The sequence below is a fragment of the Chiloscyllium plagiosum genome, unplaced genomic scaffold, assembly GCF_037043375.1.
Source record: "Chiloscyllium plagiosum isolate Xiang-an unplaced genomic scaffold, Cpla_swu_hap1 HiC_scaffold_19, whole genome shotgun sequence".
NCBI lineage: Eukaryota > Metazoa > Chordata > Chondrichthyes > Orectolobiformes > Hemiscylliidae > Chiloscyllium > Chiloscyllium plagiosum.
In genome coordinates, this window is record NW_028270157.1 from 4,281,496 (window position 1) to 4,425,674 (window position 144,179).

The 144,179-nt window shown below is 43.7% G+C and overlaps 3 protein-coding genes across 4 annotated transcripts in view; 2 read left to right on the forward strand and 1 right to left on the reverse strand.

Moving 5' to 3' along the window:
• The first annotated feature begins 42,055 nt into the window (after window positions 1-42,055).
• Window positions 42,056-101,856, forward strand: LOC148146706 (uncharacterized). The gene is given in 5 exon segments (XM_087997549.1): window positions 42,056-42,115; window positions 43,075-43,151; window positions 60,972-61,041; window positions 85,616-85,900; window positions 101,659-101,856. Coding segments are annotated over 5 exon segments (681 nt in total). The 5' UTR covers window positions 42,056-42,064.
• A 14,090-nt stretch (window positions 101,857-115,946) lies between these two features.
• Window positions 115,947-118,749, reverse strand: ascl1a (achaete-scute family bHLH transcription factor 1a). Its single transcript, XM_087997561.1, has one exon. It carries the CDS (start codon window positions 118,608-118,610, stop codon window positions 117,981-117,983), a length of 630 nt encoding a protein of 209 aa, XP_087853687.1. The 5' UTR covers window positions 118,611-118,749; the 3' UTR covers window positions 115,947-117,980.
• A 20,076-nt stretch (window positions 118,750-138,825) lies between these two features.
• The window catches only part of pah (phenylalanine hydroxylase), a 141,209-nt gene continuing 135,855 nt past the window's right edge, over window positions 138,826-144,179 (forward strand). The window contains exon 1 of one of the 2 annotated variants that reach the window (XM_043708757.2): window positions 138,826-139,002. In XM_043708757.2, coding sequence (XP_043564692.1) covers window positions 138,961-139,002 — 42 coding nt within the window. In that variant the 5' untranslated portion in view covers window positions 138,826-138,960. The remainder of the gene's footprint in view (window positions 139,003-144,179) is intronic. The other variant, XM_043708756.2, reaches the window with a different exon arrangement.

Genomic DNA, 144,179 nt, shown 5'->3' on the forward strand with positions numbered 1-144,179 from the left:
TAGAATTTTAAAGAGTTGTAGATTTACTCTTCAGCAACAGAGTAATAATTTCTACAGGAATTTCCTCCAAACTGCTCGGTGACTGTGATTTACTCAGATTTATGTAATTTTACCACCTTCCTGGCTCAGTTACAGAAGCTGGGTCTGAATGCGTTCTCAACATTGGTCGTAGCTTTTCAATGGAATTTACAATGAGGTTATCAGCAGTGATCATTAACAATGTGGACATTATCAATGATGTCCAGTGAAGACACACCATTGTTACACTCTAACTGCAAGTAACTGAGGTGCATTAGTCCACCATAAGCAGCACAGAAATGGCATCATGCTAAGCTGCTATGCAACTTGAAAGGATTCAGAAAAGATTTACAAGGATCTTGCCTTTGTTGGAGGATTTGAGCTATAGGGAGAGACTGAATTGGCTGGTGCTGCTTTTCTGGAGCGTTGGAGGCTGAGGGGTGACCTTATGGAGATTTATAAAATCATAAGGGGCATGGATAGGATAAATAAACAAGATCTTTTCCCTGGGATGGGGGAGTCCAGAACTAGAGGGCATAGGTTTAGGGTGAGAGGGGAAAAATTTAAAAGAGACCTAAGGGGCAACTTTTTCATGCAGAGGGTGGTACGTGTATGGAATGAGCTGCCAGAGGAAGGGGTGGAGGCTGGTATAATTACAACATTTAAAAGGCATCTGGATGGGTATATGAATAGGAAGGGTTTAGAGGGATTGGGGCCAAGTGCTGGCAAATGGGGTTAGATTAGATTAGGTATCTGGTCGCATGGATGAGTTGGACCGAAGGGTCTATGTTGCATGCTGTACATCTCCATGACTCTATGGTTCTATCTGGTTCCCCATTCAGATTTATTAAAAGGCATTGTGTCCATGGACTGCCATTCAGAGATAGAGTATAAACCCGCTGCAGAAATTTAGAGCCTCTTCATTTTAATCTGAGTACGTATTTAATGGCATGGTTATACTTAATTACTGCTCCAGTACCCCTCTGACAGTGAATATTAACCTTTCCAGTGTGTGGAGTCCCATTCCTGCAGATTTTCATTATTACAAGTGTTTCAAGAATGAAAATCAAACCTTTTGTGTATCTTTTATATCATTCTCTTAAAATACAGAAACATGGGAAATAAGAGCAGGAGTAGGCCATTTGGCTCCTTGAGCCTGTTCCACCATTCAAAATGATCATGGCCGATCATCCAACTCAGTCCCCTGTTCCCACTTTCCACCCCATACCCTTCAGCCTGATATCTAACTCCTTCTTGAAAACACTCAACATTTTGACCTCAACCACTTCCTTTGACAGAGTTCCACAGGCTCATCACTCTCTGGGTGAAGATATTTCTCCTCATCTCAGTTGTAAATGGCCCACCCCATATCCTTAGGCTGTGACCCCTGGTTCTGGGCTCCTGAGTCGGGGCTTGTGGGATTTTGAAAGGTGTGAGGACCCCGGACAAAGGAGTGTCAACTACCGAAAGAGGAGGAGAAGGAGGTGGAGGCGGTGGTTGCTGGAGCTGGTGAGAAATGTGCAAAGAGAAAGGAATCAAAATGTGGCAGAGATTGGGTATGAAATTTCTGAACTTATTGTTGAGTCCAGTACTCAACTGAAAGATAATGTTGAAGCTCACGATAACAGTGCAGCAGGCCAAGGACAGAGATATCACGGAGAGAGCTGCATGGAGAATTAAAACGACAGGCCACTGGAGGCTCAGGGTTGTAATAATGACCTGAACACGTGTTTTCTACAAAATGATTCAACCAGTCTGCTTTTGGTTTGCTCCGTGTAAAGGAAACAACATTGTAAACAATGGATACAGTAGACTGAACTGAAAGAAGTACATGCAACCACTGCTTCACTTTGAACTGCTTCACACTTTTCACTGTGCCTTGATACACGTGACAATAAATTCAATTCAATTCAATGCAGGAGTTTTGGGCTTTGGACAGTGAAGAGAAGAAGGTAAAAGGGAAGGTGTTACATCTCTGCTTGAATATAAAGGTGCTGTAAGATAGGGAGGGCTGTCGGGGTTGATTGAAGGGTGTCAAGGGTAACACAGAGAACAAAGCAACCCACTTCAACAGCACCGCTCCCTACTGTCTCTGTATCTCACCTTCTCTGTATCTCACTGTCTGTGTATCCCACTGTCTCTGTGTCTCACTGTATCTCACTATCTCTGTATCTCACTATATCTCACTGTCTCTGTATCCCACTGTCTGTGTATCCCACTGTCTGTGTATCCCACTGTGTCTCACTGTCTCTGTATCTCACCATGTCTTACTGTCGTTGTATCTCACTGTCTATGTATCTCACAGTATCTCACTATCTCTGTATCTCACTGCCTCTTTATCTCATTGTGTCTCACTGTCTCTGTATTTCACTGCCTCTGTATCTCACTGCCTCTATATCTCATTGTGTCTCACTATCTCTGTGCCTTACTATCTCTGTATCTCACTAAGTCATTGTTTGTGTATCTCTATATATCTCGCTGTCCCTGTATCTCACTATGTCTTGCTGTCCCTGTATCCCACTGTGTCTCACTGTCTCTGTATCTCGCTGTCCCTGTATCTCACTATGTCTCATTGTCTCTGTATCTCACTATCTCTGTATCTCACTGGTTTCTATATCTCATTATGTCTCACTCTCTGTATCCCACGGTCTCTGTGTCTCACTGTAAGTCACTGTCTTTGTGTCTCACTGTCTCTGTATCTCACTGTCTCTATATCTCATTGTGTCTCTCTGCCTCTGTGTGTCACTGTCTCTGTGTCTCAGTGTCTCTGTGTCTCACTGTCTCTCACGGTCTCTGTACCTCACTGTCTCTGTACCTCACTGACTCTGAGAGCTGTTACCAACCTGCCAGGTTTGTTTGCAGCCAACACAGGAAAGCATGCTGCTGTATGCAATTTATCGTTCTTTCCTGGCAAGCTTCTCAGCTTATTGTCCATCTGCTAATTCCTCAGAATGTAAACCAGGCTCTGCCCATCAGAATAATCAGGAAGACATGTGTCGAAACAGTCAGACAATGATGAGTGATCCATTAAACAACAAGGTAAGACACAAGTCACATTTTCTCCTGATAAAAGGATAAGTGATCAATGTAATCCATTTAATGAAAGCCGCATTTTATCAGCGTATCAAAGCTGGTTTTCAGCAAGGTTTTCATCAGGGATATTAAACCATAATATTTGCACTCATGATTTTTAATTGTTACTTTGACAGATTTATTTCTCTTTTAATGATCATCTTTTCCAGTGAATGCAAAGGACTGTCTAAATTATAGAATCTCTATAGTGTAGAAGTAGACCATTCAGCCCATCATGTCCACATTGACCCTCTGAAGAGCATCCCACCTCGACCCACCCTACTCCAGCATTTCCTATGGTTAACCCACCTAGACTGCATACCCCTTGACACTATGGGCAGTTTAGAATGGCCAATCCACCCTAACCTGCACATCTTTGGACTATGGGAGGAAACTGGAGCACCTAGAGGAAATGTACACAGACACACTGAGAATGTGCAAACTCCACACAGACCGTCACTTGAGAGTAGAACTGAAACTGGGTCCAGGTGCTGTGAGGCAGCAGTGCGAACCACTGTGCCAAATTACTGCCAATGTTTGAGCCCTTTTCTCCCACTGCTTATTATTGGGAATGAGTAATTCCCTGTTATGGCTCAGCTATTTTTGCCTCTGGATTGGAAGGTTGTAGATTCAATCCCACTCTCGAGACTCATGTGCATTATCCAGGCTGGCATCCCTAAGGCAGTACCGCAAGAGTGCTGCACTGACGCACATGGCATCCTTTGCATAAGCTCACAAACTTCAACTCCACGTGGCCCCTCTGCTGGATGTAAAAGATCCTATTGTTAAACGATTGAAGCTGAGCAGGTGAGCTCTCCCTGGTGTCCGAGGCTCATTTTACTTTCCAACAGAATGACAGCAATAGATGAACTGCCTACTTTTGTTTTACTTTGACAAAACTCTCATGTGTTCTGAAGAAGTCATATCAGACTCAAAAGGTTTACTCTGTTTTTCTCTTTGTAAATACTGCCACACCTTCTGAGTTTCTCCAGCATTCTCTGTGTTTAGCTCATCAATTATTGTGGCTGCTTATTGTGTGCTATTTGGCTGCTATATCGAGTATACTTCAAAAGTTATAAGGTGCTTTGCAATGTTCTGAAACTGTTAAAGGCACTATCTAAATACAAGGCTTCCTTTATTTTCTGTCATGTGGCAACAGCACAGATTAGCATTGAAACACTTCCAACTGTCTGCAACAGCAATTGAGAAATCTGATATTTTAATTTGGTTTTAAATTTTAAATTCTTCTGAACATGTTCCAGCAGCCTCTCATCATTTATGTTCGAAGGATATTCTATGTGACTCACTTCAAGACTGACTCTCTAGCCAGAAGCTGACAGACGTGTGTGTGTGTGTGTGTCATTGCTGACTTCTGCCTCACCCTAGTCCACTTTAATATCGAGATTTCCTCGAATATGAAATCTGATGCAAATGCTACAGCTTAACTGCAGCATTCGAGACAGCCTGCAGTACAGCAGACTGATCCCATACAGTTTATCACTAAATCCTAGCTTTAGCCTGGCCTTGGGCCTGCTCTCTTGTTACACATATGTTGTCCTCAGTTGTTTTAGTAGAATATTGGGATATGGTTATGTGATGGGATTCTGTCTGTGTTCCAACAGGCCATTAGTCACAAGAATTACAGAATGGTCAATGAATTACTTGATCCCCTGAGACTGTTCATTTATCCATCTGTTGTTGGATTTATTGTCCTTTCCTACATCCCATCATACTTTGGTTCTATTTCAATTGACGATTTTTTAGTTGCATCTATCTTACACAACACAGATGTATATCTATACATGTACATACACCTAACTTACTCGCACATATTCACACATGGACCCATAGCATCTCAATTATTACGGTGCAGAATGTGGACATTTAGTCCACCATACCTACACCAGTTCTATACCCAGAGCCAATCTCCTGCCTTTCCCCCCTATCCCTGTGCAACCTTTCTATCTAAATAATCACCTCTTGAATGTCTCAACTGAACCTGTGTTCACCACCGGTTCCAGGCAGTGCATTCCAGACTCTACTTGCTGTGTAAAAATAATTTTTCTCCCATCACTTTTGTTTCACTTGCACATCACTTTAAACATCACTTGTATACACATGCACACATACATATATATACAGAAACACACATACATGCACACACATATTTACAGATATGCACACTCAGACACATACACGCACATATATACAAAACTCATGCACCCACATCTATATAGAAATGCAGATAAATACACACTTATAAATACAAGTAAACACAAATGTGCACGGATATACAGAAACGCACACAAGGAGACCTTGCAGTGCAGGTTCATAGTTCCTTGAAAGTGGAGTCACAGGTAAATAGGATAGTGAAGAAGATGTTTGGTATGCTTTCCTTTATTGGTCAGTCCATTGAGTAAGGGAGTTGGGCGGTCATGTTGCGGCTATACAGGACATTGTTCAGCTACGTTTGGAATACTGCATTCAATTCTGGTCTCCCTGCTATAAGAAGGATGTTATGAAACTTGGAAAGGTTCAGAAAAATTTACATGTATTTGCCAGGGTTGGAGGATTTGAGCTAGAAGGAGAAGCTGAACAGGCTGGAGCTGTTTTCCCTGGAGCGTCAGAAGCTGAGGGGTGATTTTATATAGGTTTTTAAAATCATGAGGAGCATGGGTAGGATGAATAGCCAAGGTATTTTCCCCTGGGTAGGGGAGTCCAAAACTAGAGGGCATAGGTTTAAGGTGAGAGGAGAAAGGTTTAAAAGGGACCTCAGGGGCAACTTTTTCACACAGAGGGTGGTATGTGTATGGAATGAGCTGCCAGAGGAAGTGGTGGAGGCTGGTACAACTGCAACATTTAAAAGGCATCTGGATGGGTATATGGATAGGAAAGGTTCAGAGGAGTATGGGTCAAATGCTGGAAAATGGGAGAAGATTAGGTTGGGATATCTGGTTGGCATGGACAAGTTGGACCGAAGGGTCTGTTTCCATGCTGTATAACTCTATGACTCTAAATACACACAGATATACAGACACAGTTGTGCACACATATATACAAATATACACACTTTTCAAACTCGACTGAATTTTGCCTGGTGGAATTTGACTGTTTGGGATGTGTTCCAAAAAGTTTGGGAAAAGTATGAAACAGTGACTGGTTTCTAAAGTTTGGAGAAAAGGAAAGGAGACAATTAGAGAGGAACATAAAAGGGTGGCCATTCCAAATGATGTTCCTCGATAGTTGTTATCAGAAACAGTTGAACAGCCTGCCCATTGGTTGCCAGACAAAGAAATGATTGAAGCTTCGTAGAGAAAGGAAGGATTAGTAACAAAATGCTAATTAAAATTCTGGGTGGCTGAATATTTATCAGGCACCTGGGTCAGATGGAATAATTCCAAGAGCACTTCAGGACATGAGGAAAGAGTAAGGGAGCTGTGTTTAAAGGTTCATTGAACATTTGGATAACATTAGATGATTAGAAAATAGTGAATACTGTTCCTGCTTTAAAAAAATCAAAAATAGGGAGATCATAAACAAAGATTCACAAAGGATGGAGAATAGTCAGGGCATGGATCAAGCATTTGAACTGAAAACAACAAACGTTGGAGATCACAGTGGGTCAGACAGCATCCATGGAGAAAGAATAAGCTAATGTTTCAGCCTCTATCTTTCCAGTGAAAATAATCTGAGTTTATCCAACCTCTCCTCATAACTAAAACCCACTACCCCAGGCAACATCCCGGTAAACTTTCTCTGCATCCACATCTTTCTTGTCATGTGGTGACCAGAGCTGCATTGCAGTATTTCAAATGTGGTCTAACTATAGTTTTGTACAATTGGAACATAACTTGCCAACTTTTATATTCAATGCTCTGCCTGATGAAGGCAAGTGTGCCATATGCCTTCTTGACGACCTTATCCACCTGTGTTGCCACTTTCAGGGATCTGTGGACCTGTACATCAAAATCCCTCTCTATGTCAATGCTCCTAAGGGTTCTGCCATTTATCATACAATCTGCAGTTGAATTTAATTTTCCAAAATGCATCGCCTCGCATTTGTCTGTAATTTCAATAATTGAGAAGACCGTTGCTGTAAGGCTGTTTTTCACTTTGTTTTTCAGAACTGTTCATGAGTTTTGTCCATCTTCATTTAGGCTGCAACCTTCATTGGTTTGAAACAGTCCACACAAGACAGCAATCCTCAGAGTTTCACCCCAGAAACATTGTCGCCAAAGGAAACATCTATCCCTGAGGGTGTTGACCATTTTATATCCACAGTGTCAACAGATATGGTAGGGGAAGATTCCCCTTTGTCCTCAGTGGTTATGTATGTCTAGAGCGTGCAATTTTGAAAACTGTTGCTGAGCTGCAAGGCCTGGGTTTGCAAATCCATGAATCCTCTAAGATTGAGGTGCAAGTTGATAAGGTGGTGAACAAACCATACACATGGTAACAGTAAAGAGGTTGTACTAGGAATTCCCAGATGACATAGGTAGGATGACATAGGTAGGAGGAGCGCTGAGGATGTTAGGCAGGCTTTCAGGGAGCTAGGTTGGAAGCTCAAAGTTAGAACGAACAGAGCTGTTGTCTCTGGTTTGTTACCCGTGCCACGTGATAGAGAGTCGAGGAATAGGGAGAGAGAACAGTTAAATGCGTGGCTACAGGGATGGTGCAGGAGGGAGGGATTCCGGTATTTGGATAACTGGGGTTCTTTCTGGGGAAGGTGGGACCTCTATAAACAGGATGGTCTACACCTGAACCTGAGGGGCACCAGTATCCTTGGGGGGAGGTTTGCTAGTGCTCTTGGGGGGTGTTTAAACTAACTCTGCAGGGGCATGGGAACCCAGACTGTAGCTTTAGGGTGCAGGACCTGGAGTGTAGGGAGGTTAGGAACATGGCATCAATTTCAAACGAGGGTGCCTGTAAACAGGAAAGTGGCTTGAAGTGTGTATACTTCAATGCAAGAAGTATACGAAATAAGGTAGGTGAACTTGCAGCGTGGGTTGGTACCTGGGACTTCGATGTTGTGGCTATTATGGAGACATGGGTAGAACAGGGACAGGATTGGCTGTTGCAGGTCCCAGGGTTTAAATGTTTTAGTAGGGTCAGAGGTGGGGGTAAAAGAGGGGGAGGTGTGGCATTGCTTGTCAAAGATAGTATTACAGCTGTGGAAAGGACGATGGATGAAGACTCGCCATCTGAGGTAGTTTGGGCTGAGGTTAGGAATAGGAAAGGTGAGCTCACCCTGTTAGGAGTTTTTTACAGGCCTCCTAATAGTCCTAGAAACATAGAAGAAAGGTTTGCGAGGATAATTCAAGAGAAGAGTGAAAGTAATAGGGTGGTTGTTATGGGGGACTTTAACTTTCCTGATAGTCAGTGTTTGTCCAATGTGTGCAGGAGGGTTTCCTGACACAATATGTAGATAGGCCAACAAGAGGTGAGGCCATACTGGATTTGGTTCTGGGTAATGAACCAGGCCAGGTGTTAGAATTAGAGGTAGGTGAGCACTTTGGGGACAGTGACCACAATTCGGTGACTTTTACTCTAGTGATGGAGAGGGACAAGTGTGCACTACAGGGCAAGAGTTATAGCTGGGGGCAGGGAAATTATGATGCGGTGAGGCATGACTTAAGATGTGTGGCTTGGAAAAGTAAGCTTCAAGGCAAGGGCGTAATTGATATGTGGAGCTTGTTCAAGGAGCAACTATTGAGTGTCCTTGATAAGTATGTACCCGTCAGGCAGGGAGGAAAGGGTCGTGTGAGGGAGCCGTGGTTTAATAAGGAATTGGAATCCCTTGTTAAATGGAAGAGGGCGGCCTATGTAAAGATGAGGCGTGAAGGTTCAATTGGGGCGATTGAGAGTTATAAGGTAGCCAGGAAGGACCTGAAGAGAGAGCTAAGAGCAGCAAGGAGGGGACATGAAAGGTCCTTAGTTGGTAGGATTAGGGAAAACCCTAAGGCTTTCTATAGGTATGTCAGGAATAAAAGAATGACTAGGGTAGGAATAGGTCCAGTCAAGGATAGTAGTGGGAAGTTGCGTGTGGAGGCTGAAGAGATTGGGGAGACACTGAATGAATACTTTTCGTCAGTATTCAATCAGGAACAGGACATTGTTGTCAATGTGAATACTGAGTCACAATTAAGTAGAATGGATGGCTTTGAGGTATGTAGAGAAGAGGTGTTGGAAATTCTGGAAAGGGTGAAAATAGATAAGTCCCCTGGGCCTGATGGCATTTATCCTAGGATTCTCTGGGAAGCAAGGGAGGAGATTGCAGAGCCATTGGCCTTGATTTTTATGTCCTCGTTGTCTACAGGAGTAGTGCCAGAAGATTGGAGGCTAGCAAATGTGGTTCCCTTGTTCAAGAAGGGGAGTAGGGATAACCCTAGTAACTATAGGCTGGTGAGTCTCACTTCTGTTGTGGGCAAAATCTTAGAGAGAATTGTAAGGGATAGGATTTATGAACATCTGGATAGGAATAATGTGATCAAGGATAGTCAGCATGGTTTTATGAAGGGCAGGTCGTGCCTCACAAACCTTATTGAATTCTTTGAGAAGGTGACTAAGGAGGTGGACGAGGGGAAAGCGGTAGATGTGGTGTATATGGATTTTAGTAAGGCGTTTGATAAGGTTCCCCATGGTAGACAACTACAAAAAATACAGAGGTATGGCATTGAGGGTGAGTTGGAGGTTTGGATTAGGAGTTGGCTGGCTGGAAGAAGACAGAGGGTAGTAGTTGATGGCAAAGGTTCATCTTGGAGTGCCATCACTAGTGGTGTTCCGCAAGGATCTGTTTTGGGACCATTGCTGTTTGTCATTTTTATAAATGACCTGGAGGAGGGGTTAGAAGGTTGGGTGAGCAAGTTTGCGGATGATACGAAAGTCGGAGGAGTTGTAGACAGTGAGGAAGGATGTGGCAGGTTACAGCAGGATATAGATAAGCTGCAGAACTGGGCAGAAAGGTGGCAAATGGAGTTCAATGTAGGTCAGTGTGAGGTGATTCACTTTGGTAAGAGTAACAAAAAGATGGGGTACTGGGCTAATGGTCGGATACTTGGTAGTGTGGACGAGCAGAGGGATCTTGGTGTCCATGTACACAGATCTTTGAAAGTTGCCACCCAGGTAAATCGTGCGGTGAAGAAGGCATATGGCGTACTGGCTTTTATTGGTAGAGGAATTGAGTTCCGGAGTCCTGAGGTCATGTTGCAGTTGTATAAGACTCTGGTGCGGCCGCATCTGGAGTATTGTGTGCAGTTTTGGTCGCCATACTATAGGAAGGATGTGGAGGCACTGGAACGGGTGCAGAGGAGGTTTACCAGGATGTTGCCTGGTATGGAAGGAAGATCGTATGAGGAAAGACTGAGACACTTGGGGCTGTTTTCATTGGAGAAAAGAAGGTTTAGGGGTGACTTGATAGAGGTGTACAAGATGATTAGGGGTTTAGATAGGGTCGACAGTGAGAATCTTTTTCCACGTATGGAGTCAGCTATTACAAGGGGCATAGCTTTAAATTAAGGGGGGGTAGGTATAAGACAGATGTTAGGGGTAGGTTCTTTACTCAGCGAGTCGTGAGTTCATGGAATGCCCTGCCAGTAGCAGTGGTGGACTCTCCCTCATTATGGGCATTTAAGCGGTCATTGGATAGGCATATGGAGGATAGTGGGCTAGCGTAGGTTAGGTGGGGGGCTTGGATCTGCGCAACATCGAGGCCGAAAGGCCTGTACTGCACTGTATTCTTCTATGTTCTATGTTCTATGACTGGTTAGGCCTCAGTTGGAGGATTGTAAGCAATTCCGGACACCACATTTTGGAAACATTTTAAGAGCTCAGAGGAGATTGCCTAGGTGTTTCCAGGGATGACAGGCTTCAGTTGTGACAAAAGCTTGAAAATGTTTGAATTACTCTCTTTGGAACAGAAGTGTCTAGGAGTAACCTTCCAAGATAATGAGGGGCTATGACAGCGTTGATAGAGAAAAACTATTCACTCTGGGAATAGCAACAGATCCTTCATGGACGTTCTGATGTTGCCACTCGCAAAAGATCAAATGAGATGACATTGATGAGATATAGTTTTCATTCAGAGAGCTGTCAGAATCTGGAATGTTCTGGCGTTGGAAGCTAATTTGATAAAATAATTTAGAGAAATCGGAATAAAACAAAGAATTGTGGAGGTGAGAGGTCTGAAACAAACAAAATGAGAAAGTGCTGGAGAAACTCAGCAGATCTGGCAGAATCTGTGAAGAGAAGGTCAATGATTTGGAAACATTAACTCTGTTTCTCTCCCCACAGATGCTGCCAGACTTGATGAGTTTCTGCAGCACCTTCTCAATTGTTTGTTTAAAAGAAAATAGAACAGGTGCCTAACAACTATAAGTTAGCAAGTTACAGACAAAATGTGAGGATGTGAACTGGGAAGAATGGCCCCCTTCCATTTCGGTGAATCAGCAATCTGTGAATACTTGATTTTTCTTTGTCATACTCTTTACTTTGTGAATACTGAAATCCCATTCCTGATATCCAGGTGCAGGCGTAATAATCAGCTACCTGATCCTGTGACTGTTTACCTTACCCTGCATCAAATGCTCAATATAACAGGTTTATCGCTTGTAGATGAATGATTTGTCCAACCATCACTTCATCCAAACAAATTGAATGATATTGAGTCATTTGATATCATACTGTGTCACAAGGTAATTACATGCAACAATAGCACAACACTCCAGGATAAAACTCAGTCATGTTTTCAGTAAAATTTAATCAACAGTGAATTGACTAATCAAAAAAGAAGACATCTTGGGTAATATAATGTTAAGGCTGCAAACAGAAGCATGAGGCGACTGATGGGTACTCAATACAATGTTGCGCTCTGCTTTAGTTCTGAACTGTGTTTCCTGTCAGTGTCTTTGCTTTTTCTTTCTGAGAAGCTCACTTTCATGTCCATCTCACACTGACAACAGGAAGCTCCATCAGTCATCATGGGAAAAAAAGGGTCATCTTTTTGTTTTGTACATCTAAAAGCAGAGCATGAGAAGGCTGAATGGCCATCAAGCAGCTCCACCATTCAGTAAGATTGTGCTCAGCCCTCTCCTTCAGCTCTGTTTGCCTGCCTAATCCATATATTCCTACATTCTCTCACAGTCCAGAAATTTACCAATGTTCAAGACATGAAGTACTTAACAATTCAAAGGTTACAGTTCTCTTGGGTCTGGAAAATTGCCAAAATTCTTCTGAGGGAAGAAATGTCTCCTCATTTTTGCAGATGACACAAAACTAGGGGGAAAGGCAGTTTGTGCAGGGATACAAACAGTTTAGAGAGATATTGATAGATTAGGTAAGTGGGCAAAAAGGTTGGTCAATGGAGTTTAATGTGGGAAAATGTGAAGTTGTTCACTTTCAAAGGACAAACTAAAGAACAGGATATTAACTAAATGGAGAAAAACTGCAGCACAAAGGATCTTTGGTTTTTTGTACAGGAAATACAGCAAGCTAGCACAAAGGGGCGGTAGGTCATCAGGAAGGCTAATGGAATGTTGCCCCTTATTTCAAAGAGGGTTAGAGTATAAGAGTGGGGAAATCTTACTGCAACTGTACAAGCTGCTAGTGAGACCACATCTGGAATACTGTGAGCAGTTTTGGTCCCCTTATTTAAGGGAAGATATTGTTTCATTGGAGACGGATCAGAGAAGGTTCACGAGAATGATCCCCGGGATGGAGAAATTGTTTTATGAGCAAATGCTAAAGAGGTTGGAAGTCGGGAGTGTGGAGCTGGAAAAGTACAACAGGTCAGGCAGCGTCTGAGGAGCAGGAGAATCGATGCTTTGTGCATAAGTCCTTCATCAGGAATGGTGATGAAGGGCTTATGCCCGAAACATCAATTCTCCTGCTCCTCAGATGCTGCCTGACCTGTTGTACTTTTCCAGCTCCACACTCTCTACTCTGATCTCCAGCATATGCAGGCCTCACTTTCTCCTAAACAGGTTGGGATTCTACTCCCTGGAGTTTAGGGGAATGAGTATGGTCTCACTGAAACACATCGGATTCTTAAGGGGCTTGATAGAGTCAATGCTGAGAGAGTGGTCCCCCTCCTGGGCCAGCCTAGGACCAGAGGGCATAGTCTTAGAATAAAGGGGAACCAATTTAAGACAAAGATGAGGAGGAATTTCTTCTCTCAGGGGGTTGTGAATCTTTGGAACTCCTTACCACCGAGAGCTCTGGAGGCAGAGTCCTTGTGTATATTTAAGGCTGAGACAGACAGAATCTTGCCCAGAAGGGGAATTAAGGGTTACAGCAAAGGGGCAGGAAAGTGGATGTGAGGAATGTCAGATCAGCCATGACCCTACTGAATGGGGAGGCAGGCTCAAGGGCCTGATTAGCCTACTCTTTCTAGTTCTTATGGTCTTATATCTTATCTCATTCCTAATGAAGGAAAACACATGGTATTATGACAATTGCTGTCTGCTGTTGTGATAGTAGTTGATGGTAATACTCAGCAAATAAGATCCAAAGGTGATGCCTGACTTGATAAACCATAGATTTTACTTTTTTGATATGTGTTTACTGTACTGGTCAGACCCTGAAGATTTTCACAAGAGATTTCCAATACACTTTTAAAAAAGAAATATCCAAGTTTATTATACCGAAAAGGAAAACAAAACACAGCCTATTGTACATTGTAGGAAAATTACTTTAAATGATCTTAATACAATAATCAGAAATGAATGTCCAACCATTTTACTTTCAACAACAACCTTACAGATACTTCAGCCTCAGTGCAGGGTCACCTAGTTTCCCCTCAGCTTCCAACAGTGTTCTGCTTCTAGAATTTTCTTCTAAGCCATTAAGGATATTGTCCCCAGCTCAGAGATTTTTGGAGGCTGCTAAAAACTAACAGTGGCCAATTATTGTCACCAAACTATGAACACTGTCTGATCTTTTGAATTGTGCTGTCTTTCTATAAAATTGAATTTAGTTACCAGGCTAGAGTAGTTTTTTTTTCTTGTGACCTTTATTCATAATGCACTGAACTGTTCACCTCAATCTCTATTCTAAGGCTGTAAATCCCATTAAAAACACACATATCAACAAATGGCAGACACCTCGTCACCTTTCACCAAAAAGTTAAACATGAAACTAAAACTGTATCTCCCTTTTTAATACACACATAGAAATATAAATCAAACTTAAACAAATTCATGATTCTGTCCATGTTAGAACTTAATTTTCAAATAATAAGTTTATCATGAACCTTCATCATTCTACAACTATTTCAACAACAACTTGCATTTATGTAGCATTCTGAATGTTGCAGCAACATGCAGGATGGCTTCATAGAAGCATTATTAGTCAGCATTTGACACCAAGATATGCTTGCTTTGTCCTGTTTATATTTTACAAGCCTTGAGGTGTGGAAGGGGTTGTGAAGCCGGATATCAGACCACTCGGTGTTGGCTGTGACTCAATGGGTTTTGTCTCTGAAGCAGCTGGTTATAGGTTCAAATGTTGTTCTATAACCTTGAGCATGGAATCCAGGAAAACCATCCCAGAGTAGTTACAGAGGGGGAGTTGTCTTTCAATGGAAAATTTGATCAAATGCACTCCATGTCTTCGTAATTAATGCGAAAGGTCCCTTGGAATCAAAGCAGAAAATGCTGGTGAAACTCAGCAGGTCTTGCAGCATCTGTGGAGAGAGAAACAGAGTTAACAACTTGAGTCCAGGATGGTTCTTCTTCAATATTACATAATGTGGAGGTGCCGGTGTTGGACTGGGATGGACAAGTGAGAAGTCAGACGACACCAGGTTATAATCCTACAGATTTATTTGAAATCACAATCTTTCAGAGTGCTGCCCCTTCATCAGGTGATATTATCACTGGGGTGTGAATCCAGAGACCCACATAATGTTCTTGGCACCCAGGTTCAAATCCTACCGGGGCAGATGGTGGAATTTGAATTCAATAATACCTGGAATTCAGAGTCTAATGATGACATGAAATCATTGTTGATTGTTGGAAAACCCCATCTCTAATGTTCTTTAGGAAAGGAAACTGCTACCCTCACCTAGTCTGGCCTACATGTGACTCCAGACCCACAGCAATGTGTTTGACTCTCAACTGCCCTCTGGGCAATTAGGGATGGCCAATGAACACTGGCCCAGCCAGTGACGCCCTCATCCTGTGAATAAAGAAAAAGCTCACTCATTCCTAAGGCAATGTTGTAATAGCACCAGATTTCCAAGCTTCTGATAAAAGATCATTGATCTGGATTATTCACGCTGTTTCCTTCTCCACATAGGCTGCCAGATCTGCTGAGCATTGCCTGTTTTCATTTCAGATTTCTACCATCTGTAGCATTTTGCTTTTGTGTTGGAAACTGGATTAAACAAGAATGCCTCCTGATCCCATTGCCAATGGGCTATGCTGCCCTCCCAAAGAAACTTACAGCAGAATGTTAGAGCCAGCATGCCCACTTAATATTGTCCCCATTAATCTTTAGCACATGGCAATCTGATGCCATTCTGATTCAGTCCAGTTCTTATATTTATATAGTGCCTGTCACGACCTTGACATGCCCCAAAGTGCTTGACAGTCAATGAAGTTCATCACCGTTCATCACCACTTAGCTGAATGACAACTAGGAATGGGCATTAAAATCAGATTTCTAGAAAAATCCAACCTTTCTTGATCATTATAGCCCCTCAATTCTGGTAAATCTCATTTGGATTCTGCAGTGCTGTTTTTACAATATGGTACCCGACACTGTTCACAGTACTGAAAACAAGTGTTGTCTAACCAGGCTTAGCATAAACTTCCTGAGTTTCAATTCTATCTCTGTAGAAATTAGCTCTAGTGTTTGAGTTGTTTTATCTATCTATGTTGCTACTTTTAGTGATTGGTGCATTCCTCCAATTCCTGTGTTTACCCTAGCTCTTGGTGTATATCCCTAATTCCTCAATATGTACTCCAATTTCTCAATATGTATCTCAAAATCATAGAATCCCTACAGTGTGGAAGCAGGCCATTTGACCCATCAAGTCCACATTGGTGCTACGAAGAGCATCCCACCCAGACCTAACCCCTCTACCCTTTGTTTGCCATGGCTAATCCACCTAGCCTCCATTTGTTTGGGAGGAAACTGCAGCACCTGGAGAAAACCCATGCAGACACGGGGAGACTGTGCAAACTCCACACAGACTGTCACCCAAGGCCGGAATCGATCCTGGGTCCCTGGTGATGTGCGGCAACAGTGCTAACCACTGAGCCACCATGTCACCCATAAATCCTCAGTGTCTATCCGAGATCCTCAGTTTTAAATTCCGCAGAGTGTATGCTAGATTCGCAGCATCTACTCATAAAGCCTCATTGTTTGCTCCCAGATTGTCAGTGTATATACGAGGATATTTGTTCTTGGCCCTCCATTTCCCTCAATTCACTGATGGACGATTCAGGTCTTCCAATCTTTGAATTATAAAATGACGTTACTTAAAGCATTTTACTGTGGTGAAACAGAAATTGGATCGTCCAAGAAAGCAGCAAAGTGCAGATTTCAGTTCGTCCTCAGTCCCAGCAAATGTTGCAATTCCTGTTTGTTTTACTAATGGTGACAGATTAGCAGCAACTTAAAGATATCTTAATTCTTATTTTTATGACAGAACGCTGATTGTGAAGGAATGCTCTGCTAGATGTGTTTGGTGTACCTTAAACCTTTGGAGGAACTAGGTTGACAGCAATTAATCATTGCAGACTATAATCTGTTTTTAGGAAAAGCTAAAATTTTATTTAGGGAGTGATAGGTAAGGAGCAGTAAGTACAGGGGGCAAATGGCAGGATGCTGAGGAAATAAGTGTTCCTTGGACCACACACTGGCAATGCCAGGCCATCACTGATTGTTAGAAAATCCTTCTCAAGCATTGACTCCCTTTGTTAGCACTCCAGCTCTCCCACCCCACCCCAACTCACCCCAATTCTTACTCTGGGTTATTTTGATTGACACCTTGTCAGAATTGATAAAGAGAGGAGTGATTGGTACACAAAGGGAGGGCTGTCCCAATGAGTCCATTGTCAATCACCGATGAAATCCTTTCAGCAGCAATTCAAAGACAGGAGCCATCAACATCTTTGGAGTTTTAGTCCCCAGTGCAGTAAATGTTCCAGTTCTTGGGAGAATTTTGTTAACAAGTTGCAATAAACAAAGCCAGGGAGCAGTGAGAGATTTTACAACATCGCTGCCTGTTCCTTTATCTCACTGAAGGGAACACTCTTGCAAGTCTTAGATTCAGATCCCCTCTTCTTGGAGCCTAGACCAACAACCCACTGAGGGAATGCTGTACTATCAGTTGGGACGTCACATTGAGGTTGTACAGGACATTGGTGAGGCCTCTTCTGGAATATTGTATCCAGTTCTGGTTGCTCTGTTATGGGAAGGATATTATTAAGCTTGAGAGGGTTCAGAATTGATTTACCAGGATGTTGCTGGGTATGGAAAGTTCAAATTATAAAGAGAGACTGGTTAGGCTGGGGTGGTTTTCATTAGAGCAGATGAGGTTGAGAGGTGACCTTATAGAGTTTTATAAAATCAGGAGAGGTATGGATAGGGTTAATGATAGGTGTCATTTCCTTAGGATGGGGGATTTCAAGACAAAGGGAAATATTTTGAAGGTGAGAGAAGAGAGATTTAAAAAAATATGAGGGGCAAATGTTTTTACACAGAGGGTGTAATGTGTGATAGAGTCATAGAGATGTACAGCATGGAAACTGACCCTTCAATCCAACCCGTCCATGCCGACAAGATATCCCAACGTAACCTGCCAGCACCCGGCCCATATCCCTCCAAACCCTCCCTATTCATATACACATCCAAATCCCTCTTAAATGTTGCAATTGTACCAGCCTCCACTACATCCTCTGGCAGCTCATTCCATACACGTACTACCCTCTGCATGAAAAGGTTGCCTCTTAGGTCTCTTTTATATCTTTCCCCTCTCACCCTAAACCTATGCCCTCCAGTTCTGGACTCCCCGACCCCAGGTAAAAGTCTTTGTCTATTTATCCTATCCATGCCCCTCATAATTTTGTAAACCTCTATAAGGTCACCCCTCAGCCTCCGACGCTCCAGGGAAAACAGCCCTAGCCTGTTCAGCCTCTCTCTGTAGCTCAGATCCTCCAACCCTGGCAACATCCTTATAAATCTTTTCTGAACTCTTTCAAGTTTCACAACATTTTTCCGATAGGAAGGAGACCAGAATTGCATGCAATATTCCAACAGTGGCCTAACCAATGTCCTGTACAGCCGCAACATGACCTCCCAACTCCTGTACTCAATACTCTGACCAATAAAGGAAAGCATACCAAATGCCTTCTTCACTATCCTATCTACCTGCGACTCCACTTTCAAGGAGATATGAACTTGCACTCCAAGGTCTCTTTGTTCAGCAACACTCCCTAGGACCTTACCATTAAGTGTATAAGTCCTGCTAAGATTTGCTTTCCCAAAATGCAGCACCTCGCATTTATCTGAATTAAATTCCATCTGCCACTTCTCAGTCCATTGGCCCATTGGTCCAGATCCTGTTGTAATCTGAGGTAACCCTCTTCGCTGTCCACTACACCTCCAATTTTGGCGTCATCTGCAAACTTACTAACAGTACCTCTTATGCTCGCATCCAAATCATTTATGTAAATGATAAGAAGTAGCGGGCTCAGCACTGATCCTTGTGGCACTCCACTGGTCACAGGCCTCCAGTCTGAAAAACAACCCTCCACCACCACCCTCTGTCTTCTACCTTTAAGCCACTTCTGTATCCAAATGTCTAGTTCTCCCTGTATTCCATGAGATCTAACCTTACTAATCAATCTCCCATGGGGAAGCTTGTCGAATGCCTTACTGAAGTCTATATAGATCACATCTACTGCTCTGCCCTCATCAATCTTCTTTGTTACTTCCAAGAACTCAATCAAGTTTGTGAGACATGGTTTCCCGCGCACAAAGCCATGTTGACTATCCCGAATCAGCCCTTGCCTTTCCAAATACATGTACATCCTGTCCCTCTGGATTCCCTCCAACAACTTGCCCACCACCGAGGTCAGGCTCACTGGTCTATAGTTCCCTGGCTTGTCTTTACCATCCTTCTTAAACAGTGGAATGAACTTCCTGAGGGAGTGGCGGATGCAGGCAGTTACAATGTTTAAAGTATACTTAGATACGGACATGAATAGGAAAAGTTTGGAGGGATATGGGCCAGGTGGAGACAGGTGGGACTATTTAAGTCTGGGATTATGTTCAGCATGGACTGGTTGGACCGCATGGTCTGTTTCTGTGCTGTACGACTCTATGACTCTGTGAGAATTTAAATGCTATGAACTCTCAAATCTAATAACTACTTGGAAGATTTGGAGCATTCTCCCATTATGTCCTGGCCAACAATTATACCCCCCCAACCATAGCTAAATGTGATCATCTGATTGTCTTTGTGCCCTTTGGGGAGCTTGCTGTGTACCTATTGACCACATGTTTCCCTTGTTTACAATGGTCATGAAAGGCCTTGGGATTCTCTGCAATAAAAGGCAGCTGAGGCCAAAGCATTGAATGTTTTCAGGAAGGAGTTAGATAGAGTTCTTAGAATGAAAGGGATCAAAGGGTCTGGGAAGAAAGTGTGAATGAGGCACTGAGTTAGATGATCATATTGAACGGTGGAGCAGGTTTGAAGAGCTGAATGGACCACTCCTGCTCTTACTTTCTGTGTTTCTTTGTCCTGAGGATGGCAAAGCAGCTGTTTATATTTCTGCCTCCCTTTTCCACATTTTGTTGCGAGGCCAAGCCACTCAATTCAAGCAGGAGCTGGATTCAATCTCAACCCACGCTCAGGACCAGAGAGAAACTGAAGCATCATAGATAGATCACAGCCAGTGCCGCACTCCACCAGAGTTGAGCCTTGGTATCCCTGTGGAAATTGAGAGGTTGCAGCATCTCCAAGCACAAAAGACAAAAGCCTTGAGAAATTTCAAAAAGCTACAGGCATCACAAGCTTCTGAAGCACCCGGCTTGAAAGCCAAACAGGTCTCCAACATTCAAGACTGTGAGTACCCAATTATTCTGTATCCGGAACACCATTCCCTTCCCTACTTACTGTCTTAGTGTCTCTCGCTTTTTTAATCTGAGGGGCTGGACACGTAAACAAATTGTTGTTTTTGTACAGGGGTGGGGAAATTGCCATCTAACTGTGATGTGCAAACGAAATGGTCAAGTATTTCCCAATCCCCGTATATACACCCTGTGGGTTGGCCAGATGGTTGCAACGTAGAAGAGCAGGGGGACGTATAACTGAGGATCTCATCATCAATGTCTCACTAACAAGTCTGATTGTGCATCTCAGAAATTCCCTGTCATTGGTCATGGAATTTGTAGATCTTTGTCTGGCTCTCGAACCCAGTCTTGGTGCCACATCTCCAAATGCACATTTGAGGTGTTTAAGGTGATACTTACAAAGTAGAGCATGTGAAAGAGGAGCAAAAATAGTCCATTCGAACTTTCAAGACAGCTCCGCTGTTCAATAAGACTGTTGTCTTTCAAATGCCACATTCCTGTCTAACTCAGATAATCCTCAATTCCTTGCTTAGCAAGAATCTATCCACCTCTGGCTTAAAAATATTCAGTGACCCCCATCTCCCCTGCCTTCTGAGGATTGGAATTCCAAAGTGTCATAATTATCTGACAGAAAAAAAAAACTCCTCATCTTGCCCTAACAAGACAATTGCTACATTGTATCTAGGTCTGGACTAATCCCCAAGAGGAAATGTACTTTGTATATCCACCATTCAGGATCTGATACACTTCAATCAACTCACCGCTCACTCTCTAAAATCCAATGGAAACAAGCCTAGTCTGTCTAACCTTTCCGCATCAGAAGCCCACTCATTCCAGAGATCAATCCAGTAAACATCAATTCCAGTTTAGAAGGATGAGGGGGGATCTAATTGAAACATACAGAATATTGAATGGCCTGGACAGAGTGGATGTTGGGAAGATGTTTCCATTGGTAGGAGAGACTAGGACCTGAGGGCACAGCCTTAAAGTAAAGGAAAGACCTTTTAGAATGGAGATAAGGAAAAACTTCTTCAGCCAGAGAGTGGGAGATCTATGGAATTCACTACTGCAGAGGCTGTGGAGGCCGGGTCATTGAGTATATTTAAGACTGAGATGGATAGGTTCTTGAGTATCAAGGGGACCAATGATTATGGGGAGAAAATGGGAGAATAGGGTTGAGAATAAGGGGGAATAAGGTTGAGAAACTGATCATCCATGATTGAATGTTGGAGCAAACTTGATGGGCTGAATACCTAATTTCTGCTCCTATGTCTTATGGTCTGATAGTCTAAACCTCCCCCGAACCCTCTCCAAGGTATTTATATCCTTTCTTATATTCGGGATGTGATCTCACCAATGCTCTATATAACCAAAATGTAACATCCTCATTTTTATGTTCAATTCCACTCTCAATAAAGGAAAGCATCCGATTCATAGTTTTCATGACATGCTTTACCTGGAAAACTAACTTTTGGTGACTCATGCACCATAACATATGAATCCAAAGTGAATAGCTTGAGAGGAACTACTTCCTTTGGTGGCAGAATCTGGAACAGGGAGTCACGTCACCTTAAAACTAGAGCTAGGCCATTCAGGGGTGATGTCAGGAAGCATTCCCTCAAACTAGAAGGGGAGACAACCTCAAGCTCTTCCTCTCCACCAAACAAATACCATTTACCTGGAGATCAACTGAAAAATTTAAAGCTCTGAATGATCATTCTTTGTTATTTAATGACTTGGAGCAAGGTGGGTAAATGAATGTCAAGTACTGATTGGCCAAGACCTCAATGAACTGGCCCAAGGAACTCAAAAACCTACTCCTATTTCTATAGCTGCAACAGTTTGATCATTCACAGGGACCCATTTGCAGCAAGCAACAGGATTATGTTTAAGTCTTACACCACTTTCGAATTACTTGGAAACTTGTGGAGTCTGCAATACTTTCTCCATGGCAACACCTCAACCAATGGGAGTCAATTTGCTCAGCCATCAGTGCTCTTCACTCCTGTAGTATAAATTGTGGGCTGCTTTGAAATTTGGAATTCTTGTGTTTGTTCTGATGAGTGCAAGAGGAAAATCTATGGCAACACATCTCTCTCAATTTCCAAATGTTTAATTATATTAGAGCAGAGTTACCCCTTCTCATTATCTGGGGTATAATATGCTCCAAATATAAGGAAGAGAAAAATCAGCTGACATTTATTACATGGAGAAACATTAGGCAGATTTTATTAAGTAATTAAATATTTAATCAGTTAGGATTATGTACATTATTTTTGAAGATTGCATATTGCCCTTGTTATATTAAAGCATATCACACACTTAACCATATCTGTTTGCCTTCAGTGATAGCATGTGGTTAACAACATAGTAAGGCCATTGATTGAGTTGTGTGGCTTTATGACATAGCCTCTTTCCCCTGTAAACTATTAGAGTATTTGGAAATATCAGCGACAATTATTTGCCCAATACTAGAAGAATAAATAATATTTGGTTGTGTAAATGAGATTTGATAGGCTCCTGGTTTAATAATCTACCTGTAAGTATGTGGCTGTTAAAATGGAAGATCAGGAGCCAAGGTCAACTTGGAATGATTGGAGCAGATCTTGTTGAGCAATTAGTGAACCAATAATGATAAAAGAATCTGTAGCAACTTGAGATCTATTGCATAAATGTTCACATTGATGACTCTTGGTTGGTTTTGATTATACTAGTTCATATAGCCCTGCAGCACAAGAGGCCACTCAGTGTAGGCTGAAATTGTTCAATTTTTAGAACCATTGTAAAGTTATAACCCAGAAAGAGGCCATTGAATATATTAAAGGGAGACAATGATGAAGTGATAACATCTTTGGACTAATAATCCAGGTGTGGGGAAAGGATTTGAATCCCACCCATCACAGAAGGCAAAATTTGAATTTTGTAAAAACTGTATCACTGTCAAAGAGGTATAGAGGATTTCCAGAATGGAAAGAGGCTCTTCAGCCCTCATGTCCATGTTGGTCATCAAACATCCATCTATTCTAATCCCATTTTCCAGCTGATGGCCTATAGACTTGTATGCTAGTGCTGAGTTCTGAGGAAGGGTCACCGGACCCAAAACGTTAACTCTGATTTCTTTTCACAGATGCTGCCAGACCTTCTGAGCTTTTCCAGCAATTTCTGTTTTTGCTTGTGACTTATATACTCAGATGCTTCAAATGTTCATCTAAATATTTCTTCAATGGATGTAGGTTTGCCCGCTGAGCTGGAAGGTTCATTTTCAAAAGTTTCATCACCATACGAGGTAACATCTTCAGTGAGCCTCCAGATGAAGCTCTGCTGGTGTTTCCTGCTTTCTATTTATATGTTTGGGTTTCCTTGGGTTGGTGATGTCATTTCCTGTGGTAATGTTATTTCTTGTTCTTTTTCTCAGGGGATGGTAAATGGGGTCCAAGTCAATGTGTTTGTTGATAGAGTTCCACTTGGAATGCCATGCTTCTAGGAATTCTCGTGTGTGTCTCTGTTTGGTTTGTCCTAGGATGGATGTGTTGTCCCAGTCAAAGTGGTGTCCTTCCTCATCTGTATGTGAGGGTACTAGTGAGAGAACCTCACTAGTATCTCACAGAACCTCAACATGAGCTACAAATCTTCTCAAAACTTGCTAATTTGTTCAAAGCTTTGAAGCTTCCTGTCTCTGCCACCAATTCAGGCAGCGAGTTTCAGATACCTATTATCCTCAAATTCCCTCTAAACCCTGTGCTCCTTAACTCAAATCTGTGCCCCCCCGATAATTGACCTCTCTACTAAATAACGATCCTGTCTATGTTCCCCCATACTTTGTGCACTTCAATCAGAGCCCCTTCAGCTTTCTCTGCTCTAAAGAAAATAACTCCAATCTCTCTTCTCAGCTCCAGCCCAGACAACATCCTGGTGAATCTCTTCTGTAGTGCAATTTCTCTTGTGCAATCTCATCCTTCCTATAGTGTGGGAACCAATCTGCCCTGGCTGTGTCCCAACCAACATTATCTACAGCTCCATCAAAATCTTCTGGTGTTCAATGTTGTATTTTCTGACTGCCGATTAAAATGAGAAAAGGCTGTGGAAGGATTTGCTGCACTTTTAGGAACAGGTTACTGTAACTCATTGTGTGTGGGGTTTACACTGCTACATTATTCAAGCAGTGATGGGTGACACAGCCACTAGGGTGTGTCTGAGTGCAGCGTAAGATTTGGCTGGCAAGTATTGTCACAATGATTGGTTTGTGCAATTGTGACCAGATGTGGATGTCAAAGGTCATCCTCTTAAGACAGTGTTCCCTGGTAGTTGGTGTCTCCACTCCCCAGTGGAAATGGGTCTTCTCTGTTCACTTTTCCCAGGTCCTTCATTTTTTTTTCATCTTAATTAAGGTGGCATGGTGGCACTGCTGCCTCGCAGCGCCAGGGACCTGGGTTTGATTCCAACCGTGGGTGACTCTCTGTGTAGAGTTTGCACATTCTCCCCGTGTCTGCATGGGTTTCCTCCCACAATCCAAAGATGTGCAGGTTAGGTGAATTGGCCAGGCTAAATTGCCCACAGTGTTCAGGGATGTGCAGGCTAGGTGCATTAGGCAGGGTTAAATGCAGGGGAATGGGTCTGGATGGGTTACTCTTCGGAGGGTTGATATGGACTAGTTGGACCGAAGGGCCTGTTTCCACACTGTAGGGAATCTATTAATTAAGTGACCCACCAACCTCCTTCGTTCTAAGTAGAATAAGGCAGAAGTGGGTACTGGAGATTAGAGTCAAGATTAGAGTGGTGCTGGAAAAGCACAGCAGGTCAGGCAGCATTCAAAGAGCAGGAACATTGACATTTTGGGCAAAAGCCCTTCATCAGGAATAAAGGTAGAGAGCCTGAAGCTCCTGATGAAGGGCTTTTGCCCGAAACGTCGATTTTCCTGCTCTTCAGATGCTGCCTGATCTGCTGTGCATTTCCAGCACTACTGTAATCTTGGTTCTAAGTAGAATAACCCCAGTCTATATAATATTTGCTCATTGCAATTTTCAAGCCTAGCAGCACTTTTACAATTCTAGTCTATACTCTCTCTAGAACTTCCTGTAATACAGTGACTAGAATTGTCCACAAAATTCTAGCTATGGCCTAACCCGGTTCTGATCTAGTTCTAGCACTACGTCTCTTTTCTTATAATTAATACCTCGTCCAATGAAGGAAAACATCTCTTCTCCCTTCTTCCCCATCTTATCTATCTGTCCTTCCACTGTTAGGGATCCATGGGTATGTACTCCCTCACTTCCTCTACCCCTCTCAATACCCTCCTGTTAATTGTGTATTCACTTGCAAAGTTTGTCCATCCCAAATGCATAATCTCACATTTCTCTGGATTGAATTCATTTTGCACTTTTCTGCCTGCCCACCAGCCAATCATTAATGTTTCCTGCAGGCAACACCCATCTTCTTCACTATCAACAAACGGTCATGTGTTGTGTTGTGTGTGAATCTCCCGAGGGTATAAGAGCTATGGAGTAAATGCCGAAACATGGAGGTGAGTTGGAGGCCAGGGATGATCTCATTGAGCTGAACAGCTCTAAGAGGCTAAATAACCTCTTGTGTTCCTAATTTTTACTCATTCTCTTTTCCAGCCAGGATGGCTTTGATAAGTTATTGAAAGGCAAAGTGCTAATTCCTCTCCTCTCCCCCTTCTCAATTGTTTTCTCTCAGCCAACTTCCCCTCCCTCTGCTTACCTCTGAGCACTCCCCTCCTCTCTCTCCCGCCTTTTGCCCTCCTCAAGACACTCTTTTCTACACTTCCTTGCTCCCCTTTCAGCCCGTCCTCACTCCCTCCCTCTCTCCACTCTACCATCTCTCCATGATCTCTCCCTCCTCTCTCCCTGATCCCTGCCTCCTCTTTCCCCAAATCTCTTCCTTCTTTCTCCCCTCCTCCTTCCCCTCTTTCCTCCTTTCTTCCTTTTCTTGCATCTCTCCTCTTACTGTCTCTCCATTCTCATCCATCCTCTCCCAATTTTTCCCTTTCACCCCTTCCCCATCCCCTACTTTCCATTTTGCTCCCATCCTCATATAATTGCCTCTCCTCGCTATCCCTTTCTCTCTTCTCTTCTTTCCTCTCCCTTGCTGCATTAACCCCCTCTCCATCTCCTACTCTGTCCTCTTTGCCTTCACTCCCATTTCTTCTTTCTCTCCTTTCCTGCTCTCTGTCTCACCTCTCCCACTTTGTCTCCCTTCCTTGCTCCCTCTTCTCTCTCCCTACTTTTTCCGTCTCCCTCCTTTCTCCTTCCTGCATTCACCTTTTGCCAATGTTCTAAGCTCCCTCCTCTGCATCCTGTGCTCTATTGTTTCAGGGAAGTTTGCAACTGCATGTTTACACCTGACAGTCCTGTAAACTCCAAATGGGAGGCAGATAAAAAAGCTACAAACCTACAAATATCAGAGTAGGGACAAAGCATTTGGAGGAAGAAAGTAATTACAGTTTGAAACAGGATTGATCAAAGTGAAAATGTAAAACCTTTTCAGTTGAAAGAGCATGTCAAGAATCTAAGCCTCTGCTTCGGAGTACTGACTGGATTATCAGAGCCCGCCTGTAGTATAGACGATTAAAAGTGGCATTGAATTACAATTATAAAAGCAAACAAACAGCAAGACATTGATCGGTGATTAATAAAGGCAGCTGTTGTTTACTGTGCAAATCTGTAAAAGAGCTCATTGCATTCAGTGAACCAGGGAGTCACCTTTCACAATGTGCCTTGTTATTGGTGCATTGTGCCCAATAATCATAGCAATATTGAAGAATAATAGCATGTAATTTGTTTAGATTCCCTTATCAGTTTTAATCTGCTAGTCTGCAGCCATTCATGCTGAGAGTGGCCACAGAGAGCGAGAGAGGAAAAACCACATCTGATGTTAAGACTTGTCAGCATTTTCTTTTTCCACATTTTGGAAGATTAAGAAAGAAAAACGAAAGGCTGTTTGCAGCTGTAAAGGTACACACAGCTGGAGCCGTGCTCATAATAACAACGGAGCGGGGGCACTCACTGAACCAGAGATCAGTCATTCTACATGTCACAGCCTTGGCATTGGAGCATACACTGGGAACGAGTGCAGCTACTTAGTACGGAGGTGGATGGAGACAAGGGCTAATCTTATATTTACAGAGCTCAATCTAGCCAGTGGGGTACCTGACCCAGTGTAATCACAACTGTAATGTAGCAGGTTCCAAATCAGTAATGTAGCAGAGTCACCAACCAGAGTTGAAAGGGTGTGTCATAGTTGTAATGTCACTGGACTAACCATCCACAATGGCCAGGCTAATGGACAGAAGCTCAAATCCCCTGGTAAAATTTACATTTGACCATTAATGTCGGGAATTGAAAGTGAATCTCAGTCATAGTGGCCTTGCCTATTGTTATTGATCATCATACAAACTCCCCTATATCACAAATGTCCTTCCAGATAAGGAAACTGCTGTCCTTAACTGGTCTAATACAAAAAAAAATTGGAATCGAGGTAGACAAGCAGGAGGCTGGAAGAACACAGCAAGGCAGGCAGTATCAGGAGGGAGAGGAACACAGCAAGGCAGGCAGCATCAGGAGGGAGAGGGACACAGCAAGGCAGGCAGCATCAGGAGGGAGAGGGACACAGCAAGGCAGGCAGTATCAGGAGGGAGAGGGACACAGCAAGGCAGGCAGCATCAGGAGGGAGAGGAACACAGCAAGGCAGGCAGCATCAGGAGGGAGAGGAACACAGCAAGGCAGGCAGTATCAGGAGGGAGAGGAACACAGCAAGGCAGGCAGCATCAGGAGGGAGAGGAACACAGCAAGGCAGGCAGCATCAGGAGGGAGAGGAACACAGCAAGGCAGGCAGCATCAGGAGGGAGAGGAACACAGCAAGGCAGGCAGCATCAGGAGGGAGAGGAACACAGCAAGGCAGGCAGCATCAGGAGGGAGAGAAACACAGCAAGGCAGGCAGCATCAGGAGGGAGAGGAACACAGCAAGGCAGGCAGCATCAGGAGGGAGAGGAACACAGCAAGGCAGGCAGCATCAGGAGGCTGGGGGAACACAGCAAGACAGGCAGCATCAGGAGGCTGGGGGAACACAGCAAGGCAGGCAGCATCAGGAGGGAGAGGAACATAGCAAGGCAGGCAGCATCAGGAGGGAGAGGAACACGGCAAGACAGGCAGTATCAGGAGGGAGAGGAACACGGCAAGGCAGGCAGCATCAGGAGAGAGAGGCACACAGCAAGACAGGCAGCATCTAGAGGCTGGGGGAACACGGCAAGGCAGGCAGCATCAGGAGGGAGAGGAACACAGCAAGGCAGGCAACATCTGGGGGCTGGGGGAACACAGCAGGGCAGGCAGCATCAGGAGGCTGGGGGAACACAGCTGGAGGCACCATCAGGAGGGTGGGAGAACACAGCAAGGCAGGCAGCATCAGGAGGGAGAGGAACACAGTAAGGCAGGCAGCATCAGGAGGGAGAGGAACACAGCAAGGCAGGCAGCATCAGGAGGCTGGGGGAACACAGCAAGGCAAGCAGTATCAGGAGGGAGAGGAACACAGCAAGGCAGGTAACATCAGGACGGAGAGGAACACAGTAAGGCAGGCAGCATCAGGACGGAGAGGAACACAGCAAGGCAGGCAACATCAGGAGGGAGAGGAACACATCAAGGCAGGCAGCATCAGGAGGGAGAGGAACACATCAAGGCAGGCAGCATCAGGAGGCTGGGGGAACACAGCAAGGCAGGCAGTATCAGGAGGGAGAGGAACACAGCAAGGCTGGCAGCATCAGGAGGGAGAGGAACACATCAAGGCAGGCAGCATCAGGAGGCTGGGACTCCACACAGTCCCCCGAGGCTGGAATCAAACCCGGGTCCCTGGTGCTGTGAGGCAGCAGTGCTAACCACTGAGTCACCATGCCGCTCCAAATGACGGACTCTACAGTTAATGATATATGATTTGGAGATGCCGGTGTTGGACTGGGGTGTACAAAGTTAAAAATCACACAACACCAGGTTATAGTCCAACAGGTTTAATTGGAAGCACACTAGCTTTCGGTGCATTGCTAGAATTGGAGAGATGTAGAGATCTTGGAGAGATGTGAAGCCAGAGGGGCGACAGAGATATGGAAAAACAAGGCCTGGGAGGAATTTGATCATGAGAATCTTAAAATCACACTGCTGTTCAACCAGGGGCCAATGTAAGTCAGATATCAGAGGATTGATGACTGAATGGAATTTGGTATAAGTTGAGATGAGAGGAAGAGTGAATCCAACCAGCTCAAGTTTATAGAAGGTGGTAGGTGGGAGGTTTGCTAAGAGAATATTTGACTAGTCCAGACTGGGTAACACAGCATATGTTCAGGATTTTGATCAGCACAATTTTAAGTTCAATTTATATTCTGTAATTTTGATTTCAAAAATGGGAGACATGGTATTAGTTCAAGTTTGAGTTGGTCTTGGTGCCAAAAAGACTGGAAGCCTGTTTGCCTCATTTTAATGAGATTTTACGATGTTCAAAGTGAAGTCCATCAGTGCACTATATGAAAAGGAAGTAGGGAGAAAACCTGCGCTGCTGCTTAGAGACAAAGATCCAGAGACACTTACAGGCAGAAAGATGCAGAAGTGAGTTAAATATTCACCATGATGTTAAAGTAATATTAAGTTTAGTTTACAGTTTACTTTAGGCATCTCAGGGAGATACACTAGTTGTAACAAAAAGGCATCTAGGGAATGGACAGAAATTCACAGGATGAAAACCAGATATAGCCATGCCAACCTGAACAAGCAGCCTTTACATGGAGATGGTGATGAATCTTCACTGGGGTTTAGTGTTTGTAAGGAATTTGCTGGAATAAAAGAGGTTGTGGAAATTTGAATCCTTTTCTGGTGCTTGAAATGAAATCTTGCCAATCATTTTGTCTTGTGTATTACAGTTCATTTTGTTTTCTGTTCGCAGTCAAACAACACCAGGTTATAGTCCAACAGGTTTATTTGAAACCACAAGCTTTTGGAGCGCTGCCCCTTCATCACATGTAGTGAAGAGAAGCTCACAGGCACCGAATTTATCGGCAGAGAGATCAAAAGATCATACAAATGGTATCAGTGGAGTGTTGACAGGCTGAATAATGAGTCTTTGCAGGTGATCAAAACTGTCAGACAGTGTGAGTAAATTGTCAACAGCTAAATATCAAGTGACAGGATGTTCCAATTAATTTAGGCAGAGAGATAGTTACAAAAATAAAGGTGGTGCTGGAGACAAATCAAATGGCTGGAATAACATGATAGGTGTAAGAGCCACATGCTGATGGTCTAACCAAAGTAACAAGTAACCCAAAATTGTACAAACTAATTCAGGTAGAGAGATCATAACAAGTTATGACAGTGATAGAGTCAAAACAGAACAGTAAGGAAGATGTATTGATACAAGACAGTGTAGTGGGGTTTCATATAGCATGACCTGAACCTAAGATCACAGTTGAGGCCATCGTCATGGGTATGGAATTTGGCTATCAGTTGCTGTCTTAGCGATTCTACGTTGTTGTAAATCTCCAAGGCCACCTTGGAGGATGCTTACCCAAAGATTGGAGGCTGAATGCCCTTGACCGCTGAAGTGTTCCCCAACTGGGAGAGAACAGTTCTGTCTGGCGATTGTTGCACGGTTTCCATTCATCTGTTGCTGTAGCATCTCCATGGTCTTGCCAATGTACCACTCCTCAGGACATCTTTGCCGGCAACATATGAGATCGACAAAGTTTGCTGAGTCACATGAGTATTTGCCAAGTATATGATGGGTGGTGTTTCTATGCATGACGGTAGTAACTATGTCAATGATCTGACATGTCTTGCAGAAGTTGCCGTGACAGGGTTGTGTAGTGTTATGGTTGATGTTATCCTGAAGGCTGGGTAGTTTGCTGTGAAAGATGGTCTGTTTAAGGTTTGGTGGTTGATTGAAGGTACGAAGTGGAGGCGTAGTGATGATCTTGGCGAGATGTTCATCATCATCGATGACATGTTGAAGGTTGTGGAGAACATGGTGTTCTGAGGAAAGGTCAATGGATCCAAAATGTAACTCTGCTGTCCACAGATGCTGTCAGACCTGCTGAGCTTTTCCAGAATTTCTGATTTTGTTTCTAATTTGCAGCCTCTGTGGTTCTTTCATTGTTTATTTATTAACTGATTCCATGGTTTTTAAAAAAGTTAGGGTCTACCAAGCCAGATTGCCAACTGAGATATGACTTGTCCGGTCTTAACATCAACCGCGATCATGATATTTTCAATAAGACAATATTAGATATTCAAAGTTTGTGAGAAGATTTGTAGCTCGGGTGCTCATTGCTGTGGTTCTGTTCGCCGAGCTGGAAGTTTTCATTGCAAACATTTCGTCCCCTGTCTAGGTGACATCCTCAGTGCTTGGGAGCCTCCTGTGAAGCGCTTCTGTGGTGTTTCCTCCGGCATTTATAGTGGCCACTATAAATGCCGGAGGAAACACCACAGAAGCGCTTCACAGGAGGCTCCCAAGCACTGAGGATGTCACCTAGACAGGGGACGAAATGTTTGCAAAAAAAACTTCCAGCTCGGCGAACAGAACCACAGCAACAATATTAGATAGTTTCCAGAATAATGAAAGTATTTTTCATCCAGCTTCTTTCTCTGAGGAACTGTACAAAATGCAAGCCCATTGTGATGAATGATTTGATCTAGAGGTACACAGGATGCCTGAAACTGGCACTGAATGAGATTACAATATCTCCAGCTCCAGTGTGGACATAGAAACATAGAAAATAGGAATAGGAGTAGGTCAAATGGTCCTTTGTGCTTGCTCTGCCTTTCAATATGATCATGTCTGATCATTGATCATCCAACACAATACCTTGTTGCTGCTTTCTCCCCCAACTCTTTGATGCCTTTAGCCCTTAGAACGAAATCTATCACGTGTGTATTTATGGCTTTGAAAGGTGCAACCACAAATTTTGAAATTGAGAGAACAGATATTTAAGTATACTTTACTGGGCATGCTACATAAAGTCAACCTCCTGTGGCGGTATGTTTGAAAATGTAAAACCTACAATTAGCAATTTCATATCATCAGTGGCCCCGGAATACAAAGCTTGTTTCAGTCGGTGTATGACATGAACAAAGGGACAACATCGTAGGAATTCTAATGAGGTGAAAGACGATATAAGGAATTAATTTCAAGAAATTCCATCAAGGCAATTTCAGACAATGTGGCGGCATGAATTGATGTTTTCTGTTTTGTTTTGATAAAAGGATAATTTTTTTTTAAAAATGCGCAAATCATAAACATCTGTGCAGCAGAAGAGATGCTCCCATGTGTTGTTGTTTCATATCATTGACTGTAAAGATTTCTGAAACTGTTGTGTTAAATACGTGATGCATCTGTTATTCATGGGTGAGGAAATGAGAGAGCAGGATTATTCTTTGCTTCGATGTCAGCCAGGACCCAGCTGATCAGAAAGTTGTGATTCAAGGCCCTCTCTCCAAAGATCTGGTCTTTTCTTTCTGCATGGGATGTATGTATCACCGGCTGGGCCAGCATTTATAACCCATCTCTTGTTGCCTCTATTAGAGGAATGGAGATCTATTTCGAGGTCCGGATGGTTTTGGAGGGGAACTTGCAGGGGATGGTGTTCCCATGTTTCTGCTGCCTTTGTCCTTGTAGATGGAAGTGGTCATGGGTTTAGAAGGTGCTGTCTAAGGATCTTTGCATCTTGTAGATGGTACACACTACTGCTACCTAGCATTGATAGTGGAGGGAATGGAAGTGGATGTGGTGCCAGTCAAGTGGGGTCCTTTGTCCTGGATGGTGTAAAGTTTCTGAAGTGTTTAATCTGCACCCATCCAGGCCAGTGGGGAGCATTCCATTACACTCCATACTTGTGCCTTGTAGATAGTGGACAAGCTTTGGGGAGTCAGAAGGTGAGTTACTCACTGCAGAATCCCTAGTCTCTGACCTGATCTTGTAGTCACTGTGTTTGTGTGGTGAGTCCAGATCAGCTCCTAGACAATGGCAACCCCTAAGATATTGAATGTGGGGGATTCAATGTTGGTAACATCATTGAGTGTCAAGGGCTGATGCTTAAAATCTATCTTGTCGGAGATGGTCATTGCCTGGCATTTGTGTGGAGTGAATGTCACTTGTCACGTTTCAGCCCAAGTCTGGATGTTGTCTAAGTCTTGCTGCATTTGGACATGGATTGCTTCTACCAAGGTAATCACTTTCCTTATTCTTGATCTTTCCACAAGATAGTGCCATCAGCACTATCGAATACTTATCATATTTTAAGCACTTTGATCAGATGAACTTTCACTGCTAACAGGAATTTCAGGCATGTTTATATACTCTTTTCTCATGTGGTATCTCTTTGAACCTCAGTATTGTTCTTGTCACTCTATTCCATTCCCACTTCAAAGCCATTGTCTCCTTCCTGAAGTGTGAGGTTTCTTGAGATAGTGTCTCACGTGATCTCTGTACAACAGAAGCATCGCTCTCATTCTTCCGTATTCCAGATGCCTTGAGATAAATTATTGTGTTTTTCTGTGAAGCAGAACAGTAGCCATTGCCATACTTAAAATATCCACATGTAGATTTCACAGGACCATAGAATTATAAGCACAGAAAGAGGCAATTCTAGCCAGTGAGTCTGCACAGGAGTTTTAAGAATACCTCTTTCCTCAAGTTGAGATGTTTCTTAAGACGATTCCTGCAGATCTGGCTCTCACTAATCACAGTGTATTATAGGATGCAGGGAGATGTTATTATTTTGAATCCTTCAGTGGAAGCGACATGCCCAGTATATTTCCAACTGACCGTAAACATTGAAACATAGAAAACAGAGCAGGAGTAGACATTTGGCCCTTTGAGCCTGTTCTGCTAATCACCTGACACAGTACCGCATTCCCGCTTTCACCCCATATCCTTTGATCTCTTTAGAACACTAGGAAGCTCTGAAGAACAGAAGGATATTGGAGAGCTTGACTACAGATCGCCGAAAGTGGCAGGGCAGGTTAATACAGTAGTGAAGAAGGCATATCAGATACCTGCCTTTATTAGTGGCAGATGATAATCAGTGATTGTAAGAGCAGCAAGGTTATGTTGAGGCTGTACGGTACTTTGGTTAGGCCACAGCTGGAGTACTGTGCACAGTTCTGGTCCTTGTGCTATCAGAAAGATGGGGCTGCACTGGAAGGTGTTGCTGAAGAGATTCACCAGGATGTTGTCTGGGATGGAGCAGTTTAGTGATGAAGAGAGGCTGGATATGTTGGGGCTGTTTTCTTTGGAGAAGAGAGGGTTGAGAGAGGACCTGGTAGAGGTGTATAAGTTTATGAGAGGCATGGACAGGGTGAATAGAAAGCAGCTGCTCCCTAGCTGAAGGGTTTAAGATGAAAGGCAGGAAGCTTAGAGGGGATTTGAGGCAAAGTGCTTACATTCAGTTGGTGGTGGGGGTCTGGAATGCACTTTCTGGGAGGAAGGTTGAGGCGGGAAATCTCACAACCTTTAAAAAGTACTTGGATGTGCCACTTGAAGTGTCAGAACATTCAAGACTATGGGCCAAGTGCTGGAGTCTGAGACTAATGTTGACACTGTTCTGTGAGTGCAGACTTGATGGACAAGTATGGTAGGATTCCATGATACACTCTATCTAACCCCTTCTTGGAAATATTCAATGTTTTGGCCTCGACTGTTTCTGTGGAAGAGAATTGCACTGGCTCCCCACTCTCTGCAGAAACATTATTAAGTTCAACATAGTTTTTGGTGCCTCGCCCACCAGGAATGTTTTTAAGTGGTAGTCTCTCTCGATGTGACAAAGATTAGATTCGATTCCCTACAGTGTTGAAACAGGCCCTTCGATTCAACAAGTCCACACCAACCTTCCAAAGAGTAACCCACCCAGATCTACTTCCCTCTGACTAATGCACCTAACACTATGGGCAAATTAGCATAACCAATTCACCTGACCTGCACATCTTTGGATTGTGGGAGGAAATCAGAGCACCCGGAGGAAACCCACGCAGACACGGGGAAATGTGCAAACTCCACACAGAGAGTCACCCGAGGCTGGAATCGGACCTGGGTCCCTGGTTCTGTGAGGCAGCAGTGCTAACCACTGAGCCACTGTGCCACCCTGATTGAGCTTATGACCTGTCATCACCTGCTCATCATAATATCCTACAGTAAAGTATTGACAACCTTCAGGGTTGGGCTGTTGAAATGCTCTCCACTTGCCTGGATGGGTGTACCCCAACTACACTCACAAAGCTCGAAATCAGCCAGGACAAAATAGCCTGTTGGATCAGCACCACATGTACATCTTCAATATTCACTTCCTCCACTACAACTTAGCAGCTCTGTGTTCCATTTACAAGATCCACCACAGCAACTCACTAAGGCTCTTTAATCAGCACCTTCCAAACCCATGACCACTCCTATCTAGAAGGTACTGTCACTTACAAGTTCCCTCACCATTCTGACCTAGAAATATATCACTATGTTGAATACCCATCCAATGGCATTGTGGGTCTACCTTTAGCACATGAACTGCAACAGTTCAAGAAGGCAGCTCATCCCCACCTACTCAAGGGGCAACTAGGGACGGGTAAGGTGGCCCAGCCGCAGAGACCCAAGTCTATGAATTTAAAAAACGCTGATCCTACTGAATGGCTTCCTTGACCATTTCAGAAAACCAAACAAGGACTCTCTGTCTTGGTGTGGGACTTGTGCCACATATAGGCTCCTGCTAATTAAATCCAGCACATTCCCTTATATAGAGGGCAATATTGAATCAGTATTGTTTTTATATAATGACAAACCATTTCTAGGTGCCTTTTCCTGAAATGACCATCTAAACTCAAGTTCTTAAACTACAGCTACAAGTTGAACATATGTACTCTAGAATTTTAGTCGAGTAGCAGAACCACTACAACTTATAACTGCTTGTAATATTTGTCATGAGGCCTTGCCAAACAGACATTAAGAGTGTTAAGCTTGTCAGAGCACCACAGCAATGAAGCTCTCTTCATTTATCAGCCCAGTGCTTCTTTTGTCTGGTTAATTTCCCATTGGAATCATTCAGCGTTCTAGCCAGGAGTTGATGAGCCCCTTTGCTTGTGCGATTATTTTCACTGGGCTGGTTGCATCTGCAATAAATCCAGGAGGATTTGTGAGCAAATGCAGAAAGATTAAAAAAAAGTAACCGGGTGAACTGATAAGGCAGCCAGTCCCTAGGAACAAAATACAAAAGCTTTCCATTATATGAAAGAAATGGAGTCGGTGACTCTCAATTGATTACAAACATTTTGATCATCTTTTGCCAGCTGTCCCTGAATTAGGAGCAGGGGCCAGAGTGAGGGATTGAATGGAAAACAAGTGAATATCAGCTGACTGACTTGTTCACTGTACCTGGGCTAGAACACTGGTGTAGTGAAGTAGGAAACTTTTGCAGATTGTGTAGCTTTAAATGGAACTCATTTCTTGAAAGGTAGCATCCTTTTATTTACTTACAGCCTTAGCTGCTGACTTGCACAAAAGCAAGCATCTGTCTTTAAAGTCTAAGATGTTGATGGCCCCGTGATGGTCTATTAGGAAATATGATGCTTTCACTTTCAGACAATTTCATGACCCTGCAGCCTCCTCACGGTTTGCCAGCAATTACTGCAGACAACTTGGTGATTCTTGGATGTTAGTTGTCATCAGCAAACTGGATTCTTTTAACCAAAAGAGAAAATGCTGACAAATCTCAGCAGGTCTGGCCGCATCTGTAGGGAGAGAAAAGAGCTGACGTTTCAAGTCTAACTGACCCTTTGTCAAAGCTCAAAGTGGGTTCCTTTAAAGTTGTTCTCCTTAGAGCAGAAAAATTTGTGGAGGTTCCTAATCAAGTGTTCAAACCTCATGGAGAGTTTTGACAGTAAATTAGGTGAAACTGTTTCAGTGGCAGGCCAGTGCCAGTTTTAAGGTAAAACAAATGGAAGAGAAATGTGGAAATAAATTTGACAGTGAACTTCCGAACCAGGAGCAGGAGGAGGCCATTCAGCCCTTTGATCCTGCTCCACTGTCTAATACAATCATGCCATATCATCTCAGTCTCAAATCCATTTTGCTGCCAACTCCCCATAACTCTTTCACCCATTACTAATTGAAAATCTGTCTATCTCCTCCATAAATTTATTCCATGTCCCAGAGACCACCGCATTCTGGGGAAGTGAATGCCATAGTTCCCCAACCCTTTAAGCATCTCGGTTTAAATCTGCTACCCTTCATCCTAAAACTATGCCTTCTCATTCTAGATTGCCCCACATGTACTTTGTCAATAGCCTTTAGCATCTGATTAGATCAATTAGATCATCTTTTATACTTCTAAACTCCAGCCTAAACTGTTCAATCTTTCGTCATAAGACAAACCTTTCATCTCTAAAATTAACTTTCCTCTGAAGCAAACCTCCTCTGAACTGACTCCAGTGAAATTGCCTCCTTTCTCAAACAAAGGACCAAAACTGTAAACAGTACTCCGGATGCAGAAACACCGCGTATTCCACAATTACAATGGCACTTTACTACTTTTATGCTCCGCCCTTTAGCAATAAATGCCAAGTGACTTGTTATCATCTAGAGCACACTGTTTGAAAGAATGGTGGAAGCTGGTTCAATAGGAACTTTCAAAGAGAATTCAGTAAGTTCTTAAAAAGTGGAAAGAGCAGGTGAGAATGGAACCAATTGATGACATTTACAAGGAACTGGCACATAGGACCTCTTTCTGGACCTGCTTATGGACTCGCCAAGTTGAACATTAACAGGTCCAGGCATCGGGCCCTGGAGTGGGTCATTGTTGACAAATGTCTGCCCATCTTCCGCAGCTACTTTTGTGCCTTAATGTTGTTGGAGAGGGAACACTCCGTGTCCATCAATACCTTTAAAGAAAAGTGGGCACTCCAGTGGGTAGAGTGCCTTATCTCTCCTTCCAAGTCAATTTGGATTTATCCCTCTTCCCCTCTTCCTCTCTCCCTCTCTCCCTACCTCTCCCACACTTTTAGTGTAATTGCATTGTTGTTAAGGGGCTCTGTATGAAAATTGAAGAATTGAGTGATTTAATGGCAGTGGCTAATAATTAAAATTGCCACAATTGATATGGTGATGGGAAAAGCCGCCTGATTGAATGTGTTAACATTTCCGAATATTAAAAAAATGCTAGTACATGATCAATGGGTCGAACGACCTTTTTTTGTGCAGTTCATTTTATGTTTCTGAGACTGGGTGCTTCTTTGGGATAGTGATCTGAGTTAAGGCATTGTTGGCACAGAAAAGCAGCTGGGAATCTAATGGAAACTACTTTTTCATCACTGTCTTCAAAACCAGTCTACACATTCTCCTTGCTCTCCCAAACACTGAAAGAGCAAACTAACAAAGTCAGAATGTCACCAACATGTCAACAATGTGCTGAGGCAGAGTTCCACTCACTCTGCACTCATTATTGGTGAAGCAATGATTTTGAAAAGTTCAGCAATGTTTGAGCATTTTGTAAATGCCAAGTAATTCCATTGTTTGGGCGCGGAGATGAGATTGGTCTCTGAAAAGCTCGCAGGTTTCCCTTCTGACGATTTTTTCTCTCTATCTTCCAGTTAACGTTTTGGAGAAATATTGCATTTTCAATGATGAGGAGTTGGCACTATACAAAAAGAAGTTTAAAGAGGTAAGTTGTGCTCTTCTCCAAAAAAATAGACAGAACAGTGCAAATAACATCGAGCTCAGTGTCCAGTTCAAACCTCCCTCCCTGATTGTATCTACAGCAACAATTTGCATTTAGAGAGAGAAACATCCCAACATATTTGTTATGGACCAGCCCAGACTCCCTCAAAATATATTAAGGAGATAGCCTAGACCCTAACTTTTTCTTCTTTTAAAATAAATTGCTGGGCATTGCGTTTCAGATGCAATTCGATCGGTCAAACCTCTAGCTTGAAGCATTTGAAACTTTATTCATACACTACAGTCAAAATACAACAAAATAACTAAGGTTTTGGAATAACTTAATATTACAAAAGCTTAACAGAACGAGCGGTTATTTTATTATGAAACAGTAACTGTTCCAATATAGTAACATAACATCCATTAACGCACCCTTGGCAAAGGCAAATTCAGTAAAAATGATTGTCTGACAAGTAATTCTCCAGTACAGGGGGAAAAGCATCATGAGAAAACTCAGAGAGGGAGAGAGAGCAGCAGGATGAGATGTACTGTAGCTTTCAAATCCAGCATCCAGACCCAACAACTGCTACTGAAAAATTAAAATTAACAATCCTGGTTCGATGGGAGCTTGCCCCACTCATTCAGACTGCTTCTAATATTCCAGTTTTTAAAAAAAATCCAAAGCTGTTTACCTTATGGGTTCTCAATAGACAGCTAGTCAGCTCTAACTTAAAACCTCTCTTAAAAAAAAAGGACTCACTTTGCAAAGCCATAGTATCATTACAGTACTACAATAGATGCTCTCTCAAACAAAACTTGACATCAAGTTTTGTATATGGCCAAGTGATAGCTTTTAAAGAGCTTCTCAAAGGAGGAGAAAAAGAGGTGGAAGAGTTTAGGGAGGGAATTTCAGATCAAAATGGAGAGAAAGTCACCAGGAATGAATAGGGCAATGGGGCAAAGCAGAAAGATAAGGCTGGTAACTCTTTTTACTTGGCACAGATTCCGTGGGTCTGCACTTCCTGGAGTTTTGAGGAATCAGAGGTGATCTCATTGAAACTGACAGAATTCTTCAGCATTCTGACAAAGGGTCATTGATCTCAAAACATGAACTCTGTTTCTCTCTCCATAGAAGCTGCCAGACTTGCTGGGTTCCTGCAGCAATTTCTGATTTTATTTTAGGTTTTCATCACCTGCACTTCTTTATTTTTAATGCAAAATTCTTACAGGTAGGTATAGGATGGATGTTTTCTTTGGGCTTGGGATGGGAATGAGAACCAGGGAACGCACTCTCCAATTATAGAGTCATAGCGCAATGAAGATGTACAGCACGAAAACAGACCCTTCGGTCCAACTCGTCCACTCAGACTAGTTATCCTAACCTAAAGTAGTCCCATTTGCCTACACTTGGCCCATATCCCTCCAAACCATTCCTATTCATATACCCATCCAGATGCCTTTTAAATGTTGCAATTGTACCAGTCTCCACCACTTCCTCTGGCAGCTCATTCCATACCCGTACAACCCTCTGTGTGGAAAAGTTGCTCCTGAGGTCCCTTTTATATCTTTCCCCTCTCTCCTTAAACATATGCCCTCTAGTTCTGGAATTCCCCATCACAGGGAAAAGACTTTGTCTATTTACCCTATCCATGCCCCTCATAATTTTATAAACCTCTGTTAAAGTCACCCCTTAGACTCCGACATTCCAGGGAAAACAACCTCAGCCTTTTCAACCTCTCCCTATAGCTCAAATCCTCCAACCCTGGCAACATCCTTGGAAATATTTTCTGAACCTTTTCAACTTTCACAACATCATTCCAATAGGAGGGAGACCAGAATTGCACGCAATATCCCAAAAGGGACCTAACCAATGTCATGTACAGCTGCAATATAACCTCCCAACTCCTGTACTCAATGCTCTGACCAATAAAGAAAAGCATACTAAATGCCTTCTTCACTATCTTATCTACCTGCGACTCCACTTTCAAGGAGCCATGAACTTGCACTCCAAGGTCTCTTTGTTTAGCAACATTCCCTAGGCCCTTACCATTAAGTGTATAAGTCCTGCTTTGATGTCCTTTTCCAAAATGTAACACCTTGAATTTACCTAATTTAAACTCCATCTGCCACTCCTCAGCCCATTGGCCCATCTGATCAAGATCCTGTTGTACTCTGAGGGAACCTTCTTCGCTGTCCACTACACCTCCAATTTTGGTGTCATCTGCAAACTTACTAACTGTACCTCCTATGTTCACATCCAAATCATTTATATAAATGATGAAAAGTCATGGACCCAGCACCGGTCCTTGTGGCACACTGCTGGTCACAGGCCTCCAGTCTGAAAAGCAAATCTTCACCATCACTCCCTACCTTCGAGCCAGTTCTATATATGAATGGCTAGTTCTTCCTGATTCCTGAAGAAGGGCTTATGCCCGAAACGTCGATTCTCCTGTTCCCTGGATGCTGCCTGACCTGCTGCGCTTTTCCAGCAACACATTTTCAGCTTTGATCTCCAGCATCTGCAGACGTCACTTTCTCACCTAGTTCTCCCTGTATTCCATGAGATATAACCTTGCTAATCAGTCTCCCATGGGGAACCTTGTCAAATGCCTTACTGAAGTCCATATAGATCACATCCACCAATCTGCCCTTAATCAAGTTTGTGAGACATGATTTCCCACGCACAAAGCCATGCTGACTATTCCTAATCAGTCCTTGCCTTTCCAAACACATGTAAATCCTGTACCTCAAGATTCCCTCCAACAAGTTGCCCAACACAACGTCAGGCTCACTGGTCTATAGTTCCCTGGCTTGTCCTTACCACCTTTCTTAAATAGTGGCACCATGTTAGCCAACCTTCAGTCTTCCGGCACCTCACCTGTGACTATCGATGATACAAATATCTCAGCAAAAGTCCCAGTAATGACCTCCTTAGCTTCCCATGAAGTTGTAGGGTACACCTGATCAGGTCCTTAATGGACAGTTCGATTTAGAACCGAGATGAGGAGACATTTCTCCTCATGATGTAATATGTTAGAGTTAACCATTGTATTTATCCTGATGTTTGTGTCGATGGTTCTTGATCTATTCTGTCTATTTCTTGTTAAGACTCCTTCCTGATTCTTTTTTTCCTGTCTCAATTGTCTTATAGATGGATAAAGATAATGATGGCTACTTGTCTTGTGCCGAACTAGTAATAACTCTGAAAGAAATGGTCCCATTTGAGACACTCACTGATTCTGAAGAAATTTATATTTACAGGGTAAATGTATATTCAGCTGCTGAGAATGTTCTGTTTTATGTAATCATGGAGTCCTTCAGTCGCTGTGCTAACTCGAGGGTTCTTTCCTGGTTTTCCCTGTTCTGATGTCGAATTCTACCTTACAAGGCCCTATCTGCAATGGGTCCATTTTGATGCAAGTAGGCAAAAGTGAGGACTGCAGATGTTGGAAACCAGAGTTTAGATCAGGGTGGTGCTGGAAAAGCACAGCAGGTCAGGCAGCATCCGAGGAGCAGGAGAATCAACGTTTCGGGCAAAAGCCCTTCATCAGGAATGTCCTGATGAAGGGGTTTTGCCCGAAACGTCGATTTTCCTGCTCATCGGATGCTGCCTGACCTGCTGTGCTTTTCCAGCACCACCCTGATCTAAACCCATATTGTTGCAAGGGTCTGTCTTTGTGTAATTCCAGCGTGTTGGCAGGTGTAGGGGTTGCCTAAGTTAATCTAGGTTTAGGGAGTTTTGTTAAAGTCATTTATGAACAGAGACATCTTGGTGGAGTGTAATCCACAATTTAGTGTCATAACACAATCTCCATTTTTATGCCACTGTTACTCAATATTTTACTCAATTCTGGGTCTGCCAAGAATTATTCGAGCAATTAAATTATAATTATCAGTCAGGCTCACAATGCTGCTGGCTCATGTACCAGGCGTTGTACCTTCTCAATTAAACAACAACTTGGGGGGAATATTGTTCCCTTGAATGTTCCCCAAGACATGTCTTGACCAATCAGAACCAACTTGCTTTCCTTGAATTGCAACAAAAGCTTTACAATAACATTCTTCATAATGACACCTTAACCAATCTATGTCCACCCTCCACACCCTGTTTCTCATACCATATAAGTTATTGTTTCCTTTGAAATTTGATACGCTTGTATCTGGCCTGGTGCACAAATGAAAATATTTGATGGCATATCTTTTTTTCAATAAAACCTCCAGGTCCACAATGTTGCACCAGAACAAGGCAGTGCAGAAATGGGACTACATTACTTAACAATGGGCCTGGAGTACCACGGGTGTTGAATTTCCTCATTTTTGGGAAATTCAGGATCTCCAAACTATTTACTCACTCTGGAGAGGACACTCCAGTTTTGGAATTGCTTCCACATCTACAACAGAGGGTATTCACTCCCAACCTGCTGTGCTTTTCCAGCACCACACTCTCGACTCTGGAAGTGGTGTCCACCCTTGTCACAGAAAATGCTGCTGAGGTGGACAGACAGTTAACTATCAGGCCAGAGCACATAGTTCATGTGTTTCAATAACCTAAGGGTCATAGTTGGGACACCTCTGAATTAAATTGAACACTTTGAAAAGTGCATAATTTAGCCTGATGCATCACATTTAAAATATTAAATTTTGTTCCTGGAAAACCTCAGTCATTTTTCAGAATGAACTTTGTAATTGTGAGCTTCATTCAAAGGGTTGCTTAGTTTCTGCAGCCACATCTGATAATGGCATCGCTGTATACATAATTCAGGAGTGTGATGGAATAAGCCCCATTTGCCAGGACAGGAACAGCTCCAACAGCACTCAAAGCTTGACACTGTAGTGGTTGTAAAGACGTCAACCAGGCGGACCTCATAGAATATGAGTTCCTTGATTTGTGCTGTTAATCTGGTCCAATCAGGAAGCCCTGGCTGACAGATATAAACAGGAGTGTCAGAGATCCTGTTCACTTGGAGAGTTGGATCAGTGTCAAGGACTCTCCCCATCTAAATAAAGGGGGACTTGGTGATGGGATACTGTGGAGTTATTTCAGACACCATCCAGTACAAAGCATCCTGCTTGATTGACCCCTCATCTCCCACTTTCAAAGTTCACTGTCTTCACCAACACACAGTGGAAGCAGTGTGTACCATCTACAAGATACACTGCAACAACTTAACAAGGCTCCTGTGACAGCAGCTTCTGAATCTGCAACCTCTATACAGGACATTGGTGAGGCCACTTCTGGAGTACTGCGTACAGTCTGGTTGCCTTGCTATAGGAAGGACATTATTAAATTGGAGAGGGTGCAGAAAAAAATTCCAATGATATTATTGTGACTGGAGGGCTTGAGTTATAAGGTGATGCTGGATAGGCTGAAACGTTTTTTTATTGGAGCGTAGGATGTTGAGGAGTGACCTTGTAGAGTTTTATAAAATCATGGGGGCATAGATAAGGTGAATAGCAAAGATATTTTTCCCAGAATAGAGGAGTTCAAAATTAGAGGACATAATTTTAAGGTGATTGGAGGAAAATTTAAAAGGGACCTGAGGGGCAACTTTTTCACACAGGGGGTGGTGCATATATGGAATGGGCAGCCAGAGGAAGTAGTAGATGCAGGTATAGTCACAACATTTAAAAGATATTTGGACAGGTACATGTATAGTAATGGTTTAGAGGGATATGGGCCAAATGTTGGCAAATAAGACTGGTTTAGTTTGGGAAACTTGGTCAGCAAAGAGGAGTTGGGCTGAAGGGTCTGCTTCCATGCTGTTTGAATCTATGGCAGCAGATATATGGGAACACTAGGCAAAAGTGAGGACTGCAGATGCTGGAAACCAAAGTTTAGATCAGAGTGGTGCTGGAAAAGCATCTGAGGAGCAGGAAAATCAACGTTTCGGGCAAAAGCCCTTCAGCAGGATGCTGCTTGATCTGCTGTACTTTTCCAGCACCACTCTGATCTAAACATGGGAACACTACCTCTTCCACATTCTTCTGCAAACCACTCACCGTTCTGGCCCTGGAGTTTGCACATTCTCCCCGTGTCTGCGTGGATTTCCTCTGGGTGCTCCGGTGTCCTCCCACAATCCAAAGATGTGCAGGCCAGGTGGATTGGCAATGGGAAATGCAGGGTTACAGGGATAAGGTAAGGGGTGGGTCTGGGTAAGATGCTTTTCGGAGGGTCAGTGTGACTCGATGAGTCGAATGGCCTGCTTCCACACTGTAGGGATTCTATGGTTCCATGATTCTACTGGATGGGTCAGAATCTGAGAATTCTACAGTGATTAACTCACATCCGGACTCCTTAAAGCCTGTCTACATCTACGCAACACAAGCCAGGAGTGTGATGGAGTATTAAAAGGTAAAAACAATGACTGCAGGATTAGTGGTGCTGGAAGAGCACAGCAATTCAGGCAGCATCCGAGGACAGGCAAAATCGACGTTTCGGGCCCTTTGCCTGTCCTCGGATGCTGCCTGAATTGCTGTGCTCTTCCAGCACCACTAATCCAGAATGTGATGGAGTATTCCCTACCTCCCGGGATGAGTTTAGCTCCAACAACCCTCATTTATCCAACCTTTTCTGCATAACATAAATGACAATGATGTGAGGATTAGTAATGGTCTTGTCTTATCATTTAGACCATAACTGCCAAACTAAACAGTGGAAATCTGGCATTTAATTACTAAAAATACATCATGAATGGTTGCATGAAAAGTCATATTATTCTGGCAAAATCACATTTTATTTAGGATAATCAGATGCATTTCACGATATACTGGTGTTGGTGTGAGCATTTGTGAATTGGGAGATGTATCAAGAAATTGAGGTGGAAATCTGGATCTTCCCTCCCGGATTTCCAACTGAGGCGGTTTCCGAGCCTGTCTCTTTTTCTCTGAATCTCTGGCTGTTGAGAATGTGTTTTGGCTCCAATTCTGATTTCCCCTCTCTTGGAATTAACCCGGAGAACCAGTCTGTGCTTTGTCAATATGCTGAGGTTATAGAAAAGCAGAGCTAATGTGAAAAGCTATCGCAATTAGAGTTGGTGTATTAAATCCATCCTAATTTTAACAGCTAATTCCTGCTGCTTTTAAAAGTGGCTAATCCTAAAATACTAATTTACAAGTGGCCATTAGTAACCAGTGGATAAGCTTTGACTGCATTGTTAAAATATCCTCATTTCAGCTGTAAATTGACAGCATTGTTCCACTCTCAATAAATATTTCTCAATAGATAGTTTGATAACTTTGTTTAACTTGCACTGTCACCCCTCAAACATTGGAGATCAAGTCTTGTTCCAAAATCTTGAACACAAAACTCTACGCTGACTCCACTAGTCTTCATAGTGAAGGATGCTGTACTGTCGGAGATTCCATGTTTTGGATGAAATGTTAAAACCAAGTTCCTGTCCAATCTCTCAGGTAGATCTTAAGGATTCAATCTTATTATTTTAAAGAATGCAGGACCTTCTACTGCTTTTGCTGTTTCAAATGTTGTAAAATTATTTATTTTGATCCTGATTACACAGCAGCCTGTTTCCCTTGTTTGGTCCTCAATCCAAAATAGCAAGAAAGAAATGTAGTTGTCGTTATAATCTGGGGAATGAGCAGGGGAAGGTGAACAGGGCAAAAAGACAGCCCCTTGAAAGCTCCTTCACAGGTATGAAGAGTTTATATACAAACACAACCCCAATCATCCAAGCTGCTTCCACTATCTACTGCCATCCCACCAAAGGCTGCTTATGAGTAGAGATTGAGTCGATTAGGATTGTATTCACCGGAGTTCAGAAGAATGAGGGGGATCTCATAGAAACCTCTAAAATTCGAAAAGGAGTAGACAGGGCAGATGCAGGAAGGGTGTTCCTGAAGTTCAGAGCCAGTGTCCATCACTTAAGGTTAAAGGGTAAATATTTTAGATTGAGATGAGGGGGAATGTCTTCATCCAGAGAGTGGGGAGCCTGTGGATCTCTCTACCACAGAAAGTAGTTGAGGCCAGACATTATGTGTTTTGAAGAAGACAGTAGATATAGCTCTTGTGGCTAAAGGGATCAAGGGATATGGTGGGAGGGTGGGTTTAGGGTATTGAGCCTAATGATCAGCCATAATCACAATGAAAGGCAGAGCTGGCTCGAAGGGCCGAATGGCCTACTCCTGCTCCTAACTTCTATGTTTCTATGTTTGTACTATTTTCATTTTGAAATGAAAAAGCTGCAGAACAGAAGAATTTAAATAAGAAAATAAAAGAACATTACACAGCATGGGTGCAAATACTGGAAGTGTTTCCCTCTGCAATAACCTCTTTATGGATTGCTTAATTAATAGAGGGCTGTAAGGGACTGGAAGTTGGGTTAACAGTGGGTCAGATCATTGCTCACCCTTTGCTGTGCTCTCTGTCAGTTTAAAGGGAACACAATGAGAAAGACTGTTATAGTCATTTAGTACAGAAAAGGCCCTTCAGCCCATCTGGCCTCCACTACCTTACCAGGCAGCGCATTCCAGTTTCCTACACTTGTTCTGTCCTTTGGATACCCGAGGTAATGGTTCCTAAAGAAATACCATGGTTTGGGTGAAATTGGCAGGATTTGACCCAAACATTGGATTCCTCACTCCGTCTAGATGTGCAATGTCAATTCACTGTACTGTTCTAGTGTGAGGTGGTTCACAAACTGTGGGTCAATTTTCTCTAATATCCCTTTATCCCATTGACCACTCAACACTCAATTCCTGAAGAAGGGCTCATGCCCGAAATGTCGATTCTCCTGCTCCTTGGATTCTGACTGATTGCTGCGTTTTTCCAGCAACACATTTTCAGCTCTGATCTCCAGCATCTGCAGTCCTCACTTTCTACTCAACACTAAAGCAAAATACATTGGATGGTGTAAATCTGAATTAACAATTAAATCATCTAGTTTAGGAAGTAGTACTACCGATGAGCTCCAGCTGAGTTGATTAGATTTGGTCAAACAATTTTCCACCACATACTGATTTTTCATTTGCACTTGAACTTGCTTATCTTGGCTCAAATGATAAGGATGATGTTTTATCCAGATAAATAGATGTTTTTCTGGTTGGCAATCAATGGCTAGTGGTGTGCCTCAGGGATCAGTGTTGGGATCACAATTGTTTATCATTTACTAGGATGATTTAGAGTTGGGGACTAAGTATAGTGTGTCAAAGTTCACAGATGACACTAAGATGAGTGAGAGCAAAGGGTGCAGAGGACACTGAAAGTCTGTAGAAGGATATACATAGATTAAGAGAATGGGCAGGGGTCTGGTAGATGGAGTACAATGTTGGTAAATGTGAGGTACTCCATTTTGGTTGGAATAACAGCAAACTGGACTATTATTTAAATAATGAAAAATTGCAGCATGCTGCTCAGAGGGACCTGGATGTTCTTGTGCATGAATCACAAAAAGGTGGTTTGCAGATGCAGCAGGTAATTAAGAAGGCAAATGAAATATTGTCCTTCATTGCTAGAGAGATGGAGGTTATGTCACAGCTGCACAGGGTGCTGGCGAGGCCACACCTGGAGTACTGCATGTACTTGCGAAAGGATGTACTGGCACTGGAGGGCGTGCAGAGGGGGTTCACTAGGTTGATTCTGGAGTTGAGAGATTGGCTAATGAGGAGAGATTGAGTAGACAAGGACTATACTCATGGAATTTAGACGAATGAGGCAGGATCTTATTGATGCAGATACAATTATGAAGGGAATAGATAAGTTAGAAGCAGGACAGTTGTTTCCACTGGTGGGTGAAACTAGAATGAAGGGGCATAACCTCAAAATAAGGGGGAGCAGATGTAGGACTGAGTTGAGGAGGAACTTCTTTACCAAAAGGGTTGTGCATCTGTGGAATTGCCAACAATGCATGTTGAATTTCCATCCTAGTTGAAGTTACTGCAAAGGTCCCACACTCTCAAACACACTCCCTCACCAGAGCTGTGTGACTTTCAGATTAATATCACCACCAGTCACTTCTCTTTCTAATGAGGGACTAGCCCTATCATCCTCTGGGACTATGATGATTTTATTCTAATCACATTTGCCATGACTTGGGCTATAGTCTTATATTCTATGACATTTCATTTACTCATCAAAATATCGCTTAAGTGTCTTGAGGGTTCCCGACTCTACAACCCTTTTACGCAGTGAGTTCCAGATACTCACCACCTTCTGCAGTGAAAATACCTTTCCTCAAATCTCTCTGCACCTCCTGACCCTTTTATCTTAAAACTGTGTCCCCTACTCCTCTACTAAGGAGAAACAGTTACATAGAACATGGAACATAGAACATTACAGCACAGTACAGGCCCTTCGACCCTCGATGTTGCGCCGCCCTGTCATACTAATCTGAAGCCCATTCCACCTATACTATTCCATGTATGTCCATATGCCTGTCCAATGACGACTTAAATGCCCCTAAAATTTGCGAATGTTCTCCCTTCGTACCCTGTCTAAGCCCCTCAGAACTTTGTACACTTCAATCAGATCTCCCCTCAGCCTTTCCCACTCTCAGTAAATAACCCAGCCTATCTTGGCTCTCTTCATCACTGAATTGCTCCAGCCCAAGCAACATCCTGGTGAATTCCTTCTGTACCAGTGCACCAAGTGCAATCATATCCCTCCTACGGTATGCAGACCAAACCCACACAGTGCTCCCGCTGGACTAATGTTATATAACTCTCCAGAACTCCTCAGCCTCAGCTTCAGTGTGGGGAGCTGTCTGTGCAAACCTACTTAATTCTGAATCCAGTTCCTGAGCCTCAATTAATGAAAGCATTCAAACATTTCTTTTGAATTAACCTCATTCTTAAATCGAGTTTCAGCTGCCTGAATATCTTCTTGCAGTATCACGGTGACTTCTGGGGATGGACTTTTGTTCAGCCATTGCTGTGGTCACTGTGCAGGATGGAAAAATATCCAGAACCTGTTCCTGCAACTATTCCATCTCTTTAACCTGAATTGGACTTTCTATGGTTATAGGCAAAACTATGACTTTCACTCCTGCCAGGAGTATTTCAACTCCACCCAGAAGTAATTTCTTATCTACTCCAATGAGCACTAGTCCAGGCAAGTCACACTCCAATTGGATCTTGTACAGTGGAACTGGAATATATTCTCCCAGGCAAAAGTAAGGACTGCAGATGCTGGAAACCAGAGTCTAGATTAGAGTGACGCTTAAAAGCACAGCAGGTCAGGCAGCATCCGAGGAGCAGGAAAATTGATGTTTCGGGCAAAAGCCTTTCATCAGGAATACACTCTTCACCTATCCTATTTAGTGCTTTTGGAGCAGCACAGTGGCTCAGTGGTTAGCACTGCTGTGCTGCCTCGTAGCACCATGGACCCGGGTTCAATTCCAGCCTTGGGCGACTGTCTGTGTGGAGTTGCACATTCTCCCCGTGTCTGCGTGGGTTTCCTCCAGTTTCCTCTCACAGTTCAAAGATGTGCAGGTTTGGTGGATTGGCCATGCTAAATTGCCCATAGTGTCCAGGGATGTGTCAGTTAGGTCTGTTAGACATGAGAAATGCAGGGCTAGGGTAGGGGGAGTGTGGGTCTGGATGGTTGCTCTTCAGATGATCTGTGTGGGCCTTTTGAATGAATGGCCTATTCCCACAGCATGAGGATTCTATGACAGTTTTGTTTTCACTGGAGAGAAATCTTTTTTTTCCCCAGTTTGAATAGCCCTGATTCCCATAGAATAGTTATGAGCTTGGCTACATCATTTGGAGGAGAAAGTGAGGACTGCAGATGCTGGAGATCAGAGCTGAAAATGTGTTGCTGAAAAAGTGCAGCAGGTCAGGCAGCATCCAAGGAGCAGGAGAATTGACGTTTCGGGCATGAGCCCTTCTTCAGGAATGAGGAAAGTGTGCCAAGCAGGCTAAGATAAAGGTAGGGAGGAGGGACTTGGGGGAGGGGCGTTGGAAATGCGATAGGTGGAAGGAGGTTAAGGTGAGGGTGATAGGCCAGAGTGGGGATGGGGGCGGAGAGGTCAGGAAGAAGATTGCAGGTTAGGAAGGTGGTGCTGAGTTCAAGGGTTGGGACTGAGACAAGGTGGGGGGAGGGGAAATGAGGAAACTGGAGAAATCTGAGTTCATCCCTTGTGGTTGGAGGGTTCCTAGGCGGAAGATGAGGCGCTCTTCCTCCAGCCATCGTGTTGCTATGGTCTGGCGATGGAGGAGTCCAAGGACCTGCATGTCCTTGGTGGAGTGGGAGGGGGAGTTGAAGTGTTGAGCCACGGGGTGGTTGGGTTGGTTGGTCCAGGTGTTCCAGAGGTGTTCTCTGAAACATTCCGCAAGTAGGCGGCCTGTCTCCCCAATATAGAGGAGGCCACAACAACTCCATTATTTTAAGGTAAAGTTCCTTATCCCTCTCTTCCTTTCTCATCTGCAAAGCTAATTTGAGTTTTCTAATTTTCTTTTCAGTTTCTTATTTTCCCCATTGGAATTCTGTCTTCAGCATATTAATTTCAAGTTGTTTTAATTTTTCCACATGCTCAAACTTTAACCAAACCAATGCTACCTGATTCTGACATTTCACTGCATGGAATACCTGGTGTCTGTTATATTTCTGCGAAACACAATTATTGTACTAGAATTTCAATTCTGTCGGTCTTTCTAGCCTTAGCAAGTAGCTTCACTCCAACCTTCCTGCCAACTCAACTAACCAGACCTTTTCAGTTTAATTTCAAAGTGTCAGGGATAACTCTGCTATCTGCAGGAAGTTATTGCAATTTCTTATTTGTAATACAGAACCTGGTGTTTTCTTCGCCATTATCACTTAATTATACTGCATCCAAATCTTCATTGCATCGGTTTTGCGATGATCTTGGCCAATAGGATTCTGGGTAATCCAAGATGGAGGACGGGAAGAATATTTGGCTGTAACAGCTGCTCCTTTTTTGAGTTATTTTAGGTGTTGGAGGTGATTTCCTCGAATTCCAGGAGCAGCAATTACTGTTTTATACACTATTGCATTGTTTTGGAACTTGGAGAAAAAAAAGTCAAAGCAAGCACTTTCAAAAGGGAGAAGAACTGACAATGGTCAGTGCAGGAGAGAGAGAGAGAGAGAGACAGAGAAAGAAACCCACACTGCGAACTGACAGAGCAGTGAACCTGTGCAGTTACTGCCTTTGCTGTTTGAATTCATGTAATTCTGGACATCGGAGTGCATCTGGGAAAATTAAAAAACAGTGAAATTCACAACTAATCTTCGGGGAACCTATCTGGGAGAGGTCACAGCATAGAAAGAGAAGTGAATATTTAAGCATGACCTTACAGAAAGTCTGCAATAGTGAGTGGAGTGGGTTCTTTCTTGATTATATGTTTTATTGTGCTTTGTCTCTTGATTACACTTAAAATATAAGCCATGAGTATTACTTTAACCTGGAGCAGTGTTTTGTAGAGGAATAAGACAGTGCTATTTTCTGGGTCTGTAGATCGAAAGAAGCAAAAATGGCCTATAGTAGAGTGATATGCTCTTCTTGTCGGATGTGGGAGTTTAGGGAGAGTTTACATGTTGCTGAGGATTATATGTGCAATAAATGCTATTGGTTGCGAATCCTATCAGTTGGAAAGGCAGTTAGAGGCAATGAGGAATTTACAAGAGCAAGGGGATGTGATGGATGGCAGTTATAGGAAGGGGGAAAGTCTCAGATACAGTCACATAGATGGGTTAACTCCAGGAAAGGTAAGAGAGGTAGGCAAGTAGTGCAGGAGTCTTCTGTGGCGATCCCCATTTCAAACAGGTATGCTGTTTTAGAAAATGTAGTGGGTGATGGAATCTCAGGGGAACATAGCATGAACAGCTAAGTTTCTGGTATTGAGACGAGCTCTAATGTAATGAGAGGTACGTCGGGTTCCAAGCGATAGATTGTGTTAGGGGACTCTCTAGTCCAAGGCCAGCAGTGAAAAATCTGAATGGTGTGTTGCTTAACTGCTGCGAGGATCAAGGATATCTCGGAGAGGGTGCAGAATGTTCTCAAGGAGGAGAGGGGCCAGCAGGAGGTCATTGTATAGTTGGAAACAATGACATAGGAAGGGAAAAGGTTGAGATTCTGAAGGGAGATTGCAGATAGTTAGGCAGGAATTTAAAAAGGAGGTCCTCAAGAGTAGTAATATCTGGATTAATCCCGGTGCTAAGAGCTACTGAGGGCAGAAAGAGGAAAACAGAGCAGATGAATGCATGGCTGCGGAGCTGGTGTATGGGAGAAGGATTCACATTTTTGGATCATTGGAAGCTGTTTTATGTTGGAAGTGATCTGTACAAGAAGGACAGATTGCACCTACATTGGAAGGGGACTAATATACTGGCAGGGAGATTTCCTAGAGCTGCTCGGGACAATTTAAATTAATAAAGTTGGGGTGCGGGGGAGGTGGGATCCAGGGAGATAGTGAGGAAAGATTTCAATATGAGACTGGTACAGTTGAGAACAAAGGCGAGTCAAACAGTCAGGGGAGGCAGATACAAAGCAGAGAGCAAGATAGAACTGATAAATTAAACTGCATTTATTTCAAAGCAAGAGGCCTAACAGGGAAGGCAGATGAACTCTGGGCATGGTTAGGATCATGGGACTGGGATACCATAGCAATTACGGAAACATGGCTCAGGGATGGGCAGGACTGGCAGCTTAATGTTCCAGGTTACAAATGCTACAGGAAGGACAGAAAGGGAGGCAATAGAGGAGGGGGAATGGCGTTTTTGGTAAGGGATAGCATTACAGCTGTGCTGAGGGAGGATATTCCCAGAAATACATCCAGGGAAGTTATTTGAGTGGAACTGAGAAATAAGAAAGGGTGGCACGTTGGCTCAGTGGTTAGCACTGCTGCGTCACAGCACCAGGGTCCCAGGTCCGATTTCAGCCTCGGGTGACTGTCTGTGTGGAGTTTGCACATTCTCCCCGTGTCTGCGTGGGTTTCCTCCGGGTGCTCCGGTTTCCTCCCACAGTCCAAAGATGTGCAGGTTAGGTGAATTGGCCATGCTAAATTGCCCAAAGTGTTAGATGCGTTAGTCAGAAGGAAATGGGACTGGGTGGGTTACTCTTCGGAGGGTCGGTGTGGACTTGTTCGGCTGAAGGGCCTGTTTCCACACTGTAGGGAATCTAATCTAATCTTATTGGGATTATAGAAAAATTGAGAAACAAACTTGTAAGGAGATCTCAGTTATCTGTAAGAATAATAGGGTGGTTATGGTAAGGGATTTTAACTTTCCAAATATAGACTGGGATTGCCATAGTGTTAAGGGTTCAGATGGAGAGGACTTTGTTAAGTGCGTACAATAAAAGTTTCTGATTCAGTATGTGGATATACATACTAGAGAATGTGCAAAACTTGACCTATTCTTGGGAAATAAGGCAGGCCAGATGACTGAGGTGTTAGTGGGGGAGCACTTTCAGGCCAGCGACTATAACTCTATTCGTTTTAAATTAGAGATGGAAAAGGATAGACCAGATCTAAAAGTTGAATTTCTAAATTGGAGGAAGGCCAATTTTAACGGCATTAGGCAAAATCTTTCAAAAGCTGATTGGGGGCAGATGTTCTTACGTAAAGGGATGGATGGAAAATGGGAAGCCTTCAGAAATGAGATAACAAGAATCCAGAGAAAGTATATTCCTGTTAGGATGAAAGGAAAGGCTGGGAGATATAGGGACTGCTGGATGACTAAAGAAATTGAGGGTTTGGTTAAGAAAAAGAAGGAAGCATATGTCAGGTATAGACAGGATAGATCGGGTGAATCCTTAGAAGAGTATAAAGGCAGTAGGAGTATACTTAAGAGGGAAATCAGGAGGGCAAAATGGGGACATGGGATAGCTTTGACAAATAGAGTTAAGGAGAATCCAAAGGGTTTTTACAAATACATTAAGGACAAAAGGGTCACCAGGGAGAGAATAGGACCCCTCAAAGATCAGAAGAATCGATGTTTCGGGCATGAGCCCTTCTCCCGAAACGTCGATTCTCCTGCTCCTTGGATGCTGCCTGACCTGCTGCGCTTTTCCAGCAACATATTTTCAGCTCTGATCTCCAGCATCTGCAGTCCTCACTTTCCCCTCAAAGATTAGCAAGGCAGCCTTTTTGTGGAGTCACTGGAGATGGGAGAAATACTAAATGAGTATTTTGCATCAATAGTTACTTTGGAAAAGGTTATGGAGGATATAGAATATAGTGAAATAGATGGTGACATCTTGAAAAATGTCCATATTACAGAGGAGGAAATGCTGGATGCCTTGAAACGCATAAAAGTGGATAAATCCACATGACCTGATCAGGTGTACCCTAACACTCTGTGGGAAGCTAGGGAAGTGATTGCTAGGTCTTTTGCTGAGATATTTGTATCATTGATAGTCATAGGTGAGGTGCCGGAAGACTGGAGGTTGGCTAACATGGTGCCACTGTTTAAGAAAGGTGGTAAGGACAAGCCAGGGAACTATAGACCAGTGAGCCTGATGTCAGTGATGGGCAAGTTGTTGGAGGGAATCCTGAGGGACAGGATGTACATGTATTTGGAAAGGCAAGGACTGATTAGGGATAGTCAACATGGTTTTATGCATGGAAAATTATGTCTCACAAACTTGATTGAGTTTTTTGAAGAAGTACCAAAGAGGATTGATGAGGGCAGAGCGGTAGATGTGATCTATGTGGACTTCAGTAAGGCGATCGACAAGGTTCCCCATGGGAGACTGGTTAGCAAGGTTAGATCTCATGGAACACAGGGAGAATGCGCCATTTGGATACAGAACTGGCTCAAAGATAGCAGACAGAGGGTGGTGGTGGAGGGTTGTTTTTTAGACTGGAGGCCTGTGACCAGTGGAGTGCCACAAGGATGTGCTGGGTCCATGACTTTTCATCACTTATATAAATGATTTGGATGCGAGCATAAGAGGTATAGTTAGTAATTTTGCAGATGACACCAACATTGGAGGTGTAGTGGACAGCGAAGAAGGCTACCACAGATTACAACAGGATCTGGACCAGATGGGCCAATGGGCTGAGAAGTGGCAGATGGAGTTTAATTTAAAGAAATGTGAGGTGCTGCATTTTTGGAAAGCAAATCTTAGCAGGACTTATACACTTAATGGCAAGGTCCTGGGAATGTTGCTGAGCAAAGAGACCTTGGAGTGCAGGTTCATAGCTCCTTGAAAGTGGATAGTGAAGAAGGCGTTTGGTATGCTTTCCTTTATTGGTCAGAGTATTGAGTACAGGGGTTGGAAGGTCATGTTGCGGCTATACAGGTTAGGCTACTGTTGGAATATTGTGTACAATTCTGGTCTCCTATCTATCAGAAAAATGTTGTGAAACTTGAAAGGGTTCAGAAAAGATTTACAAGGATGTTGCCAGGGTTGGAGGATCTGAGCTACAGTGAGAGGCTGAACAGGCTGGGGCTGTTTTCCTTGGAGCATCGGAGGCTGAGGGGTGACCTTATAGAGATTTACAAAATTATGAGGGGCATGGATAGGGTAAATAGACAAAGTCTTTCCCTGGGGTGAGGAAGTCCAGAACGAGAAGGCATAGGATAAGAGGGGAAAGATATAGAAGAGACCTAAGGGACAACTTTTTCACACAGAGGGTGGTATGTGTATGGAATGAGCTGCCAGAGGAAGTGATGGAGGCTGGTACAATTGCAACATTTAAAAGGCATCTGGATGGGTATATGAATAGGAAGGGTTTGGAGGAATATGGGTCAGATGCTGGCAGGTGGGACTAGATTGGGTTGGGATATCTGGTCAGCATGGACGAGTTAGACTGAAGGGTCTGTTTTTGTGCTGTACATCTCTATGACTTTATGACTCTATAAGACCTCCGGTGTTGTTCTGACCATATTGGGAAAGTGCACAGAGTATCAAGCTCCAGTACGCCTGAGTCTGTCACAAAGTTAATGTTTTAATCAAAATGTGCTATGTTCTAAATTTACTTGTCTGATAGTCAGGTTAATAGAACATACTGCTCAGGTTCCTATTCTTAACTACTGTTTATTAAAAATGCATATGTTTTAGACAAAGGTAAACAAAACCAAAAGCTATTCTATAATTCTACTAGTTGAAACTCTAACCCCCGTTTAAACCCCTATGCATGCATACAGACAAATGAAGAGTTATTGGTACTATGGGTGGAGGGAAAAACAGGGAGATACAGTTCAATCTGCAGGCTTTGTTATGGTGTTCATTTTTTGCTTTCCCATGCCTTCTATTCTTTGAGTTCTTTTCTCCACGTTCTATCACTTCTTTGTAAGAGGCACAGGGTGATTGTGCTCCAAATTACAAAGTCTCTTAGTTACTCAATAAATGCAACAAGCTTATGACCACTGTTGGGAGAGAATAGCTGGCTTTCTTCAGGTTTTGGCAATTTCAGCTTTTATGCATAGAGAGACAGAGAGCATCTGATCCTCTAACAGACCAGGGGTTTCTGTCAGACTGGAAAACGTCTGCCTTTGTATCATTCACGCTCACAATCTATTCTGCTGCTCAGAAACTAATCCAAGAACTCCCGTCAGGCTGATGACCTTTGGCAAATACAATTGATTGTAATTGTACAAACCAGTCAGCTACCTGTCGCTAGCCAAATCTCACTCTGCACACACATCCAGTACAAACTGTCCTTCTCACGTCCCCGCTGCGTGCAAAAGCAGTGTAAACATAACTCACAAAGACCTCGAGGAACTTGTTTTCAAATGTGTGGCCATTCCTTCCACAGTCCATAAGTTTCCAGCAGTCCTTTCTCCATTAAACTATGCAGTGTTTAGAATAGGTAGAGCATCTTTTCTTGATAGTGATGAACACTATTCATGTCACTGTAGCAGTGTGAAACAGCTAGCTTCACTGGTTACTTAAATGTTTGAGCTGTCTTACCCTTCCAGGGTAACCTGTGGGACACTGGGTACATTTCTGGATCATTTTAGGGCCTTCCATGAGTTTCCTTGATATTCAGTGAGAAATGATCTGATATGGGTAGTACCATCCTGGAGGGTGATGTTAGCAATCATCACTAACTGGTACATTCTCAATGGAAATGCCTCTATGAAATAGTTGACTTGCTGACCAAATGTCACTCAACACAGAATAAATGTTGTGTTCCCCTTACTTCGGCATTCTTGTGAATTGTCCTGATGAGAGCAAAATGAAAAGCTTCAGCAACACTCAGGTTCTGTAGGACTAAACAAGAATGTTTTGGATAAATGCATTCCTCCACCACTGGTGCCATGACTTTAGCTGCCTGGGCCCTCAGCTCTGGAATTCCTTTCCATGAATCTCCGTCTCTCTAGTTTTCTTTTTTTTTTCTGCTTTAAGACACTCCATTAACTCACCTCTTTGACTAAGCATTTAGTCACCTGTACTAACATCACCTCATCAGCTCAGTGTCAATTTATATTCCATACTGCCCCAGTAGGGTACCTTGGGAGGGTTCATTGCAATGTATAAAGGTGCTATATAAATGCATGCTGCTGTTTTATTCAACATCAGTCACACTCCTGTAATCTCATGGTCAGTGCCAAAAACAGATGAAAGTAATTGCACTGATCTGCGCTGATTTGTCCCAGCTCATACAGGGTTTCGTGCTTGGCTTACGGTCATTGTCTGGTGACAGCAATTCACTGTCCGTTTTGCAGGATCGTTACCGTTCCTGTCGACATTATTTTCTGTCAGTGTTGCCTCCTGTGTGTGCTGCTTCTCTAACGGTGGAACATTAACCGTTCAAACACGAGATTGGAGTATTTTACCTCTGCTGCTTAATAATCAGTTTGGGAGCTCATTAGTGTACAGGCAATGCAGGACTAAATGCTGTCATGCAGTATATAGCAAGGAACAGCGTGGTAAAACAGAATCACTTTTTGTTTCTGCTTAATTATGGTGAAACCTTTTCATTGTCAAGCAGCGGGTGAGGATAGAGTCTGCCACTGTAGCAGACGTTTTTATCCGTTACTCTTCCGAAATCAGACTGTGTCCTCTTTATTGTTTGGACCCAGCACCAGCCCATGTCTGTAAGCAATCACAATGCCATCAGCCTTGCTCACCATCATGATTATCATGAATACCACACAAAAGTTAACTGCCTCACTTAAAGAATGACATTGCTCTGCTGAGCTCTGTCTCGTCCCTGAGGTGACAACAACCAGGTTTAAGTTCAAACGTAAATGATCAGAATGCAGCTTCAGATGAGGAGCTGCCATCCAGCCAGTCCATTCAAAAGAAAATCAGAGTTCAAAGCTGCACTTTCTTAATGTTCAGTCTGTGTCCTTTGTACCTTGTGAACAAGTCTGTCCATTGGGGCCCATCTCTTGGTTTTCCTGAGTTGTTACAACTGATTGGCTATTTCAGAGACAGTTAGGTGTCAAGGCCATTATTGTGGGTCTGGAATCACATTGTACATCCCTGGATCACGTAAGAAAAGCAGCCTTCCTTCCCTAAAAAGGCATTAGTTTGGGCTTTCATGATCAGTTTTGCAGCAACCAAATTTTTATTGGAATTCAAAGCCTCCCACTCTCAGGATTATAGCTCCATTAACAGAAGCCTTGCGCTGATGTACCTGGAGGACATCAGTGAATCAAGTGGATTTTTATCACAATCCATTAGCTTCTCCAGTCATACTTTCCTGATGCTTGCTCTGATTTACTCACTTTGATCTCACAATTGACCACAGTTGAACATTGAGCCCATGACTACAGGATTATTTATTCTGAATAATAACCATGGTACTTACAGTGACAGTGTGTCTCAATGCACAGCACTACCATCTCCCAGCCAGGTAATTGTGTGTCACTCCAGAAACATGAAGACCTAATTTCAGCTGATGTTCCTGGACTAACACCAAGTAGAAATGTCTTCACCCAAAGAGTGGGCAAATGTGAGTACTGCAGATGCTGGAGATTAGAGTCAAGATTGGAGTGGTGCTGGAAAAGCACAGTAGGTCAGGCAGCATCTGAGGAGCAGGAAAAATCGACATTTCGGGCTCATTCCTGATGAAGGGCTTTTGCCCGAAATGTTGACTTTTCCTGCTCCTCGGATGCTGCCTGACCTGCTGTGCTTATCCAGCACCACTCTAATCTTCACCCAGACAATGGTGAACCTGTGGAATTATCTGCCACAGAAAGCAGTCTAAACCAAAACATTGTGTGATTTCAAGAAGCAATTATACGTAGCAGTTTGGGCTAAAGGGATCAAAGAATAAGGGGGGAAAGCAGGGCCAGGGTATTGAGTTGATCATATTGAATGGTGGAGCAAGCTCGAAGGGCTGAACGGCCTACTCCTGCTCCTATTTTCTATGCTTCTGAGGTGCCATGCAATGTCAGAGGCAGCACTTTCAGCTGCGATGTCAAAATAAAAAGCCTTTGTGTGTGAGCATGACAGACAAGTCGCACTATATTAAAGAAAATCCGACTGGCTTCCAAGTCTGAATTTCTTCTCTTAAAAGGTAGTGGAATTCTTTACTGCGGGGGGTTGTCGAGGCTGGGTCTTTAAGTGCATTCAATGCTGAGATAGACGGATTTTTAATCAGTACAGGAATGGAGAGTTATGGGGGAAAGCAGGAAAGTGGGGCTGATGATAATGAGATCAGCAGTGATCTCATAGCTGACAAGACTGAATGGGCTGAATAGCCTACTCTTTGTCCTACTTCTTAGTCTTATTAGTTTCCTGGACAACATTTATCCCTCAACTAACATCACTCCAGCCGATTATCTAGTCATCATCACATTGCTGATTGGGAGCTTGCTGTGCACTAATTTCCTGTAGTGTTTCTTGTATGATATCAGTGATTTTTACTTGCCTTCTTCCATTCCCTTTATCGCTCACTGACCTCAGCCCTCTCTGTTCCAGCCTTTCTCTTCCTCTTGTTTTACCTCTCCATCTCTCTCCTAATCTGAGGCTCTGTGACAAATGTCCTTCTTGCTCTGACAGAGCACCAGGAAGGGACATCAGTGACTGCAATTCTGCATTAATTCAGTGGCTGTAAAAAATTCTTAGGGATGTGCTGAACTCATGAAAAAGTGGCATGGAAATGCAAGCTCTTTCTTTCTTTGTCAGTTTTATCTATTTGTAATTGGTTTGCTGGCTGCTCAAGTACATTTTGGTGAGATTTGTCCTTTAGCAGTTACCGTAAGTCTGATATTGAACCATTTGCATCTATCTTCCCTCTCACAGGGGATTCATGAGGTCACTGATTGGAAATGTGGATTTCAAAACCCTTGAACTGAGGATAGCCAGAGCCAAGGTAAGTGTGTGGAACAATGAGAATAGCCCACTCTTTGAGCATCTCCCCACTGTGTCATCACACCATGGCACTACCAGCAACAACAATCTACTTACATTAGTATAGCACCTTTAAAACATACCAATTACCACCACAGATATGTATGCAGTCAAAGATTAATAAAGAACCTCAGACAGAAACATCCAGAAAGGTGACTACAAACCAGGTCACAGGTTGAAGGATGAGACAGAGGTGAAGAGAGAGGGAATTTCAAGACACTGAAAGCTGTAGACTCCAGGGAATTGTACATTGTAGTAATGTCTGAGCTACATTACTGAGTGAGAAGCAATAGGCTTTATTCAGCAGAACTAGGTACAGAGGATGGTAAGAGAGAGTATCTTGCCTGGAACTGAATGGACCCATGTGAGCAGCTCTATTGTTTATTCATTTCATGGGGTTGGTTAGCATTTATTATCATTTGTCATTGCCCTGGAGAAGGTGATGATGAACCATCTCCTTGAATTGCCACAGTCTTTCAATTGGGTAGATATATCCACATTGCTTTTTGGGAGAAAATTTCAGGATTTTGACACAATGATTCTGGACGAGCAAGATACTTTTGCAAATCGGGCTTTTGAGTGCCTTGGAGTGGAACTTGCAGGGGGTGGTGTTTCTGTGTATCTGCTGTCCTTGTCGTTCTAGATGGAAGTGGTCATGGGTTTGGAAGGTGCTGTTTGAGGAGCCTTGCTGACTGTCTGCAGTGCATCTTGTAGAAAGTACACACTGCTGCTACTGAGCATCGATGAGGTTTTGAAGCAGATGGGATGTCAGTCAAGTGGGCTGCTTTGTCCTAGATGATGTCAAACGTTTTGAGTGCTGTTGGAGCTGCATTCATCCAGGCAAGTGGGGAGTATTCCATTACACTCCTGGACTTGTGCCTTGTAAACAGTAGTCAGGTTTTGGGGAGAGAGAAGGTGAATTACTCACTGCAGGGTTCCTAGCTCTGACCTGCTCTTGTAGCTACAGTATTTACATAGCTAGCCCAATTCAGATTTTAGTTAATAGTAACCCCTGGTATGTTGATCAATGGGTATTCAGCGATGGTAATACCATTGAATATGAAGAACTCATTCGATTGTCTCTTGTTGGAGGTAGTTATTGCCTGGAACTTATTACATGTTGCTTGAATGTTACTTGCCATTTGCCAGCCCATATCTGGACATTGTTCAGATCTTGTTACATATGGACATGTACTGCTTCAATATGAAATGAGTCATAAATGTTGCTGAACATTGTACATTCATCAGAAAATATTCCCACTTCTGACCTTATGATGGAGGGAGGGTCATTGTTGAAGCAGCTGAAGGTGGTTGGGCCTAGGACACGACCCTGAGGAACTCCTGCAGAGATGTCCTAGAGCTGTGATGTCTGACCTTCAACAACCACAATATCTTCCTTTCTGCAACTATGACTCCAACAGTTGAGAATATGTTTTGCTGATTGAGTTAGGTTTTTCCAGGGTCCTGGATACTATACTCAATGAAACGCTACCTTGGCGTTAACTTGCACCTCACCTCAAGCGGCCTACTCATACAGTAATACAGCGTGAAAACAGATCCTGCGGCCCAACTCAACCATGCTGACCAGATTTCCTAAACTGGAGTACTCCCATATGCCTGCATTTCACCAACTTCCAGCTAAACTTTTCATATTCATGTACCTGTCCAAATGTCTTTTAAATGTTGTAATTGTACCCGCCTCTATAAGTTCCTCTGTCAGTTTGTTCCCTATATGTAACTCAACTCTGTGAAAAAAGTTGCCCCTCAGATCCCTTTCAAATCTTTCCTCTGTCACCTTAAAATTATGCCCTCTAGTTTCGGAATTCCCTAGCCTGGGAAAAAGACCTTGGCTATTCACCTTATCTATGCCTCTTCTGATTTTATAAGGTCACCTCTCAGCTTCCTACAGTCCAGTGAAAAAGGTCCCAGGCTGTCCGGCCTCTCCTTATAACTCAAACCCTCCAGTCTTGGTAACATGCTTGTAAATTTTCTTTGCACTCTTTCCAGTTTGATAAACATTCTCCCTATAGCAGGGCGGCCAGCATTGTATACACTGCTGCAAATTTGGCCTTATCAATGTGATGTCAGCCATAACGTGACATCCCAACTCCTGTACTCAATGCTCTGACCAATGAAGGGAAGTGTGCTAAATGCCTTCTTCACCCCCTGTCTACCTGTGACACCACTTTCAACTAATTATGCACCTGAACCCCTGGATCTCTCTGTTCAACAACACTCCCCAGGGCACTACCATTAAATGTTATGCTCTGGTTTGTCTTACCAAAATGTAACACCTCACACTTAATAAATTAAAATCCATCTGCCACTCCTTGGCCCAATAGCCCATCTGATCAAGATCCACTTGTACTCTGAGATAACCTTCTTCACTATCCACTGTACCACCAATTTGGTGTCATCCACAAACTTACGGACTATGCATCTGATATTCTCATCCAAATCATTTATATAATTAACAAGCAACAGTGGATCCAATTTTATCCTATTTTGAATCAAGGATGTAATGTCGTCAGGAACTGAATGGCCCTGCTGGGACCCAGACTGAGTATTGATGAGCAGCATGTTGTTGAGTAAGTGAGGCTTGATAGCACTGTCAATAATCAAGGATACACCAATGAGTTGGTAATTCGCCGGTTGGATTTATCTTGCTTTTTATGTACAGGAGAAATCTGGGCAATTTTCCACATTGTCTGGTAGATGCCAGTGTTGTAACTGTACTGGACCAGCTTGGCTAGGGGAACAGCAAGTTCTGAGCATAATTCTTTAGTATTATTGCCAGAATGTTGTCATGGCCCATAGTCTTTGCAGTAGTCGCCAGATGTATTTTAGAGTCTTGTGAAGTGAATTATATTGATTAAAGACTGGCATCTGTGATGCTGGAGTCATCTGGAGGTGGATGAGATGGATCATCACTTCTAGCTGTAGATGAATGCAAATGCTTCAGCCTTATCTTTTGCACTGATGAAATGAGATCTATTGAAGGTGAGGATATTTGTGGAGCCACCTTGTGTTAGTTAAATTGTCCACCATCATTCATGACCGGATGTGGCAGGCCTTCGGAGCTTAGAACACATCTGCTAGTTGTCCAATGTTTAACTGTGATTGCATACTGTTTCTAATATTTATATTCATGTCCTGTTTTGTAGACGTACCAGGCTGACACCTCATTTTCAGACTGCTCCTGAAATTCCCTCCTGCTGTCGAGACAGGGTTGATGATTGATGATTGATGATTGATGGAGATGGTAGATTGGTAGATCGAAAAGACAGGGAGGTGGGCAGAGAGGGCGGGGTTGCCTTGTTAGTTAAGAATGAAATTAAATCTATGGCAGTGAATGACATAGGGTCAGATGATGTGGAGTCTGTGTGGTGGAGTTGAGAAACCATAAAGGCACAAAAACCCATAATGGGAGTTATGTACAGACCTCCCAGCAGTGGTCAGGACCAGGGGCGCAAGATGTACCAGGAAATACATAGGACATGTCAGAAAGTCAAGGTCATGGTGATCATGGGGGACTTCAATATGCAAAGGGACTGGGTGAATAATGTTGCCGGTGGATCCAAAGAAAGGGAATTCATGGAATGCTTACAGGATGGCTTTTTGGAACAGCATGTGATGGATCCCAAAAGGGAGCAGGCTATTCTGGACTTAGTGTTATGTAATGAGCCAGACTTTATAAAAGAGCTTAAAGTAAGGGAACACTTAGGAGGCAGCAATCATAATATGGTAGAGTTCAGTCTGCATTTTGAAAGAGAGAAGATAAAATGGTGTTACAGTTAAATAAAGGTAATTACAAGGGCATGAGAGAGGAACTAACGAAAATCGACTGGAAGCAGAGCCTAGTGGGGAAGACAGTAGAGCAATAATGCAGGGATTTCCGGGTGTAATTGAGGACACAGTACAGAGGTTCATCCCTGGGGATGAGTAAGGGAGGGGGGGGGGGCGGGAATTAGACAGCCATGGCTGACAAAGAAAGTCAGAAAATGTATCAGAGAAAAATAGAAAGCCTATAAAATGGCCAAGAGCGCTAGGAAATCAGAAGATTGTGAAGATGACAAAAACAAACAGAGGATGGCCCACAGCAGCTCATTGATACCTAGGTTTAAGCTGTTAATTCTGTTCTGATACTCTCCAATTTAGCACAGTGGTCATGCCACACAACATGATTGAAAGCTCCTTTAATGTAAAGGTGACACATTGTCTTCTCAAATATTGAGTAGTGGTCACTCCTACCAATGAAAGAATGAAGGTCACCATAGCCCCAGAGGCTACGATGTCTCAACAAAGAGAGAGACAGAGAGAGAAAGAGATTACAGGCTGTGAGCTGAACCTGAGGCTCATCGCACCTCACATAAGGGTGAGAAGGCAGACCCTTCATGATGACCTCAGCTTGTTCAGGAATTAAACCCATGCTGTTGGTGTCACACTCATCACAAACCAGCCATCCAGCCAACTGAGCTGATATTGTCGCATGTAAGTGCATCTGACAGATAGAAGAAGACATGGTCAAGATGCTTTTCCTTCCTTTGGTTCTCTCACTACAAGCTTAGTCTAGACATAATGTGCTTCACATGCTTCAGAAAATCCAGGTCTACTCCAGCCATGGATCTTGGTCAGTGAGGTACTCAGAGGAGCGAGCAGTTCTGCTACGTAATGATTCTGCATCCATATGGCTAATCTATATTTGATTCATTTATTCAGGATGTGGGTGTCACTGACCGGCCGGCATTTATTGACCATCCCTAATTTTTCTGACTTCCATCATAAGGTCAGGAGTGGTGATGTTCGCTGATGATTACACAATGTTCAGCACCATTCGCGACTCCTCAGATACTGAAGCAGTCCATACCCAAGAGCAGCAAACCTGGACAATATCCAGGTTTGGGCTGTCAAGTGGCAAGTAATATTCGCGTCACACAAGTGCCAGGCAATGACCATCTCCAACATAAGAAAGTCTGGCCATTGGCCTCTTGATGTTCAGAAGAATAATCATAATGAATCTCTCCTATATCAATATCCTGGGATGACCATGGACCAGAAGCTGAACAGAACTTGCCAGATAAATATGGTGAAAGGCTCTTGTGGTGCAGTGTCCCTACTTCTGAGCCTGGAGGCCAGGGTTCAGGTCCCACCTGCTGTAGAGGTGTACAACGACATCACTTAGCAGGTTGATTAGAAAATATCGAAAAATATTATCTCTGCAAGAGCAGGTCAGAGGCTAGGAATACTGCAGCAAGTAACTCACCTCCTAACTCCAAAAGCCACCATTTACAAGACACAAGTCAAGAGTGTGATGGAACGATCCCCAGTTAAATGGATGAATGTAGTTCCAACGGCACTCAAGAAGGTTGATTTAGTGATTGTAATGAGGTCCACCAAGTGGATCTCATAGAATATGAGTTCCCTGTTTGGTGCTGTTGATCTGGTCCAATCAGAGACCCCTGGCTGACAAAACAAAACAGGAGGGTCAGACATCCTGTCACTCTGAGAGCTGGCTCAGAGGGAGGTGGATCAGTGTCAAGGTCTCACCACGTATAAATAAGGATGATTTAGTGATGGGATACCAGCCTCTGTGGAGTTACATCTCTTGACACCAACCAGGACAAAGCAGCCATCTTGATTGGGACCATATCCTCAAACTCCCACTGCCACCGATGCTCAATTGTAACTGTGTGTGCCATCAAAAAGATGCACTGCCGAAATTCCCAAACTCTCCTTACACAACACCTTCCGTACCCACGATCACTGCCATCTACAACAACAAGGACAGCAGATACTTGGGAACACCGTCATCTATAAGTTTCCCTCCGAGTCTCTCATCATCTAGCCTTGGAAATCAATCATTGTTTCTTCAGTGTCACTGGGTCAAAATCTAGGAATTGCCTCCCTAATGGTATCCAATGAACTGCAGTGGTTTGTGAAGGCAACACATCACTACTTTCCCCAGGGAAACTCTGAATAGGCACTAAATGCTGGTCTAGCCAGAGGTACTCATGCCCTATGAGTGAATTTTAAAAAGTGACGATGTTTGTGCTGCATGAAGTCTTTGTTGGTCTTTATTGGTGTTGTTCAGTCTCTGGTTCCACAGGAGTGTGCTTGACTGTGCTGTCCATTGTTTGCCACCGTTTCCCTCCTGTTGTCTCTCCAGTCCCATTGTGATCCTCAGTGCAGTTGATGGTTTTCAGAACTTGACGCGCTGCCAGCTCACTCTAGAAAACTGATTGAAAGTTATACTCTCGCTAAGCGGATGCACCAAAGGTTTAGATGATCCCTGCCACAAAGGTCTCCCAGCATCAGCGGGAGACTGCTTCCTGATAAACGTGCTGTAATTACATCTCTGCAACCTTAATCCTCATTCATCAAAGGAGGAGGACTGACTGATAATTAACATCTGCACACGGAGCCAAAATAGAAACCAGCCAAAGGATAGGACAAGGTCCTGCTTAAAATTAACTCTTAGCTTGTCACACAGTTCCAGAGAGGGAGACATTTTCCTGAATCAACAAAAAGATATTTTGAAAATGTTTCACCATTTCTTCATGATCACTGAGTCAAAATCCTGGAAACTCCCTCTTTAACAGCACTGTGGGTGCCCCTTCATCACCTTCTGTAAGGCAATTAAGGACGGACAACAATTCTGACCTTACTAGTAATGCTCACATTCTAAGAATGACGAATGCTCGAATGTGTTTAAATCCTTTTAGGTGTGATGAGGGAAAAATGGACTTCAGTAAAGCCTTTGACAATGTCTCTCATGACAGACTGGTACAAAAGGTGAAGTCACAGGTATCAGGGGTGATCTCGCAAGATGGATACAGAACTGGCGTAATCATAGGAGACAAAGGATGCTTTTTGAAAGGAAAGGCAGTGACAGGGATCAGTGCTGGGAGCTCTGCTGTTTGTGGTCTATATAAATGTTTTGGAGGAAAATATAGCTAGTCTAATTAGTAAGTTTGTAGATGATTCAAAGATTGGTGGGGTTGTGGATAGTGAGGAGGACTGTTAGCGGATACAGCAGGATTTGGAACAGTTGGAGACATGGGCAGAGAAATGGCAGATGGAGTTTAGTCCAGACAAATATGAGATGATGTATTTTGGAAGGTCAAGTACAGGTGGAAATTATACAGTGAATGTCAGAACCCTTAGGAGTATTGATATGTAGAGGGATCTGGGCGTGCAGGTCCACAGATCACTGAAGGTGACAGCACAGGTAGATAAAGTAATCAAAAAGGCCTATGGCATGCTTGCCTTCATTGGAAGGGGCATTGAGTATAAGGATAGACAAGTTATGCTGCAGCTTTATAGAACTTTAGTTAGGCCACACTTGGAATATTGTAAACATTTCTGGGCACCACATACCAGAAGGATGTGGATGCTTTAGAGAGGATACAGAAAAGGTTTACCAGGATGTTGTAGCTATGAAGAAAGGTTGGATAGTCTGAGTCTGTTTCCACTGGAACACAGGAGGTTTATAAGGTTGTGAATGGCATGGATAGAATGAAAAGTATGAAACTTTTTTCCCCAGGGTGGAGTGGTCAATTACATGGGGACACAGGTTCAAGGTGCGAGGGGGGGGGAAGTTTAAAAGAGATGTGTGAGGTAGATGTTTCATACAAAGGTTGGTGAGTGCCTGGAACATACTGCCAGAGGAGGTGGTGGAAGCAGACACAACAACAGCATTTAAGAAGCACCTGGACAAATACATGAATAGGAAGGGAATAGAGGGATACGGATCCTGTAAGGGAAGAGAGTTTTAGTATGGAAGGGTAAATGTGTCAGCACAGGCTTGGAGGGCCGAAGGGCCTGTTCCTGTGCTGTATTGTTCTTTGTTCTTTCTATGTTTTGTGAGTTTCCTCTGCTTATCGCTGCCAGACTTTCAGCTCTTGGTAGAAAGCAGAAGGAAAAGGTTTGGGTTCTGTCAGACTCTATAATAAAGGGTTAAAAATGTGTTGCTGGAAAAGTGCAGCAGGTCAGGCAGCATCAAAGGAACAGGAGAATCGACGTTTCGGGCATAAGCCCTTCTTCAGGAAGAAGAAGAAGGGCTTATGCCCGAAACGTTGATTCTCCTTCTCCTTTGATGCTTCCTGACCTGCTGTGCTTTTCCAACAACACATTTTTAAGCTCTGATCTCCAGCATCTGCAGTCCTCACTCTTTCCTCTATAATAAGGGGCACAGTTAGGTGTTTCCATGGCCATGAGCAAGATTCCAGGGTGGTGTGTTGCCTCCCTGGTGCCAGAATCAAAGATGTCTCTGAGTGGGCCTAGGACATTCTGAAAGGGGAGGGTGAGCAGCGAGAGGTTGTGGTCCATATTGGCAGTAACGACACAGGAGAAAGGGAGGTGAAGTCCTACAAAGGGAATTTAGAGAGTTAGGTAGGGAGTGGAAAAACAGGTGCTCTAGCTCAGATTATCCCCTGTGCCACATGCCAGTGAGGCTAGGAATAGGAAGACACTACAGTTAAATATGTGGCTACAGACCTATAATAGGAGGGAGGGCTTCAGGTAGATGGATCTTTGGGATCTCTTCTCAGCAGGTGGGACCTGTACAAGAGGGACAGCTTGCACCTAACTGGAGGGTCACCAATATATTGGCAGAGAGGTTTACTTGTGCCACACTTGAAGGCTTTAAACTAGTGTGGTAAGTGGCAGGAACTAGAGCAGTAGGTCAACAAGTAAAATGACCTAGGAGGAATCAGGGAGTAAGGCCAGTGACCGAAGAATAGAAAGGGAGAGGTTACTGAACACGGTAGGACGAGTGATCTCAGGTGTATTTGTTTTAATGTGAGGTGTATGACAGGTAAGGCAGATGAACTTTGAGTCATAGTCATACAGCATGGAAACAGACCCATCGGTCCAACCAGTCCATGCCGAACATAATCTCAACTAAACTAGTACCACCTCCTGCTCCTGGTCCATATCCCTCCAAAGCTTTTGTATTCATGTACATGTGAAATGATATTGTAGCTATTGCAATGACTTGGTTGAGAGAGGGACAAGATTGGCTGTTTAATGTTCCGGGATTTAGATGTTTCTGGTGAGATGGAGAGGGATATAAAAGAAGTGGGGAGTTGCATTACTAATAAAGGAGAATATTACAGCCGTACTGAAGGACAAAAACCTTGGAGGGATCGTCCAACAAGACCATACAGGTAGAGGTGAGGAATATGAATGTGTAATCCCTTTGATGGAATTGTACTACAGACCTCCCTACAGCCAATGGGTGAGAGAGGAACAGATATGTGGACAGATCATAGAAAAATGTAGCAATAACAGGGTTGATGTGGTGCATGTTTTTAACTTCCCCTATAATGAATGAGACTTCCTTAGTGTCAGAGGCTTGGTTGGGAGAGAATTTGTTAAGTGTGTCCAGGATAGTTTTTTGAACAAATGTGTAAACAATCCAACTAGGGTAGTGGCCATACTCAACCTGTTATTGGGGAACGATCCCAGATAGGTGATCAAAGTTTTCAGTGAGGTAGCCATTGCAGGAAAAGCAAACATAATTCAATAAGTTTTAAGTTAGTTGTGGATAATAATAGTCCTCAGGCAAAATTATTAAATTGCAGAAAGGCTAACTACCACAATATTAGGTAGGAACTGGGGAATGTGGTTTGAGGGCAGCTGATTTAGGGCAAATCCATATTTTCATTTGGGAATCTTTTAAAGGTCAGTTAAGTAGAATTTGGGACCAGCACATTCCTGCTAAAATTAAGGATAAGGATGCAAGATTTGGGACCCTTGGGTGACATGAGAAATTGAGAGCTTAGTTGAAAAGAAAGAGGAAGCATATATATAGTTTAGGAAACTGAAGACAGACAGGTCTTTCAAAGAGTATAAAGATAGCAGGAAAGAAATCAAGACGCTTATGAAATATCTTTGGCGCACAGGGTTAAGGAAAATCTCAAGGTGTTTTATGCATAGATAAGAAAGAAGAGAATAGCTAGGAAAAGGGTACGTCCACTCAAGGACAGGGAATTTATGCATGGAACTAGAGGAACTGGGTGAGGTCCTTAACGAATACTTTGCATTGGTATTGACCAAAGAGAAGGATATGGTGGATGGTGACTCTTGGGAGATATTGATATTCTAGGACATGTTGATATAAAAAAGCTGTTGGGTGTTTTGAAAAGCATTAAGACAGAGAAATCCCCAGGACCTGATGGGATCCATCCCAGAATGCTAAGGGAGGCAGGTTAGGAAATTGCTGGGGCTTTGTGGGAAATCTTTGTATCCTCTTCCGGATTATCTGGGAATTACAGGACAATGAGCCTTATGTAGGGAAATTATTGGAGAAGGATTTACTCAAATTTGAAAAAGTATGGATTTATTAACGGTAGGCAGCATGGCTTTGTGCAGGAAAGATCACATCTCAAAAATTTGATTGAGTTTTTTGAGGAAGTGACAAAGATGATTGATGAGGGCAGGGTTGTGGGTGTTGTCTATATGGACGTTAGTGTGCCATTGGCAAGGTCTCTTATGGCAGGCTGACACAAAAAATGAAGTCAGATGAGTTCCATGGTGATGTGGAAGATATAGACTGTAGGGAAATAAATGGTGACATCTTGCAAAATGTCCAGATTACAGAGGAGGAAATGCTGGATGTCTTGAAACGGTTAAAGGTGGATAAATCCCCAGGACCTGATCAAGTGTACCCGAGAACTCTGGGGGAAGCTAGAGAGGTGATTACTGGGCCTCTTGCTGAGATATTTGTATCATCGATAGTCACAGGTGAGGTGCCGGAAGACTGGAGGTTGGCAAACATGGTGCCAGTGTTTGTGAAGGGTGGTAAGGACAAGCCAGGGAACTATAGACCGGTGAGCCTGACCTCAGTGATGGGCAAGTTGTTGGAGGGAATCCTGAGGGAGAGGGTGTACATGCATTTGGAAAGACAAGGACTGATTCGGGATAATCAACATGGCTTTGTAAGTGGGAAATCATGTCTCACAAACTTGATTGATTTTTTGAAGAAGTAGCAAAGAAGATTGATGCGGGCAGAGTAGTAGATGTGATCTATATGGACTTCAGTAAGGCGTTCGACAAGGTTCCCCATGGGAGACTGATTAGCAAGGTTAGATCTCATGGAATACAGTGGGAACTAGCCATTTGGATACAGAACTGGCTCAAAGGTAGAAGACAGAGTGGTGGTCGTGGGTTGTTTTTCAGACTGGAGGCCTGTGACCAGTGGAGTGCCACAAGGATCGGTGCTGGGCCCTCTACTTTTTGTCATTTACATAAATGATTTGGATGCGAGCATAAGAGGTACAGTTAGTAAGTTTGCAGACGACGCCAAAATTGGAGGTGTAGTGGACAGCGAAGAGGGTTACCTCAGATTACAACAGGATCTGGACCAGATGGGCCAATGGGCTGAGAAGTGGCTGATGGAGTTTAATTCAGATCAATGCGAGGTGCTGCATTTTGGGAAAACAAATCTTAGCAGGACTTATACACTTAATGGTAAGATCCTAGGGAGTGTTGCTGAACAAAAAGACCTTGGAGTGCAGGTTCATAGCTCCTTGAAAGTGGAGTCGCAGGTAGATAGGATAGTGAAGAAGGTGTTTGGTATGCTTTCCTTTATAGGTCAGAGTATGGAGTACAGGAGCTGGGAGGTCATGTTACAGCTGTACAGGACATTGGTTAAGCCACTGTTGGAATATTGCATGCAATTCTGGTCTCCTTCCTATCGGAAAGATGTTGTGAAACTTGAAAGGGTTCAGAAAAGATTTACAAGGATGTTGCCAGGGTTGGAGGATCTGAGCTATAGGGACAGGCTGAACAGGCTGGGGCTGTTTTCCCTGGAGGGTCAGAGGCTGAGGGGTGACTTTATAGAGGTTTACAAAATTATGAGGGGCATGGATAGGGTAAATAGACAAAGTCTTTTCCTAGGGTCGGGGAGTCCAGAACTAGAGGGCATAGGTTTAGGGTGAGAGGGGAAAGATACCTAAAGAGACCTAAGGGGCAACCTTTTCACGCAGAGGGTGGTACATGTATGGAATGAGCTGCCAGAGGATGTGGTGGAGGCTGGTACAATTGCAACATTTAAGAGGCATTTGGATGGGTATATGAATAGGAAGGGTTTGGAGGGATATGAGCCGGGTGCTGGCAGGTGGGACTAGATTGGGTTGGGATATCTGGTCAGCACGGACTGGTTGGACTGAAGGGTCTGTTTCCATGCTGTACAACTCTATGACTCTATAACTGGTAAAATGGAAACAGAACTGGCTTAGTCATGGAAGACAGAGAATAACAATGGAAGGGAGTTTTTCCGACAGGCGATCTATGACCAGTGGTGTCCACAGGGATCAGTGTAAGGGACCCTTGTTGTTTGTAATATACATAAATGATTAGGAAGAGAATGCAGGCAGTTTAAATAGTAAGTTTGCGGATGACACAAAGACTGGGGGAGCTATGGATAGTGAGGAGGATTGTCAAAGAATCCAACAGGATTTAGATAGGTGGAGACATAGGTGGAGAAATGGCAGATGGAGTTTAATCTGGAAAAATGTGAGGTGATGCGTTTTGGAAAATCTAATGCAGCAAGGAAGTAAACAGCAAATGGCAGAACACTTACTAGCATCAACATCCAGAGGGACGTAGGAGTACATGTCCTGACAGTACCAGCACAAGTGGATAAGATGGTCAAGAAAGCATATGGCCTGCTTGCCTTCATCGAGCGGGGCATAGTGTACAAAAATTAACTAGTCATGTTACAGCTGTATAGAACTTTAGTGAGGCCACATCTGAAATATTATGTGCAGTCACCACATTACCAGAAAGATGTAGAAGCTTTGGAGAAGGTACAGAAATGGTTTACCAGGATGTTGCCTATTTTGGAGGGTTTTAGCTATGAGGAGAGATTGGGCAAACTAGGTTTGTTTGCGTTTGAATGTCGAAGGCTGAAGGGCGACTTGATAGAAGTTTACAAAATGATGAACACGTTGTTGGAGTCTTTTTCCCATGGTAGAAATGTCAATTACTCAGGAACATAGGTTTAGGGTAAAAAGGGGAAGTTTAAAGGAAATGTGAGAGGTAAGTTTGTTTCACATAGAGTGTGGAATGTGGTACCAGAGGAGGTGTTGGAGGCAGATAGAATGAGCAACATTCAAGAGGCAACTTGACAGATCGTGAAAAGGCAGGGAATAGAGGGATACAGACCACATAGAGGCAAAAGGATTTTAGTTTAGAAAGGTGTCATGTGCAGATACAGTCTCAGCGGGCCTGTTCCTGCGCTGTACTGTTCTTTATTCTTTCTGGCACAAAGATAGATAGAAAAGTAAGTTGTAAAGATGACACAGGGATATTACAAAAAGATGTAGAAAGGTTTAGCAAGTGAGCAAAGATGTGGCACAATGAAGACAAATGTGAAATTTTCCAATTTGTCAGGAAGAATAAAAAAGAAGCATATTATTGAAATGGTGAGTGGTCTGAGATGTTGAAGAATCTAGGGTTCCCAGTGGTTAGTCTGCAGCTGCAGCAAGTAAAATATTATCTTTCAACATGAGGGCAATTGAATAAAACAGTAGGGAGGTTAATTTCAGCTACACGGGGAACTGGTGAGATACATCTCAAGTATTGTGCCAGTACTGAACACTTAACTTCAGGAAGGATGGAAATGCATTGGAAGCAGTTCAGAGAACATTTACTAGATTGACAGGCAGGATATGAGGAAATATTGGACAGGCATGGCCTGTATCCACTGGACCCCCAGAAGAGTAAGAAACTTGATTGAAACATATAAGATCCTGAGGTGTTGTCTCCCTGTATGGGATATGGGAGCAATCATTGTTTAAAAATCTGGTGTTGCCCCTTTAAAGTAGAAATGAAGTAAAATATTTTCCCACAGAGGGTTGTGAGACATCGGAACTCTCTTCCTAAAAAGGCAGTGGGAAAATAGTCATTGAATATTTTTAAGGAGAGCATAGATTGATTTTTGTTCAGTAAGGGGTGAAAGGCTTTTGGGATAGGTTACACAATTAAAGTTGAGATTATCCATGATCCTAATGAATAGTAGAGCCAGTTTGAGACACTGAATGGCCTACTCTTGACATCATTAGGGTGGTATGATGGCTCAGTGGTTAGCACTACTGCCTCACAGCACCAGGGACCCAGGTTTGATTCCCACTTTGGCAACTGTCTGTGTGGAGTTTGCACATTCTCCCCGTGTCTGTGTGGATTTCCTCCGGGCGCTCTGGTTTCCTCTCTCAATCCAAAGGTGTGCAGTTTAGGTGAATTGGCCACGCTAAATTGCCCGTAGTGTTAGGTGCATTAGTCAGAGGTAAATACAGGGTAGTTAATGGGTCTGGGTGAATTACTCTTCGGAGGGTTGGTGTGGACTTGTTGGACTGAAGGGCCTGTTTCCACACTGTTGGAAATCTAATCATTAATATGTTTGCATGCTTTCAGCTATGTAGGCTGTTAGCTCTGGAGCTCCCCCATCAAAATCTTGCCATCTCCTTCTGTTTCATTATCATCCATCTTAAAACCAATTACTTGCACTGAGCTGTGGTCCCTGGTTCTAGTATCTCATTTGTGTCAGTATTTTGATAGATTTATGATGCTGTAAAGCTCCCAGGACCATTGAACATTTTAACGCTGTTGTATAACTATGTTATATGACAAGTTGGCCAGGGGCAGCTAACCCATTACACTCCATGTGAGTGGGGTCAAATTCCACTTGTGTTGTTGTTGTTACCTTTAAGGGGGCAATGGTGGCATTGTGGTACCGTTGCTGCATTAATATTCCGGAGGCCCAGCCTAATGCTCTCTGACCATAAGTACAAAACCCACCATTGCAATAGCATGGAACTTAAATTCGATTACTAAATCTGGAATAGAAACTTGTCTTCGCAATGGTGATTGTGAAATGATTGTTGATTGTTGTTTAAAAACCCATCGGTTTACTAATGTCCTTTAAGGAAGGAAATTTGCTCTCCTTACCTGGTCTGAACTAATGTGACTCTGGACCTACAGCAATGTGCTTGACTGTTAACCACCCTCTACAATGGCCTGAGCAAGCAACTCAGCTCGAGAGCAGTTTGAGATGGGGAACAAATGTTAGCCTTGGCAGCAGGACCAGGATAATTATTGTAAAAAGAAAATTGCTGAGTGAGTTTGAAAGGATAAACAGGCATTTATCATCCTACCCTATCCCCTAAATTCTGATGAGGGGGTTTGTTCAAAAGACTCACCCAAGTTTCCACTGCAGGAAGGTTTGCTGCAGTAGCCATACACTAGCAGTAATGTCGAGTTAAGGTGTTTTGTTTTTGCTAGGGGTAGACAGAAGGGCAATGACGTGATTTATTTATGAGCATGGCATTATGTAAACCTTTTATTCCCAAGCCTGGTTGAGGTGTCCTTTCAACATTTGCATAGTTCACAAGCTGCTATCTAGTTTGATAAAACAGCATTGCTTCTCACTTATCCCTTTGATATAGTTCCATATATAAAGACACATATGCACTTGCACCACCTACTGATGCTTCAGGGACAGCTGGCAAAAGATGATCAAAATGTTTGTAATCAATTGAGAGTCACCGACTCCATTTCTTTCATAGAATAGAAAGCTTTTGTTTTTTTGTTCCTAGGGACTGGCCACCTTATCAGTTCACCCGGTTACTTTTTTTTAATCTTTCTACATTTGCTCACAAATCCTCCTGGATTTATTGCAGATGCAACCAGCCCAGTGAAAATAATCACACAAGCAAAGGGGCTCATCAACTCCTGGCTAGAACGCTGAATGATTCCAATGGGAAATTAACCAGACAAAAGAAGCACTGGACTGATAAATGAAGAAAAGGCGTCAGTCTTTTCACAACCTTGGATGGGAGCTTGGTCAAGGCTCAGCAGTAATGTTAGTAAACTCTTTCGTTCGTGCTAAAGTGTTATTTGTTCTTGCCCAAACAACAAAGTGCATGATTGGAGAACACCTGAATGAGCACACAGTCTTCATTTAGGATGACTCAAAGGAGCTCCATATAAACAAAAGGAAAACCTGCTTTTCTATTTCAACGAGTCAGCTAAACGTTCCTTGAAGTGTGGTCACCATTTCAATACTGGAAAGGAAGCAGCCAATTTGTACACAGTCACCCCCTAGAAACAGTAATGTGATACTCGTTTGTTTTATTCACCCATGGGCCAGGGGCATCGCTGACTGGGCCCAGCTATAGATACCCCTTGAGAAGGTGGGCGTGAGCTGCCTTCTTGAACTGCTGCAGTCCTGTGCTGTACCCTTAGGGAGGGAATTCCAGGAGTTTGACCCAATGACAGTGAAGGAATTGTGATATATTTTCAAGCTGAGAGCTTGGTGCTGGAAAAGCGAGCAGGTCAGGCAGCATCCGCGGAGCTGGAAAATCGACATTTCGCACATCAGCCCTTCATCAGGAATTCTCCAGCATCTGCAGACCTCACTTTCTCCTGATATATTTCAGGATTTATCAGGATAGTGAGGGGCTTGGAGGGGAATTCGCATGTGGTGGTGTTTCCATGTCTCTGCTGTCCTTGTCCTTCCAGATGGAAGTGGTCGTGGGTTTGGAAGGTGCTGTCTCAGGACCCTTCGTCAATTTCTGCAATGCAATTTATCAGAAGTACACACTGTTGCTACGAGCGTCGGTGGTGGAGGGAGTGGATGTTTGTGGATGTGGTGCCAATCAAGTGGGCTGCTTTGTCCTGGATGATGTCAGGCTTCTTGAGTATTGCTGGAGCTGTACCCATCCAGACAAGGAGGGAGTGTTCCATCACACCCATGACTTGATTTTAGTAAAGGGAATAATGTTGACCAGGACAAGAGGGAGAGCATCTAAGCTCCTTCAAGATGCCATCATGGGATTGCTTGTGTCTATCTCAAACCCAAGCCAGTGCCTCTGATGTGTTGCAGTGTCAATTTCTGCCCCATTTACTCACCAATAAGATGACTCGGAACATCTTGCCTTTTTAAATGTGGTCATCAAATGCGTATAGTTGATATGGATCCATCAGACTGCAACATGAATGGTTTTTCAATGAGCAAGTGTCATGCACCCAGGGGGGATGGGGGGTTGGAGTTGGGCTCATCAAAACAATATTAAAGTGGAGGAGGAGAGGAGAGGGATTGTCATCCGTATCCACGGCTCAAGAATCTGACTGGATCAGAACAAAGAACCCAATCTCTCATCTCCATTTGTCCGAAGTCTTCAGAGTGGACATTGATTTCACTAGCTGCTGACTGTCATTATCAATAAACTGCATGGTCCTAACTGAGGGAATGGTGGTGGAGGGAGGGGATATTGGGAGGGGGAACAGAAATGATGAGCAACAAGTGTCCTTCAGACTCACTGATCACGTTTTTTTTTAAGTTACTCTGTGCATGACCAAAGTGCAATTCTCCCTTCATTTGCTGTCCTGAAGAAGCTGTTACCACAGCAACCTCAAATGAATTGCAAGATTTGGAATAAACACATCTTTGACCCAGCGCGTGTGAACTGAGCTTCACTTCATCCCGAACTTACGCTGCATTGTGGACTGCCAAGGCTGCGACAGGAAGGGTACATCAACAATCTAAAAAGAGCTCCATAGGAAACAAGTCACTTTAAATGTTGACTGGTTGAATGATGTTAGCAAAACACACACAGGCTCTGGCTGCAGAATCGTCAACTAGGAGTCTTTATCAGCAAGAAAGAAAAATAAAAATTAGTAATATTTGGGAAGGCATGCACAAGAGCTTCATTTTGAAATGTACAAGACCAGTTGATGTTGGTGTATGAGGTTTCCTGGAATTTTTCTTATGAATTATTACAGATCTATTTTATAGTTTGCTGAAAAGCTCCCTTGCTTTTCCCTGCATGATGGAGTGCTGGAGTGGAAAATCTTTGTCATTATTTAATTGAATTGTATGCTTCTATTCGAGAGGAAGGAAAAAAAAATGCTCAGATAAAATCTGTGGCATTAGAGACTGTGGATGTTAATCACCTTGACACATTGGTATAGAAAGCAGTACTGCGAGGAAGGTACTACCCCTTCACTTACTTTATAATTAAACTGACCGACTTGAAAGCTTTGAAGTGTTCGGGTTAGTGCCAGGGGATTACTGAAAGTTATTAAATTGGATGTGGAATCAGTGCAAAATAAAAACAGGTGCACTAACAATGAGGAGTGGGGAGGGGGGGGGGGGTGGAATGGAACATTAAAGTCTGAAGTCTTCCAGTTACACAGGACATTGTAAAATTCATTACATTTGAAAGGCGCAGATAATGTGAGCAGCCACTGAATGATTCCTGAGGTCACCAGAAAACACTCTTTAATCAGCCATTTTTTACCTTGTTGCTTCTGGTCCTTCTAGTTCAGCACTTAACATAAATTCAAATCACCTTGGTTGCTAATATGTTCTGTTCACACCATCCTGTCATTTACAACATTCGGAATGAGTCATTCATTTTCAACGTGTGTTGGAACTGAACTTTAACTTTGCTCTTCTTTGCTGAGGATTGTTGCTGGCTTTTCCTTCTCCCATTCTAGATCAGTAAACATTATGAATTACAAAGAACAATACAGCAAAGGGACAAGCCATTTGTCCCTCCAGGCCTTGCCCTTCCATACTAAAACTGTCTTCACTACAGGATTTGTATCCCTCCAATACTTGGACGATTTGAAACATCAGGGAACACAAGGTTGCGCCTATTGATTTAAAATGTTTAGCCAGTTTGCCCACAGCATGTTACTCCAAATCTTAACTTGCACCAGCTCCCAATCTGCCTCTCCCATGAGACCTTAAGACATTGGAGCAGAGGTGGGCCATTCAGCCCATCACATCTGGTCCACTATTCAATGAGATTATGGCTAATCTAATAATCCTCAACTTCACTTTCCATCCTTTTCCCTTAACACTTGATTCCCTTTTTGATTAAAAATCTGTCTACCTCTACTTTGGATGTAGTTAATGACCCAGCCTTGACAGTCATCTGCATTAAAGAATTCCACAGATTCATGATCCTCTGAGTGAGGAATTTCTTCCTCATCTCTGTCTTAGATGGATAATGTCTGAGGGCTCAGCATAGTAGCAATACTCTGGCTGGGCTGCAGATTAACATAGACCCTGTGAGGAAAGTGAAACAGAAAGAAACAAAGACACATCCAGAAGGGCCGAGTAGTTTATCATTGTTCCGATTTTCTTTGATTCTATAAGTGATGGTGTTCCATGTATCTGCTGCCCTTGGCCCTTTACATGGGGTTGGAAAGGACTATCAAAGGAGCCTTGGTGAATTTCTTGTGGATGCTACACACTGCTGTTGCTGAGTGTTGGTGGTGGAGGGAGTGAATGTTTTTGAGTATGGTGCTAATAAAGTCCTGGATATTGTCAAGTTTCTTGTGTTGTTGGAGCTGCACCCATCCAGGCAAGTATGGGGAGAATTCCATTACACTCCTGCCTTGTAGATGATGGACAGGCTTTAGGGAGTCAGGAGATGAGTTACTCACTGCAGGATTCCTGCAGTGCAACCTCACTATTTATATAGTTAGTCCAATTAAATTTTCCCCAAGATGTTAAAAGTGGCAATTTAGTAATGGTAATGCCATTGAATGTCAAGGTGCGATGGTCAGAGACCGATTGCTTCAGTATCTGAGGAGCTGAAAATGGTGCTCAGCATCGTGCAATCTTCGGCAAACATTTCCACTTCTGAGTTTATGATGGCGGGAAGATCGTTTATGAAGCAGTTGAAAATGGTTGGGCCTAGGACACTACTCTGAGGAACTCCTGCAGAGATGTCCTGGAGCTGATCACCTTGACAGTATAATAAGCAAAGTGTGACTTTGATGGGCAGTCACTTGCACCTCCCTCTGGAGTTGAACAAAGACTGTGATGAGGTCAAGAGCTGAGTGGCCCTGGCAGTGCCCAAACTGGGAATCATGGAGTGGATTGAATTGGATGATGCCTGGTAGCTATGATGCTCTGCACCGACACTCGATCTAAGCTGCACACACAACAATCACTGCATTGATCTCATGCCGCGTATGAACTTCAGAGGCCTGTGAAGCCAAAATGAAAATTATAGGAATTCTATTTGAAACCTCTGGAGAAGACCATGATGGTTGATTCACTCAGCACTTCTAACTAAAGATTATTGTGAATTTTTCAACGTTGTCTTTTGCACTGATGGTGGGGATCGCGTAGAATAATAATTTAGCATCACTTGTACTTTTACAAACAATACAGTGAAATTTGTTTAAGTTGCCATACTCTAGTACTTATATTAATAACAAAAATTATATCTTAAAAAAAAGACAATTCACGGCTCATGTGTTTCCAAGGATACTTGTAGATCCTCCACCTGCATGGAGCACTATAGAGCTTAGATCTGATTTATTGGCCGTGAAATCACTTAACCCTGTCTATCACTTGCTGCTTATCCTGTTTGGCATGAAAATAATTTTGTTTTGTAGCATCACCAAGTTGTCCTCCTGCACTCTCCATTGAACCAGGATGATATCTGGCATGATGGTAATGGTAGAGTGGGGGAATATGCCGGGCCGTGAGGTTATAGTTTGAGATTGAATCCAGTTATAGAATCATACAGCGTGGAAATAGACTTTTCAGTCTAACTCGTTCAGGCTGACCATGTTTCTCAAACTAAAATAGTCCCATTTGTCTGCATTTGGCCCATATCCCTCTAAATCTTTCCTATTCATGAACCAGTCCAAAAGTCTTTTAAATGTTGTAACTGTACCTGCCACTTCCTCTGCCAGCACCTCATAGATTCTAATCTTGAGTAGCTAGATCTGTTTGAAGTCTGTTCCATTTAGCACAGTGATAGTACCTCACAACATAATGGAGGGTATTCTCAATGTGAAGGTGGGAATTTGTCCCCACAAGGACTGTGAGGTGGTCACTCTTACCGATACTGTCATGGACAGATGCATCTGCAGCTGGCAAATTGGAAAGGATGAAGTCAAGTATGTTTTTCCTTCTTGTTGGTTCCCTCATCACCTGCTGCAGACCCAGTCTAGCAGCTATGCCCTTTAGAACCCGACCAGCTCAATCAGCAGGACTACTGCTAAGCCACTCTTGATGATAGACAGTAAAGTACATTCTGTGTCCTTGTTACCCTCAGTGTTTCCTCCCAGTGTAGTTCAACACAGAGGAGTACTGATTCATCAGCCAAGGGAGGGTGAACGTGGTAATCAGCAGGACGTTTCCTTGCCCATGTTTGACTTGATGCCTTGAGACTTCATGGGGTTCAGGGTCAATGTTGAGGACTTCCAGGCAACTGTTTACTGCAGGAGAAAGTGAGGTCTGCAGATGCTGGAGATGCTGATTCCTGAAGAAGGGCTTATGCCCGAAACGTCGATTCTCCTGTTCCCTGGATGCTGCCTGACCTGCTGCACTTTTCCAGCAACACATTTCCAACTGTTTACTGCAGTGCTGCCACCTCTGCTGATGGGACAGGATATATCCAGGGATGGTGATGTTGGTATCCAGGACATTGTTTGTATGGTATAGAATCCCTATGGTGTGAATAGATGCCATTTGGCCCATTGCGTCCAGACCAACTATCTAAAGAGCATCCCACCCAGACCCAGACTCCGACCCTATCTCTGTAGCCCCACATTTCCCATGGTCAATCCACCTAATCTGCACATCTTTGGACTGTGGGAGGAAACTCAAGCACCCAGAGAAAACTCATGCAGACACGGCGAATGTGTTGTCTGATGGTGGAATTGAACCCAGGTCCCTGGCACTATGAGACAGCAGTGCTAACCACTAAGTTATCATGCAGTGAGTATGACTGTTAGGCTGTCACTTGACTAGCGTGTGAGACACCTCTCCCAATGTTGGCTCTAGTCCCCAGGTGTTACTAAGGAGGACTCTGCAGGGTCATCAGGGCTGTTTCTCCAGTTGTCTTTTCCTGTGCTTAGGTCGATGCCAAGTGGTCTATTCAGTTTCATGGTTTAGATTTACTTTCATCTATATTTTCAAATTGTTCCATAGCCCCATCTTGTCCCTGTCTCACCATACCCTCTCAAGTCCTTAACTGTCTGACATTTCTGCCTTTCTCTCGTTCCAGTCTCTTGTCCAACTCTGGCTTTCTTCACACCACCACTGGAGGCAGTGTTCAGCTGCTGAGGCCTTAAACATTGAAATTCTCTCCATAACCATCACTATTTCAATTCTTCTTTAAGGGATTCCTTAAAACTTGCCGCTTTGACTAAACGTTTGGTGACCTATATTTGTATGAGAGTGATCATATTCAGCCCATCGATTCAATGGTGGCCCTGTGAAGGAGCAACATATCTCATGCCGCTCTCTAGCCATATCACTGCACATTCATCCTTTTCAGAACAGTTATTGTTCCAGCAGAGAGGGAAGGTGGACATTAGGGTCCTTGAAAATCACCATCATAACAGAATTCAAAGAAATTCCCCTTGAGTTGTGAATGCAGTCTAGTCCATCATGGAACCCAAGCTTCCTTCCATTGCCTCCATCTGCACTTCCCGGTGCAACCAACATTATCAAAGACCACCCCCCCCCCCTCCCTCCACTCCGGTTACACTCTCTTCCACCCTCTTCCATTGGGTAAAAGATACAAATGTTTGAAAACATGCATCGATAGATTTAAGAACAGCTTCTTCCCTGCTGTTATCGGGTCTTATGAATGGACCCCTCATTTATTAGAGTTGATCTTTATCTCCACCTTCTTTGTAGCTGTAATACTATATTCTGCATTCTGTTCTGTTACCCTGCTGTAAGGATTGATCTATCTAGTTAGCACATAAAACAATGCTGTTCACTGTATCTTGGTACCTGTGATAATACTAAATTAAACCAAAATCAGAGAATTCAGAGGGTTGTGATGAAATTCAGTAAAATAGTTACGCAGGAAAGGTTAGACTATTAAACACATTGTCCAACTCCTGAGTAACTATTCAAGTGACCTCACATGCACTAAACTATACCTCCCCCAGCATCCCCTACCCTACACACCCCAACCCCAAGACAACTTGATTTGAGAGAAATGCTTGGGGAGGAGATGGCCCAGTGGTAATATTATTGGACTGTTAATCCAGAGACCCAGGTAATGTTCTGGAGACCTGGGTTTGAATCCCACCATGACAGATGGTGATATTTAAATTCAATAAACATCTGGAATTAAGTGTCTAATAATGACTGTGAATCCATTGTCAATTGTTAGCCAAGTCCAATTTCCCCTTTAGAAATCCATGCTGCTTCTTTCTAAGCAACCCATCATTTTTTCTGCGTGACTAATAAGTCTATCCTGAATAACTTTCTCGAAGCTCCCCCATCACTGAGGTTAAACTAATTGTAAGTGCTGGGATTATCCTTATAATCTTTCTTGAGCAAAATGTAAGGTCTGCAATTCTCCAGTCCTCTGGCACCTCACTTGATTACAGGGAAGACTGAAAGGTTATGCCCAATGCCCCTGCAGTTTTGACCCTCCCTTTCTTCAAAATCCTTGGATGCATCTCAACTGCTCCCAATGCATCATCGACTCTAAGTACCAACAGTGTAAACAAGAATTCTTCCACATCAATTTTGAGCCTTTCCAGTGACAGAGCCTCCTGCTGTGTCACCATGGCCCGGGTTCTGAACAAGGGTCACTGAAAACGTTAATTACACCTTTTGCCCACAGTGCTGCCAGACCTGGTGAGTTTCTTCAGCAATTTGTTTCAGATCATCAGCACCTGCAGTTTTTTTTTAATCTGGGTAGCATGTTCCTCTTTGGTAATGCCAGATGCAAAGCATTCATTTAGCATCTCAGGCATGACCCTGCCTCCATTATAAGTGCACTTTCTGGTATCTAATCAGTTGTATCCCTCCTTTTAACACACCTTTTCTACTGATATACTTATAAAAGATATTTCTTCATGGGACATCCCGCTATGTTGGCGACCAGTCTCTTCTCATAATTCAATTTTTGCTTCTCTTATTTATTCTTTCACCTGCCCTCTCAACCTTCAGTATTTCTCATTGTTCCTAATTGTATTTTCTACCTTATACCTGTCAAAAGTACACTTTCTCTTCAGTATTATAATTCCTCTCTCCTGGATTATCTAGGAAGCTGTGGATTTGCTTGCACTTTTTGTAGCTCAACTGTACTCAAACTATCTCCTCTTTCATGGTAGCCCAGTGTTCAGTGACTGTTTTTGCTACCAACCTCCCAGTCAATCCTACCCAGCTGTGTCCTTGGCTCATTGAAGTCAGCTCTCCACCAATTGATTTTTCTCACTTCAAATTGATGTTTACCATTCTCCAGCATCATAACTTTTGAAAAGGCTGATGAGTGAATACTTGAAAAGGAATCATTTGTTAGAGTAAGGGGAAAGAGCAAGAGGCTAGGTCTAACTGATTAGCTCTTTCAAAGGGAAAGCACAACTACAAATGGCCTCTGTCAGTGCTGAGATTCTTTGATCTAATTATTGTTAGGTAAAACTCAGGGATCAAGATCAGTACATTCCGCTAAACCGCAGACTGTGATAGATTTTGATGTTCTTCAAAGGAGGATTTTGAAGGAATCTCTTTTGATTTTTTTTCTCAGCAACTTTTCCTGTGTAATTTGGAAACAGAGTCAACCACAATCAGCGTGCAGCAGTTCCTGGTGGAGTTGAAAGCTGGTGGAATCAGCAGGATCCACGAGGAGGTCAGAAGGGAACTCTGACATACAAAGGGATTGGACCTGCTGGATTTTCTTGCCTACTTGCCACTTTTTGTCTTCATCCATAACTCAGTTGTCTCAAATCCATTGGACGATTCCCAAAGCTCTGACTTTTGCAATAGGCATGACCTGATCTTTCTCAGAAAAACGCAGGGAGAAATAACTTGTGTTTGTTAAATGCTATATCATGTCTCATCGTGAATCCCAAAAGATGCCTATATAAGGGAATAGATTGTGACATTGTGTGAATGTGTGTACTGGTGGCCATGAGTTAACAATCAGCTTTGCCTTTCTCTCTCTGAGCATTGTCATCAGGAAGAAAGATTAGAGTGATGTAAGATGGGTTCTCGCTATCTCCACTTTGTTATTTCCATAAAGTCATACTCTGTTCCTATCATTTACTTTGAAATAATGTCACAGGGGCAGTAGCCAATTAACACACAACAAGGTTTAATAACAATGCTTCGGGTGGTGGAATGGACTGTTGACCAGTTCTTCTTCAACAATGCCAGCAAATATTTAACATTCACCAGGACAGGCTAAGAGGCTCTATGCATCATCCAGAAGCCACTAGCTCAGACAGGATAGCATTCCTCAGTACTGTTCTGGGCTGTGTATCCATGTATATATGTTAAAGCCCACAACTGTGTGACTCACAGGGAAAGTTGGTACTAATCTGTGTCAATCTCTTACAGAAAATAACAAAGACATTTCATCTATTCCTGCTCAGTAATTCAGAAAGTGCTCAGGAGAAGAAAGTATAGGTGAGTTCACTGTAGATAAATACAGATCATTGAAAGGTTGTCAAATTTAATTCACATTAGGTGTGAAAATCTAATCATTTAATCCTTTTAAATGCAAGTTCCACTGAAAATTTAAAATTATCTTTACCAAATTATGTCAGTGTGATTTCTCCTCTTCGATAACACAATTCAGGCAGACTGTTCCCCTTTGAGCAGAAATAGTCAGAGGTGAATTAATTGAGGTTTTCAAAACTATGAAGAGCTCTGGCAGGAGGGTCTGGAACCAGACTGTACAAGTTTAAGGATATTGGCAAAAAAAAAACAGAGGAAGGCTGAGCATAAAAACTGATTACACAGCAAATTGTTGTGATCAAGAATGTACTGCCTAAAAAGATGATTCAGCGGTAATTTTCAAAAGGGAATTAAATAAATATTTCAAGTGGAAAGATTTACAAGGATTCAGAGAAAGATTGGAGAAATGAAATCAATTGTGTAACTCTTTCTTTTTATATTCTAAAATATCCCGATTAATACTTGTCATGTGAATTTCTCAACAAAACCACACTGACAGTGCAGACTCACAGGCAGTCCAGCATATACCAGAAAACCACAACCTCCTTCCCTCATGTTCCTCGATTGAAATTTATGTACAAACGTTTACAGGTTTATAAAGGTGAGGGTTGGATTAAAATTCTATAAGACATCTACATACACTGTAACTGAGTTTATCAGTAAACCTTCTTGTTTCACCTGACTGGAGCATTAACCCAAAAGGTCTCCTTATTATTTAGTTTGTGAGAAATAAGCATAATTTCTAGAAGAGAGACGATTCAGCCCATCAAGCCTGTTCCACAGTTTCAGAAGTTCTGACTTTGTTGCTGAAGCTCACTGCAGAACGCAACCCCCTAATTCATGCATAAGGCTATTAGCCTTGGTTAGTGAGCTCTGAGTCACAAGGCTATGCATTCAGAGAATTGAGCGTAAGATTTGAACTGATATGTCCACTGAGATACTGATGGCACACTGCAGTGTCTGAGGTGCTAACTTTCAAGTACACTGTCCAACCAAGGCCTCCTCAGCTCACTCAGTTTGACCTAAACTGTTACTATTTGAGGAAGAACAGTGGGGCTCAGATCAGCCTTGATCACATTGAATAGAAGAGCAGACTGATAGGCTGGAAGTGTCTGAATTTTGCTCCTACGTCTTATGATATTATGATTATAAGGTCTACCTTGACCAATATTTATCCATCAATCAGCATCATGGTTAGCAGATTATCTGACTTTATGTCACTTTACTGTTTGTTGGGTCTTGTTGTGTCCTAATTGACTATCACTTTGCTACACACAACAATTCCAACATTTTAAAAAGTATTTTGTTAATTGCAAGGTGCTTGGAACTCCCTGAGACAGTGCAAGATGTTATACAAATACAAGCTCCTTTTCCTTTGACTCCAGCTTGGTGTTATTATTGCACAAACACTCATTCCAGGATATCATCTCTGATCCTTTAACTGTGGGGCTAACCCACCTTAAACCTCAACACCAACCAAAGTATAACATTTATTTTGATTTAGTTAACACCAGCTTAAAGCAGCTTGAGGTGAAATTTGATATCAATACTGTTGAACATTTTTAGAAGACATGGATCAATTCAAATTTCTACCCTATTGTTGTTAACTTGAGGGAATACCATCTACAGTATAAAGAGTGAGCAACAAACACCACCAGAAATTCTATATAAAGTCACATTGTGAAGCATGTACCAAGCCAAATTTGTTTGATGTGCAGTTGAGTTGTTTTATTAACGCAATAGTTGTGTGCATTGTGGTTTCCATGGAGACTGATAACCTTTAGAAATGTAACTGAACTTCCAGTGACTGACTGGAAGGCTCACAGTAGACATTTAGAAGTTTTAAGATTTTCACGGTACCAAAGAAACCTAAAGCAACATAGGCTAAACATTGAAAAACCAAAGAACTGCAGATGCTGGAAATCAGAACCAAAAACAGAAATTATCAGAAATGCTCAGCAGGTCTGTCAGCATCTCTGAAGAGACATCAGAGTTAACATCCCAGGTCCAGTCACCTATCAGACTATTGTTCACTTCAGTTGTGAGAAAGGGTCATTGAATCTAAAACGTTAACTCTGCTTTCTCTCCACAGATGCTGCCAGACCTGTTGAGTTTTTCCAGCTTTTTTTTTGTTATTGGTTAAACATTGTTTCAGTTGGCAACTCATATCCTAAGTTACAAAAACATTTTCCCTCTTAACTTTTAAAATGTTCCAAACACCTCCTCCATTGTTATAGTTCACTGTCCCCTAAGTGGAGACTTCATTTGATAGGAACCAGTCCAAAGCTAGTCTCAGCTCTTGATGGTTGGTTTCTACTTCCAGCCAAGTAACCTCTAAATTCTAAACCAACTGTCACAGTGATGGTTACCGGAGAGATTTCTCTCTCAAGCCAAGATGAATCTTCCACCTCCATCTAAATCTTGACAAACTTTGCTTCTTCAATATATGCATGAAAGCTTCCATCCACATTCCCTGCAGAACACAAAAGACACCAGCCATTTCTATCTCTTTACACCCCCCCACCCCCCTCTCTCAAACAGCTCCTTTCAGAATTTCCTATCCAAGAATACCTTACAAACGTTTCTGTATAATGGTCTGCTCAAGATTCTTCCCCTCTTAAAACCTATCGTCATGGCAACATGTATCACTTGGACCTTGTATCCAGATATAAATGTTAATTTCTACCCGTCAGACACCCAACTCCTTTCTATCTTGGAATACAGGGACAGTTGAAAGTATAACCATTGATAAAGCCTGACATTCTTAACATTTCCCAGTGAAACTTGGAGTTTACCAGCCCACAGATAGCCATCACAGATGCCCTTGCCACTGTTCAGATGTGTGAATACCTTGTACCTTCTTCATTCTAATTCTGGTCTCTGTGGCAAGCAACCACCAAATCTTGTTGGTCAGAATTCATTGTTCTATTTTGAATGGTAGAACCCTGGAAAGTGCAGAGGATCAGAGGGACTTTGGTGTGCATGTCCAACAGGACAGGTGGTTAAGGTGGTTAGGAAGACAAATAATATTCTTGCCTTTTTAGTCAAGGCATAGAGCAGGGAAATTATGCTGGAACTGTATAAAACATTGTTTAGGCTACAGCTAGGTTATTGTGTGAAGTTATGAAATCCACAGTATAGGAAGGATGTGATAGCACTGGAAAGGATGCAGAAAAGATTTATTCGGATGTTGTCTGGGCTGGAGAGTTTCAGTTATGAAGCGAGGTTGGACAGACTGGGCTTGTTTTCCTTGGAGCAGAGGAGATTGAGGGGGGACAGGATTGAGATGGATGTAATGATGAGGAGCAGAGACAGGGTGGACAGGAAGAAACCTCTCCCTTTAGTGGAGAGATCAATGACCAGGGCACATAGATTTGAGATAAGGGACAGAAGGTTTGAGTAGATGTGCGGAAAATTGTTTCATTCAGAGAGTAGTGGGATTATGGAAGTCAATGTCTGTAAGAGTGGGAGAGGCAGAAACTCTCATCATATTGAAGAAGGATTAAGATGTGCACTCGTGATGCCAAGGCATGCAAGGAAAATAGGGTTAGAATAGTCAGGTGGTTGAAGGGCCAAAGGACCTTTTCTGTGCTGTAGATCTCTATAATTCTATGACTTTAAATTAAGGAGACAGTGCTGATACATAACAATGTTGCAAATCCTTTCCTTGAAGCAGCCATCTTATTCCTTGTTACAATGTGTTTATTCTGTGATACTCGTGCCATGCCTGTAGCACAAGCCCCTGACAATCTAGCACTCAACTTCCAAACTTGGAATCTCCATCATCCAGAAGGGCAAGTGCAGCAGATACATGGGAATACCACACCCTGCAAGTGGCTCTCCAAGCCACTCACCATCCTGACTAAAAGAAATATCACTATTCAGTCATTGTCACTGGATGAATATGCTGAAGCCAGCAGTAAACACTCCAACCAGCTTGATAGGCAACTGATGAGAATGGGGGTAGAAATGGTCTAACTGGAATTATTTTTGTAGGTCTGGTGGAGCAGAAGTTTTCAACCTAGGAAGGGAGGAAAGTCGCAGATACAGTCATAGAGAAGAGTTAACTCCAGGAAAGGTAAGACGTAGGCAGCCAGTGCAGAAGTCATCTGTGGCTATCGCCATTTCAAACAAGTATGCTGTTTTGGATGTAGCATGGACAGCCAAGTTTTTGGCATTGAGACTGACTGCAATGCAATGAGGGGTACGCCAGGTTCTAAGAGATAAATTGTATTAGGGCACTCTTTATTTCGAGGTACAAACAGACAGCAGCAAAAAATCAGAATGGTGTATTGCATCCCTGGTGCCAAGATCAAGGATGTCTCAGAGAGGGTGCAGAATATTCTTGAAGGGGAGAGAGATCAGCAGGAGGTCATCATACACATTGGAACCAATGACATCAGAGGGAAAAAGATTGAGATTCTGAGAAGAGATTACAGAGAGTTAGGCAGGAATTTAAAAAGGAGGTGTTCGAGAGTAGTAATGTCTGGATTATTCCCGATGCTGCAAGTTAGCAAGGGCAGGAATAGGAGGATAGAGTAGATGAATGCATGGCTGAGGAACTGGTGTACGGGAGAAGGATTCACATTTTTGGATCATTGGAATCTCTTTTGGGGTAGAAGTGACCTGTACAAGAAGGACGGATTGCACCTGAATTGGAAGAGGACATATTGGCATATTGGCAGGGAGAATTCATATTGGCAGGGAAATTTGCTCGAGCTGCTTAGGAGGATTTAAGCTAGTAAGGTGGGGGGTGGGGGGGGAAACCCCAGGGAGATAGTGAGGGAAGAGATCAATCTGAGACTGGTACAGTTGAGAACAGAAATGAGTCAAACAGTTAGGGCAGGCAGGGACAAAGCAGAGAACAAGGTCGGACTAATAAATTAAACTGCCTTTATTTCAATGCAAGGGGCCTAACAGGGAAGGCAGACAAACTCAGGACATGGTTAGGAACATGGGACTGGGATATCCTAGCAATTACAGAAACATGGCTCAGAGATGGGCAGGACTGGCAGCTTAATGTTCCAGGATACAAATGCTATAGGAAGGACAGAAAGGGAGGCAATAGAGGAGGGGGAGTGGCGTTTTTGTTAAGGGATAGCATTACAGCTGTACTGAGGGAGGATATTCCCAGAAATACATCCAGGGAAGTTATTTGGGTGGAACTGAGAAATAAGAAAGGGATGATCATCTTATTGGGATTGTATTATAAACCGCCTAATAGTCAGAGGGAAATTGAGAAACAAATTTGTAAGGAGATCTCAGTTATCTGTAAGAATAATAGGGTGGTTATGGTAGGGAATTTTAACTTTCCAAACATAGACTGAGACTACCATAGTGTTAAGGTTTAGATGGAGAGGAATTTGTTCAGTGTATACAAGAAGATTTTCTGATTCAGTATGTGGATATACTTACCAGAGAAGGTGCAAAACTTCACCTGCACTTGGGAAATAAGGCAGGGCAGGTGACTGAGATTTCAGTGGGGGAGCACTTTAGGGCCAGTGACCATAATTCTATTCATTTTAAAACAGTGATGGAAAAAGATAGATAAACCTAAAAGCTGAAATTCTAAATTGGAGAAAGGCCAATTTTGATGGTATTAGGCAAGAACATTCAAAAGCTGACTGGAGACAGATGTTCACAGGTAAAGGGATGGCTGGAAAATGGGAAGCCTTCAGAAATGAGATAATGAGTCCAGAGAAAGTATATTCCTGTTAGGGTGAAAGGAAAGGCTGGTAGGTATAGGGAATGTTGGATGACTAAACAAATTGACGGTTTGGTTAAGAAAAAGAAGGAAGCATATGTCAGGTATAGACAGGATAGATTGAGTGAATTCTTAGAAGAGTATAAAGGCAGCAGGAGTATATTTAAGAGGGAAATCAGGAGGGCAAAAAGGGGACATGAGATAGCATTGGCAAATAGGGTTAAGGAGAATCCAAAGGGTTTTTACAAATACATTAAGGACAAAAGGGTCACTAGGGAGAGAATAGGGCCCCTCAAAGATCAGCAAAGTGGCCTTTGAGGAGAGTTTGCGCAAACTTGGTTTGTTTTCACTTGAATGTCAAGATGAGGGAGAGACCGCATAGAGATGTACAGCAAGGAAATAGATGTGTTAGAAGTTTACAGAATTATGACAGGCATGGATAGAATGGATAGTCAGAGTATTTTTCCCAAGGTAGAAATTTCTATCGTTTGTGGACATAAGTTGAAGGTAAAAGGAGGAACATTTAAAAGGACATGGGAGAGGTATTCTTTTCTACAGAGGGTGAGGTAAGTGTGTGGATTGTGCTGCCATAGGAGACAGTAGGGATGGATACAATAGCACCATTAAGAGGCATTATGACAGATATATGAATACGGGGATATGGACCGTAAAAAGGGAAAAGGTTTTTAGTTTAGAAATGAATCGTATGTTAGTGCAGTCTTAGTCAGCTGAAGGGCCTATTTCTGTCCTATAAAGGTCTTTGCTCTTTGACCTTCAGACAATGCAGTGCTCCCTCAGTACTGACTCTTGAACAGTGTAGCATTCCCTCAGCACCGACCCTCCAACAGTGCGACACTCCATCAGTACTGACACTCTGACAGTGCAGTACTCTCTCAGTACTGACCCTTTGACAGGGAACACTCCCCCACTACTGACCCCACTGACAGTGCAGTACTGCCTCATTACTGACTGTCTGACAGTGCAGAACTCCCTCAGCACTGACCCTCTGACAATGTGGCACTCTTTCCATACTGACCATCTAATGATGCAGCGCCTCAAGGCGAGGTGATGACCCAGTGGTATTATCACTGGACTGTTAATCCAGAGACCCAGGTAATTTTTTGGGGACCCAGGTTTGAATCCTGCCATGGAAGATGGTGAAATTTTAATTCATTAAAAATGAGTGGAATTATGAGTCTAATGATAACCATAAAACCATTGCCAATCATTGTGGAAAGCCCACCTGGTTCACTAATAACCTTTAGGAAAGGAAACTGCCATCCTAATCTGGTCTGGCCTACATGTGGCTCCAAATCCACAGCAATGTGGCTGACTCTTAACTGCCCTCTGGGCAGTGAATGCTGGCCTAACTAGTGATGTCCACATGCTGTGAATGAATAATGAAAAGACACTTTCAGCATACTGGTCCCCCTGATAGTGCAGCACACCCTCAGTACTGACCCTCTGACAGTGCAGCACAACCTCAGCACTGACCCTCCAACAGTGCAGCACTCCCCCAATATTAACCCTCTGACAGTGCAGCACTCCTTCAGTACTGACCTTTTGATAGTGCAGCATTCCCTCAATACTGGCCATTCAACAGTGCAGTACTTTGTCAGTACTTAGTTTCCATTTGCATTCAAACCTCTAGAGAGAAACTTGAACCCACAACCTCTGGCCGAGAGAATTGCACACACACAGCCACAACATTCAGTTGTCTGAGGCTATGCCTCCAAATCAGGGGCCACCTCTTTGCTGCAGAGATAGTTGATAGGCTAGTACATTATTATTGGTGACACAGAAGTCAAAATTAATTTTAAAAAATCACAACATAATAATGGGTTTTTACGGAAATAGAAATAATTAACTATGGCCTTCAAGAAAGGGATTTTATCCCAAACCTATCTCCGTGATGACTACTATATAATTTTTCAGTGTACAAAATTGCCTTTGTGCCATGTTCAATGGGTACCTAGAGATAAACACTACTGATCTAGAAAAATCTAAAAATTAAAATAAAATTCAGCAGATTCCAAGAGTCATTGCTAGATATTAAACCCAAGTTGTTTCTCCTGGGTGAAACAGAGATTAAAGATATTTTTTGCAGAATAAATTGTCAGGTTATGATTCTGAAACATTTATCATAATCAAAACGGTGACCCACTGTCTTCAGCATCCATGCTCTGGAATACTCAGGAGTTAGCTGGTCAGTTGTGCTGTCCATGGTACTGAAAGTTTGTATTGATCGAAGTCCTGGAACTGCCGTCCTTACAACACTCCGGCTGTATCTGCACCAGAGTGGATGAAGAAACCAACTCACTATCACCTCTTTAAGATCACTGCGTTCTTTAGGGTCAGCCAACGAATGATGACCTTACCATTTTCCCCAACATCCTATTTTCTATAATGAAAGCAACTTACTGTGGATGCTGGAAATCCGAAACAAACACAGAGATAGCTGGAGAAACTCAACAGGTCAGGTAGCATTTATTTCTGTCCACAGATGCTGCCAGACCTGTTGAGTTTCTTCAGTATTCTCTGAAATTGTTTCCTATTTTCTATATTTCTATATATTAAAGAATTTTTTAAAATTGTTTCTGTAATGTTGCTGTAAATTAAAGCAGAGAGTGAACTTAATATTTTGCTTTTACAAATGCATCTACCAATTACATTCAGTAAACACCTGCAGAATTAGAGGTAAGCTGAAGATTTTGACAAATGTCAATGACATTTATATATAAAAGGTATCTTTCCAAAGTTTACCAACGACACAAAATTGGAAATGCAATGGATTAAGCAGTGAGGAGGGTAGTGGCAGTTTCAGAAGCACATAGACTGGTGGAGTGGTCAGACATCTGGCAGTTAACATTTTATACAAAGATTTGAGAGATGATGCACTTTGGTAAGCATGAATGAAAAGTGGCAGTCTAATCTAAATGGATTTTAAATTGGATGCAGGAACTGAGAGATCTGGAGTTGTCGAGAGTGTACTGCTGGAAAAGCACAGCAGGTCAGGCAGCATCTGAGGAGCTGGAGAATCGACGTTTCTGGCATCAGCCCTCCGTCAGAATTTCTGATGATGAACTTACGCCAGAAATGTCGATTCTCCCGCTCCTTGGATGCTGGCCTGACCTGCTGTGCTTTTCCAGCACTACACTCTCGACTCTTAACTCCAGCATCTGCAGTCCTCACTTTCTCCTAGATCTAGAGTTGTGCACATTTAAATCTTCAAAGGTGGAAGCGCAAGTTGACCATGCTGTTAACAAACGGAGACTGGATCCTTAGCAATCTCAAGGGGATGCTGGAGAAATTCAGCAGGTCTGCAACCAGTGGAGAGAGCACAGAGTTAAATTTCAAGTCCAGTATGACTTTTTCAGAATGGGATAATAAAGTTAACATTTGGAGTCCTGTTAACTCTGCTTCTCTATCCAAGATGTTGTCAGAACTGCTATGTTGATTCAGTACTTTTGTTTTCAGATTTCCAGCATCTACAGTATTTTGATTTTATTAAACTGGATACTTGGCTTATTTATAACAGCATAGAGTATAAACCTTTATTAAAAAAAAGTAGCTGGATTTCAGCTGCAGTGTGTTGTCCAGTGCTGTTCACCATACTTTGCCCTTGCAGAGGGGGTTTACCAGAATGGTACCAAGGATAAGTAAATTCACTTCCATGGAATGATGGGTGAAGCTGGATTTAGAGAAGGAAATTAAAATTATGAAGTGGTTTTGATTGAGTTAGATTAAATTATTTGGTGGTAAAATGATTTCAGATAAACCTTAGGATGTGGAAGAGCTATTTCTAAATATAAGTGAAGAAATACAAAGTAAGCATTGTACAAGTTTTATTTATTGTGCTTATATTTTCATTTAATCTGAAAAGACTTGAACTGCAAGTGTAAAATAAAGAATATTGTATTTTGGGAATTACCTTCACCTTAAAGCTGTCAGAATGGATAAGAAGGACCTATTTCAGTTAGCAGAAAGGTCAATAAGCAGGGGCAATATATTTAGTATAATTGGCAGAAGGATTAGAGAGGAATTGTGATGTAACTTTTTCACCCAAAGGACTGTGTAAGTCTGGAACTCACTTCTTGAAAACTTGGTGTAGGCAGAAACCCTCATTGAATTTTTTTTAAAAAAGATTTGGGCATAGAACAAAAACATAGAACAGTATGGCACAGAAACGAGCCCTTCAGCCCGTGATGCTGTGCTGAACATGACACATAATTCAACTAATCCCTTCTGCCTGCCCTAGGTCTATATCTCTCCATTCCTTGCATACTCATGTACTTACCTCAAAGCCCCTGAAATGCCCCTATCCTATCAGTCTGCACCACCATCCCTGGCAGCACACTTCTACCACTCTTTGTGTAAAAAGATTGGCTCTCACATCTCCTTTGAAATTGCCCCCTCTCATCTTAAATGCATGCCCACCCCTCATACATACCTGAAGTGCTGTAAGAGAGCTACAGATCCAGAACTGAAAGCTTGGATTTTATTGCATGGCAAGTTTTCAATTAGCATTAACATGATGGGCTGAATTGCCTCAGGCCAGTGCTTTTTTTTTCTATCTTTCAATGATGGTGATGTAATGATGTCATTGGCAGTAATCCAGAGACCCGGCTCAATCCCCTGGGGACATGGGTTCAAATCCCAAATGTCAGATTGTGAAATTTAAAATAAATGATTAAGGCTGGAACTGAAAACCTGTCTCAGTAATAATAACCATGTTGTGCATCATTGTAAAAACTCACTTGATTCAGTGGAATGAAGGAGATCTGCTGCCCTTACCTGGTCTGTCCAAATGTGACTCCAAACTCCCAACAATGTGTCTGATTCTTAGCTGCCCTCTGGCATAGCCAAGGAAGCTATGTTCAAGAACAATTATGGATGGGCAATAAATGCTGGCCTTGCCAGTGGCACCTACATCTCATGAAAGTCTAAAAAAAAGACATATTGTCTGCAGAATTCATCTGATTTACAGAGCAGGCTTGACAATGAGTGAGTGATCTGTTCCATCAGATTACTACACAAGAAGTGAAACAATGAAATTAGGTCCATTGTTAGAAAGTCTTTGAAGGGCAAGAGATGTACTAAAAATAGAAAATGCTGGAGAAAATCAGCAAGTCTGGCAGCATCTGTGGAGAGAGACGCAGTTGACATTGAGTCCAATATGACTCTTCTTTGGCAAAGAGTCAGATTGGATTTGAAATGTTAACTCTGTTTCTCGATGCACAGATTCCACCAGACCTACTGAGTGCCTCCAATACTTTCATTTTTTTTTTAATTTCCAGTTTCAGATATCTTCAGTATTATGCTATTAGAAGGGAGAAATAACCCTAAGCACTGCCTGGTTTTGGGAGTTCAAGAGTGTATAACTGAGCTGTTATCGGGAAAAGGAACTTTTGAAAATATGCAGATGAAGGTTCGGTTTCTCTTACTCAGCAACAAGTTGGATTTAAACTGTAAGGAGAACATTGCAGACTTCCAAAAGGACATTGACAATTTGGTGGAATGGGTAGACAGGTAGTTCAATGCAGAGAAGAGTGAGGTGATACACTGGTCAGAAGGATGCTGAGAGACAATGTAAAGTGGGAATACAATTCTAAAAGCGGTGCAGAAGCAGGTGGAGCTGGGGTGTTTTTGTGCATAGATCATTGAAGGTGCAGGACAGGGGGAGAGCATGGTTAATAAACCACAGCATCCTTGGCTTTATTAATAGGAGCATAGAGTGCAAGAACAAGGAGGTGATGCTGAACATGTGCAAAACACTTTAATTTGGTTTATTGTAATCACATGTACTGAAGTACAGTGAGAAGCTTCATTTTGCGAGCAATACAGCAGATCATAGCAAACAAGGACATAGTGCTCAGAGGGTGCTTAGACAGAGCGAGGCACATGGGTTACACTGCACAGGAGGTTCACAAAGCAATATCAACATTATGTGAAGTTAGAGAATCCATTCAGCTGTCTAATAACAGCCAGGAAGAAGTTGTTCTTGAACCTGCTGGTGCATATGTTCAAGCTTCTCTATCTTTGACCAGAAGAAGTTGGAGGAGAGCATTACCAGGTTTGGAGAGGGCTTTGATTATATTGGCAGCCCTTCCGTGGCAATGAGGTGTGTAAATCGGGTCCATGGATGGGAGACCTCAGCTGGAGTATTGTGTACAGCAATGGGTGCCACATTATAAGAAGGATGGCAATGCATTGGAGAGAGTGAAGAAGTGATTTACGGTAATGGTTCCAGGAATGAGAAACTTCAGTGATGAGGACAGATTGAAGACGTTGGGAGTGTCCTCCTTGGAGAGAAGCAATTTGAGAGGAGATCTGATTGGGGTTTTCGTAATCATAAGCAGGCAGGACAGAGTAGATAATGAGAAGTTGTTCCTGCTCATAAAATATAAAAAGAAACAGAGGGCATAGATTTAAAGCAAAGTGCAAATGAAGCAATGGTAGTGTGAGTAAATTCCCAGCAAGTATGTAAGGTCTGGACTGCACTGATTGAAAATGTGGTGGACGCATTGGATAATTAAATGGCAGAGATATTGGGCAAAGGCAGGAAATAGGCAGTAAGTAATAGAATCTTTGCAGGCATAGTGGGCTGAATGGCCTCCTTCTTAGCTGTAACAATCCTGTGATTCTGTGGAGAGGTCAGTGTTATGGATTGTCTTGAAGGAGGAAGGCAAGTTTGAGAGACAGACAGATTTAGAGAGGGAATTCCACATAGGGCAGGTGATGCCAGGGTGGTTAAAATTGGGGCTGGTCAAGAAACCAAAATTGGAAGAGTGCAGATATCTGGGTGAATTGTAGACCTGTAGGAGGTTACAGAGACAGGCAAGTGGTGAGACCATGGAGGAATGTAAAAACAAGGATCAGAAACTTTGAAATCAAGCAAAGCAATGATTGCACAATTTTCAAATTAAATTGCAAAGTTTCTCTCCATCATTTTAACATAAATAATGTGCATTATCATCTTCCCCATTATGCTTTTGCCCACTAGTGCACTGTAAGTGAGGGAACCTGCTTTATCTGCACTGCCTTAAAAGATGACCATTGCAAAGAAAAGCAACACTAAGTTCTTTCTGCTGCCTCTCGCTGTTCAAGGGAGCTTCAAATTTGAAATTCTATGGGTGTTTTAAAGACCACTTCATCACGTAGCGAGCCTTGTGAGGTTCTATACACTTTCTAGCACATTTCTGTTTATGCCTTCTTTACCAACACCCTTCCTGGAAAAAAAAACAAGTGTGAGGAAGCTTCTAAAAAAACCACCCTCCCTCCTCTCAACACAGATCAGCCATTGATTGGAGCAAGAGTTTGTGGAACACACACACAGACAAAACGATTTTCTCGGATGAAATGTATGTGTATGCAGCCAAAAAAAAAGGGTCGCCCTTAACCTCAGGCCATTGTCATGGTTAATGTTTGCAGTGGTCTCTCTAAAAGAAAGTATTGTAGTTCGTTGCCAGGTATTCCCTAGCAACCGTAATACTACGCTAAGACTTGAAATGCTTTCGACTGGGGGCCTTTGTCAGAGTTTCAGCACACCCCCCACTAAAATATAACACGTGCTTATCAACAGAAGAATATGTTAAGGGGCAGAAAAGTTCTGTATCTTTCCAATGCTTTGGTTTTAATTGCAAGTTGACATTTCTAAACCGCCTCAACTTTTGTCTTGCTCTTTTCTGTAAAGACACCTTTTTCTCACAGATTATAAACCAAAAGTTTTAGACTTTTTTATGTAAGCAGAACAAAATTGGGAAGCTTTTTTTTATGTTTAAAAATGCCAGACTGTATCCTTGATAAGTAATATAAGTTCCCACAATGAAGGAATTGAGATATGCTAATTTTAATTCAGATATGCTCATTTTAATTCAGATATGCTAATTTTAAACCTGAGACAGTTTTTTTGTTAAGGAAAGATATTGAGGGATGTGGATCAAAGGCAGAGTTGAACCACAGACCAGCCGTGATTTCATTGAATGGGAGCCATGATGTGGAGGTGGCAGTGTTGGACGGGTAGATGAAGTCAGAATCACAGGACACCAGGTTATAATCACTTCACCTGATGAAAGAGCAGCGCTCCAAAAGCTTGTAATTTCAAATAAACCTGTTGGATGAACCTAGTGTTGTGTAACGTCTGCCATTGAATGGTGGAACAGGCACAGAGGCTGAATGCCCTACTCCAGTTCCTATGTTCTATATTCCATGGAGAGGCGAGAGAAATGGGCCTATTGTCAGAGCAGCAAAGGGTTAACAGTAAATTTGATTGAGGTGCTGAAAATCTGGAGAGGTTTTGATAGGGGAAAAAAGGAGTTTTTTTTCTTCCCCTTGCAAGTGCATCATCGACTAGAGGAAATAAATTTAAGATAGTAGGCAAAAACAAATAGAAGGAGGGAAGGCAATGGGAATTTGCTTTTCCTCAACATGTATTCATGGTCTGGAATTCATTTTTCCCTTGAATTGAGCGGCTAGCTAAAGCCATTTCCAAGGGCAGAGTCAACTATGTTGCTATAGGCTTGGGTCGGGACTCATTTGTAGGTCAGACTCAGTATACACAGCAGATTTCATTCTCTGAAGGACATTTGCAAATCAGAGAGGCCTTCATAGATTTACTTTTATTCCAATCAAACTGTGATGGGATTGGAACCTACACATGAGCCTGGGTTCTGGATTACTAACCCAGCAATACTTTCACTACACCACTGCCTCCCCTTGTTATTTTTATACTCCTATTCTTTTGTAATAAAGACTAACATAAACATACGTCTTCCGAATTGCTTGTGGTATCTCCATACATCTAACATTCTGTATTTCCTGCACTAGAAACCCAAATTCCTCTCCACATTTACATTTCATTTTCTCATGTTATTTCTTTCAAAACATATTTTGCTTTTGCACTGAAGTCAGAAATTTCACATTTTCCCTCACTGTAGTCCATCTGATCATTTCAACAGTTATATCTATCTACTTTCTCTTTATATCATCCACACTACTTTCACACTTAGCTTTACATTATCACCAAGTCTGGATGTAATGCATTTGTTCCCCTCTTCTAAGTAATTGATGTTGTTTGCAAATAGTTGAGTCTAATTCTTGTTGTACCCCACTAGTTACAGCCTCTTACTTGGAAGCTAACTTTGTTTTCTTTACACTAGCTAATCCTCAATTAAGAATCATATATTTCCACTAATCCCATAATCCCTAATCTTGAGTAATAATCTACTTTGTGTCACCTTTGTATCTACTTTGATGTTTTCAGAAAATATAAACCTACTGCATTTACTGGTTCCCCTTTATCTATCCTCCTATTTAAATCCTTAACCATACATTCAAGCATTTTAACTTTTATTGTTGTCAGGTTAATTGGTTTCTAGCTCTCTCTTTTTTCTCTTCCTCTTTTCTAGGATAATATTGATGCATTTGCAAACCTGAAATTCATGGGGACCATTTTAAAGTATAAAGAATTCTGGAACATCATCCCCTATCACTACAACCAGCTCTTTTGGTACTCGATGGAAACCTTCAAACCAGGGAATTTGCCACCTTTCATTTCTCCTTTATCCTCTGTCTTTATTGACTTTGCACTCTTTACTCTCATTTGACCTTGGGTTCTCCAGCCTATCCATTGTGCTCTATGACATTTCTAATGTGGAAATAGGTGCAAAATCTTTCTTCAATCTGTTTGCCATTCCCTTATTCCCATTATGATTTCCTTCTAGTCTGCCCTTAAATTTCACTAAATATCTTTGTTTTTATGTATTTATAACTATTCCTACCAACTTGCTAACTTGCTCTCATATTCTATTTTCTGCCACTTCATTTATGTTTTGGTCCTCATTTGTTGCTTTTTAAATTTCTTCCAATCCTCATACTTTCAGCTCTTTACAGCGACAACATGAGCGTTTGGATTTAATCTAATGCTGTCCTTAATTTCTCTAGCATGAGTCAACATTGAACCCCAATGTTATGGGCCATGGGTATAGATTTAACTCCTACCCACATATGTTAGATATTGGAACAATGTGACAATTCACTCATGGAATAATGCTCTCAGACTATACCCCAAAAGACCCCATGTCCATAACAGTTTTATGAGGAGGGAATGAACAATTTAATTTTAAAAAAAAGTTTCATGAAATTTGTAATTTGACACACTCGTTCAGGTCATTTGCGATACAAAACTAACTGAGGTTTTCATTCCCAGCTGATGAACCATTATGTGTCGCCTTTTTACAGAAAAAAGCTGGCACCATTTATTTGCCTCTTTTACAATGATCCCATGATTAGGTTGTAGTGGATCACTGAGGTAACCCAGTTGAGTGACAGGAACTGCAGACACAGATTCTCCCTGATGTTGCAGTTTAATTAGAAGTCCTAATTACCTTACCGACACGTTGTCACACTCAATTACCCAGATTGGCAGGAGGATGGGATCCTGCCAAGTAGCTCAAGGGAGAGAGAAGCTAAACTGGAATTAAAAGTTCAAAAGTGAGTGAGTCCAGATAACATAACCTAGATAAGAAATAAGTGCTTTTAGCAAGGCTAAATTTAATATATTTTAATGCAGAGAGCCTAAGGAATAAGACCCATGAGCTGAGGATACAAATGGCACTTAGGAATCTATCACCATTGCTAGGCTAAAAGATGGGCAGATTGCCTCTCAACTTTCCTGCAGACGAGATGGAGAGGAAGATAGAAGATCTGTTTGTATTTTGAATTTCACATTTTTGTCTACCCCGAATTACCATTGATTCTCCAGCCTAACAAGAATGTATTCACTTCAAAAATATTGGATGACCCTGTCTACATTGGCTCCTGGAACAGAACAATTCAAATTCATACAATCCACTGAAAATGAAAGTTTTTCCACATGTCTGTCGTGATAATGTGACACATAACTTTAAAACAGTATCCTATTGTTCTGGACTCACCACAAGAGGAAACATTACTTCCATGTCTACCTCATCAAGACCATTCCGGATCTTATACACTTCAAACAAATCATGTGCCACTCTCTAAACTTCAGTGTAAATAAGCCCAGCCTGTCCAACCTTTCCTCATTAGACAACCAGAGATCAATCCAGAAGGCATAAGATACCAGGCAAGAATCCAACAGGTTTGTCTGAAATCACAAGCTTTCAGAGCGCTGCTCCTTCATCAGGTGAAGTCACTTCACCTGACGATGTCAACCTTAGTCCAACACCAGCACCCTCACATCAGGGATCAATCCAGTAAACCTCTTCTGAGCCACCTCCAGTGCATTTACATCCTACCTTAAATAAGGAAACCAAAAATACAAACCATTTTCAAGATAAAGTCTCACTAATGTCTTGTATAACTGAAACACAATCCTTACTCTTGAATTCAATTTTTACTGCAATAAGGGATAACATCCCATTAGCCTTTTTGATTAAGTGCTGTAGCTGCACAATAACTTTTGTGACTCATGTGCTGGAAGACCTAAATTCCAATGGATTTCCATGATTGTTCCCTGCTTAATTGATTATCTGCTTTTATATTCCTCTTGCCAAAGTAAATGCCTTTTCATTCCCCTTCTACCAGATTTTTCCCCACTCACTCAATTTATCCATATCCATGTGCAACTTTATTATGTCTTCTTCACAAAATGCTTTCCTGTTTATCTTTCCTACCAACCTCCACAGCTTCTAGTGGTAGAGAATTCAACCAGGTCACTAACCTCAGAGTGAAGAATTCTCTCATCTCCATCCTAAATGGGCTATCCTGTATCCAATGACTGTGTCCTCTGGTTTTAGACTCCCCATCAAGAGGAAATGTCCTCCCTGCCCTATCTGTCCAGCTCTGCTAGAATTTATTGTTTTCAACCAGATCCCCTCTCATCCTTCCAAACTGTAGTGAAAATAGGTTCAGTTGAACCAACCTCTCCTCACAGAATTATCCTGCCATCCCCAGTATCAGCCAAGTGAACCTTCACTGCACTTTCTCCATGGCAAGTATATCAGTGGTAATGTATCTGCTTCTGAACCAGGAGCCCTGCATTTAAGTCTCACCTGTTCCAGAGGTTTGTCATAATACATTTGGACAGATTGATTAGCAACTGTCTATCCTCTTTATACAGGGAGTCCAAAATTGCACAGAAATATCCAGGTGTAATCACAACCAAGGCACAATTGAATGAATGAATGAACAAACGATTTATTGCTACGTGTATTTACAGTGAATAATACAGTAAAATGCAGTGAAAATCTTCAACTGTCACCATGATCTGGTGCCATTTTGAATCGCTTAAGAAAAAGAAATTCAAAAGATAAAGCTGAAAGAGAGTCTATCTTCATTCCAATGCCTTCACCATCACCCCTCCTGCACCAACACCCCTCCTTCACCATCACCCCTTCTTCACCATCACCCCTCTTGCACCATCACCCCTCCTGCACCATCACCCCTCCTTCACCATCACTCTTTCTTCACCATCACCCCTCCTGCACCATCACCCCTCTTTCACCATCACTCCTCCTGCACCATCAGCCCTTCTTCACCATCACCCCTCTTGCACCATCACTCCTCCTTCCACTGACTCACCGCCATCTGTGCTGGACCCACCAATGATGAATCACAACTCTACAGGCAACATCCTTTTTCTGCTGGGCCCACCTCACCATCATCTCTCCGTCGATGTAGCAGCCCCCTATAGGGATGCTGGGTACCATGCTGGACCCACACTCCCCCATCAGCCAAGGAGAAAAGAAAAAGAAAAGAAAAGGCAGATGGAAGAATGAGCAGGTGAGCCTTGGGCTCAGGAGCCTGAGCTCTGTCACCATATTACCAGAAGTATTGTGGGATGATACACCTACTTCTGAATTCAAAAATGGTCTTGAGTAGCTCATAATTGACTTATTTACATGCTACCAGAATTGTGTGAGATCTTCATGTTGGTGTTAGGTAATACCCAACCCACTGTCAACTTTGACCCATGTTAGAAATGAGGCAACATTTTTATTAGCATAATAATACTGGACTGTGTGTACTTCCAGATAATCCATGTTGCCCTATCTCATTCCACTTTGGCCAGGAGGCAATAAAGATAAATGTTAGTTATCTTTCTGCTCAGAATAGCATTATATCCAAATTAATTAGACTCCAAATTTAGAAAACAAAGTAATTACTCTTGGCCTTTTCTAAACTAGCGGAAGCTTTACTTTGTGGACTATCAGCGCTACCAATCCAGATTCGAACAAAACAAAATAGCGACTTGTAAAAGAATAGGAAGAAGATGAGGGGTTTGAGTTGTGCTGATCTATCCGATGGTTACCGCACTTTGGGGGCAAGATAAGAGGTGCTGAGATTTGCAGAAATACTTAGCTATCTGAGAAATCTTTTTGGGCTGTAGCCCCCTTGATAATAGCTTTGCAAATCCACAAAAGAAATACGACTATGGTTCTTGATGATCGGAAAGTCATTACAGTTGAAATCACACAGCAGCTCATTAATCACTGAACGAAGAGGTAATCTCTTCAGGCCTGATGAATTCGAAGCCCAAGAATACGGCATGGTGAATTATGTTTGACATGCAGCTCTTGCTATATAGATATGCAAAGCGAAAATCGCCCTTTTCAGGTTAAAAAGAACTGCTTATCGCTGATTTGCATTCAGCACTGTGAATAGTCTTTTAGCCAGTATTAACTCAATGGATACTGTGATCCAAAATAGTCAGACTGTTTTGACAAACTAATACTTATTGCCGCACTTTGACGTCTGTGGTTTTCTGTTGAACTGCTGCACTGCTCCATATTAATTGTGCAGCTTTCATCAAACCCGCTTTCTTCTCTGGTCCAAAAACAGAAATTGCTGGAGAAACTCAGCAGGTCTGGCAGCATCTGGGCGAGAAAGCAAAGTTAGTGTCCTCGCTCCCCAAATCATTGCGCATAATAAATATGACTGAAGTTGGAAATGGATATCTGTAAATCACAATCGTAAATGGTCTGATATGGAGATGCTGGTGTTGGACTGGGGTGCACGAAGTCAGGAGTCACACGACACCAGGTTATAGTCGCAAAGCGCGGCGCTGGAAAAGCACAGCAGGTCAGGCAGCATCTGAGCAGCAGGTTTCGGGCGTAAGACCTTCATTCGGAATGTCCTGATGAAGAAGCAACACTCCGAAAGCCTGTTGGACTATAATCTGGTTTGACTTTTGTAAGTCTTCTGAAGGGTCAGTGGGCTCGAAACATTAACTTTGTTTCTCTCTGGACAGATGCTGTCCGACCTGCTGAGTTTCTCCAGCTATTCCTGGGTTTAGTTGAATAGGATTTAAAGAGTGTCCTGGGGGGCGCAGGCAGGGCCAGCATTAACCGAATGACTATGGATTGAGCTCTTACTTTGTTTTTGCTTTATTTTGCTTTTTCCTTGCATTTCTTTGGCTGAAACATTTCGACATTTTTTTTCAACGTTAGTAGTTTTCGGATAAGGACAATCCGGCACTATGGCGACTTTGCTTGTTTACTTCGTCCTGTCTATAACTGATTCTGTTTTAGGCCATAATAAGACCATCAAATATAGGAGCAGGATTAGGCTATTCGGCCCATCGAGTCTGCTCCTCGATCCTGGCTGAAATCCCATTCTCCTGCCTTCTTCCCGTAACCCTTCATTCCCCTACAAATCAAGAACTTACATATCACTGTTTTGGCTTCTCTGAACGCTGACCGGTTTTATTGGGCTGACCTTTAATAAAAACCCAAAGAACTGCAGATGCTGTAAATTTGGAGGGTCTGAAGAAGGGTCACTCGACCCGAAACGTTAACCCTGATTTCTCTCTCCACAGATGCTGCCAGATCTGCTGAGCTTTTCGAGCAATTTCTACTTTTGTGTCCATTGCCTTTGTTTCGATTTTAATTGGTTTATTTTGTGTAGACTTTTTAAAATTTGTATTGTGATTGGTTCATTGTGATTCTTTGAATCTTTTTTGCGAGAGGGAGTCAAAATATGAAACTGGGTTAAAGTGCACAATGAGTTCTGTTTGGTTTTAAATAGGGGGCGGTTTCGACACAGCAAATGACAAATTCAGTTTCAGTAGATGTTACTGCAAGAAAGCGTAAAGTTTTAAATTAATGGAACTTCGAATTGGGGTTTTGCTGTTGTTTCGCAATTAATCCGCCCTTTCAGGGGCATATTGGCGTAATTTCATCTCGGATCCGCTGCTCTCTTGGTGCCTGTAGCCTTTAATCGTTCCTGTATTGTCTGCTCAATGTAACATCCATATGGCATTTTTTTCATTTACCATGTCACGGTCTAGTTCTGGTGGAAGTGCTTTGGATATCAATCAAAACTGCATTTCACAGTAACAGCATGCTGCCTTTCCCTCTGTAATAAACTGCAACTCCCTGTGCCCCAAATGGAAATTCACGCCAGGAACAGAGAAGGAGACACTGCTCCGAATGATCGAGAAGCCTCCCCCCTCCAAAAAAAATAATTAAAAATATTCCATAAAAATGACTCCGCATATCCCTAAGTCAATGAATTGAAATTACTTCTTAAAACTTGCCCCACCCTCGTCAAAAATTAATTAATTAGAATTACTTCATAAAAGTGATTCCCCGCCCCTCAAACATAAATTAATAAAATTACTTTAGAAAACTTACTCTACTTTCACGCCAAAATTAATTAAAATTATTTCAGAAAAGTGAATCCACACCCCCCAAAAATGAATTGATAAAAAATACTTCACAAAACTTATTGTATTACCCCCAAAAATGAATTGATAAAAATCACTGCATAAAAGTTATTGTACACCCCGCAAAATGATTAAAATAACTTCATAAAAAGTACTCCAGTCCCCCGCAAAATTAATTAAAACGACAGCAATATAATTGCTCCACTCGCCCCAAAATATAATTAAATAACTTCATAAAAGTGACTCCACCATCCACACCGCACTCCCCCCTCACCACCACTCCCAGCCCCTGCGGCCGAACAAAACCTGCCCTTTCATGGTCTGTTTTCCCGAGATTCTGACCGAAGCGCAATGACTGTTACTTTGCCGTTGATAATGTGGATTTTAAAACGCTTTAAAGCTGCTCTTGCTGAGCCTTGTGGCGAGTGCAGTGATTCAGGAATGCTTGTGGGCTTACAGAGATGGTCTCATTGCTCATTCCAGCCGCGTTTAAGACGAGTGCAAGTGGATTATAGCGTCCAATCTGCGCCGTGGGTTTGGGTCCAGTGCCAATCAATGCTCGGCGGAGTGAAAAGACAGATTAACCAAAGTGTGTTTGACATTGAGCATCCGTGCGCCGCTTATCTCGCTCTCAATTCTCCCAAACTTTTTTCTCTCTCTCTCTTCCCTTTTCTTTGCCGGGGGTTGAGTAAATAAAAGCAATTAGATATGGCATTTTTTATTTTCATCACGGTTGACAGGCTGGCGGAGAAAAGCGATAATGATTAATGACAGGCGAACCCTTAATTGTGTTGCTTTTATCTTCTTAATCGCGGCGATGGAATGGAATTCATTCGAACTGTCTAAACAGAGCGCTGCTTTATTTGAGAGCCGGCGCTCGGGGTACACGCAGCCAAGGGAGACCAGCATTATTCATGAGTTTGGGGAGGGAGTAGGTGGGGGAAAGGAGGGGATGCTGTGTAATTTAACTAACCTTTGAGTTTAATCAGCAAGTCCAGTAAAATTACTGCTTCTCAATATTGGGAGTGTCGGTGTTTGATACCTATTTACAGTCAGACTGGGGGCCTGTGTATCGAGTCAATCACTGGTTTCCTGTTAAATTCTCTAAAGAGAGGGTTACCAATTGCACACAATTTACATTTTGTTGTTAAAGGAATTAATGTTTATTAAAGGAATGAAATTTTGATGTTCTTTCAGACCGATGGCAGGAGGTGGGATTTTTTGGGGGGTAAAGCACACAGTGTGATTTTTACTCGAGATTCTGCCAATTTCACTCGGGGACACTTGTAACGGCCAAATGCTGTGTTAAAGCAAACTGCGTTCAGCCGAGATTTATATCTGGCCGAGGGTTTATTGCGGGAGTATTTAATGTTTGACGCACATTTAAACGGGGACATTAAAGTTCTTTTTTTCCGTTGCAAACAGCCTTTCCAAGGCTCCCAGTCACACCCCCCCAACCAACCACCTTCTCTTCCCTGTGGATCTAAAAATCAATCAATGCAGAAACTATGGGAGGGAGAGCGGTCCCGAGCGGGGGCTGAGCGGAGGGAGCGGATGGGGAGGGAGAGGAGGAAAATGGGGAAAAGGCGGAGGGGGCGCGGGGAGGAGGAGGGGCGGAGAGGCGTAGGGGAGGGGGCGGAGGGAGAAGGGGACGGGGGCGGAATGGGGCTAGGGAGGGGGGAGGGGTGGGAGAGGGGCGGGAAGGGGCGTAAAGACGCCGGGATGGTAATGGGGAGGGGGCGGAGAGGCGCCGGGGAGGGGGGAGAGGGGCGGGTTTGGTACAAAGTGAGCGTCGCCCTCACAACAGGAACGCAGCTTTCCTTTCGCCGCCCTCCTCATGGCCTACATTTCACAGTCTAACGCCTCTCTCACTCTCTCCAAACTTCCCTCTGTCTCTGCCTCTCCACCTCGTCACTCTCTCTCAATCTCTGCCGCTCCCTATCTCTCCACACCTCTCTCACACTCTTTTCACCTCGAACTCTCTTGCAGTCTCCTTCACTCTATCTCTCTCTATCTCCATCCCTCTCTTTCGCTGTCTCCATCTTTCTCTTACTCTTCGTCTCTCACTCAATCTCTCCACAGCTGTCTTTTACTCACTCAAACTCTCACTGCCTTTGCATCTCCCTCCCTCTCTTTTGTACACATTCTTTCCATTTCTCTCACACATTCCCTCGATCTCTCCCTATCTCTCCATCATCCTCGGTCTCTCTGACACACTATTTCTATCTCCTTATCTCTCCATCATCCTTGCTCTCTCTGACACACTCTATTTCTGTCTCCCTATCTCTCCATCATCCTCGCGCTCTCTGACACACTCTATTTCTCTCTCCCTATCTCTCCATCATCCTCGCTCTCTCTGACACACTCTATTTCTCTCCCCCTATCTCTCCATCATCCTCGCTCTCTCGGACACACTCTATTTCTATCTCCTTATCTCTCCATCATCCTCGCGCTCTCTGACACACTCTATTTCTGTCTCCCTATCTCTCCATCATCCTCGCGCTCTCTGACACACTCTATTTCTGTCTCCCTATCTCTCCATCATCCTCGTGCTCTCTGACACACTCTATTTCTGTCTCCCTATCTCTCCATCATCCTCTCTCTCTCTGACACACTCTATTTCTCTCTCCCTATCTCTCCATCATCCTCGCTCTCTCTGACACACACTATTTCTGTCTCCCTATCTCTCCATCATCCTCGTTCTCTCTGACACACTCTTTTTCTGTCTCCCTATCTCTCCATCATCCTCGTTCTCTCTGACACACTCTATTTCTGTCTCCCTATCTCTCCATCATCCTCTCTCTCTCTGACACACTCTATTTCTCTCTCCGTATCTCTCCATCATCCTCGCGCTCTCTGACACACTCTATTTCTGTCTCCCTATCTCTCCATCATCCTCGCTCTCTCTGACACACTCTATTTCTGTCTCCCTATCTCTCCATCATCCTCGCTCTCTCTGACACACTCTATTTCTATCTCCCTATCTCTCCATCATCCTCGCTCTCTCTGACACACTCTATTTCTGTCTCCCTATCTCTCCATCATCCTTGCGCTCTCTGACACACTCTATTTCTGTCTCCCTATCTCTCCATCATCCTCGCGCTCTCTGACACACTCTATTTCTCTCTCCCTATCTCTCCATCATCCTCGTGCTCTCTGACACACTCTATTTCTGTCTCCCTATCTCTCCATCATCCTCTCTCTCTCACACACGCTCTCCATTTCTTCGTCAAATTCCCCCTCTCAATATCTCTTCTTTCTCCATCTCTTTTGCATACACTCTCTCCATCTTTCTTACTATCTCTCCATCTCCTTCCCTCTGTTATACACTCTCTCTAACCAGCTCCTTCAGTCCCCTGACCGGGGCTAATTGAGCTGTCAATCCATTTCCATCAGCCTGTGAGCTGACTGAAGGTACATGCCATCTGCAAATCAGCGTGCAATTCCTGTCGCGATAGGCCACGCCCTCAGGCCGAGTACCTCTGCATTGTTGAGGCGCCTGCTTTTTGACTATAACCTGGCAATGCTTTTCTACAACATCTACCACTGGGGAGATGGTACAGATGACTGAACACACGCACAGTTTCTACCCTACTGTTGTTAGACTACGGAATGGGCTCACAAACTCTTAACATTCTCCTGTACCTCTGTTTTTGCCTCTGGGGTTAACCTATTATTGACTATCTTTGCTACTTAACTCTGCATTGCTCGCAAGGCAAAGCTTTTCACTGTGCCTTGGTACACGTGACAATAAATTCAATTCAATTCAATTCAACCCCTGTCCAACAGCAGCACCTCCACACCCTGGTTACCAGAATAATCATAAATCGAGCGATGACTTGTAGGGGGAGTCGGTGTTCTGTAACTATTTCGCTTCAAAATTGGTGTTTGCTGTTAGGAATAGTGATTTTCCACATGGCAGATTATTGGTGAGAGTGACACGCCGAGTCCCGAGAGTGGGTTGAAATGGTTTCTCCGTATATTTCTGAGAACACTGTAGTTTTTTTCTTCTGTCCAGGCGCTGGGGAGACAACGCGGAGGCGGCAGTGAATGATTTCCAGGTCACTCTGTAGGACCAAATGCTCAGGAGATGGAGAGAGCTCATATCAGACCCCCACCTGAGGGACCTGAGACCGTGCTCATCCCGTTCATACTTCACGGGTTCGGAATAGGAACTGAAATCAACTCGGAGAAAGTGAGGACTGCAGATGTTGGAGAGGCAGAGTTGAGGGAGTGGTGCTGGAAAAGCACAGCAGGTCAGGCAGTATCCGAGGAACAGGAGAGTCGACGTTTCGGGCTAAAGCCCTTCATCAGGAATGGTGATAGGACAGGAACTGAAAGCAAGGTTCTGAAAGATGGAGTGGGTTTGAAAGGATATTAAAATCAACGAGGTAAAAACAATGACTGCAGATGCTGGGAACCAGATTCTGGATTAGTGGGGCTGGAAGAGCACAGCAGTTCAGGCAGCATCCGAGGAGCAGTAAAATCGACATTTCGAGCAAAAGGGCTTTTGGATGCTGCCTGAACTGCTGTGCTTTTCTAGCACCACGAATCCTTGAAAGAATATTAGTTTAGCAGAAACAGGCCAGCTGTCGCAGAGGCCAGGTCCCAGTGAAGAGGCGTTCCTGCAATTAGAGTCAGAGGATGGAGGCACTTCGGCCCGTCATGTCCAACCCGGTCATCGAGCTTCTAACTATTCTAATCCCATATTCCAGCACTTGGCCCATCGCATGAAAAACATTTAAATGTTTCTGCAATGTGATGAGGGTTTCTGCTTCTAAAGGCAGAGAGTACCAGATTCCCCACCTGTTTCTGTTTGTTTCCTCAAATCCCCTCTAAACCTGCTCGCTACTTGAAAACTGTGTCCCCTGGTTATCCACCCCATTGCTGGGGGGACGGGGAGATAAACCTTTCTCGCGGTCTGCCCGTTGTACACCTGAATCAGTTCCCCTCCTCAAGCTTCTCTCCAAGTTAAACGGTGGCAACCATTCTTTGTGACTTTGTAAAACCTATGGAGGCTCCGTGACAAGTAGTTTTGATTTTCTGCCTGAGTTTCTGATTTTCTGAGATGTATAACGGTTTGCATTCAGAACAGGATCGCGGTATATCATTTACAGTATATTCGACCGAGAGTGTGTGTGTGCCTGGTATGTGAGTGTGTGGTGAAAATGTGTCGCTGGAAAAGCGCAGCAGGTCAGGCAGCATCCAGGGAACAGGAGAATCGAACAGGAGAATCCTGTTCCCTGGATGTTGCCTGACCTGCTGCACTGTTCCAGCAACACATTTTCAGCTCTGATCTCCAGCATCTGCAGCCCTCACTTTCTCCTGTGAGTGTGTGTGCCCGGTGTGTGTCCGGTGTGAGTGTGTTTGTGTGTGTGAGTGCGTGTATGTGTGTGTTAGCCCTTGGAAGATCTATTTGTCCAATCCCCTCATTTCCCCAACAAATATTTCTCCAATTCTCTCTTTATTCAAAACTGCTCTTGAAACGGTTTCCTGCGCCTCCAAATCACAGCACACTGTAAAAAAAAACTTCTCCAAATCACAGCACCACGTGTAAAAAAAAAATCCCCTGCCAACCACAGCACCCTGTGTTAAAACAAAATCTCCAAATCACAGCACGCTGTGTAAAAACATCATCTCCCCTGCCGGCTGTGGCTCCTCTGGGGCAGTTTCCAAATTTCAGCCAACTCCCAAATCTACTGTTGAACAAACTGCTCTAGTCAGGTTTCTGAAGAAGGGTCACAGGCCTCTTCACGGATGCTGTCGGACCTGTTGGGTTTCTCCAGTACTTTTTGTTTCGGATCCAAGGCACGTGGTTGATGAAAGTTGTGGAAAGTTAAAAGTCGCACAATCCCAGGTTATCGTCCAACAGGTATATCTGGAAGAACTAGCTTTCGGAGCGCTGCTTCCAAATAAACCTGTTGGACTATAACCTGGTGCTGGCTGAGTTTTTAACTTTGTCCACCCTAGTCCAGCACCGGCGTCTCCAAATCATGACGAACGTTCTGGAATCTGCTAACTGGATCGGCATCAATGCTAAACCTCCCCTGCTCCACCCCACCTACCCCATCCTCCCTCTTTCAAGCTCAAAGGCCGGTGTGCTGGTGATTAAAGTGTGGATTTTAGACGGGCGTCTTTTATCCGATACCCTGGTGCAAAGTACATCCCAGAGACGTAGCATTTCTGAGCTTTGGAGCAGTCATTCTTTGAACGTTAGGAATGGTGAAGCAACTTGAATACTGTCCCAGAGAGAGAGAGAGAGAGAGAGAGACAGTGTGTGTGTGTGAGAGAGAGAGACTATGTGTGTGTGTGTGAGAGAGAGAGAGAGACAGTGTGTGTGTGGGAGAGAGAGACTGTGTGTGTGTGAGAGAGAGAGACAGTGTGTGTGTGGGAGAGAGAGACTGTGTGTGTGTGTGTGAGAGAGAGACTGTGTGTGTGAAAGAGAGACAGTGTGTGTGTGGGAGAGAAAGACTGTGTGTGTGAGAGAGAGAGAGAGACAGTTTGTGTGTGTGTGTGAGAGAGAGAGAGAGTGTGTGTGAAAGAGAGACTGTGTGTGAGAGAGAGAGGCGACCCACATTAAAGGACCGCCTCTCTATTGGACCCCCCGCAAATCTGGCAGCAATTACTTATATTTTTCCAGTTCAGTTCCACAATCACATCTCCCCCTCCCCCATCCCATCCCATCCCCGCTAGCCAATCCTTAAACTGAGGAGAATCCAGCAGCAATACATTTCCGACCTGGAGCCTGGGCTATTGTCTAACGGCGGAGCGCTGGCCCATTCACGGTTCCGCTTGGCTGCGTGTACGCAAGCGGAATGTTCGTCTCGTTTCCGATGACAAGTCGTAAGGACAACCGGAATAGACAGAACTAATATTCCTGTCACGTCCCCACTAACTGACAGAGAGTAGCCAACAAAACACCGCAGCGCGTTTTGAAAGCGGTCTCTTAAAGCTATGTAAGAAAATCACAGCTGGCGCTGTGGAGGATATTTGGTAATCAAATTGTCGGGCCTTCGAATGCCTGAGACATGTCACAGAGCTTAACGGCTGATCGATACGTGGGATGTGCAGAGAATTGAACACGTTACCTCCACCTTCCTGTTCCATCCTAGACCCCCGCCAACCCATTTAAACTTTAAAGTCTATGGGGTTCAGTCTGGTCGGGACTCCCAACTCAAACTCCACACTCTCCGCCGCAGTGCACAGCCAACGTGAGTGGAACATGTCCGGGGGATGAGGGAATAGTCCCCGTCTGCCTGGACGTGTCAGTCCAGGATGACACGTGCTTACGGCGATGTTGCACTCCAGCTCCCACTCTGTTCGGACTGAACTGGGGACTTCCCTATTCTTCAAGTCGCCAGAAAAGGGCAAGGGGGCAGATTCGCAGGTTGGTTAACAACCTCCCCTGGCCAACCAGTCCTGAGGTGGGGCCTGAACTCAGGGCTCTTGGCTCAGAGGCAGAGACGCTGCTCCACAAGATCGCCTTCTTGAACACTCAGGAATATAACACCATCCAGGGACAAAGCAGCCCCACTTGATTGGTATCAGATCCACAACCATCCTCTCCCTCTCCCACCGACGCTCAGTAGCAGCAGTGTGTACCATCTACAAGATGCACTGCAGAAACTCATCAAGGTTCCCGATACAGCACCTTCCAAACCCACGATTATTTCGAAGGGCAAGGGTAACAGATATATGGGAACACCACCCCCTGCAAGTTCCCCTCCAAACCACTCACCACCCTGATTTGGAAATACATCGCCGTTCCTGGGCCAACTCCCTCCCTAATAGCACCTACATCTCACCTGCTTTATAAGGCAGCTCACGATCACCTTCCCCAGGGCAATTGGGGATGTGCAATAAATGCTGGCTCAATAAAAGCCCACATCCCACGAACGGCAAAAAGGGACATTAAACCAGGGCCCCGTCTACCCTTCAAGGGTTTCCTAGAAGATCCCAAGGCCACGATTTTTTTTTAAATCTAAAGTTCGAGGCTGGATATATTGGTGAAGCAGATACATTGCATCGAACAAGGATAGTTTTGTTTTTAAATATAAAAATGCTTTATTATGAAACTAATATGTAGGAAAAAGACATCATAGGGACACGCTTTTGTCAGTTTGCAAAACAAAACAAAAACTCTTCATATATAAATATATATAGGACCAAAAACAGGGCCGAGAACAGATAGTTGTATTCCGCCGTTTAGCATGGAGACATGGTTCCGTTTGCTTCAGGCAGTGAAATCAGTTAGGTTCCGCTCCCAAACACGAGAATAAGACACTAGGTGAACTCTTCGGCAGGTCAGAGCAGGATGTGTCATCCACCAACCGAATCCCTGACATTCCAATTGGCAGAACGGCAACTCCCGGATGAAGATGCAAAGGCAATGGTGCGGATATCACACTCTCCCTTAGCTGATGACCCGACACATATTTACAAAAAAAACGAGGTCGTGTACAAAACTCTATAAATCATCTCTCTTATATACAAAAATAGCTTAATATAATTCAGAACTGGTTAGCATAGATACAAATAGATTTTTTTCTTGTAATTAAAAAAACTCAAGGCCTGAAGCATTCAATATTGAAAATATTATAAAAGTATTATTTAAAAAAACAGCTCTTTGATTGGGTAAAGCATTAAATGTGACAAAGAAAGAACCTCATCCATAACATGGTGCTGTTGGTCAGATTGAGAAGTCTGTGAGAGTTCTCGGAGTTGGTGTGAACTTGGCAGAGGGACAGTAGCTGGGAGCAGGCAGTGCTAACCGCTGGCGTCAGGTGATTGTTGCAGGTTGTCCAGTACAACGGAGGGGAGGGGGCAGAGGGAAGGGGGCGAGGGTGCCCCGGAACTCAGTGTGATTGCATCCACGGGGCGGCTTCGCCAATGAAGGCTTCTTGCCAGGGCAGGATGGGAGTCTTGTAAGGCCGCCACCTCCGGTCCCTGTTTCCCTGGGAATCCCCACCTTGCTTTACTGTTCCTCCTGACTGATTTGGAGAGGCGAGGCACGATGGTTGACGATGTCCACCACACAGGTACAGGATGGAAACACAGAAAATGCAGGAAAAATTCAGTAAGACTAGCAGAGGGAGACAGAGAGGGCTCACGTTTCTAATGCAATGTAATCCCTTCAGAACTGAAAAGGATGGAAGAATATTTTATCCTATACTTCTGACAGTTAGCTCTTTTAGACAGTTGACAGTTTATTCTGTCAAAAAGACATAAACATACTGTTTTTACCAACATCTTTCAGTTCTGAAGAAGCCACTCCAGACTTGAAACATTAACTCTCTCTCTCCACACTTGCTGGTGAGTTTCTCCAGCAGTTCTCGGGTTCTTTCAGATCTCCAGTGTCCACACTGCTTTCAGACAGAGAGATTCTTGTTTACAGAATAGCGACGGTGCAGATGGTGGCCATTCGGGCCATCGAGCCGGGGATACCAGCTCCCGGGACCCTGTACCTCCTCCATTCACGGGGGATTCGGGAACTACACCCTCCATACGCACCCCCACCATCTGCCACCTCACCTCGGGGTGTTTGGGTGGTGGGGGGGCGGGGGGAAGAGAGGTGACAGTCACATCCAGGGCGGGCAGGGAGCGCAACCCAGGGCAGAAATGGTAGCACTCCCTCAAGTATCTTGAAGTGGAGAGGAATCTCGGGCGGTCCGGATGGCAGCGCCATTGAAGTCCATATCCGCTGCCCAGAGAGAATGATAGCTGGAGGGAGGGAGAGAAAGATGGGTAGAGGGAGGGAGAGAAAGAGAGAGTGATACAGAGAGAGAGATAGAGGGAAAGAGAGGTGGGTGGAGAGAGAGGGAGGGAAAGACAGATAGAGGGAGAGAAATAGAGGTAGAGGGAAGGAGAGAAAGAGAGATGGAGGGAGAGATAGAGTGGTACAGGGGGAGAGATAGAGGGAGAGAGAGAGATGGAGAGAAAGAAGGAGAGAGAGAGATGGAGAGAGAGAGATAGATGGAGAGAGAGATAGATGGAGAGAAAGAGGGAGAGAGATAGATGGAGAGAGAGAGATAGATGGAGAGAGAGATAGATGGAGAGAGATAGATGGAGAGAGTGAGAGACCACTCAAAACCAGCTGGCAAAGTCTAGGAGTTCCTGTTCCTCAGGACTCAGAGGCTCGCTGGATACCTCCTCGGAGGAGCAGGATGAGACCGGAGAGCTAGCGATGGAGTTGATCTCGGTGGAGAGAGTGGGGGAGAGCAGGCCGGCTTGGAAAACCGCGCTCACTGCATCGTGTTCATCCAGAAGTTGCTGTAACGCCCGGATATACTCCACCGCCGAGCGCAGCGTCTCCACCTTGCTCATCTTCTTGTTGGCGCTGCCGTTGGGGACATGCTCCCGGAGGGTGGCGAAGCCCAGGTTGACCAGCTTCACCCGGTTCCTCTCCCTCTCGTTCCGCCGGGCCACTGCTGCCGGCTGCTGCGGGGGGAGGCTGTAACCGAAGCCGCTGAAATTCAGGCGCCGCTTGCAGCGCAGTAACTCGGGGGAACAGGAGCGCTGCCTTTTCAGCTGCTGCTTGAACTTGCTGCTGGGGGACGGGCCGGCGCTGCCGGGTTGTTGTTGTTGCTGGGGACCGGAGGCCGGCTCCAGGCGGACCTCCTGCACATTCGGCGGAGCAGCGGCGTAAAGGCAGGCGGCCTGGAGGTAAGGTGGCTGACTGGTCAGTCTCTTTACGCTGCTCCCCATTCTGGGCATCAGGAGCTGCTGAGGCGCAGGGGAGAGTGCTGGAAGGGAGAGTGAGGGGAGGGTGAGTGATGGGGGGAGGGTGGGATGGGGGAAGGGGAGAATCCGCGGTGCAGACCGTGCAAACTCTGGCGGCCGTGCGCCCGACTCGTGGCGTTCGCGTGTTGCGCCGTGCGCCCTTTATCTTGACTCGGAGCGGCGTCTGTGCAGATAGGTCTCTCTCTCTCTCCCTGTGTGTGTGTATCTGCCTGTGCTTTGTGTTCGCTCCTGTTTGCTAAGCCCCCGCTCCCTGTCTCTCTCTCACACACACACTCCCCTCTGCTCAGAGCTGCACTGAAACCCCCCAACTCCTAGGCGCTGCCTTTTCAAACGGCAGGCTTGCGCCGCAGCTCCGCCCATGTGCCTGCTCTATCTCTCCCCACCTCCACCTCCCTTCCCCCCCCCCCCCCTCCCACCCCCACTCCCACCCCCCCGCTCTCTCCCCGGGGCGTGCGCCGGACGCGTGCCGTCCCCAATCCCAGAATAAACAAGGAGCAGCGAATCTCCCTCATCCCCCGCCCAACCTGTCCCCCCGCCCCACTCCAACCTTCTCTAAACATCAGGATAGAGCTCACACCTCCCCCCTTCCCAACCCACCTCCCTCTCCGCTAACCACTCCACTCCAAACCTGCAAAGGGAAAAATACAGAGGTCCAGCGCAGTAAAATATGCTGGGTCCAGGCACAGCGACTAGCACATGCTCTCTCTCTCTCCCTCTCTCCCCCTTTCTCTTTCTCTCTCTCTGATGGCCTCGATGTTCTTTAGGGTAACCTGGAGATTGACCAGCGACTGGAAACTCGACTTTCATAATACAATTCTAATATTCCTCTTACTGTCTACTGGAGTTTAATATCCTGGATTGTCATGAACTGAAAGATGGTTTATACACGATGTGTGTATGGTATAACAAATTATAGGCATTATATTTAGTTTATTATGTATTCTGTAGCAGCAACACATAGATTATCGTAGTTGTATCAATACAATATCCCTTAGTGCAGCTTAAATGGTTGCCTAATTTAGTTTGCAGTGGTGTACATTACGCCGACAGTAGTTATGTAGTTATGGTATGGATCGGTATATGTAGGCAAAAGTGGATTTGCATGTATCGTATGGAGCAGTAAATGTCACCCATAGTAGTTGCGTATTTATGGTATAGGGCAATATGCACCTTACATTGGGGCATGTTTGATCTGGAACCACTTGATACTTGTGAATGTATGATATGGAACAGTATGTATTGTTTATAGTAGTTCTTGATATTGAGAATACATATGGTAGCTTGTGTATGTATAGTATGGCATGGCATGATGTGGAAGTGCCGGTGTTGGACTGGGGTGGACAATGTCAGAAGTCACAGGACACCAGGTTATAGTCCAACAGGTTCATTTGAAATCAGATTTCAGGGACTGTAACCTGGAGTCATGAGACTTCTGACTGTGTATGGTATGGAGCAGTGTATATATCGTTTATCTGAGTTGTGTTTGTATGGTGTGGAGCAGTGTATATATAGTTTGTAAGCAGTTTATGTGGCTGCTGTTAAGTGCAATGTTCCCATCACCCCCTCCTCCCCAACCTCTCCCCCCCCCCCCCCATAGGAAGGTGATCAGATCGACATCTCAGTAACTGACCATGAAATAACTTACTGTTTGTGACCTGAAGTGTTGGACAGTTTCTGAAGTTTTAAAGTTCCAACATCCCTCCATCACCTCCACTCTACCTGCAACCCCCAACCCCCTCCCTCAACCCCCACTCCAGCCCGACACGGATTTCACCGAAACTTGACATATGGAGGAAAATGGAATGGCGTAGGATTGATGGGCTTCAGATCGGTTTCACAAGTCGGCGCAATTTAGAGGGCCGAAGGGCTGTGCTGTAATGTTCTATGTTCTATTTGGCAACTAACGTCACTTTCACCAAACAGCAACACCATCCGCCCCCCCCCCCGCCTCCTTTTTACCCAGTTCCTCCGGCGAGAGAGGGGGAGAGCAATTAGCCTCATCTTTAATGACCGGACCTTAAGAAAACGTCTCTCAAAGTGCAGCTCAACTGTCGCTTCATTCTCTCACAGTCCAACAATCCGGTCGCTTTTCAGACACGTGCTTCCCCCCCCCCCCCCCTTCTCCCCACCCCCGCATGAAAATTACATTCTTTCACCCACGAGAGAAGGCAGAGAAAGCACCTCAATTAAGGGACCCTCTCCCACCCCCCTTCCCTTTTGTCCTCCCTGCTGGTCACGTAGCACTCAACACTGGAGTAGGTTCTCAACTTCCCAGTCGCCTGCGTTTCATTCAAAAGCCATTTTCTTTTGTTGTAGCTCGTAATTGTTGGTCCTTTACTCTCTCCCCAGCCACTACCTCCGCCCGCCCCTCGCTCCACCCCAGCCCCCATGACGACGCCAACCTCAACAAAATAACTACTTTCCACGGCTTGTCAAGCGGCTTCTGAAACCTAATTGGTGCTTTGTGAAGCCTCATTGGAAATGATAAGGAAGAGTTTCAATATTGGAGTGGGTTCTCCGGGTAATGCTTAACAAGCGAAGGGGTAACCGAGCCGTCTGAATGCACTTCTGTTACTGGGATCTATTTCAAATCCATTAAACCGACCGGGAAACAAAAAGAGTCGGTTATTAGCAAGGTTTGCTTTAAATAGAAAGTTGAAAAGTTAAGGAAAACAGATTCAGGGATGGCCCACCAACAGCACCGTCTCTAATATTAATATTCTCCATAGTCTGCATAAAATCTAACATTGTTAATGTTGCTGAATGGTTCAAATCCCACACCAGCTGAGGCTACCTTGAAGGATTCTCCTTCTCAACTTCTCCCATCGCCTGAGGTACGGTGACGATCTGGTTAAAGCACCACCAGTCACCTCTCTAGCGAGAGAATAGCGCTCTGGTCCTGTAAGGACGATTGTGATTTTGCCTTCTACTTACCCAATGTGTCTGGACATTTCAGCCCAGGGATGAATTGGTAAATTCTGATGAGGGGATTCAGAAACTGAACACTGTTGAACGTGGCTCTAGTGACACTGGCATCCAAACTGGCCTCGCCAACTCAAACTATCTACTTCAACACTAAGTTTTTTTTAGATTAGATTAGATTACAGTGTGGAAACAGGCCCTTCGGCCCAACAAGTCCACACCGACCCGCCGAAGCGAAACCCACCCATACCCCTACATTTACCCCTTACCTAACACTACGGGCAATTTAGCATGGCCAATTCACCTGACCTGCACATCTTTTGGACTGTGGGAGGAAACCGGAGCACCCGGAGGAAACCCACGCAGACACGGGGAGAACGTGCAAACTCCACACAGTCAGTCGCCTGAGGCGGGAATTGAACCCGGGTCTCAGGCGCTGTGAGGCAGCAGTGCTAACCACTGTGCCACCGTGCCGCCCACAGTTGAGGTAGTTCAAAACTAGTAGGCATATATTTAAGTTGAGAGGAGAGAGATTTAAACCAGACATTGGGCGGTGGGGGCAAATATTTTATACAGATAGTGGTTCGCATGTGGAATGAACTTCCTGAAGAAGTGGTGGACATGGGTACAAAAACAACGTTGGAAAGGTTTGGAGGGATACGGGTCAGGAGCAGGCAGGTGGGAGTAGTTTAGGTTGGGAACATGGTCAGCATGGACTGGTTGGATTGAAGGGTCTGTTTTCGTGCTGTATGACTCTGTGACTTTCTGTTTGATGAATTGGTCAACAGTTGATAGCAGAACCCTCTTGTTTACGTATAAGATTCTGTTGTAGTTGAATAGACATTGAGTCGAGATGTGTGTGCATTTCTTTTAAGAAGTGAGGTAGTTGTGGAGTTTACAGCCACATTCTTATTGTCAGTTATAGGGTCTACATCAGTTTATCACCTTCCAGAGGTGAGTGCAGGTGGGGAATAGGCACATTGTGGCGTTTAAGGGGTCACACATTTAAGACAGAGATGTAGAGGAATTCCTTCTCTGAGAGAGTAGTAAAGCCGTGAAATTCCTTATCACAGAGAGCTGTCGAGCAGCGGAAACAGGCTCCTTGACACCCAGTAAATGACTTTGTGTGGAGCCCATTTGCTGGAAGCCCTCCATGGTCAATGTGAATAGGTCACAATACCCTTAGGGAGGGCATTCCAGGATATTGATCCAGCAACACTGAAGGATCAGTGATATATTTCTCAGTCAGGATGATGTGTGGCTTGGAGGGAACCTGCAGCAGGTGGTGTTTCCATGGAACTGCTGTCCTTCTAGATGGAGTTATTCATTGGTTTGGACAGTGCTGTCTAAGCAATCTTGGTGAATGTCTGCAGTGTATCTTCTATCTGTTGCTCTTGAGTGTCAGTGGTGGAGCGAGTGAATATTTGTGGATGTGGTGCCAATCAATGGGCTGCTTTGTCCTGGATGGTGTCAAGCTTCTTAAGTGTTGTTGGAGCTGCACCCATCCAAGACAAAGCCATTTCAGTGTCTGATTTTCCCTTTGTTCTCAAACATGATCTGGATGCCACTGGCTAGGGCAGCATTTGTTGCCCTTGAACTAATCAAATTGACTCTTGAGGCCAGTTAGGTTTATAGTTAAAGTGAAACACATTGCTGCGGCCCTGGAATCACATGGCCAGACCAGCTAAGGATGGCTTCATTCATTCCCCTGAAGGACTTTAGGGAACCCAATGTGTTTTTGTGACAACTGACAGTGGATAGTGCTGCAGGATGTTGTTGGTTAAAGAGAGACAGATAAAATGCAGAGCTGGGCTGAGAAGTGGCAAATGGAGTTTAGTGCGGAAAAGTGTGGGGCAGTTCACCTTGGAAGAAGTAACAGGAATGTAGACTACTGGGCTAATGGTAAAATTCTTGGCAGTGTAGATGAACAGAGAGATCTCGGTGCCCTGGTGCACAAATCCCTGAAAGATGATACCCAGGTTGATAGAGTTATTAAGAAGGCATATGGTACATTGGCGTTTATTGTTAGGGAGATTGAGTTTCAGAGCCATGAGGTCATTCTTCAGCTGTACGAGACACTGGTAAGGCCGCACCTGGAGTATTGCATACGGTTCTGGTCATCACATTACAGGAAGGATGTGGAACTTTGGAAAGGGTTCAGAGGAGATTTACCAGGATGTTGCCTGGTATGGAAGGAAGATCTTAGAAGGAAAGGCTGAGGGAACTGAGGCTGTTTTCATTGGAGAGAAGAAGGTTGAGAGGTGACTAAATCGAGGAGTATAAGATAATCAGAGGGTTAGATAGGGTGGACAGAGAGCCTTTTTCCTCAGATGGTGACGGTTAACACGAGGGGGCATAGCTGTAAACTAGGGATGATTGATTTTGGACAGATGTTAGCTGCAGTTTCTTTACTCAGAGAGTAGTCGGGGCCTGGAATGGCCTGCCTGCAACAGTAGTAGACTCGCTGATGTTAAGGACATTTAAATGAGCATTGGACACACATATGGATAATAATGGAATGGTGTAGGTTAGTTGGGCATCAGATTATATTCACAGGTCAGTGCAACATCGAGGGCTGAAGGGCTGTAAGTTTCTAACTTCCATGTTCTATGTAACATGGTTATCATTAGGCCAGCTTTTAACTCAATGTTTTATTCAATTTATGTTTCAATGCCATAATAACATTCAAAATCATAACCTGGAGTACTAGATTGTGAGCCCTGTGATATTGCCACTGAATTACCAGCTTCACTTAGGAGCTACTGTCCACGTTCACATTTCACCAAGAAATGTGCTGCCAACGCCCATACCAAGGGATGTGCTGCTAATGCCCACACCAAGGGATGTGCTGGTAACGCCCATACCAAGGGATGTGCTGCTAACGCCCGCACAAAGGGATGTGCTGGTAACACCTGCTCCAAGAGATGTGCTGCCAACACCTATACTAAGGGATGTGCTGCTAACGCCTATACCAAGGGATGTGCTGCTAACGCCCGCACCAAGGGATGTGCTGCCAATGCCCATACCAAGGGATGTGCTGCCAACACCTATACCAAGGGATGTGCTGCCAACACCTATACCAAGGGATGTGCTGCTAATGCCCATACCAAGGGATGTGCTGCCAACACCTATACCAAGGGATGTGCTGCTAATGCCCGCACCAAGGGATGTGCTGCTAACGCCTATACCAAGGGATGTGCTGCCAATACCTATACCAAGGGATGTGCTGCTAACGCCCGCACCAAGGGATGTGCTGCCAACACCTATACCAAGGGATGTGCTGCCAACACCTATACCAAGGGATGTGCTGCTAATGCCCGCACCAAGGGATGTGCTGGTAACGCCCATACCAAGGGATGTGCTGCTAACGCCTATACCAAGGGATGTGCTGCTAACACCCGCACCAAGGGATGTGCTGCTAACGCCCATGCCAAGGGATGTGCTGCCAACACCTATACCAAGGGATGTGCTGCCAACACCTATACCAAGGGATGTGCTGCTAACGCCCATACCAAGGGATGTGCTGCCAACACCTATACCAAGGGATGTGCTGCTAATGCCCGCACCAAGGGATGTGCTGCCAACACCTATACCAAGGGGTGTGCTGCTAATGCCCATACCAAGGGATGTGCTGCCAACACCTATACCAAGGGATGTGCTGCTAACGCCCATACCAAGGGATGTGCTGCCAACACCTATACCAAGGGATGTGCTGCTAATGCCCGCACCAAGGGATGTGCTGCTAACGCCTATACCAAGGGATGTGCTGCCAATACCTATACCAAGGGATGTGCTGCTAATGCCCGCACCAAGGGATGTGCTGCCAACACTTATACCAAGGGATGTGCTGCTAACACCTATACCAAGGGATGTGCTGGTAATGTCTGCTCCAAGAGATGTGCTGCCAACACCTATACCAAGGGATGTGCTGCCAACACCTACCCCAAGGGATGTGCTGCTAATGCCCATACCAAGCATTTAGCACTTTTCTGTGGTGAGCTGTCTCCTTGGTTAAAACGGAATGGCTCATTAGCCAATTTCAGAAGGCAGTTAAGAGTCAAACACGTGGCTATCAGTCTGAAGTCATATGCCGGCTGCGCCAGGTAACAACAGCCAATTCCCTTCTCTGAACTGCGTTAGTGAACCAATGGGTTTTTAGAGAAAAAAAAATTCATGGTCACCATTACTGACAAATTTTCAGTTCCAAATTTGGCCATTGAATTTGTCCAATGTTTTACAGCCATAGATTTCTGTGGGACTAAGTAACGGATGGTGTTTTGGCTGTTGGGATTCATGCAGCTCTATGAGCATTTAAATGTCTTTGTTGTTATTGGTAGTCCTCTGTGAGAATATTATTGTGGTTTACCATGTTCTGGGGGAGGTTAATCGTGATTGACAACATTTGGTTTTCAAGTGTAATGTTTTGGTTTACGGATGTTATCCATTGCCCAATCTGACTGCGTGGAGTTAATGATGATTTAATATTTCATGATAGAGGCTAACCTACACCAATGTAATAACGTTAGCTGGACATTACTACTCTTCATGGAGGTTACTGTTACGTGGAAGAGCTCTGTACTATTTTGTGAAAATTAACATGTTCACTGCACGCCCGGACTTTCAGCCACACTGGACACTGCCCTCGAAGCGGCTGCAGGGGGGGACGAGACTGTCACACACTTCGTTCTGGAATGTGCCTACGCAGAGGAAGTCTGGAGAGGAATGCAGCGCCGTGACGCGGCTCTCCGTGCTCTACGGCCTGTTCCCCGGCACGCACACCGAGACGAACATCAACTGTGCCTGGAGGATCATCAACTCGGTGAAGGACGCTCTCTGGGCGGACCGAAACCTGTTGATCTTCCAGCTGAAGGAGTTGACCCCAACTGAGTGTTGCAGACTGGCACATTCCAAGGCCCAGGACCACGTGTTGAGGGACGCGCTGAAGCTTGGGGCAGCTGCTGCCAAGGCGCGGTGGGGAAAGACCACCGTGTAACATCTGCCTGTCTAACCACAGGGGGCTGACGCAGTAAGGGGGCTTCGCTGACCCCCCTGCTAAATATGTGGATAGTAATGTACAGACCTGTATATGTGAATGATTACTCTGTCTCTGTAAGCAAGGAAATGGAATGTTTACGTATGTATGGCATGACCAACTGTACCGATCATCAAAATATTTATGAATAAAATATATTTTGAAATAAAAAAGTTCACTGCAAGCGAGTACAATGTCGAGAGGTTAATGCTGCTCTGCAGAGAATGTAAGTTGTGTTTCGCTTTCAAAAACAGAAGTTGCTGGAAAAGCTCAGCAGGTGTGGCACCGTCTGTGAAAAGAAATCAGAGTTGAGTTCCAGTCCGGTGACCCTACTCTGGATGGTTTTGGTTTATTCTTTCATGCGATGTGGGTGGGCATCACTGGCCGCTCACCAGCTAGGACCCACTTCGAATTAGCCTGGAAATGATGGTGGTGAGCTGCCTCAATGAGGCGTAGTGAGATCTTCAGCTCAGAAAAAAAATACCCAACTTGGCTCACCAAATTTCCAGCACTTGACCCATAGCCTTGGTACCCTCTTGAACCGCCGCAGTTGTTGGAGGTTATGGGCACTGACGATGCCTTTGACCCAGGACACTGAAGGGACAATCATCGTTCCACATCAGGATGGGGTGTGGTTGGATGGCGATTTTGCAGGCGATGCACTTCCGCTGGATAGCGATAGCCTCAGTACAGTAGCAGGATCTAACCTGAAAAACCAACCGACAGGGAAAATCAATGCCAAAGCCGCGGCGCGCAGGGCACTGATGTGGAGGAAGGTTTAAATTCGCTGTTCGGTGGTTCCCAGGATCTGTCGCTCACCTTTAGCTGATGTGAGGAGAGTAAGAGTCAATCTGGCACAATGCCAGACGGCACAGAATTGGATTACCCTCAGTACAGAGGACGGGGAAAAGCTATATATTTCATGCATTTTCCTTTTCTGCGGTCAGCCACAAATGATTCCATTTCATGCCACAATTTGCCCCGGTGGGATTGAAGTTTGTGGCAATAAACCAGTACCTCCCTAACCCTGTGCAACAGTCTCCTGTAGATCTCTCTCTGGAATTTAGAACTGAGCATGGAAATAAGGAGGTTTACGTTACACGTTCCGGGGCAGTGGGGGTTGTATTGGGTTGACCAGCCCGCGGTGTTTGGAGCTAGTATTGGGTTTGAACTTGTACATACTGATCCGGCAAACCAGAACAGGGGAATAAAACATGTGGATGTTGGGAATCTGAAGCAGTCACAAACAGAACTGCTGAAGAAACTCAACAGGCCTGGCAGTAACTGTGGAAAGAGAAACAGAGTTAACGTCTCAAATCCAAGATGACTTCTTCAAGACTTCGAAATATTAGCTGTTAACATTGGGTGGCAGGTGGTTCAGTGGTTAGCGCTGCTGTGTTACCCCGCTGGGGATCCATGTTCGATCCCACGTTTGGGTTTCCTCCCACAGTCCAACGGTGTGTAGGTTAGGGGAATTGAAAAATTACCCATAGTGTTCAGCGCCGTGGGAAATGCAGGGGTACAGAAATGGTCTGGGTCTGGGTCTGGGTGGGGCTCGCTTTGGAGGGCCAGTGTGGTCTCGATGGACCGAACGATCTGCTCTGTCACCTCTCTCTCTTTGCCGGGAGTTGGCTTTAGTTATCTGGATGGAGTTAGTATCCCCCCATAATGCTCATGGAGAGGCAAGGGGCCTGAATGATGGGCGGGTGCCTCCCCAGATTGTGTGGGACCGGGGACTGGGCTCTCTCTCTCTCTCTCGCACTCAGCTTGCAGCCGAGTTTATCTTCTACATCAAACTGCAACAGAACAGGAACCTCAGCTTCCCCTTCACAGAACCCCGGGGCAATACTGACCCTCAGTGCTCAGTAAAGCAGGCAGAGTCTGTCAGACTGTTTCAATAGATCACACAGCGGAGAGAGAAAAACCGCAGGACGAGTTCGAAAGAGCCAAGCTCAGCGAGTGTTTACAAAAACACCACTAACACAATGATCTGCTCTGCAATGTGACTCTGTCATTTAGACAATAATTGTGAAATCCAGGATGCTTTATTGTCCCTCCACTCCCTGTAATTAAACTATGTAATTGCCGTTTTGAACCAGAATCCGATCGGATTCCGAATGCATATGTTCACTTTAATTCAGGGCGAGGAATCCCCAGGATTGTTCATATCAATGAAACCATTTCTCACTCACTGGACTGTCTTATTTTTTAAACAAACCAGAAATTGTTGACCCGAGCATCACTTGAAACCAATTCCAATCTCCTGCACGTTCTAACACGATCCATGTATGAAGTATTCTTTAATCCTCTTGAAACTTGTGAGCGCAAACGGAACCAGGTATAGAGAAATACCTTCGATTATTTCCCCCAAAAGGCTTCTATAAACATGAGGATTTAACCTTGCTGCTATTTTCCGTCTGCATTTTGCCAGGAGTGTGCGGAGGGAGAGAGAGGGTTGGACAGACTGTTGGCTACGGAGCAAGAGGGAGAGAAAGTGCAGTATATGCTGTGGCGGGACAGCACAAGGCATTAACTAACTGCACGCTTTGCTGTGGACAAGTTCATCCTTGCACAGCGAGTTTCTGTGTTTGTTCCTTTGAAAAAACTGTACACAAGAGCAGCAGGTGTGAGTGCACAGGTGCCCTCACGCTGGATAAATATTGATTGGCTTTCCAGGGGCTGATGTATGGCAATGAATATTTCAGCAAGTCAGTGAATAGAAGCTCCGAAAGTGCAGTGGGGCCATGAAGAAATCAGACGAGTAAATCGTGACACCTACTGGTGGAGGCCGGTACTCCGCCCAGCCAGGAGCTGTCTAATCTGCTGAGCGGCTTGACCAGCGTCTTGCAGCTGCAAGTTTACCAATTGCCATTCTCAGCATTTGCACAGCACTAACGAGGCTAGCATTTATTCCGTATTGTCAGTTACACTGGAAAGGCGTTGGTCGCTTTTCGGTTGATTAGAACTAATTTTGACACAATTAGTATCTTCCTGGGCCACTGCAGTGAGCAGTTCAAAATCAACAGTTTTGGTTTGGGACAAGACAAGACTGGGGTCAGAACTTCAGGTCCCCGTCCCTCCAATAAAGAGCGTCAGTGAACCGTACGAAACAGGAACAGGAGTAGGCCGTTCGGCCCCTCGAGTCTGCTCCTTCATTCGGTAGGATCATGGTTAATGCGATATTACTCACTTTAAAAAACTGCAGCTGCTGGAAATCAGAAACATAAACAAAAACAGAAATTGCTGGAAAAGCTCAGCAGGTCTGGCAGCATCTGTGGAGAGAAATCAGAGTTAAAGCTCCTCAAGCCTACTTTCCTGCCTTTCCTCAGTAACACTTGATTCTCCAACTGATAAAGAATCTAGCTCAGCCTTAAATATACACAAGGTCTCTTACCCCACGGCTCTATGGCAAAGAGTTCCAAAGATCCACAGTAGTCCAAAAGAAATTCCTCAATTTCAGTCTTAAATTGGCATCCCTTTATTCTGAGATGATGCCCTCTGGTACCAGTCTCCCCATGGGGGAAAACACTCTCTCAGCATTTACTTTGTCAAGCCCTTTAAAGATTTACATGCTGATAGCTTCATAATTTTTTTCCTCTGAAATTGGTTTATTTCCAGATTGTACTTTGATGGAATTCAAATTCACAAAGAGCTGCCATGATATTCAAACTCCTACTATCTGGGTTGTGAGCTCACTTAGATAACTGCAAAGTCTTCACATTGTTGTAAAGGATTGCTGGGTCAGAATAGCAATAGGATACACTGATTGTAATCCAGCTTGCAGTTGTATCTTTGTAGTACCATTGTCATTGGATAATGATGTGGGAAAATGTGAGGTTATGCACTTGGTAGGAAGACTAGAGGAGCTGAATCTTTTCAAAACAATGATCCAGCTCAGGAGTAACACACTCTTGGACAAATATGGATTCTTTAAGGAAAGTCATCATGGGTTTATTAAACACGAATTTTACTGAACTAACTTGCTGAGTATCACTGAAATAACTGACATGGTGTCACAGCTTTTTATCTCATACTCATTGGGACAGGTGCAAAACTATCAAATTAAAAAGGCAACAACAATTTATACTTCATGGGAAAAGACCTGCTGTTTGTTTTGCAAGTGACCTCTAACTTGTTAAGGTATTCCCATAGTCAACCTTTTCAAGTGAGTTGAAATATCTTTTGACAATCTATCATTATTAAACTTAGTCATTAAACACAAATATTTGGTTTAAATCAGATCCCTCATAAAATCAGAATCATCCTCTGAGCAACCACCTCTGTTTTTTTAATCTAAACTTTTCTCCTTGAAATCATGTTTGGTTTCCTTTCACTTCAAGGTTAAAGCTTCTTTAATTCCATTTCCATTGCCCTCTTCCTGCTATATTCTTTCTTTCTGTTTCTTTTTTTTCTCTAAAATTTCCTCTAAGTCAAGATTTTCTCTTTGTTGTTATTCAAATTCTAGCTAAAATAGTAGCGATATTTCAATTTCAGGTTTCTCAGTTTTAAATTCAAAACGTTGGGTAATCTATTGAAGTATCTCATCCTTATAGATCCTGCTTTTACTTCCACTTCAACTTATCTGTGAATTCTCTTATTTTAATTTGAGTTAAATACTTCAAACAATCCACTGGTGTGTTTTCTACTCCCCAAAAACTCAAGCAACATTCAAAGCCATTTCAAAAATCCAACCAATGCAATTAACTTCCTCACAATGCTTCTGTTTTCTCTCTAAGACCTCCACATACACATTTCTTTAACAGAGACGCACATCTCTAATCCCAGTGAAGCGTTTCCATTTGTTAGAATCCCAGCTGATGGACAAATCAGTTTCCAGAGTGAATCCTGGCTTGAAAGATCATGTGGATGTAGGTTTGCTCACTGAGCTGGAAGGTTCATTTTCAGATGTTTTGTCACCACACTAGGTAACATTTTCAGTGAGCCTCTGGACTCACCTATTATGGTGACAAAAAGTCTGAAAATAAAAAAAAAATGAAAACTTGGCGAGCAAAACTACATTGAGAACCTCAACCTGAGCTACAAACCTTCTCAAGATTTGCTGAAAGATCATGTGTTATTTTTTGTTTCGTCAGTTATTGGGGTGGTTAGTCACTGAACATATTTACACGGGCCTGCTGATTGTCTTTAACTGAAGAGAATAGAAGGACTTGAAAACAACAAACTATATAAATGTAGAAGACAGTTATCAAGATCTAAAATACACCAAGCTTCACTATGTTTCCTGACACTATCCATTTCAGACAAAATCCCAGAGAATTTACACCCTGTCTCAATACTTTAGAATTCTTCTTAAATGATTTCTGAAAGTTTCTTTGTCATGGATTGTGAAGACAATTTGATGAGGGAAAACCATCAAATAATATAAAAATGGAGTAAGAGCTTCTTTAAATGTAGAAAAAAAAGAGAGGTAACAGTGAACATTGACCCCTTACAGACTGAGGTTGGGGAAATAATAATGGGAGCCAGCAAATGGCAGAAGAGGTGAGTAAGTAGTTTGCATCAGGCTTTATGGTAAACTACACAAATAGCATTCCAAAGATACTAAATAATCAAGTGAGTAAAAGGGAGGTGGGGAGTGGTGGGGGGCGGTAGAGGGGAATTAAACATAGTAACCATTACTAGATAAAAGTTACCGGGGAAACTAATAGAGATAAAGGTTGATCTATCCTATTGTGGTTGCATCCTAAGATATTAAAGGAAGTAATTGATGTACTGATAGTAATCTCCCAGGAATCCGTAGATTCTGAAAAAGTCCTCGAGAATTGGTAATCTCCCAATGGAACACCTTTAGTCCAAAAGAGTGGGAGCCAAAAACAGCTAACCATTGGTCAGATGGCTTAACTTTTGTTATTGGAGAATAGAGTCATAGAGATGTACAGTATGGAAACAGACCCTTCAGTCCAACCCATCCATGCTGACCAGATATCCCAACCAAATCTAGTCCCACCTGCCAGCACCTGGCTCATATCCCTCCAAACCCTTCCTATTCATATACCCATCCAAATGCCTCTTAAATGTTGCAATTGTACCAGCCTCCACCACATCCTCTGCAGCTCATTCCATACACGTACCATCCTCTGCATGAAAAAGTTGCCTCTTAGGTCTATTTTATATCTTTCTCCTCTTACCCTATGCCCTCTAATTCTGGATTTCCTGACTCTATTTATCGTATCCATGACCCTCATAATTTTGGAAACGTCATCCTCCGATGCTCCAGGGGAAAACAGCCCCAGCCTGTTCAGCCTCTCCCTGTAGCTCAGATCCTCCAACCCTGGCAACATCCTTGTAAATCTTTTCTGAACCCTTTCAAGTTTCACAACATCTTTCCAATAGGAAGGAGACCAGAATTGCACACAATATTCCAACAGTGGCCTAACCAATGTCCTGTACAGCCGCAACATGACCTCCCGACTCCTGTGCTCAACACTCTGACCAATAAAGGAAAGCATACCAACCGCCGCCTTCACTATCCTATCTACCTGTGACTTCACTTTCAAGGAGCTATGAACCTGCACTCCAAGGTCTCTTTGTTCAGCAACACTCCCTAGGACCTTACCATTAAGTGTATAAGGCCTGCTAAGATTTGCTTTCCCAAAATGCAGCACCTCGCATTTATCTGAATTAAACTCCATCTGCCACTTCTCAGCCCATTGGCCCATCTGGTCCAGGTCCTGTTGTAATCTGAGGTAACCCTCTTTGCTGTCCACTACATCTCCAATTTTGGCATCATCTGCAAACTTACTAATTGTACCTCTTATGCTCGCATCCAAATCATTTATGTAAATGACAAGAAGTAGAGGACCCAGCACCGATCCTTGTGGCACTCCACTGGTCACCGGCCTCCAGTCTGAATAGAATGTCATAGCAGTGCACTTAGAAGAACACAATACAGTTAAGCAGAAACCGAAAGAACTGTGGATGGTGAAATCAGAAACTAAAACAGAAGTTGCTGGAAAAGTTCAGCAGGTCTGGCAGCATCTGTGCAGAGAAATCAGAGTTAACATTTTAGGTCCGGTGACCCTTCCTCAGACGTGGATATGATTAAGCAGATTCAGCACGGCTTCATGAAGGGCAAATCATACCTGACAAAGTTCAAGTTCAGCAGGTAATAGGGAAGGTAGTTAATGTGGATTCACAGTTAACACCCAAGCTTTGTTAGCTTTTAAACAAGACTGATTGACTCTGATTGCTCAGAGCATTGCCCTGAGAAATGAACCAGAGAAAAACTACAAGCTACTTTGTTGAGTCCAACCAGGCACAATTTATGTACATTTTCTTTTTGTTTGCGAAAAACAGGGCCCTGTGTATTAATATATATGGCTTCCAGTACACACAGGTACACCATACTGTGAACCCAACTGACAGTCCTATATTGGTTGTCAGCGTAACTCCTCACACATTTGGGATTATCTCGCAAATGTTGCCCAATTGCAGAATCGCAGCTCGTTCTGGTCGCTATGTTGTAAATTGTGCAAAAACAAGCCACAGTCCTGTACTGTTATTACGTTGCTTCTTACAAACAGCCAAAGGGATCAGCAGTTTGACATAATCCAGTAGTCTTTGGGATAGTCTACATACCTGGCATCACACAGGCACACACTGGGGTGATAGGCAGAATGTCCTTTGGCTTGACAGAGCCATCAGTTGGCGGTAAACATCACTCATGTTGCTGTTACATAGTAGCTTCATCTGTTGCTGGATAACCCTCAACATGCAAAGAATTATGATGACTACTAATTAAGTGTCAGTCACACTTGCGGTGTGGTGCACTGGTGTATATTGGATGCTACATGTATTAATATACAGGACCATTTTATTGCAGATAGGAAGAACATGTACCTACAGTTCAACTCAATAAAATAGTTGACAGTAATTCAATGATTCATTCTTCAAGACAATGTCCTGACTAATTATATATATTTTTATTCATTTGTGAGGTGTAGGTGTCACTGGCTGGGCCAGCATTTATTGTCTATCCCTAGTTGCCCTTGAGAAGGTGCTGGTGAGCTGCCTTCTTGAACTTTGCAGTGCATGAGCTGTGGGTTGACGCACAATGCCCTTAAGGAGGGAATTCCAGGATTTTGACCCTGTGACACTGAAGGAGTGACAGGTTTCCAAGTCAGGATGGTGAGTGGCTTGAAGGTGAACTTGAAGGTGGTGGTGTTCCCATGTATCTGCTGCCCTTGTCCTTCTAAATGGAAATGGTCATGGTTTGGAAGGTGCTGTCTGAGGATCTTTGGTGAATTTCTGCAATGTATCTTGTAGATAGTACAAAACGCTGCTACTGAGTGTTGGTAGTGTAGGCAATGGATGCTTGTGGATGTGGTGCCAATCAAGCAGGCTGCTTTGTCCTGGACGAGTATTGTTGGAGTTGAACCCATCTAGGCAAGTGGGGAGTATTCCATCACACTCCTGACTTGGAGTCATAGAGTCATAGAGATGTACAGCAAGGAAACAGACCCTTCGGTCCAAGCCGTCCATGCCGACCAGATATCCCAACCAAATCTAGTCCCACCTGCCAGCACCTGGCTCATATCCCTCCAAACCCTTCCTATTTATATACCCATCTAAATGCCTCTTAAATGTTGCAATTGTACCAGCCTCTACCACATTCTCTGGCAGCTCATTCCATACACGTACCACCCTCTGTGTGAAAACGTTGCCCCTTAGGTCTCTTTTATATCTTTCCCCTCTCATCCTAAACCTATGCCCTCTAGTTCTGGACTCCCCGACCCCAGGGAAAAGACTTTGTCTATTTATCCTATCCATGCCCCTCATAATTTTGTAAACCTCTATAAGATCACTCCTCAGCCTCCGACGCTCCAGGGAAAACAGCCCCAGCCTGTTCAGCCTCTCCCTGTAGCTCAGATCCTCCAACCCTGGCAACATCCTTGTACATCTTTTCTGAACTTTTTCAAGTTTCACAACATCTTTCCGATAGGAAGGAGACCAGAATTGCACACAATATTCCAATAGTGGCCTAACCAATGTCCTGTACAGCCGCAACATGACCTCCCGACTCCTGTACTCAATAATCTGACCAATAAAGGAAAGCATACCAAACGCCGCCTTCACTATCCTATCTACCTGTGACTCCACTTTCAAGGAGCTATGAACCTGCACTCCAAGGTCTCTTTGTTCAGCAACACTCCCTAGGACCTTACCATTAAGTGTATAAGGCCTGCTAAGATTTGCTTTCCCAAAATGCAGCACCTCGCATTTATCTGAATTAAACTCCATCTGCCACTTCTTAGCCCATTGGCCCATCTGGTCCAGGTCCTGTTGTAATCTGAGGTAACCCTCTTCACTGTCCACTACACCTCCAATTTTGGTGTCATCTGCAAACTTACTAACTATACCTCGTATGCTCACATCCAAATCAAAAAGTGGACAGGCTTTGGGGGGTCAGAAGTTGAGGTACTTCCCACAGCTTAAGTAGCCTCTGACTTGCTCTTGTAGCCACTGGGTTATGTGATGAGTTCAGTTGAGTTTTTTGATTAATGATAACCCTGTGATTTTGATCATGCAGGATTCAATGATGGTAACACCACTGAATGTCAAGGAGCAGTGGTCAGACTGTCTCTTATTGGTCAGGCATTATCCAAGTAGCAGGAGAGTCAATGTTTCAGGCAAAAGCCCTTCATCAAGAATGAGGTTGTGAGCCGAGGGGGTGGTGAGATAAATGGGAGGGGGTTGGGACTGGGCGTAAGACAGCTGAGAGTGCAATAGGTGGATGGAGGTGGGGGTAATCATGATAGGTCAGAGAGGAGGGTGGGGCAGATAGGTGGGAACGAAGAAGGACAGGTAGGACAGATCATGAGGTCGGTGCCGAGTTGGAAGATTGAAACTGGGATAAGGTGCGGGGAGGGGAAATGTGGAAACTGATGAAATCCAGATAGATCCCATGTGGTTGGAGGGTCCCGAAGTGGAAGATGAGGCATTTTTCCTCTAGGCGTCAGGTGGTGAGGGAGTGGCGTTGGAGGAGGCCCAGGACCTGCATGTCCTTGGCAGAGTGGGAGGGGGAGTTGAAGTATTCGGCCATGGGGTGGTGTGGTTAGTTGGTGCAGGTGTCCCAGAGATGTTCTCTGAAGCGCTCTGTGAGTACGCGCCCTGTCTCCCCAATGTATAGGAGACTGCTTCGGGAGCAATGGATGTGTGGAAGTGCAGGTGAAACTTTGATGGATGTGGAAGGTCCCTGTGGGGCCTTGGATGGAGGTGAGGGAGGAGGTGTGGGTGCAGGTTTTGCAATTCCTGCAGTGGCAGGGGAAGGTGCCATGAGGGGAGGGTGAGTTGATAGAGGGAGTAGACTAACTAGGTAGTCGCAGAGGGAACTGTCTTTACAGAAAGTGGATAGGGGTGGGGAGGGAAATACATCTGGGGTGGTGGGGTCCGTTTGTAGGTGGCGGAAATGGCGGAGGATGATGCAATGTATACAAAGATTGGTGGGGTGGAAGGTGAGGACCGCAGTAGGGTGGGGGTGGGGGTTCTGTTCTTGTTGCAGTTGGAGGGGTGGGGTTCGAGGTCAGAGTTGTAGGAAGTGGATGAGATGCGCTGGAGGGTATCATCGACCACATGGGAGGGGAAATTGTGGTCTTTGAAGAAGGAGATCATCTGATCCTCCTGGGTGCAGATGCAGCAGAGATGGAGGAATTGGGAATAAGGGATAGCATTTTTACAGGAGGCAGGGTGGGGAGGAGGTGTAGTTCAGGTAGCTGTAGGAGTCGGTGGCTTTGTAGAAAATGTCTGTGTTGAGTCGGTCACTGTTGAAGGAGATGACGATGTCAAGGAAAGGGAGGGAGGAGTCCAAGATGGTCCAGATGAACTTGAGGTCGGGGTGGAATGTGTTTGTTAAATTGATGGTGGCGCCAATGCAGTCATCAATGTAACGGAGGAAAAGATGGAGAATGGTGCCGGTGTAATTGCGGAAGATGGACTGTTCTATGTAACCAACAAAGAGGCAGGTATACCTGGGATCCATGCAGGTGCCCATGCTACCCCCTTCATCTGGAAGAGGTGGGTAGATTCAAAGGAGAAATTATTGAGGGTGAGGACCAGTTCAGCTAAACGAATGAGAGTGTCAGTGAAAGACTACTGGTGGAGACGTTGGGAGAGGAAGAAACAGAGGGCTTGGAGGCCCTGCTCCTGGCGGATGGAGGCATACAGGGACTGGATGTCCATGGTGGAGATGAGGCATTTGGGGCGAGGGAAACGAAAGTCTTGGAGAAGGTGGAGGGGGTGGGTGGTGTCCTGAACGTATGTGGTGACTCCCTGGACCAGGGGGATAGGACAGCATCGAGATATGTGGAGATGAGTTTGGTGGGACAGGAGCAGGCTGAGATGATGGGTCAGCTGGGGCAGACAGGCTTGTGAATCTTGGGAAGGAGGTAGAACCGGGCAGTGCGGGGTTCCCGAACTATGAGGTTGGAAGCTGTGGATGGGAGAGCCCCTGAGGTGATGAGATTGTGTATGGTCTGGGCGATGATGGTTTGGTGATGGGGGAGGGGTGAGGTCATGGTCAAGGGGGCAGTAGAAAGTGGTCTCTTCGAGTTGGTCCCTGGCTTCAAAGGTGTAGGGATCAGTGTGCCAAAACTACTACTCTGCCCCTCCCCCCCCCCCCCCCCCCCACCACCCCGTCCACTGGTTTAATGATGAGGTTGGGGTTGGAGCGAAGGGAGTGGAAGGTTAAGCATTGCGAGGGTGAGTGGTTGGAATGAGTGAAGGGGGTGGACAGTTTGAGGCAATCAAAGTCACAATACCAGTTGGAGATGAAGTGGTTGAGGGTGGGTGGAGGCAGGAGAATGGGTCCTCGGAATGTGGTGGGGCGGGGGGAAGTCTAGGTGGAAAATGTAAGCTCGGAGACGGAGACGGCGGAAGACGTTGAGATGGGAAGGAGTGAATCTATGGAGGAACTGGGAAGCAAAAGCCAATGTCCCATCAGTCTGTTGAAAAAAAATCTAGTCAGGCTATTCCCACCAATTTGCAAGTAAGAACATCAGGATATTAATATAAATTCTGTATTTAATAAACAGGATCCTGTTCTAATCAGTGTGGGAACAAAGGCATTGTCAGTATTAGAGGTAGGAGAAAGGACATACTTAACCCATTACTGTGAATGAGAAAGCACAAATCATTGTGGTGATCGACTTATCAACTACATGAGAGAGGTGTGTCCCTAACACATGTTAAACACACCAATAAGAAGCAAGGTCAAAGGTCCCTGTCCTGAACTACTAACAGAGAATCAGCATTGCTGGGGTGGTAGGAGTGAGTAGTGCAGTTTGCTTGAATCGAAACAACTCCCAAACTTCAGGAAAATCAAGCAGCAGTGTTGCATAGAAAGCTTCAGCCATGGATGCTGCTTTTCAGAGTAAGAATGCTGAAAATGTGAAGGTAATCATTGAGCTGGTAATTTGAATTGAAATGGAATTGTATGCTGGTAGATTCATCTTCTTTACCTTTCTGTCGCTTTCATCTCATCAGACCCTCTGTCACACAGAAAGCTTTTTGAATATCTGAGATTACTCGGGTTTGACATAAGGCATGGACACAGCTCGGTAGCCCATCAAGGGCTTGTCTTTATTGAGTGAAACAGTGTGCTGTGTACTGACCATCTTAATCTCCTTTCCCTTTCTTGTGCTTTCTTTGATAAAGAGACAGATACCATTGGTGCATGCAGAAGAGAGAAAGTCACTGGGACAGCATGAATGTAACCTATACATCTAGAAACTCAGAGATTAAATGCAAAGCTCATTTTACATGCTGTCCAATTTTGCCATCTGTTTAAAACAATGGGCAGCAATAGCAGTAGGTTATAAAAGCAGTGACTTTGCAGAGTTATTCAATCACTGAATTGTTAAATGCAGAAAAGGCCATTCAGCCCATCATGACTGCATTAGTTCTTTTAACTACAGCTAATCTCCTGGCTTTTCTTTGTATCCCTTGCACACTATTTCTATCCAAATAATCATCTAATATCCTCTTGAATGACTCAATTGAACCTGTCTCCATCACTTCTCCAGGCAGTGCATTCTCTACTTTAACTACTCACTGTTTTGTCGCACATTGCATTTGCTTTATTTGCATCTCACTTTAAATCTATACCCCTCTTGTTCTTGTTCCTTTTACAAGTAGGAACAGTTTCTCCCTACCTGCTCCATCCAGTCTGGTAGAACATAGAACATAGAAAAGTACGGCACAGAATAGGCCCTTTGGCCCACGATGTTGTGCCGAGGTTTAATCCTAACGTAAAAAATATTAACTTAACCTACGCACCCCTCAACTCATTGCTATTCATGTGCAGTCCAGCAGTCGCTTAAATGTCCCCAATGACTCTGCTTCTACCATCACCGCTGGCAATGCATTCCATGCATTCACAACTCTCTGCATAAAGAACCTACCTCTGACGTCTCCTCTATAGCTTTCCCTTAATATCTTAAAACTATGACCCCTCGTACCAGTCAATCCTGCTGTGAGGAAAAGTCTCTGGCTACTGACTCTATATATTCCTCTCATTATCTTGTACACCTCGATCAGGTCTCCTCTCTTCCTCCTTCTCTCCAGAGAGAAAAGTCCGAGCTTTTTCAACCTTTCTTCATAAGACAAGCCCTCCAGTCCAGGCAGCATCCTGGTAAACCTTCTTTGCACCCTCTCCAAAGCCTCTGCATCTTTCCTATAGTAGGCGACCAGAACTGGACACAATATTCCAAGTGTGGTCTCACCAGGCACTTGTACAGCTGTAGCAAAACCTCACAGCTCTTAAACTTGATCCCCCTGTTAATGAAAGCCAAAACACCATATGCTTTCTTAACAACCCTATCCACTTGGGTGGCAACTTTGAGGGATCTATGTACTTGAACACCCAGATCCCTCTGTTCCTCCACACTATCAAGAACCCTGTCTTTAATCCTATATTCAGCATTTGAGTACGACCTTCCAAAATGCATCACTTTGCATTTATCCAGGTTGGATTCCATTTGCCATTTCTCAGCCCAGCTCTGCATCCTGTTCATAATTTTGAAAATCTCTATCAAATCTCCTCTCAACCTTCTCTCCAAGAGAAGAGTCCCAGCTTCTTCAGTCTATCCCCATCACTAAAGTTTCTCATCCCTGGAACCATTGTTGTAAAGCACTTCTGCGACCTGATGTGTTCACATCTTTCCTAAAACGTAGTGCTCACACATGTACATAATAGTCCAGCTGAGGTCTAACAGGTGTCTTGTATAAGTTCAATATCTTGAGGAATTTCTGTTTGAGGGGACATCTTCAAATTATTCTTTTGTGTTTCAACCTTTTGGTTGAGGAAAAATATATTTCCTGCATTTAATCATGGAATCATAAATTGTATAGCACAGAATGTGATCATTCACTCCATTGAGTTTGCACAACCTCTCTTGAGTTAGAACCTCCAACTCCCAATAAATTAAACAAAAAAAGAATTAGCAATACAGGCTAACTAGACATTGAATGAGGGTAGTACAACAAGTGGGAACTAAGAGATATTAGTAATTGAGAAAAGGGGAATGATGTGGCTGTGAACTAGATAGCTTGAATGGCTACCCTGAAACAGTTACTTTATCAAGAACCTATGATCAGACACCATAATTGATCAGTTCCAGTGGTCCCTCACAGGAGCATAACCTATTGATGCTGAGTCCAAGTGGATTTGAAGGCATTTTAAGTTAAAAAGCCTGGTCAATTAAATAGATTTCAATCTGCTTTGTGAAAGAGAGAGAATGAGGCAGAGAGGTTGAGAACACATTTCCAGAGCTTGAGATCAGATAGCTGAAGACACAGGTACAACTGCTGGAGTGAACAGATGGGGATTGGACAAGAAGACATTACACTATGATCCAGCATTACAGCAATTAACTTCTGTAAGGATGAATGAACCTTCAGAAAATTGTGACCTTGGTGAAAATGTCTAAACATGAAGTATTAAAATGCCTTTTCTTCTTACTGATGATGACACTTCTGTTATGTATTTCTCAAATTCCCAGTTTTAGTTCAACAACAAACACCTGTAACATTTACTAGCTCAGCTTCACTTTTTAAAGGACATGAAACCTTTGGGGAGGATACAGAAGACAATTAGAGTCATAGAGCCACAGAATTGTACAACACAAAAAAAGACCCATTGGTCCAACCCGTCCATGCCAACCACATATCCTAAACTAATCTAGCTCCCATTTGCCAGCAACTGGCCCTCATCCCTCCAAACCCTTCCTATTCATATACCCATCCAGATGCCTTTTAAATGTTGTAATTGTACCAGCCTCCACCACTTCCTCTGGCAGCTCATTCCATACGTGCACCAACCCTAAAGCACCAACCTCTGCCTGAAAAAGTTTTCCCTTTGAAATCTTTTCCCTCTCACCTGCAATTGGTTCATTTTCTGATCCAAATACATAGATATAGATAGGGTAAATAGGCATAGTCTTTTTCCTGGGGTCGGAGAGTCCAGAATGAGAGGGCATAGGTTTAGGGTGAGAGGGGAAAGATATAAAAGAGACCTAAGGGGCAGCTTTTTTACGCAGAGGGTGGTACGTGTATGAAACGAGCTGCCAGAGGAAGTGGTGGAGGCTGGTACAATTGCAACATTTAAGAGGCATTTGGATGGGTATATGAATAGGAAGGGTTTGGAGGGATATGGGCCGGGTGCTGGCAGGTGGGACTAGATTGGGTTGGGATATCTGGTTGGCATGGACGGCTTGGACCGAAGGGTCTGTTTCCATGCTGTACATCTTTATGACTCTATGACTCTAAACCTGTGCCCTATAGTTTGAGACTCCCCTACCCTGGGAAAAAGACCTCGACTATTCACTCTATATATGCCCCTCATGAATTTATAAACCTCCATAAGTTCACCCCTCAACTTAAATTATTGCAATGATTCACATCAACACAAACAGATTAACGTTGACCTTAATGAATGGTGGAGCAGGCACAAGGGGTTGGATGGTTGTCTTCAGCTCCTATTTCAGTTGAGATGTGATGGAGATGTTTAACATCACAAAGGATTGAGATACAGTCAACAAAATTGTGATTGCTTTTGGTTGGGGTGCCCATGACCAGATTTGAGATGATTGGCAGAGATCGGTAACATGAGGGAAAATCTTTTTACTCAACTAATGATCAGGATTTGAAATGATTAGATAGAGATACATTAGGATCTCTGTGGGCATCAGCATAACATCTCCCACCAAAGCTATAGTTGTGACCCCTTTCTGACACACGCCTCCCTGTCACTCCTCAGCCATTTTCCCCTTGTCCATAGCCTGGTTGATGAGTCTAGCTTCACTGGCACTCCGTTACTGATTTTCTTATTGTGAAAGCTTCCTCACTGGCTTGAGGCTCCTATACCACTTATTTCACTAAGTGTCCTCATTATCAATTATGATCTTATGATGCAGCACAGAGTGACCTACTCAACATTATTGGTAAAGACAATATTACACCACAGGCTGACCCTGAGATGTTCCAGTCATTGAAATACTTTTGAAGTGTAGGCATTTCAGAGATCAGAGGGTGAAAGAAACAGGCCAGGCATGTGATGGAAATACTCTCCAGTTGCCTGGAGGATGCAACTCCATCAACACTCAAAAAACTTGACGCCATCCAGGCCAAAGCAGCCCGCTTCATTGGCACCACATCCACAAGCATCCTCTCCCTCCACCACCGACACTGAGTAGCAGCAGTGTGTAAAATCTACACAATGTATTGCAGAAATTCATCAAAGATCCTTAGACAGCACCTTTCAAACCCATAACCACTTCCATCTAGAAGAACAAGGACAGCAGCTGTATGGGAACACTACCACCTTCAGGTTCCCCTCCAAGACACTCATCATCCTGACTTGGAAATGTATCACCATTCCTTCAGTGTCATTTGGTCAAAATCCTGGAATTCCTTCCCTTAGGGCAGTGTGGGTTTACCTACAACACCTGGACTGCAGCAGTTCAAGGAGGTAGTTCACTCTCACCTTCTCAAGGGCAGGTCCTAGCCATAAAGAGCTGTGGAGGCCAAATCATTGAATGTATTTAAAACAAAGATAGATCTCAAATTACTTAGGGGATCAAGGGTTATGGGAAGAAGGCAGGAGAATGGGGTTGCAAAACATATCAACCATGTTCAATTGGTGGAGCACACTCAATGGGCTGAATGGCCTTATTCTGCTCCTATTTCATATGGTCTAACTAGGGTTGGGGCAATAAAGGCCGGCCCAGTCAGCAATCCCCACATCCCATGACTGTCATAGAGCCATAGAGATATATCGCACGGAAACAGATCCTTCAGCTAAACCTGTCCATGCCAACCCAATATCATAAATTAATCTAGTCCCATTTGCCAGCATTTGGCTTATATCCCTCTAAACTTTTCCTATTCACGTACCCATCCAGATGCCTTTCAGATGTTGTAATTGTACTGGAATTAAAATAAAAAAATGTCGTACTATAGGAAATACAACAAGCCCCCATAAACAGAAATACGATAATGACCAAGGTGAGATGGGCTTCACTTTGGTTTCACAGCTTGGCGCAACATCGAGGGCTGAAGGGCCTGTCCTGTGC

Bases quoted from the DNA above. Each gene is read 5' to 3' on its own strand.
- ascl1a (XM_087997561.1), bottom strand. From the start codon at position 118,610: ATGCCCAGAATGGGGAGCAGCGTAAAGAGACTGACCAGTCAGCCACCT.